This window comes from Cynocephalus volans, chromosome 6, assembly GCF_027409185.1.
Source record: "Cynocephalus volans isolate mCynVol1 chromosome 6, mCynVol1.pri, whole genome shotgun sequence".
Classification (NCBI taxonomy): Eukaryota; Metazoa; Chordata; class Mammalia; order Dermoptera; family Cynocephalidae; genus Cynocephalus; species Cynocephalus volans.
This window is the reverse complement of record NC_084465.1, coordinates 76181315-76325493: the sequence shown is the minus strand read 5'-3', so window position 1 is coordinate 76325493 and position 144179 is coordinate 76181315. Positions and strand designations below refer to the sequence as shown.

At 36.6% G+C, this 144179-nt stretch overlaps 2 protein-coding genes across 5 annotated transcripts; both read right to left on the bottom strand.

The window, feature by feature from the left end:
- Nucleotides 1–15289: 15289 nt before the first annotated feature.
- Nucleotides 15290–17565, bottom strand: ARL4A (ADP ribosylation factor like GTPase 4A). Of its 4 annotated transcripts, none has more exons than XM_063100782.1 (2): nt 17402–17565; nt 15290–16291 (listed from the first exon to the last, which is right to left on the bottom strand). In XM_063100782.1, the coding sequence occupies exon 2, from the start codon at nt 16202–16204 to the stop codon at nt 15602–15604; it is 603 nt and encodes a 200-aa protein (XP_062956852.1). In that variant the 5' UTR covers nt 16205–16291; nt 17402–17565; the 3' UTR covers nt 15290–15601. The 4 variants fall into 4 exon arrangements, with proteins under 4 accessions (XP_062956852.1, XP_062956849.1, XP_062956851.1 ...); XM_063100779.1 differs by having other exon boundaries at nt 15290–16288; XM_063100781.1 differs by lacking the exon at nt 17402–17565 and adding an exon at nt 16713–16802.
- Nucleotides 17566–52578: 35013 nt separating this feature from the next.
- Nucleotides 52579–126689, bottom strand: SCIN (scinderin). The gene is made up of 16 exons (XM_063099847.1): nt 126491–126689; nt 119516–119670; nt 115084–115245; nt 102776–102925; nt 81744–81836; nt 79219–79351; nt 78751–78839; nt 77737–77952; nt 74870–74991; nt 69286–69376; nt 64760–64930; nt 60463–60640; nt 60076–60197; nt 56185–56262; nt 53894–53954; nt 52579–52706 (listed from the first exon to the last, which is right to left on the bottom strand). Exons 1-16 carry the CDS (start codon nt 126687–126689, stop codon nt 52579–52581), a joined length of 2148 nt encoding a protein of 715 aa, XP_062955917.1.
- Between the last annotated feature and the right edge of the window lie 17490 nt (nt 126690–144179).

The following is a 144179-nucleotide window of genomic DNA, read 5'->3' as shown; positions in this document are numbered from 1 at the left end:
AGGACAGTTTCCAAAAACACTGGCTTATAATCTTCCAAGTTGACATGACCATAAACATCAAGAAAGAAAGAAGGAACTATTCCAAAACAGATGAGACAGTCAGATACCACACTGATCCTGGATTGTATTCCTGTATCATAAAAAACATTATTGAGACAACTGGTCAACCCTGGATGAAGTTTCTGGGTGAAAGGTACACAAACATTTTTGTAGTATTCTTGCAATTTTTTTCCAAGTTTAAAATTGTTCCAAAATTGAAAGTAAAAAAAAATTTGAAACTGTTAATGTTTGATGAATGAATATCCTAATAGAGAAGTTCACATAAGAAACAATTTGATACATTTCTATAACCAAGTTTAAACACTGAACACACAGTAAATGGTGACTCACCAAATGCCTCACCAGTAAATTACCAGTGTTGTTGTTATTAGTACTTAACATTCATGTAGCACCCACATTGTTGTACATAATGCAGCAAGAGTAATGGCTCCCTCAAGGAGCTACTCTTCTAAAAACCAAAAACTAGTACGTAAATAAGCACATGTCCAAATACAATGTTTATAAAGAGATAGAGAGACACAGGTCAAATCTCACAAAGACAAAAACTAGACTCAGACTATTCCTCTCCCTTTTATTTGAGGCACAAATGCAGGTGTTCACATATTACCAAATTACTGCTCTGTAGTTTGAAAGGAATGACAATGACAGCTTGTTTGTGGTCATGGCCAATTTAGTATTACACTACACCTGTGAAACCCTGGGCCATCAACATTTCAGTAAGGCTGTGTAATCAAAGTGGTGACGCTTATTACTTCAATGTATTGATGACTTCCAGGATGCAGCATAAGGCTTCTATCCACCTGACTTTCATTTACCACAGGGGGTCAGAGGAGTCCAATAAAGGTAGAACTTAAAGATACCTGTGGCTGGCCGCTGCTCTTCCCTTCAATCAGAGCTCCCTGAACATTTCTTTCTTCAGCCAAGAAGCAAAATTTTAGTGCTGCCTCTTGAAAAATCTTTTTAATCCCCCCATGTTTACGTATGCCAATATCTACCCTTCCCTCTTACAACACTGAGTTTTATTTTTTTTATTTTTCTTTTTTGGAGCAGCTGGCCGGTACAGGCATCCAAACACTTGACCTTGGTGTTGCAACATTGTGCTCTAACTAATCGGCCAGCCCCAACACTGAGTTTTAAATAAATGTTTGCCTATTTGTTTCTATCAATCATTATGTAGACCACAGACTGCTATATACAGAATTGGTACAGATATGAGGGGTCTTCAAAAAGTCCATGGAAAATATGTATTATGAAAAAACTACGCATGGATTTCAAAAATTTTCTGCACCAAAATATACTTCATACTAACTTGTTATAACATGTCTGAACAAGATCTAGTTTGAGGTAGTAAAAAGGATAAGACATCAGTTTGAAAAGAGCCCCTATCAGAACAACATGAATTCTACTAAAATGTAAGCAAAAACAAACATTAAATTTATGGTGAAGCTTGGGTGGAAGAATGGTTACGTCACTGATGCTATAGGAAAAGTTTATGGGGACAATGCCCGAAAGAAATCAGCAGTTTACAAATGCATAACTTGTTTTCGGAAGGGATGAGATGATGTTAAAGATAAAGCCCACAGCAGCAGACCACCTACATCAATTTGCGAGGAAAAAATTAATCTCGTTCACACCCTAATTGAGCAGGACTGATGATTAACTGCAGAAACAATAGCCAGCACCATAAACATCTCAACTGGCTCATCTTACCACAATTCTAAATGAAAAATTAAAGTTGAGCAAACTTTCTGCTCTATGGATGCCAAAACTGTTGTGCCCAGATCAGCTGCAGACAAGAGCAGAGATTTCAAAGGAAATTTTAAACAAATGAGATCAGGATTCTGAGGCATTTCTTTGAAGATCTGTGACAGGAGATGAAACATGGCTTACCAGTACAATCCTGAGGACGAACCACACTCTAAACAATGGCTACCAAGAGGTGAAATTGGTCCAGTCAAAGCAAAAGTGGACCAGTAAAGAGTAAAGGTCATGACAACAGTCCTTTGGTATGCTCAAGGCATTTTGGTTATTTTACTTTCTGGAGGGCCAGAGAATGATAATATCTGCTTATTAGGAGAGTGTTTTGAGAAAGTTAGCCAAAGCTTCAACAGAAAAACACCCAGGGAACCTTCACCAGAGAGGCCTCTTCACCATGACAATGTTCCTGTTCATTCTTCTCCTTACAGAAGGGTAATTTTGTGAAAGTTTTGACAAGAAATCATTAGGCATCCACTTTACTATCCTGATTTGGCTCCTTCTGACTTATTTTTGTTTCCTAATCTAAAAGAAATCTTTAAAGAGAACCCATTTTTCTTCAGTTAAAAATGTAAAAAAGACTATATTGGTATGGTTACATTCCCAGGACCCTCAGTTTACTAGGAATAGATTGATGGAACTTATGTTGAGAAATTAAATTTGCATTTTAATTTTTATCTTTTAATCCCATTTTTCCATGTACTCTTTGAAGTCCCCTCATATAAATAACATCATACTGGGAGAAAGCCATAACTTGTTTGAACATCTGAATAATCTCCGAAATTGATATTACTTGACAGAATGTCAGAGATTGCAAATATCTTCTATGCAAACCCCATTATATCTGGGGCACTTCAGACAAAATTTTACTGGCAAACTAATACTAGTAATAATACATTGAAAATTTACTAAGCGTGGGGCAAGATTCTAAGCTTTTAAGATGTATTGATTCTTGTAATCCTCATAAGAACCTTAAATGTGTATACTCTTGTTATCCCATTATATATTTGATAATAGAGTGGCACAGAGAGGTTAAGTAACCTATCCAAAGTAATACAGCTCATAAATGGCCAAACCAGCATTTTTACCCAGGCAGGCTGGTTCCAGAACCCAAGTTTTAATACTACCATACTTTTTCTCTCTTGAAAGCTCTTACAAGCCACCACCACCACTCTTTTCATTTAATTTTTCTATACTATCAGGTCTGAAGTTACAGCATTTTGAATCTATACAATTCAAAAATCACTCCAGGATACAAAAGGAATTTATTATTATTCAAAATATGTTAGCTAGGTTCAAACCATATCAAGAATTTAAAAATTTTAAATTTGAAATGGAATTGATAACCTGATAAGTGTAAATAACAGATATTGGGGTTTAGATTAATCAATAGAATATTAATAGCGATTGTATTGGAAAAAAGTTAAAGGCTCTGCTTCCCCATATTTTGAATCTATGTCTACGCTTATAGGGATGGATACACATATCCCAGTCTCTGGAGAAATAAGTGCTTGAAGTACTCAATGTTTCTAAAAAAATCCCAAAATGAGAATATTATAGCACCTAGGAAACAACAAAATAAAAATAGAATCTGTAGTCCAGAAAAAAATTTCTCTGATCCTTTTTAAAAAATGTATTGATTAAATAATAAGGAATTACAAAGCACTAAATCATACCTTTTAGCCTCTTTTTAAACTTTCTAATGTGTTTATAACATAAAATAAATTAAAATGTGTGTGTATAAATAGAAGATTCATATTCTAGAATATTATAAACAATGATAAAGACCAGTGTCAAACATCTCTGAAAAGGCAGATGAAAATAAAGTTGAAATGAATGTAGTAGCATATGGGCCAGCTGTACTTTATTTCATGTTCTTTTGTTTGGAAAGAAATCAGGTCTTTCTGAAATCTTAGCTCTATATTGAGCCATGCTGGGGCTTTTCTTGGCCAAAGCCTTCACTTTATATTATTATCTGTTAGCAACCACATCTGGAAAGACCGCTTTTAGTTTTTTAACCCAACATGGTAACTTAAAAAAAAATTTTTTTTCTTTATTTTTACAAACTCTTGTGTTGAGGGCTGACTCAATAGATTGCAGTGGGGGAGCTGCTTTGCTACGTTAGAAACCCTGACCCAGAAGCAGGTCATCTAGGAATAGTTTAGCACCAGGTTCCCCATGAATATACATTGTGTGATGGACAAGGGGGCAGCTTCCTTTCTGGCCCCACCTCATTTCCCAGGAGGAGGGGCTCTCCAAACTGGACCTGGTCTCATCATGCTGCAGGGTGTTCCACAGTGGCCCAGTGGCCAGCTGGTGGGGACAGTGGGGGGCCTGGTATCCAAGGCCAACTGAGATCACACAGCTTTGCCATATCATTCTGCCTATACAAGATTCTGACTTAGAGGTGTTCAGTCATAGTCCTACAGGTGGTAGCTTTGCCCCATTGGTTCCTCGGCCAAGCACATACACCAGATGTCTGAACCTGCAATTCCAATCGTACTGAGCAGGACTACCAACATGGTAACTACTTGTATTCCTTCATGCCTAAGAGTCCTATATGAAAGAATCAGAATATACAGGTGAAAAAAATGAATATACTATTTGGGCTAAATATCTCTATAGCCTTGCTTACCCATATTTAGGACTTTCAGTCATGTCATTTTAAAATCCTGAATCCTTAACTGAAAAAATATATATATTTTTACAAAGAAGGGTTTCCTCCTGTGTGGCCTCATTTTCAAGAAGGTTTTTGCCATTTTGACAGCCCCAGTCACTTGGTTCAAAAGCTTTTTCTTTAATCAAGTCCAGCTCAAACGACTTTGACATTAGTGAGCATGAAGAATGATAAAAGTTTTAACTTTGTATTATTACAGAAATTTTAACTAAGTATTGTCTGTAGCAGCAACAGAAATGCCGCTACACTTATAAAAATATAATCTGAATAGAATATATATCTGTAATATAAAATAATTGATCTATGTGCTGAAATTAAAGAGGCTAGGTTCAATATGTAGTCTGCCTAACTGTGTAACCTTGAGCAAGTTACTTAACCACTTTAAGCTAATTTGTTTTTCTATACAATGTGACTAATATCACTATTTAAAAGATTGGATAGCTATTTTTATGTCCAAATACAGACATAAAAGAAAACAGATCTCAGAAAAAAGAATCTAGCACTGATATGTTAGATGGCTTTCAAAGAACCAAGAATGTGAAATAAAAACAATAATCCAAGCTAGTGACCAGATAGAGTTTAGACCAGGATGATAACAGTGGAAATGTAGATGAAAGGAGACTAGAGACATTTTAAGGGAAGTGAAAACAAAACAAATAACTTATCTAAAATCATCTTAAAAGTGGAATCAGATTATGTCAGTCCTTTACTTAAAACTCTTTAATACCTTTCTACCGCTTTTAAAATAAAATTTATTTTTTATACTGTTTCAGACCAATCTTCCAGCTGAGAGAAACTGAAAAAACTAGACAATATTTGTTTTAAAATCTGTTTGAAGGCATGAGAGAACTACAAGGACAGTGAGGATTTGGGAAAAAGGTCAAAGAAAAAGAAAAAGGAAGCTCAGAGAGATAATCTAACCTAACTCTTGCTGCCAGGAGCAAAAGCAAATTCTCTCTGAAAAAGATGACATTCTATAGAGCCTCAAATCATCACTAAATTTTTTATTTACAAGGTTTGGCAGTCAATCAGATAAAAAGTGGAAACCAAAAGTGCAAAATTTGATTTAAAAACAGGAGACAAAAAGATCCACAGATATCTAGATGCTGATGTTATCTGACAGGTGATTCAAGATCAACAAATCCCTAACAAAAGAGTATAAAGAAAACTACTCTTAGACACATTGTCAAACTTCAAAAACTAAAAACAAAGAAAAAATCTTAAAAGCAACCAGAGAATGAAAGACATATTACCTTCATAAGAGCAAAAATTATAACAGCTGATCTCCAAGCAAAAACAATGGAAGCAAGACAACAGAATAATATGCTTTAAAGTGCTAAAAGAAAATGACTGCCAACCTACAATTCTATAGACAGTGAAAATATCATTTAAAAATAAAAGCAAAATGAATTTTTTCAGAAACCAAAAATGAAAGAACTTATCACCAGCAGACCTTACTAGAGAACATACTACAGTAAGTTCTTCAAGCAGAAGGAAAATGATCCCAGATTGCATTTCAAGAGATTCAAGAAAAAATAGAGTGCAGAAGGGATAAATATGCAAAAAGTAATAACAGTCATGTCTTGGGGGAATCTTAAATGTGTAGAACTAAAAATACAACAGCCCACATATCTCAAAGGGAGTAAATGAGTTAAAAAGTGTTTTATGTTTTTATATTATCCAAAAAAGTGGAATTGGTAAGTAAAAGTACTAATTAACATTAGTCAGTCAAAGATGTATGTTATAATATGGTAACAACAAAAAGAATAATAAAAGAATTTATAACCATAGAGGGGGAAAAGAATACAAACACTTTAAAGAAAGAAAACCCTTAAAAGAAACATAGAAATGGTCAAACAAATGGAAGAATGGGTAGATTAAAAGACAAATATCAGTAATTTACAATTAAAAATGTATGGACTAAATAAAAGCGAACCGATACTCATTAAAGGCACAACCATCAGACTGAATAAATGCCCTATTCTGATCTTTCTTTCAACTTCATATCCTGCCATTTTCTTCCTTGCTCACCAGTTCTGACCATACTAAGTCTATTTACTTCTCAATTCTGTTAAGTGATTTTTCATCTGAGAGCCTTTGCACAAAAAGTTCCCTCTGCCTGAAATGCTCTTCCTTCTACTCTTTCCATCGCTCTTTAGATAGATCAGAAAGATCTTCTCCAATCACTTCTTTGAAAGAAAGTTATCCCTATTGTTTTCTCATCCTCAGCCCTTTGTTTCCTTCTTGACACTTTTCACATTTTTAAAAATTTTGTTTACTAACTTTTAAGGTCTGACTACTCCACTAGAATTAAGCTTTATTCATTTGTTCGTTATGCACTTATGTGAGTGTTTAGTATGTGTTGTGCAGCTTTTTAAGAGCAAGGCATATGACAGTGGATAAATTCCCTGTCTTTGTGGAGCTTACTTTCCAGCACAGGAAAGAGACACAGTACCTGTCTGTTTTACTTCACTGCTGTACCCCAAACACCTGGCAGCATGCGGCAGTCATTCAAATACTTTAGTAAATGTTGATCTGTTTGTCAGAAACCATGCCAGATGACTTGCAACGCTTATTTTATAACATAGCCCCATAAGAGAGGTAGGACTGCCTTTATTTTATTTTATCAATATACACTGTGGTTGATTATTGTGGCCCATTACCGAAACCTCCCTCCCTCCTCACACTCCCTCATCCGTCCCAACAACCTCCTATCTGTTCACTTGCCATATCAACTTCAAGGAATTGTAAGTGTTGTGTCTTCTTCCCAACCCCTCCCCAGTTTATTTGTGTACTTATTTATTTATTTTTAGCTCCCACAAATAAGTGAGAACATGTGATATTTCTCTTTCTGTGCCTGACTTGTTTCACTTAATATAATTCTCTCTAGGTCCATCCATGTTGTTGCAAATGGTAGTATTTCATTCTTTTTTACTGCCATTTTAAGGTGAGAAGGCTGCTGCTAAGAGAAATTAAATAACCTGCATTCAGTCACATGGCTAATATATGTCAAGGCTAAGATACAAACTCTACCTATAAAATTTAAAACAAGCTCAGTTTCTAGCATGGGGAATTGTTGACAGATTGAGCAAGAATGACCATCTTTCTCTACAAACTAATAAGCTGAAAGTGTTTTACTTATTTATTTGATTAATCAAATGTGTCTGAGGTTTAATCCATGGGCTATAGGCCATTTGGCTCTGCTCATTTTCTTCAGGCGTTGCTACTGTCATAGGTCTTTGATTTTTCATTATCATACCTTCTAGTCCCAAAATAATTGATCACTGAAACCTGTGACACTCAAAGTTCCCAAGAGGTTTATAGAAAAACACTGTAGGCACTAGTTAGTATTTCATCTCTAAATCCCTAACGGGTCTCTATCACCTTCAGATGGGCAGGATTACTTGTAAATTTCTAAAACACCTTATACCTCTTAAGCATAAAGCATTCATAAAGTCGATAAAAGGAAAAGTGTCTACTCCACATTGCTTTTCCCCAGATTCCCTCAGATTTCCCCTAAGCCATTCTGATCTTAGACATCCCTGCATCAGACAATGTTCTCAGCTTGGTTATTATGATATAAATGTTTAACTGATGAAAAAAATTCCCCTACATAGAAGAAAAGGGATCTAAGAGAGTTAGGTAAAGTTTCACGAGACCAGTTCCATTTATGATCCCTTTATTCCTGCCACTAAAAGTATCATCCCTCTGGCATCCCCAGCCCACAATTTTTAAGTTCCAAAACAATGATTTCTAAATCTAGCTGATTTAGCATGTTAAAAATCCTAGGAAGATTTAGAATATGAATTACTGGCTCTATCCCCTAGAGATCTGATTAAAAATGTCTGAAGTAAAATTTAGGGATTTTAAAGCACTCCTTAAGCCATTCTGAAGTATAGCCATGTTTGGAAAAATGCTGTTCTAAGGAAACTCCATTTTGTCATTGACCGTTTCAGAGTATCTCCAGGTAGACGATAGATTAAGGGAAACAAGCACTTCTCATTTTAATACTTAAAAAATACTTTGGCCCACTGGATGCCCATGATTTCTAATCACATGCTGTTTAGTTATTTAGTTTCTGCATTAAAAAGTATCAACAACCAAAAAAAAAAAAAACTCCAATAAAACACAAAGGAATATTCATATTTTTGACATTACATACGGCTGCAATAGGAAGGTAAGAGCTTTTCCATCCAAGACAGTTCTATATCAGATGTCTTCCACATGAACTAATTGAAATTAAATTTTCACAAAAAAATTCTAAAACTGCCTGGTGTGGGTCTCAAACTGGAATGGGGGGAAAAAAAATTGCCTAGAAAAAAATTCTTCTTCGTTACAAAAAATATTCATATATCTCAGTTTATAAAAGAGAGGATCCTAAAGTATTTTGTGTCAAATTTTTTTATCCCAAATTGAATATTTTAAATATACCAGAAGTGTGTACATTAAATAAACAAGAGCCAACATTTCTATAAAGCAAATAAGATTTTGTCAAACAAATGTACTTAACCATGTACCAGCTAGTGGCATAGCTGCACATAAAAAGCAATTCCACGTGACCTTAAAATATAAAAATTTGACTGTATATTTCTGGCGAGATGCACCTGAAGGACAAAGGAAACTGTTCTTAAACCACTTTCAGTCATCATATTGTTGATAGCGATGTATTATTTTGAGACTCCAATGAGATTAGAATAGAATAAGGCAAAGGAACAACTGTGTTACCAATAACTAGGATTTTCGGCATAGGTCAAAGGAGATAATAAGTATTACCACTGAGTTAAATAAAAACCCTACCATTCTGAATTTAAAGCTTTAAATAGAAGTGTCAATATGAATTAATGATGTACCTAATTAAAAAAAAAAAAAAAGTCCTAGTTCCTTTCACTGAAAAGGCCTAGAAACAATAACAAATCCCAGTAGACTAAACTGTACAATAAATACCATTTCCCACTAAAAGGAATCTGGAATCCTAGAAAAATAGCAGGTCTTGGACAGGAAATGTACAGGATAAGACAGGAACTTTATGTACAACCAGAAAGCAAAGAAACTATCAAAGATTATTAGGGTAATCTTTTCCGTATGAAAAGGGCTCAGTTCTCTAAAGATGAGACAATTCAAGCAAAAATGGGATAATAAACTGCAAAGGACTGAAATATATCTAATATGTTTAAATGTTTATGTAAAGTTATAATGATACTCAAAAAAAACCTCATTGATCACCTTTGGAGGCTGAAGGAATCAACTCATTTTGAAAACTCGTAAATCAAGAGAAACAAGCATTTACTGTGCCTTTCCTTTAAGAACTGAAGCTCAGAATAACCAAATCACTGCTGAGAGGAAGTTTCTTATTATAGGAATAGTCAGTAAATAAAGACTGATAGAATATAAAACATCAATATTTTGCAACTCATTAATGTATCTAGCTGGACCTGTCCAAGCCAGTAGCCACAGACGCTAGTGTCTATTTAAATTTTGATTAATTAAAATTACACATTAGTCAATAGCTACAGGTGGCTAGTGGCTATCATATTTGACAATATAGATACAGAATATTTCCATCATCACAGAGAGTTCTATTAGATGTCATTGATTAAGACAGTGACCATTAATGACTGCTAAAATCACAAAAAGACATAACCAGACATAGTATCTACTGATGGAAGTATAAAACACCACCACCTCTGAAGGAGTCTTGGGGGAAAAAAAAGAAAATTACAGAAAAATCAAAGTACAAAGAAACATGTTAACACTATGGAGATGAAGTCAGCAAAGTCGAGTGTGAAAAATTATACAGGGGAAAAAATGCAATAAAGGAAAGAGAAGAAGAAAAAAGGACACATATGGAGACACATACCAACCAATCACAATGTACGGACTGTAATTGGTTGGACCCTGATTCCAAAACACTTTAAAAATTTAAAATAATCAAAGAAATCTAAACACTGAGTGTATATTTGATTATTCTGAAGAAGTACTGCTAATTTTTTTACATGTGATACTGAGATTGTCTTTAAAAAGAGTGCTTATCTTTTAAAGACACATACCAAAATATTTATAACTGTAATTTTCTAGGACTCACTTCAAAATAATGCAGGAGTGGGGGGAAAAGGAAAGTAGCAGGGAAGGAAGTGAATGGAAGTATAGATGAATTAGCAGCCCTGAGCTGATAATTACTGACACTAGATAATACTTTTGTGTTCATTATGCCATTCTGCTCTTGTATAGGGTTGAAATTTGTCATAATAAAAAGTTAAGATTTTATTTTTAATCAGAGCTCCATTGAAATGAATCAATGTCCACATCTCTTCAACCACCCATTTTAGAATGCTACACATCTTAAGATATTTAGCACAGCTCACAAGCAAAGCGCCCTTCTTTTGTATGTATAAAAACATAAGTATATGAGATATGACACTTAAGGTGATAGTGTCTCTGCTGGTATTGATTAAAGTTCATTCGACAAGGTTTTATTGGATGCCTATTATAAAGCAAACTTTGTGCTTCTGAGAAAGAACTTTTTAAAAAGGTCTGAATTTTATAGTATTGGAATTATCATCTTAATTTTTTAGCATCATAACTGACTGGATTTTCTGTTAACCCAGTGTTTAACTAGTGAATATCTGAATCACCTGAAGGTCTTGTGAGAACACAGATTGCTGGGCCAAACCTCAGAGTTTCATATTCCTTAGTCTGGAGTAGAGACTGGAATCCTGCATTTCTAGCAAGTTCCTGGGTAATGCTGATGCTTCTGGTCCAGGGAATACACTTTGAGAATCACTGTGTTAATCCATACCAGTTCCAGTAATTTAGAACAGCTAATAGAGTAAATATCTAATCTGCATTGGGATGGAGACAACACTCTGTTTTGGCACTACTTTAAGTTCTTCCTTATTAAAATGAGCCAGGGAAGAAAGGACTCAAGAAAGAAAGTAGGATTTATTGTGGCTAATAACCCAGGATTTTCTACTCAATCTGTTTATAACCCAATCTTACCCAATTTGGGTAATCTCAACTCCAGTGGAAGACAAGCAGAAGATATAAAAACAAGACCGAAAACTGAAGGTAAATGGAAAATAACACAGCACACATACCCACCCACAAACACCCACCATTATCAACCAGATGTGCCCATAAATATTGGTAAATTTCCATAGAAGGGTCAGCATACAGATTTCTACTTATTAGATAAAATTTGTGAATTACTGATGATAATCTTCATCTGTTTTGAAGAACAATATACAGTTCCAGATTTTTAATTTCTGCAGTGTGAGGTATTCTGCTTAATGTCTATACCAGAAATTAACCATGATTTTAAAATTTTGTTTCTTAAAGGGAAAGGTAAAATTATATTGTGCTGAAATAGATTGGTGATTTAGAAATATAAGAAAATGACCCAGATTTCAAGGAAATTCAGCATATTTAGACTTTCTTAAGTTCCACCAAGCTGCCATTTTGTGCCATGGTACATGAGGGCTCCAAAAAACAAATCAAGAGCTTTTTCTGTCATATTCCCCTTTCAAAATAAGTCTTTTCTTTAAATACACTTGTCAGAAAATATTCTGGCTATAAATATCCACTGAATGCTTACTATGTGTCAGGTACTCTGCTAAATATCATTGTTTCATTTAAAATTTTTAATCATTTAAACCCCAGTGGTAGGTATAATCCTCAGTTTATAAATAAACTAAGGCTGAGAATCATTAAACCGCCCAAGATAAAACTAGTATGTGGTGGATTCAGTATTCAAACCTAAATTTTCATGGCCATTATCAACTATACCACTATGGCGCTCAACACATTGATTCCTACTGGTTAACAATGATACCATTTAGTGAGTTTCTATCAAATGCTTGGCAATATGCAAAGTATGTAGTTTATACACATTATTTCATTCAATCCTCTCAAAATTCTATGTGACAGTCTTCATTTTACCATGAGGGCATTCATAACGTAAGAAGTTTCAAGGAACTTGCTAAAAGATCACATGTATAGTAGTAGGAATGCCAGTATTTGAATTCTGACTCCAAAACTCATTTTGTTCTTAGCCAGTACATTTAACAGCTTCCTAGACTAGTCTCCTGTATAGTTATTCCTATATTTTTAACTTGCATGCACAGAACAGGATACTCAGGTTTGCTAAGTTTAAACCTTAAAGGCAAAATTACAGCCTCAAATGATGGTATACCCAAGATTCCAAGTTGTATTTGCTGAATTTTGTTTTGTATCATCCAAAGTTTGAAGAAACATTTTTTGTATCTTTGCTATTATCACTGATAAAATCATTGTTTATATTACTAATCAAACTGTGGTATTAAATAGAACCTTGAAACATTCTACCAGAGATTAATTTCAAGGTCATCATGAATAATTAATGAAACACTCTTCCAATATTAAATGCCTTGTACAAACAAAAACAGTCTAAGTCTATGCCTTTCCCTCTGTTCATAAACCATCACTCATCTATACACTAGTAATTCTCTTTCTATATATATATATATATATATATATGTATGTATATTTATACTTTTTGGTGTCCAATAAAAATTTAGTTCATTTTTCAATGATTAATTCTTAAGTGAACCTATGCTGGCTACGGTATATAACTTATAATCCATTTCAGAACAACTCTGGACATTTAACATTTATTGTCTCTTTAAATATTGAAAGTTGTTGATTTTTTTTAATTTCATTGATAGTAATTTGAATTTAGAGATGCCCAGTTCTTGATTAACATTTTCCATTAAACTAAGTAACTTCAAATGTAAGAAAATATCTTAGAAATATACCTTGGAAGAGGTGAACCTTAGTAAAAAATTAGATATAAAAGCATTGTCCAAACTCCTCAGGATTTATTTTGAGATGCCTTATCAACCTATGGCATTAACAGCTAGAATAGGTGGTGGAATACTTTAAATTAGCAAACTGGAGAATCTTATTATGAGTTTTGTAGTTGCAAATGCCTTTTTTATAAATAAAAACTTATACCGTGTTCATGCCATTTTTTTTTGTTGTTGTTGTTCACTAAATATGAAAAACTTAGATAACATGGATTTGCCTATCAATTTCTTAGGCTACAAAATAAGGATCAACACAGTTAAACTCTCGAGAAATAGTTAAAACTGCCCTATTTTAGACAGCAAGCAGACAGAAAGTACAGGCAGACTGAAAATCTAAACTGATTCACAGATCCCCTCCCCCCCCCCCAGCAAGTTTTATTACCCCATCATGGATCTAGTGATGTTTGGAGCAGATAATATGATTTCACTATCAGTGAAGGGTTTAAAAAAAAAAAGGTCCTCCCAGAAAATAGCCTTGAGTGGCTCTTTCATACCTGAGCAGATCCAAACTACATATAGAACCAAATAGCCCAGTTGGTTAGTAGTTGTTACAAAGCTTCAGCAAAAATGGAAATACATTAAAACTCAAAGTCAAACAGTTCTCCTAGTGCCTCAAGTAGTTTATTGGTAGTTATTATCCACATTTCTATAAATATAAACATTCTAAGTACTATCACTAGTGCAGGTACATTTAACATGAAAGCTCCACAAGAAGCTACTTCATTTTGTGTGTAACAACAGTCAAGTTTCCAAAAGTTCAGTTGAGCCAGTTAAAAACAAAACAAAACAAAAAACACACAAAAAACAAAAACAAAAATGAACCCTGCTAGCAAAGTGCATTTCTTTTGGTGATTTTTCAGAACAAACAGCTGTTGGCTTTACACATAGAAAATACACTGATTTGCTATTATATGATCACTGGAATTAAGACTTCCTGTAGATAAGAATTAGACAAATGTCTTTCCTCCTTATAATTTAGAGGTTTTTTTCCTTTATTTCAATGTAAACAGCACTAGTGAATTATCATAAAACAGCTTTGCTACTTTCCCCTTCATTTTCTATAATTGTAATTTTTATCTGCAGTACTGTACCATCTCTTCCTTCCTATAATCAGGACTGGACAGCCCGTGTAACACTGTTTAGTTTGTAAACAAAAAATTAAAGCTCAGAATACATATAGGGTATCTTTTACATTTTCATTCCACAGCACATCAAATGTTTATAAAGCTATTGCTCCTCCCGAAACACTACAAAAATATACGAAAACCCACGTTTTCAGCCAGCAAATATTAATAGAACAAAATCTTATAAACTGAAATATTTTAGACTGTGTATTGTATTTTTTTGACTGAATTCATCACTTGCTTTCTTCATAAATCAATACATGTATCCAAGCATATGTGTTTAATCTACATGCCCATATTTACTATGTAAGATAATCAAGTAAATCATTTTAGGTTCAAGTGAAAGTGCTTCTGACAACAAACTATTTCTATGACAGCCCTAAGTCCCAAAAAAGCTGTTTTAATGACCTGTGTAGAAAGATGCATAGCTATTTCTAAAAAGTAAGACTACACACCAAAACATGCTTTGTCAGGAAAACTAATCCATGCACTTGAATAAATCCCAAATACCTTATTTTCATTAAAATTAGGCCAACTTAATATTAAACATTGACTAGAATTAAGATATTACATTAAATTATTTGATTCCAGAAAATGTCAAAAATCATTTGACCAAAACTTAAAAAAACAAACACTTCCTCCTTGTCCCTTACATCAGAAAAGGACTGTTTGGACCAATGTGATCAATATAACTGTATATATATTAATCTATCTTAACATTTCCATTCATTAGCATTTTATCTTAACATACAAAGCCTTGTATGCAATTTCCTTGCAAAAGCTTCCCCCCCACCCCCTGAAAGACATAAGCACAAAACACTAGGCAGACACTCTTCAAAGTTTTATTTCACTAACTGCAGGTCAAATTGCCACAAGTGTTTTCTGGTCAATTTACTATCCTTGCTTGGTTTCCAAAACAGTAGTACCAAAAGATTTGTGGGGTGGGGAGAAGAGACCACTTTAGAAGCATTGCATTTACTCATCTTCTACAAGGCAACAGAGTTGGGTATCTGATTATTCAACAAAACAAAGCTTTAATAGCATCCAGAAGGACAGAGAGGCAAACCAGGCTGCAGAAACTCTTCCGTTTGTCAAAATCAGACCAGTGAAACCCTACTCCACACAGATATAAAAGGTATCAATATTCATCTTTTCTTTTTCTGTTGCCGCAACATTTTTCTTCTTTTAATTATCATATCATGTAGTTTCTCAAGTCCTTCTTTTAGTCCATCTCCTATGATTGCACAGGAAGGCTGCAAATGCCACGGGGTTGATGAGCTCAGTTCACCCATTGCTAACAATTTCTCAATTTCTGAGAGAGACAATGAGTTCCTGAGGTCTTGTTTGTTAGCAACTATAAGTACAGGAACTCCTTGATTTTCTGATATCCTAGTTATTTTATGAAGTTCAGTTTTGGCTTCTTCCATCCTTTCGACATCCACAGAGTCCACAACAAACACAATGCCATCTGTGCATCTGGTATATGACTTCCACAGTGGCCTTAACTTCTCCTGACCACCTACATCCCAGAAGTGAAAAGTGACTGTTTTTGAATTTCCCAAGGTTACCTTAATTTTCTCAGTGTTAAATCCTTTGGTAGGTACGGTATTCACAAATTCATTGAACTGCAGCCTGTATAAGACAGTTGTCTTTCCAGCACAGTCCAAACCCAGAATAACAATGTGGAAGGACTGAAATGAAGGCAGGCTGGACAGGATAGAAGTCTGGTCTGATAGTCCATTCCCCATTTCCAGCTGCAAATAAGTGTCCCAAATTGAAATGCTTTCTTCTTAACTGCTTTAGAATTTCTCTTCCTAGGTGATTCTACAAGACTGCTGGGGAGGAAAATGAATAAGTTATTCCTGTGAAATAACACTAATAAACGGGTTTTCTCTATTTTTGCTAAAATAAGCAACACAAAGAACTTAATAAAACTTGCTTTAGTAAACAACCAGAGGAGATGTGAAACGTACGCAATCCAAGACAAACGATGGAATAGTTGGGATCGAAATTCTTTGATTCATTTAAATTGCGCTAACAGGTACTTTTCTCTACTGCTCTCGGTCCCCAAACCTCAAAGAGCTCATTCCGGAGACAACCCAGTCACCAGTATCCAGTCCAAGTCTCCTTAACCACAGAAGTGTTATTCGGGCAGAAAACTCAGATAATCCTATCTTGGAAACCCAATTCCACAGTCTTAACAGCATACCCAAGATCACTATTCCACTCCTCTCCCCCAAATAACAAAGCTCTCACCTCCCGCACTGGAGTCTGGGTCCAAATGAGAAAGCATCGCAGGCGATTCTAGGCAGGAGAAAGCACCTCACGTCCACTGAGCTCAGCTCTCCACGCAACTCTGGCAGTTGCCGCACTAAAAACCTTGGACTCAGACTCCAGCAACGCCCATTCCTCGCGGCCCACCCAGATCCCAACTCTCATTGGTCCCCCACGTCAGGGCAGCCACTCAACTCCCGCCCCCGCGCCCTAACTGGCGAGGCCAACTGCCGCTCCCAGCCGGGCCGAGCCCGGCTCTGTCTCGGTCCACCGGCACCACCTGTTGCCCTTAAGTTAGAAAACAAGGCGCTCTCGATGGGAGCGCAGCGGCCCCTGCAGGGGAGGCACGGCCTGGACCTGTCAGGTCGCCGCCAGGCCGCCGGCTCCGCCCGCCTGGGCGCACCTGCAGCGCGGCCGACCGACGCTACGCCGCGGTTCTCACATCCGGGGCCCGCAGTCACCACCGGCGCGTTAACCCTTTGTCCTCTAGCCTGAGGATGCCCGCTGTGGCCGCGCAGGTCCCTCAGGCGTAAGTGATCAGACCTGCAGCCCCACGGAGGCAGGCTCAGCCCCCGCAGCAGGATCCCTTCCCCTCGCCCCTCCGCACCCGGCCGGCTCTTCCCCCGGGGAAGGGTGTGGTCATCCCAGCCGCCCGCCCCGCTGCGGCTTACCTGACTAGCCGGCCTTTCCTCGTCCTGACTCAGCGTCTCTCTCAGCCGCTTGAGAGGCGTGCTGATCCCTGTCCGTGGGCACCAGCGAGCCCTGCCCGGTGGCAGGGGACGGGGCGCCGCTTGCAGGGGCGCCAGGCAGCCCCGACAGTGCTCCCCGGCAGCTCCCCGCGCCTGCTGCGGCCCCGCCCCTTTTGCGTGCGTCACCCGGGAGCCGGCCAGTGGGGGGCGCGCGGGAGCCGGGTCTCCTAGCAACGCCAAAACAAGGTCACGTTCGAAACCGCCCGGTGCTGGCTGCCCGCGAGGTCGGGTGGGGCTTCCGGACTCTGCCCGGGAGCCGTTGCTCTCCCGAGCCCTTCTGACCCCTCCAGCTAGCTTCGGGCAGGCCCCACCCGGCACCGCCCTTCCTCAGGACGCCCTTGGGGCGGTGGCCGCGTGATGCAGGGTCAGGGATTCCAGAGGACACCAGACGAGCGGGCCCCTTATGTAACGGGTGACGTGGAGGTACCTCAGTAGCCGCCTTGGGCGGCCTGGGCTGGCGGCACGCGTAATGCACCTTCATTTTGCAAAGCAAGTGAACGCTCGCTCTCCCACTTGATTCTAGCTACATCCCGTGAGGGGGCGACAGGTAGACATATCCCAGTTTTACAGATGAGGAAATAAACTCTGATAGATTAAATGGATGTTTCTAATGACCCCAGCAAAATAAGTGGTGATCCTGGGACTGATGATCTAAGTGTGCTAGTCATTAAACGCATAATGCTTTCCGGTGGATGATTCTGACTAAATGTAGTTCTTTGATCCATAAATTCTCAAACATAGGCAGAAGGCACAACAATTCTATGTGCTTTCGGATAAAATGATAAGCAAAACACACTGTCTCTGCTCTCGTGGAATATTGGAACGTCTAGGGGAGGAAAAGAAAGTAACCAAATTGTCACATGAATACATTTATTTTGATATGTGATCAGCAGTAATTTCAGGGTGCTTAATGACAAAATAGAAGAAGGGTAAAGACTTAAAGTTGAGGGAAAGCTTTAATGAAGCACCATTTTTTTTTTTGGTGGAGACTAAGATTGTAACTTAGAAGAATCTATATGGTGTACTTTTTAAAAAATGTAATTTTTAAAAAATATGGCTTGTAATTTTTCCAAGAAATTTCCTGATTTTTCTCAAGATCACTATTGCTAGTGATATTTACTGCCTTTATGACTAGCATAGGAATCAAGGATTCTATGGATTTTTTAAAATAGCTGACATGAAACCTGAGTATTAAACCGTTTCAAAACAGCAATACTGATTTTGGAAATAAGAGCTAGAAATCTCAAATGGCATATTCTATAAAGTTACTTATTATATCTAGTATAAGCTAAGGATTGCCTTATTATGATTGTGGTATCTCGTTAGCCATTTACAGTAATTAACATATAAGTGATAAAGTTCAATAACTAGTCTGTTTTTCTTGGAAATTTCATGGATTCTTTATTAAACGGGAATAACTTGTAAATCCTCGTTAAATGATGAATTTAGAGCAAGAAAATTTCATGACCTCCGTCTGTTTACAATGGTTTTGAAATTGAGTAGGTCCATCCAGTATTCCTGGCATAGGTGCATTTCTGCAGTCTTCCCTGGAGCAAAACAGATGAGATATGAAAACACTGAGAGCTTCCAGCCTTGCAGAATCACCCTCACTGAATTGCACTTAAATGTTATAACCTAGGCTTGGTTGGCAAACTACAGCCTGTGAGTCAAATTCAGGAGATAAGAATGGTTTTTACATGTTTGAAGAGCTGCAAGAGGAAAGATAAGAATGTGCAATAGAGATCATCTGTGCCCCATAGAGCTTAAAATATTTGCTCTCTGCCTTTTTAAAGAAAAATGTTTGGTGCTCCACTTCTATACACAATAGCAACCATATGAAAATAGCAACAAATGATTTCAAATATGATAAAATTTATGGAACACACTGTCCACTTTGTTGCACAATCTTCCTATAGAAGGCTGTTCAGATATTTTATTTATATGTTATGCCAGGAAAATGTTCCCTTTAGGCTGTAGCTCGTAACTGTGTGCTGTGGTGCCCTGGGGTTCCTCAAGGAATTCCTACAGGTTCTGTGGGATAGTTTAACTTTTTGAGGGAAACACAGTGACATCTGTTGGACTATGTTAACAACTACAACTATTAAGTTTGAATCTATCTACTTAATAAATGGACCTTTTGGGTATTTCTTTTGGCCTGAGGCACCATGAAAAAATTAGAGACACTAGGGGCTAATAATGAGAATCACCTGGTGGTACTCGTAAATCTATAGATTCCTGGTCCCCATTCCAGACCTCTCAGAATTATCAGGAGAGGGGCCGTGATCTACATTTTAAATGAGTAGTCCAGGTAATTAATGATCAGACATTTTGAGAAAATATTGATCTTAAGAAATTGGATAAGTTTTCTTTTTTAAATACCTGCAACTGAGTAATTTACCTTGTTCCCCTTTAATTAAATATCAGAATCCAGATAAAATCTGATCCCTGTAACATTCTTCCTCTCTTCTACAATCTGATTTTCTGTGATATATGTAAGTTAAGCGTTCACATACTGAAACTAATGTCTTTCCTGACCTTTGTCACTCCATATACACAGAGATAGGTCGATATAGTTATTCTTTTCTTAGGATTCCTCACTTCTTTTGTTTCAATGCATATTTATTGGAATTTCCCAAGTTCAAAGGTCTGGATAAATAGAAGGCATGGTCTCTGGTTGAAAGAACTAGTCCCACTAAGGTGATAGATACACACACACATGCAAGCACATAATTCCTGTAATAGTTAGTAGGGCTTCTGAATAGTAAAATATAACTTATTATTAAGCCCTATGCTTATACAAATTTTCTCTGACAGAGTCAGGGTAGCTTAACAGAGAAATGTCATTTTTAAGCTGGATATTCAGAGAACTCATCACTGGGCAAGAGGTGGGGGAACAGAATTGCAAGTAGGAGGAAGACTATGCAAGGAATGGAGGCACAGAGTTGCTAACTGTTCAAGTACATTCAAAAGGGGAGATTCTAAATTCCCATAGGAAGAAAGGATGTGCTAGAAAAAGGATATTTTCGTCCTTTAGCCCTTGTTTTTTAGTCCCTGTTTTGGTTGATTGTTATTCATTTCAATAGTCTCAATTAAAAATCTCAGAGCCATTTAAAAAATTCTCTTATGTCCTATTTATGATTAGCCACCAATCTCCCTTTGATCCATTTCTTTCTTTCCATTCCCATTTCCACTACTTACATCTGGTTCTCATGATTTCTTACCTAAGGTAGTTAATTCACCTCCTAATTGATTTTTAGCTAATAAGCAGTAGAGCAGGGATTTATCCCCTTTGTCTGCCTCCAGAGTCTGTTCTCATCCACTACACTCTAGGGAGTCTACATTTAGGTTAATTCACTTTGGTCCCCCACCGCATAAACCCAGGGTACAATTTTTGGCAAGATGTTAGAAAGAGGATGTTAGAAGGGAAGTACAACTCAAAATTCACTTAGATTGGGCCCTAGATAAGAATAATCAGGGTCTACAAGTCCAGACCCTCCTCATAAACGTCTTTTATGGGCAGATTCCAGGCCTGCCTCCACCCAGTTGCAAGTTACAGGACAGTTTGCCCCTTCCTCTGGGAAGGCCCAACTGCCAAGAGGCTAGTGGTGGAAGATGTCTTGCCACACCACACACAAGGCCTACTTTCTCCGTCCCTATTTCCTGGCCTTGAGCCAACTTCTTGCTGAAATGATAAACAAAACATCAAGTTTTGTCAGGGCCTCAATAGTGCTACATGTCACAACAGATGAGTCCTGATTCCAGTTTTAACTAACATTGTGTTATGTTTTATTTCAATAGTCCAGCTTTGTCCAGACTTTTTACATTTCTGTCTTTTACTATGGACATTTTTATCTTTCTTTCACAGGTTTTCATGTCCTCTTGTTAGAGTGTTTCAAGGTTCAGTTCTTAGGTCTTTATCTGTACTTCCTTTTTAGGTAATCTCCTCCAGTATCTATTCTCCCAAATTTGTTTCCAACCTGGACCTCTTTCCTGAACTCCGTGACTGAATGGCAGATAAGCATCTCAAACAGCTTCTCAGACTCCTCAGACTCAGTATTTCCTATCTCATTCATTGACAACCCCATTTACCTACTTGCTCAGAGCAATAACCTAGGAGTCATCCTCATATATCACAGGTAATCCACCAGCAAGTCCTGTTGATACATGTATCCAAAGCTGACCTCTTCTCACCACCCCCACTGCTGTCCTCTAGTTCATGCCCATCATGTCCCAGGTCCACTCATGTAGTCTCTGCTTCTGAGGGAAAGCTCTTCCCCCAGGCCTCAGGCCTTCCCTGAATGCCATATTTAAAGTATCTGCCTTACTCTGTCCTCTCCACCATCATTCTGCTTTTGTTTTTCTTCCTAGCACTTGTCATTACCTGACATGATATGCATTTGTTTATTGTGTGCCTTTACTAACTGCCCCCCTCTACATTCCCACAGTTAAGATCCAGGAAGCAAGGATAATGCCAATCTTGTGTGCTGCTCTATCCCCACTATCTACAGCAATGTTTGGAACACAGTAGGAGCTCAGTGAATTTATTGAATGAATGTTTAATATCCTAAGAATAACTGCAAAAACAAGAACCCCCAGGCCTCCACAAAAACAGGTGATAGTTTTAAAGGCACAATTCCATAAGGAAAAAAATACAAAATAAATGACATGTACCTATTTATCATTAAATAGTCAACATATGTTAAAAACAACTTTGAATGCACCAAACTAAGAATAAAATGCTTAGTTTCTCAATGTAAAATACCTGCATTAAGTTTAACTGTTATTTCACTATTCCTAAGTCAATCATCAGATACTTGCTACGTTTTTATAAGTAGTGGACCCTTTCAGGTGGTTTTCTTAACCCTGAGAGCAGGAGGCCCCAAAGGAGTGTACAGATCTTTACAACATTTGAGGTGGAAATTAATTATGGTTTTGAGAAAAATAATTTTCCTCTACCCTTGAGCTATCAATGTTTCAAAATATTTTAGCCCAAGTTTTAGCCACATTTTTCTGTTTTAAGCATCTCTGTTGTTTTGTTTTCACTGAATGTTTGTTTGTTTTATTACTGATGGTTATCCTGTGGGGGTGGGGGAATGATTATCAGAGTATATATGGTTAACACTTTCACACTGTTCCACTTGGATAAAAAGTGAAAACAATTATCTCCACAAGTCGGGAATGGGTGGAAACTTCCTTTTCAATTCCACAGATGTATCTCTTATACATTTATCTGTCTAGATAAAGCAAAATAACTATTAATGTCTAGAGTCCATATGTGCCTGATATAAAATATGCAACAATCACTCTTGAAATGATTGTTTACAGCAAACACTTATAACTGCAAGTGCTCCTCCTTTGTCAAACACAGAATAAAGGGATTAGATAATTCATCTCAAATTCTTTAATCTAAACCAAACATGTGTATAATTATACAGATGTTCTAACTAGTTAGGGAAGTTTAGTTTTTACTCAAAAGAGAATTTATATTATAGCAGTTGGGTATTTTAATTAAGACAAAGCAATATTTTGATATCTAATAATATAGTACGTACTAGAAATCTTGCCTCAAATACTCCCCTATTATTAAAAAATTTCTATAATAGATATCTGTAAATGAGCTCTATGAGTATATATGAGACAAACAAACAATAGCTTAGTTCTCTTGCAAGGAGCTACCTTCTAAGTAATTTTATTAGGACAATTTAGAAAGATATGGCCTAAGATCCCAGGGAAAATAATGAGAAGAGAAAGTTTTGTTATATTTCTCTTAAGCCCATTTTATTTATTAATTCACTTACTTGCTTTAAAACAAATTCCACAAACATTTTATAAAGTAGTAGGCTAGTACTGAAACAGACACATGGTAAACTACAACTTGATCTGTGCCCTAATGAATATATATGTGTGTGTGATTGTGTGTGCATGATGGCAGTAGAAGAGTTGACCAGGTAAAAGCAGGTGATAATGTGGAAGAAAGGATAAGTCCAGTAATTTCAACATGTTTTTTTGTTTTTTGTTTTTGGGTTTCGTTTTGTTTGGTTTGGTGTTTGTAAACTCTTTAATTTGCTAAAATCATTTTCTTAGTTTTTATTTTTTTTATTTTGGGGTGATTTTTATTTTATTTTTTAATTTATCAATATACAATGTAGTTGATTTTCATGCGCCTTTGCTAATCCTGAGGAAGAAATAATAATAAACTACTTTTTCATTTTCTTACATTTAAAATTTAAGGGCAGCTTGGACTCGGTTTATTATAAAATTATAGGTTGGGTAGAATCTTTGCTTCCATTCTGTGAGTCCTCAGATACTGAGGAAAAACAGCATGCTTTACCAGAAACTTTGCTCTTGATGGATGATAAGAAAAGCAAGGTCTATAGCAGGAAAGGGCCCCAAATGGGCACTTGTATAAGAGAAGAGAGTCTGGGCTTTTACCCTGGACTTAACACCAGGGTTTGGAGAGAGATGAGAGGAAGGCCTAGTTCTGGTACACTCTGTAGGTGAATCTAAAAGTCTGTCTGCTCTTTGTCCTTCTAGCATGGGGAACTTACTCTGAATGAGGCTCACTCTTCCTTTGTGTCAGGACTACTGCAGCCTCTGCAGAGATCTTTATAAATAGTGCATTACAATGGTAAGACCTGTTTGGAACAGCAATGCTGTGGCACAGGCCAAAACAATAGTGGCTGAAACACAGAGGCTGATGGAAGACTGGTTATATTAATATGTACTTTTAACATCACAAAGCATTTGGCTTTTTAAATTAACTTCCCATGGTTAAAGGATCATTCAGTGAAAGAGGAGAGTCCTCAAGAGAAAAATACTGGTCTTCCTGCTAACCTAATATTTGATCCTTAGGTGGTTTATTTTGAAAAATAAGAGTTGTGACCTTCCTTAACCCCAAGCTCATGAGGCAGATCATACCATAGAATGAATAGTCATCAAAGATTTTTTTCATTTCAAGTGCCATGCCCAGATCCATGTTTTAGGAAGATTATTTTAGCTCTGGCAAAAAATAGGTAAGAATAGTGGGAGGAGGACTTTAAACTTCTGGTTAGAGGTAATGGAAGCTCTAAATGATGGTAATCCAGAGGAAATGGATTGAAGGGAAAATAGAAGTTTAATAATTTGGAGAGAAGATTGACAGGTCCTAGAAATTTATTTGATATATGAAGCAAGGCAAGAGTCATAAGGTTCTTAGATGTTCAGTAAAAATGTTGAAACCATTAAAAAAATATGAATCACAAAAGGCAGAGTCAATGTGGCAGAGAAGATATAACTTTGGGCTAGTATATAGGTTTAAAGTGATAGTGATATAGGGTTCACATATAGACCAGTCTAACATAGTGGTTTTCATAACTGGCTTTTATTAGAATTATGTGATGAGGTCAGTTTTTCTTAATGCAGTCATTTCTGTTAGAGCAGGAATTTTTTAGATTACAAATTATATACCATGATTGATTAAGCAAGTAACACATTTTGATTTACTCACTCTATTAAACTGTTATTGATTATAATGTTATCCTGAGCAGAAGATAGCAGGAAAACAGTGATTGGAAGCTAGCAGCAGACATTAAAATACAAGCTGTTTTATTGGGCAGCACCGCTGTTTTGTGCCTCCTACGTCAATAATTTATAAAAGTGGTAAGTTGTATATAAGAAATGAGAGCTGGGTAGGAGGGGCCAATAATAGACAAAACTATATGAAATCAAAGCTGGATTGCACGATTCTCTATTTGATAGTCATATTTTTATTGTTATTTAAGAAAAACAAGTACAGAAACAATTGCTTTGCCATATGACTAAAACTTTATAGCTTCCTACTCTATTTTTTATCTAAATATTTGTTTTAATAGCACACTCCATGAAAATTCAAGGTTTCTCAAGACCTCCACTCTTATGAGATGGTCAAAAGACTTCCCAGTTTTCCCACCCAGACCTACTGAATCAGACTATCTAGCAATAAGGTCTTTTGAAACTATTGAAACAAGAAGTAGCTGGCAATCATTGACTGAAGTTGAGGACAGAAGTCGTTGCAGGATAAATTCCCAGAGTCACTGGCATAGATGGAGTGTAGGGGAAGAGGGGAGAAAGAAATTTGGAGAAAAGCTTGTATTTTCACGTTCAAAGAATTTTTAAAAGCTACATTGCTCTGTACGTTGTTTTAACTGTTAGGTGGGTTCGAAAATGATGGTGCCAGGAGCAGGTGTGTTTGCTCTGGCAGGGGAGATTGTTTCTCCACTATGTATGCAATCCAGGCTAGTATGTGTCAACATTGCGATCTTTGTCTATAGAACTGAAAGAGGGATTGGGCAGAAGCTGAGGAAAATGGAGTTGCCGTATTGATATCAGGACTGCTAAGTGGCTGGTATATGGATCTTACTTCACTTGTAATGAATATAGGTCATCCCTGGCACAGAGCTGTGTTGTGGCAATAAAACAAAGCTTTCAGGACAGATCTGCAGTAGGAGTGGTAAGCGCGCCCTCTTCAGGTTGTACAGGATCAAAGGAAGAATCAAACAGAACTTTAGTTCTCATAGGTTCTACTGCTGTTCCTAAACCTGGCAACTGATAGGCATTTAGAAAATATTTGTGGAATGAGTAAACAAGCAAATTATGTGTCCCTTGGAATCTTTGTGCCTATTTTCCTCACTGAGTTGTTTTGTGGGCACTGAATGAAGTTACACACAACACCAATACTTGGTAGATAAAATAGTATTTGATTGATATATGATTACGTTTATTTTTTTTTAGCTTCCCGAAGATCACAGAACTTAACTGAAGCATTTTAGGCATAAGCAATTAGGATTTAAACGTTACACTGAGCTACTGAATTTTTTTGGTGTGAAACAGATAAATTGAGCAAAGACGCAGCATAATTTCTGACTTTCTGGCTAAGAGAAAGGCAAAATTGCTGGCTATTTGCAAGTAATTTCATGAGCAAACTCAGACCTAAATTTCATATTTTATAAATCATTAGCATTTCTATAAAAATCAATCTATATTGAATAAATGAAGAGCAGTCAGTTTACAAAGTTGTTTTAAAAAGTAGTTTTCCACATTTATTAATTATCCTCAAAATTGCCCTCTATGGAACACAAGATCTTTGTGATTTATCCTTATTTTATGAATGAAGAAACTGAGGCTCAGTAAGGTTAAGTGATTTACTTGCTGAGGGCCACTAAGCTAGGAATTTTTGGAGCTGTAACTTGGCTGACTCCAGGTAAGAGCTCTGCCTATGACCATATGCTGACTCGCTTTAGGATGTGAAGTGCAGGGTAACACACTGTGAGCCAATCCAGGGAGGGAAGAAGGTTCTTTCAGAAAGTTTCAACTATAACAAATGAGGGCAGCAAAAAAAATATGGAAGATCAACATGTCCTTGTTCTGAATATACATTTCCTGGGTTTAGCACAATAATCCCTCAGTATGCTTCATTTATTATGAGGATATAATGTTTAAGAATTAATAGCTAACAGTCTGGAATCTATTGAGAATTGGCAGCAAATTTATGACATTTTCAATCCAAAAGGAGTTTATGGTCTTAAGGCATCCAGATGTAGTTTTAAAATCAGGGAATGAAATAAAGTCTAAACTTTAACACACAAGAGATACAACTGACATTGGGGACTGTCCTACTACCTTCTATTTAAAGATAACACTGCCTATTAATAGAAAATTGGGGATTATCTCAATGCCCCATGTGACCACCAAACATTAAACCTGTGGGTCTTTATATTTTCTTTAGAGTAGCAACTCTTTGTGAATACATTTAAAATACGATGAGTGGCTTATTAAACTCAGAGTTAAAATGGTTCTCTAGGAACTTAAAAAATAAATCATCCTGATAGACTGAGAAATCACTTCTGTTATAAATCACATCTAAAGACATTAGATAGAAATGTTGTACAAAGCCAGGTTCTCAAACATTTCAATAATTCTGCAATTAAAGTTTTCTCCAAGTTGTCCTAAATACTAAGTACAATAAGGGAACGGCATGTTTCAGGAAAAAATCTGAAAGATTAGAAAGTTATATATATAACTTGTGTGTTAAATAATCACAAAGATAAGCAGTACTTAATTTGAAATACTGTTATGCATAGGTTTGTTATTTAGACCACAAAATAGAATTCAATCCTACTGTTTTTGTCTCCATACTAGGAAAAATTTATTTCATTCTAAAATAGAGGTATAAAGTAAATAACCCACCAAATTATCTTGGGATGACTACAGATCTCAGTGTGTATGTATATTTATGTGTGTGTGTGTGTAATAAAATCTGAGCATGACAATAGTTGCTAAATTATTAGTATCACAAGATCAATTTCAAGTCTAATATTTTGTATATCTAAGAGAAATATTATAATTATTTCTGTTTTGTTTATTTACATATATGTGGTAAACATATCTGAAAAACATTAAGAATTTTGTATATTTTATAAAAATCAAAATTACAAATGATGGACATGGTTAATATTTTCTGCTTTCTGTTAGTAAATGGACTCTCCATTTATTTAATGGAATGTTAGAGGAGGGCATTGGATTAGCTCATAATCTGGTGATGAAAGATAGACTGCAATTGGATCTTTTGAAGTTCATATAATGCAACTTGTAAGCTTACAAAATATAATTATATGTAATAAAGCAAAAAATTTCCCTTACTTGAAGAAATAGATATTAAAATCAGGATCCTAAAAATCAATTATTAGGGCTGGCTGGTTAGCTCAGTTTGTTAGAGCATGGTGCTGATAATACCAAGGTTCCATCTGTGTACCACCCAACCACTAAAAAAAAAAAAAAAAATTAAGATTTTGGATTCTATGCTATAGTTTACAAACAATTAAAAATTCTATTTGTTTAGATATTACTCAAATATTAAGGAGTATTGTTATTAAATATAGAAATTCAAAGTCTTTATAAAAATTCTAAGAATATGAAATCATTTTGATATTAAAATATTATAAGCATCTCTTGATGGGAAATAAAATGGTGTAGCCACTTTGGAAAACTGGCAGTCACAAAAGGTCAGACATAGATTTACCATGTAAGCCAGCAATTCCACTCCTAGGTTATTTTAGTCCATTTTGTGTTGCTATAACAAAAATACCTGAGACTGGGTAATTTATAAGAAAAAGAGGTTTATTTGGCTTATGATTCTGGGACAGCTGCATCTGGCACGGGCCTCAGACTGCTTCTACTCATGGCAGAAAGTGGCAGGCAGCCGGTGGGTACAAGCAGATCACATGGCGAGAGGAAGCAAGAGAGAGAGAGAGAGAAGGTGCCAGGGTCTTTTTAAGCAACGAGCTGTCGTGGGAACTAACAGAGCAAGAACTCACTCATTAATCCCCCTCCCCCAGGGAGAGCATTAATCCATTCATGAAGGATCCGCCCCCAGGATTCAATCAGTTTCCAACATTGCCACATTGGATATCAAATTTCCAAATGAGTTTGGGAGGGGACAACACATCCAAACTCCATCATAGTTATATATCCAAGAGAAGTAAAAACACATGTCCACACGAAAACTTGCATATGAATGTTTGTAGCATCATTATTCATAATAGCCAAAAAGTAAAAACAACTCAAATGTCCATCAATTGATTAATGGATAAACAAAATGTGATGTATCCATACAAAAAAAATATTATTTGGCAATGAAAAAAACTGAAATACTGAGGCATGCTATAACATGGGTAAACCTTAAAAACATTTTGTTAAGTGAAAGAAGTCAGTCACAAAGGACCTAATATTGTATAATTTCATTTATATGAAATGTCCAGTATAGGCAAATTGACAGAGAGAGGAAATAAATTGGTGGTTGTCGAGGATTAGGAAGTGGAGAGGGCTGGGTAAAAATGGAAAGTAACTGCTGATGGGTAGAAGGTTGCTTTTCAGGTTGATACAAATGTTTTAAAATTGATTTTGATTATGGTTATACAATTCTGTGAATAAACCAAAAATCAACGAATTGGTGGGGAAAAAAAAAAGCAATAGCAATCTCTCAGAACTAACTGGTTTGTGCAAATAAACCATGTTTCTTTTAAAAAAGATTTGCACATTTACCCAAGTACAAGAATATTTAAATCTAGCACATTTATACACATAGAGGTAAAAAAAAAAAAAATATGTAATTTGCAACACTCTAACTCTTCAGGATAAATATGTATACTATTATTTTATTTATTTATTTATTTATTTTTCTCCTAAAAGATGACTGGTAAGGGGATCCTAACCCTTGACTTGGTGTTGTCAGCACCATGCTCTCCCAAGTGAGCTAACCGGCCATCCCTATACAGGGACCCAAACCAGTGGCCTTGGTGTCATCAGCACCACACTCTCCCAAGTGAACTATGGGCCAGCCCCATGAACACTATTATTTATCTTGTGTTTAGAAGAACTGAAGTTTTGCCTAAATTCGTTACGGCTTTTTACTTCAAAGGGAAAAAATCATCAGGCTTTAACAGATCTCATCGAGCTTTGGAATCAAAATATCTGGGCATCTGAAAAGTGATTTGCTGACAGGTAAATGACTAGCACGTACTAGCTGACTATCTCCAGTTACACATGCAAGACCTCACAAAATAATAGAATGCCTTTGAGGGGTTAGGTTTAGGACTATGCCCACTATCTGTTTTCATCTCACAGATAATTCATTCCAAATAGAGTATTAAAATTGCACTGCTACAACATCAAAGAAGGGGTCTAAACAAAGATTAAGCAAAGGTATTTGGCAATACATCGTGCCAGTGGATGGAGACACAAATCTCAGTTTTGGCAGCTGAGTTTGTATACATTATAATCCAGGCTCAACATTTGGACTCCTTACTAACAATACAGTGTGACTGGTGAAACTTCGACATAAACATAGAGCGTTATGTATATTTATTCCTTTTGCTGCTTGATATTTATGACTTGAAAATTAAAATTGCATTTATACAAAGTCTGAGTATATCAGTACATATATCCAATATTTAGAGACTGTCTTCTTGTTAGCACTGTACTGGACTCTCAGGAATTAGAAACACATGACAATACCTATTTACAAAAATCATGCAGAGAAACACAGTATGTTCCTTAACCATTGTTATAATGCATCTCACTACACATTATTTTTCTTCCTAATGTTAATCCTAAACACATTACAAATTAATCAAACACATAGAAACACTAAAATTAAATTTGCATTTCTCCCTTTGTGCCTCTTCTACGCATGTAACTCTAAGTGACTTAAAAGGGATCAAGACACCAGTCCTCTTTTTCCATTATGTGGAGTTCTGAGAACAAGTCATTTTACATACGGAGGGGAAAAATATTGGTTCTTTCTTAGATTTTCAGTATATCCAAAATTATCCATGAAAACAATTTTGGAGACTCTTCTGAGGTCGTTAAACTCTCTGCATTATCGTATCCCTCACTGAGGTCAGAATTTGAGGTGACTACAGGGGAACATCGTATTTCCTTTCAAGAAGTTCTCAAATCCAGCAACCCAAGTCTGTATCAGTCAAGGCTCCTAGCTGCCAACAGATGAAATCAATTCTAGTTAGTTAAGCGGAAAGGGAATTTACGAAGATGTTAGGGAGCTCTCTGAATCTGCAGGAGGGCCAGAGAGCCTGGTTAGAGGGTGCACAGCCAAGAACAATACCTCACTCACACCATAGATTAACCACTTTGCAGTGGTGCAAAGACACCACTGCAGCCATTTCTAAGTGATTACACCACAAAGGATACTGCTGGGACTTCTGAGGATGAGCCCTGGACAAGACTGCTAGAATTTCAGCCCCAGGCACCTCCGTAAACTGGGCACATTGACCACTGTTCTCATTAAACTGGATCCCACAGTGCTGGTGTCCCTAGCTCTCAGTTCAAGGCTGGTATGAATGCATCTGACAGACGGTGATTAGGTCCTATGCCTGCCCTCACTAACTGCAAGGGTGTATGGAAACACCAGCTTCCAGCTTCTTTGTAAGACATGGGCTCTCAAAAACTAGGGGAAATATTGGTCAAAAGTTCTGGATGGCCTAAACAGTATACAATATTCAACAAAATACAGAGGGGAGGGGAGGAACACTGCTTTTCAGATTACTTAGATGATTTGTGGACAGTGTCTTTCCATGTACTAAGAACATAACATCTAAGATATGTGGAGAGGATGGAAGAAGGGGGTTTGAATTAGTTATTTTTTTCCAACCTTGTTATTCCCTTACTCAAAATTCCATACACATGCTTACTTATGTATAATTTTCAGCATCATAAAATTTCAATTTCAATGTATGAAATTTTATAATAAATGTTGTGGTAGATAATTTTTAAAAGAGGGAAATAAGAGAAACTGAAAATATAGCCAAAGAATCAGTGACTCTGCCTTCCTCATAGGCCTGAAATACTGCTGGGAATTACTTCATTGTCCAGCCATAAAAATTGGCACTTTAATAAATTCACGGTTGTAAAACATAACTGGTCTCTCACCATCACCTGCCCCCCTCTCACCTTGGCCCTAATTTTTTCTTTCTCTTGAAACATTCCTCTCTCCATAGTAGTTATTTAAATCCTTTATTATTTGCCTCAAATGTTCAAATATAGCACGTCCTCCCTCACTCAGCAGGTAATCATACTTCCCCATACTTCGTGCCATTATTCTCCTTTCCTCTGGTAACGGTGGAGGTGGAGAGCCACTGCCTGAGGTTAATTGTGCTTCCTGTGCCTGGACCCCGTCTTCCCCTGCTTTCTCACGGGAACCCACTGTCATTTATTTCACTCTCTCCCATGTTCTCAAACTCTATAGCTATTGTGGTTATTTCCCCTCAGCATGTAATATTCTCAAGGCTCTTGAATTCTTTTAAAAAAATCTTTTTGCAACCACAGATCCCACTGTAGCTCCTGGGCTTTCTGTTGCCATTACTGCCAAACTTCTTTAAGTTTACTATGCTAGCTCTTTTCATTAATGCACTTTGCAGCCCCTCATCAGCCCCGAAGACCCCTCCGTACCTGCTTTCACAAAAGTGAGCAAAGACTTTTAAAGCTGAATCTAATGGATGTTTATTGGATTTATCTTCCTTGGTTATTCAGCAGCTTTGCCACTATTGTCATCTCTTTTCCCCAAATTTCTCTGATACCACAGTCTTTCCCTTCTCCCCACTCCTTCCTTGTCCTCTTCTCAGGTTCCTTTGCAGGTTTTATTTTTCCTACTGTTTATCTGTCTTAGTCTATTCAGGCTGCAATAACAGAATACTGTAAACTGGGTAGCTTATAAACAACAGAAATTTATTTCTCACAGTTCTGGAGACTGGGAAGTCCAAAGTCAAGGCACCAGCAGATTCAGTGTCTTGTGAGGTCCCGCTTCCTGGTTGAAAGACTGCTGCCTTCTCCCTATAACCTCCCATGGCAGAAGAGGCAAGAAGTCTCTTTCAGGTCTTTTCATAAGGGCACTAATCCCACTCATGAGTACCCTGCCCTCTTGATCTAATAAAGGCCCCACCTCCCAATACCACTACTTTGGGGGATAGGATTTCAACATATTAATTTTGGGGGGACACAAACTTTCAGATCATAGCACTATCTCTTAAATGTTATTTGCCACCCTTTGTCCTTGGCCTCATCTTTACTCTCTCTACACTCCTCCTTGGATTTCTACATTTCCTCTCATTATTGTAGATATCACCTAAGTGATGATGACTACCAAAACTTTCTCTATCTAGATACAGCTCTTATTCTCCAGACCTGTGTTTTCAATTCTTTTACTCATGTAGCCTCATGGACCTCCCATAGGCAACACAAACTCAGAATACTGAAAACTGAGCTTGTGATTCTTCCCTCAAAGCTTGTCTGTCTCTATGTCCTGTCTCTCTTTCTCACAGAATGACAACACTATCCTCCCTGTTGACTGAGTCAGAAAACTGCCTTTACCCTTCAATCATCAATTTCTCTCACTTTTATATCCAGCAGTTTTCAAATTTCTTCCTACTGATTTTATCACTTTATTATGTCTCTATTCACTTTTCTCCTTCTTTGAAGCTACTGCTCTAGTTTACACCATTGTCGTGTCTGTATCGTTGCTCAGCTTCACTGGTCTTCCCACCTCCATTCTTGACCCCTCCGGTACATTTCCTAAACTGCAGCTTAGGGAACTTTCTATTATGTGGTATCTGTCTGCAGATTAAGTAGTAGTATAATAGATCATTGATGGAGTTTAGGTGTGTTGTCCCCTCCAAAACTCACGTGGAATTTTGATCCCCAATGTGGCAGTGTTGGAAAGTGATTGAGTCATGGGGGTGGATCCCTCATGAATGGATTAATGCTCTCCCTGAGGGAGGAGGGGTAAATGAATGAGTTCCCACGAGAGCTTGTTGTTGTTTAAAAGACCCTGGCACCTCCTCTCTCTCTTGCTTGCTCTTGCCGTGTGATCTGCTTGTACTTGCTGGCTGCCTGCCACTTTTCCACCATGAGTAGAAACAACCTGAGGGCCGTGCCAGATGCAGCTGTCCCAGAATTGTAAGCCAAATAAACCTCTCTTCTTTATAAATCACCCAGTCTCAGGTATTTCTGTTACAGCAACACAAAATGGACTAAAACAATCATTTAAGACATTTTCTTCCCCTGGATGACCATCGACATACTTACTCTGGATTGTATCTCCTTCATTACTACAAAGCTATCATGGTGGCTTTCTATATTCATGCCCAAATGGCACACGATGTCTGGCATACCCCTTATCTTTACTGCAGGCATCACCAGTTAAGGGAATCTCTTGCTTCCACAGACAGGTCTAGCCTCCTGTCTTTTACTGGCTTTTGGTTTTTGAAGGTGATCTTCCAATACAGCCAACTCTGTATTTACCTACCCATTGTTTACCATCCATGTGGAAATGGATTCAATCCATAGAAAAATGGGTGACCAAATGTGTTCTCAAAAAGCACAATAGTGATGTCCCCACTGAATTATAAAATTATTTCTCCCCACTGAATTATAAAATGCAGTAATTCCACTCAGAACACTATGTATTCTATAGCAATTGCAATTTCTACTAACAATATTCCGTGAGTTCCCCAACTGTACTGATAACTCTGATGCTATCTGTATCAAAAAGAAATGGTAAGATAGATATAAATACCTCCAGGACTCTTTCCTACAAGCCAAGGATAGGGCACGGCACCAAACTATAGAGGGAAATCATATAAGTGAGGCTTGGAATCACATTTCATACAACCACTCTCCCCAAGATCCTGGCCCTTCAAACTAATGTAGACAATTAAATGTACTGCAGTTGCTTTCCTTTCTTGTTTCACCTTGTTCCCTAAACTCTGTTCACCATAAACTCCATTATGCATACTAGAACCCTAAAATGTGGAATGCGGTTGTTTCTCAGAAGGTGTTGTTTACTCGGTTTCCATACTCGGTTTCCATTTCCAGTTCCTTGGAAAGGTCAGGAAATTTTTCACCTACATAGCATCTTTGGCAAGTTAATGCTCCAATGCAACCTTGTCCAAATACATCTCTTCCTCTGACCAGCTAAGGAGATAAAGGCTATCCCCTATCCCTCTCACTACTACTTCAGCTAGGGCTCATCAGTTCTCTAAAGGGAGAGATCTGACAAAATATATTCCAGCTAATGATCACAAGCTAATGACAATGTCAGATAATTAGGACAACTAAAATTAGCTCATTCTTATTTACTGTTTACCTAAGAGTTAGCATTAGCCAGAAAGATTTGGATAACATGAACATTAGTCTTAATTCATGAATTGTTAAAACCTTAGAATGAGTCATAGTAAATTTGCAGGGATAACATTTTAATTCATTATTGTTTGCAATCAGTGCAGAAATAATGGGAAAACATTTTATGATCAAGCATTTTTAGTAAAGGTGTGATTTTTATTAGAATAACATAAATAATCTCTCTAAATAAGATGGACTTTATCATGTTAACTAAAGTAAAAGACCCATTTTTTCACAGCTAACAGAAAATATGACTACTGAATTCTTATTCCTGCTTTAGGAGAAAAATGTATTAGAAATCGTTCTGGAGAAATGGAGACCTGATGAAATACATGCAAGTATTATGTAGTCAATTATATACTGAAAATGGCATCTTAACAAGGGATGGGTGTTGTCAAATAATACTTGGCTGCTTTTCACATCAGTATGAAAAAGGACAACACAACACAAGTTGCAAAGCACAAGAGAAAATAATACCTCTGATTTTTCTTCCACTGATTGCATTTACAAGGAAGTTGATAATCAGTATCTTCATTTCTTTGCCAATGCAGACAAGAAAATTATCACTTAAAAATGTATGTTATATCCTTTGGTGCACAGATGTATACATTTCTGTTGGGTATATATATACCAGGAAGGAGGATTTCTGGGTCATAGGGTATGCATATGTCCATTTTAGTACAAAGTGACAAACAGTTTCAAAGCCATTGCATCAATTTACACTTTCACCAGCAAAGGATGACAGCTCCAGTTGCACTGCATCCTGCCCAGTATTTTCACTTGGTTCTGTACTATCAAGTAAAATCTTTTTTTTTTTTAGCCATTCCCTAATTAATATTAAAGCTGAGCCAGTTTTTACATGTTTAAGGGCTATTTTTATATCATTTTTTTTTGTGAAGTGCACTTATAAGCCTTTTTTTTTTTTTTCTTTTTGGTTGTCTGTCTTATCCAGGGACAAGAGCAAACTGGAATAAATGGTCATTCTACAAACGCCAGGAATAGGTAGGCTTTTAAGTTCAAAGCCAGCTCAAATGAATTAGATTTAAAATAAATATTCTTTTTTTTTTCCTTTTAATTCAAAGTAAGTCTCAACCTCATTTTTCAGCAGAAGAGCTTGTATCACTATACTCACTATACAACAACATATATTCACAGTGCATAGCTTTGGAGAATGACTGGTATGAGATCTGAGCCAGGCAGACAGATGCTTAATGTTGAAGTCTATAGTGGGTTCCTAAACATTACTGGAGGCCAAAACATTACTCAAAATACAAAATGGAAGCAATTATTTTTACCAGAACTGTTAGAAACAGGTGGTGGAAAACATTATTTGATAAGCTTCTGAGATAGGTTATGAGAATAGAAATCAGAGATGAAAAAAGCCATGAGCTAAACCACGGAAACAGTCATATACAATTTACATTGAACCACTAATCTTGCCCTTTGCTAATTTTGTGGAAAAGTGCTATTTATTAAATCATTTCCTTCTTATCAGACTTTAACAAGTTTAATATTAAGTTTGTCTCAAAGATACTTGTAAATATACTTTTAAAAAAATTTTTTTCACTCTATCACTATCCCTAGAAATAGTTATATACATTCATATTTCATTCTTGTTGAATGTAGGACAAGTGCTATATTTATTAGTGTACAGGTTAAGCTGCCGTAGTCAGAAAATTCCTTTTTAGGTATATGTCCTTCACAACTGAGTCATGTGGCCACAATTAGCTCATAGTAGGGTGAGAAATCTCATGTCTACATGGACAGCCACGTATTTGCTAAATTTCAGTGGATTCTATGATTAAAAGGAATTAAGAGATATCAAATCCTAAGGAACACCTAGCAGCTTCTACTGCAGCCCATTTGTGTGGTAATTTAGTTGCCTCTTTGTTTCTTTCATCCCACATTAAGTACATACTCATTTCTTTTCCAAGTGTGAACAATGTAGAGTCCAATCCAATAAATGCTTTCAGCTCAAAATCTAGAATCTCTATAGGAGGCAAAGTTCTTTTCATGATTCCCAGTGTGCTTCTTCTGATTCAGTGACTTATAAATTAGTAGATAACTGCTGCTCAGCATGTCAGTATATACTAATATACAATGGTGGAGTGGAATCAGGATAACTGCAATAAAAATTACTGCTTGGAAAAGGGAAGAATGGGAAACATACAGAGCCGCTTGCCTGTAGCAATACTGAAATATTGCTGGGCAGCAATTGCAGACTCCCTCTCCAGCAATGGAGTAAGTTACTTAATGAACTTGGCTGTTGTCCTCGGGAAACAACCCTGTTCATTGTCTTTTCGATCTCCTCACTTTGCCCTTTAGGAAATTCTTTCCTGTCCATTATCCCTTGGTGCATTTCTACAGTGCTTGTTGGAAGGCGTACTGTCTTTTCCACTTTAGATGTGATAATAAACAAGGAATTCTAGTTTATGGGTTCAATATAGCACAAGTATCTCAACTCTGCTGATTCAAGGTTAGGGTTTCAGGAGGTGCTTTACGTACGGTCAAGCAATCACAAACCTTTGTAAAGTTTGTAAACTAGGCTTGCAAGTTCTTTTTCAATATAGTATACTCAAAAACATAGCTGACTACTAGTGTATTTGGTTCCAGGCAGTTGTACAGAAAAGAAACCACAGCCAAACGCTTTATTTGGATATAACCCTGATAATGCTATCATCTTCTCCTTGAATTAACAGAAGCTACATTGGGTGGGACAATAACAGCACCCTTAATCTGATTTTGTGTCAACATTGGCTCACATTTTCAGTTGAAGACACTTAAAGGAAGGCTCTTGAGCAAGGATCTGAGTAACAACTTTACTATTATTTTGTTTACAGAAACAGTTTTCTGAGTTACTAATCTCTTGGTCAATTTAGTTTGCATACCACTTGCTGAGAGGAGAGCAGAGTTATATCCCCTTTCATCTCTGCATTCAACCGATTAATTCTTACCTAACTTTATCTCTCTCTTATAGTACATTGCTAAAAGCAGTAAAGAAGCCAATGCACATTAATATTCTGAATTTTTCTAACCCCTTTTCTAGTAGGTACAGGCTTGGTAGGCACATAATCTGCCTTCTTAGTTACCACTGGTAAAAGTTTTGCTTAATGTCTTAACATATAAAAGATTACTGGCCTCCCAGCCCTTAATATCTATTTACTCACTCTCATCAAGTCTACCGTTAAGGCAGGGCCAGAATGTTTTTACAGTAAAACCCCACTTCTGATACCAGTTTTTGTATTAATTAGGGTACAGCTTGAACTCTAAAAAGAGATTCTGAAATATAGTGACTCAAATAAGATAGAATGTTTTTCTTTTTACCTGTCAGTCTTAAAATGAGCAGATCCAGTCATAACAGGAAAGCTCTGCCATCTGCTACATGTGGCTTCCGTCTCTGGACTCTATTCAAGCTCTCATCATTTCCTAGCCATTTGGAAAGGGAATAGAAATGTAGAAGATGAAGAGCTTCCTTTTTAAGGAAGTGACAAGGAACCTGCCCTCACAACTCCAAGAACTTATGCTCACATGCCACTGACCAGAATTTAGTCAAATGACCACATCTTTGTGTAAAGACACAGAGAATGTGACCTGCTGAGATGTGCAGCAGAGTTTCCATTATTAAAAGGAGAAAAGGAAGAATGTATAATGGAGACAACTTAGCAGACATAAATATCACATTAATATATTTTGTTGTTCCCTTACTTTTTATTTTTTTCACATATTACTTTGGGGAAATAGCATGCATACTTAGAAACAATATTTTTAGCTCACAACTTACATAAAGAATTATGCTTCCAGGGCCAGCCCCGTGGCTCACTCGGGAGAGTGCGGTGCTGGTAGCGCCGAGGCCGCGGGTTCAGATCCACCGTGCTGAGGGTTGAGATCCCCTTACCATTCAAAAACAAACAAACAAAAAAAAAGAATTATGCTTTCAATCTAGATTTTATATTTTTTGAATATTTAGACTTTATTAGTACTAAGTCACCAATGAATAAAAAATGTTTTATTTGTAATACACTCTGCTTTTTAATTTTTCTTTGTCACTCAAGATAGACTCAGGTTTTTTCAGAGCTAGAGAGAATACCTGTAAAAACTTCTACCTTTTACTCTCTGAAATGTTGAATAAAATCTAAATTTTTTACTGATGTGTTTGACAATAGGAGACTATTTATGGTAAATGCAAAATGTGAAAATAGCAAATACATTAAATGGTTAAGAGGTGGGATTTTTTTTTTTAAGGAATTTTCTCTATCTTCTGCATACGTGTTTTTCATCTGATTTTTTGCTTGTTATATCTGCACATATAACAAACCTCATCGAACACAAAGTACTTCAAACTAGCAATAGTTTGTGGATTTAGTTTCCTTCACCATCACCTTCCCTCACCAACATTATTGTCTTATTTTATGTATTCTTCTGAATCACTAGACTTTTCCCAGTATCTCTTTTTTTTTTCCGGAAAGTTTCCATGAGTAGTTGAACATGCTTAGAACTCCCTTTGTCAGCAAATCCACTTTTTGTCATGTATTTTGGTGCAGTTCAGACAGTTTTTCTGTCCTCACCATATTCTGTATGTCCTGAGACTGTGCCATGCTCCTGTTGACTTCTTCCTTTTCTTCTCAATTGGCTTAACCTGAGGTAGTCACTCAACTACTTCCTCTTGACCTCTAGCAGCTGTGCTGGGTTTTTTCCCAGCATTCACACTCACCAGTGAAGGACTGTGGGGTAAATAGGCAGGTATAATGCATGCTTACACAGTAGAGATTTGAGGTTAAAAGGCAATTTAAGTAATTTACCTAGTATATCTGACCCAACTAATAATGGTGGGGCCAAGATTATTCCCAAGATTTTTTAACTAAAGGGAGGTCCTATCAAGACACCATGCAGTGTTCTTTAGTATTGCATTTCTATTGGAATCAACCACACTGCTTTCAGACAAAGCAAAGTCCAACAGGATCAGTAATATGTTTGTTGTATTTGGCGATTAGATGTAATCATGGGAATGCCCAGGAGGGGATCTGGTTCCGCCAACACTTACTGTCTTGGGGGAAAAAAGCCATGCTTGGATAACTGAATAAAGTTATATCCATTTCTTTTTGGTCTCAATAACCACCTTAAAAACCAAGTACAAAATACATTTTTAAAAAACCCATAAAGCTGGAAATTTGGGGAGCATAATATATTTTAACAAATGACAGAGAAGCTATAATCCTTATTAGAATTTTTATTAACTTTTTTTAGTGAAAAATTGGAGAATCATTATTGTGTGACCATTTTTGTGTATGCATTCTTCTGAGCTTGTGGCAGTTTGGGTGCTAAAACATGGAGTGATTTGCTCCTATCTCATTTATGAAATTTCTTAAGAAATATTTATAGTTGTGTTTGATGATGACCTCTTCTCTTTAGGAATATCATTGTAGAAATATAAAGAAGGAGGTTTTGTGCCAGTTAGGCATTATGTAAGTTTTCTGTTTTGAGTAACCAATGACCTTTTGGATCCTGAAACATTACAAAGGAAAAATAAAATACAGAGTCAAATAAGCAGTTTATTCAAGGATTGTAAAAAAAAAACATGTTATCTCTGGAGCCCTCAATAAAAATTCGTGTAAAATTATATCTGGCCTTATAAAACATGACCTTTTTTGAAGCACTTTTATATTCAGAAGTCAAAAATCTCAAAATAATCATTTTTCTTGTTCAAACCTCAGTAGAATATTATGTACCATTAGAAGCTGTTGGCTAACCTCACTGATGACCTGCTGAGAATATTGTCATTCTAGCAATGACTTTCTTGGATGGTCAAATACATGAAATGCACAGATACCCCATGACCAAGAATGGAAAAATACCACTCTCAAAAACATAATAAGCTCTAAGTTGTTTTATTGAACTAAATTGTTACTTGTTCAAAATATTTTGGTTTTGGTTAAATTCAATTGAAATATTCTACCCACTCCCCTGTCTCCAATGTTGTCTCACACATACTTTTATTTTATTTATTTTTTTTTTTTAAAGAAAGATAAAAACTTTTATGTTTCATGGATAGGCTTTAAATTATCCAGTACAAATTGGGCTTTTGTTTTGAATGGCACATTTTGTAAAAGGTAAGTATAGTAAAGGTGCTGGTGTCGTCAATTGGCTGGTTTGAGTGGTCTGGGGAGGTTGTTTGCTTGAGTTAACCTCCCTACAGGGTAAAATACTCAGCTTTTTAAGAGAGTGATTAGGTCCCCAATAACTGGTTCACTTTTTAAGTTCAAAAGATTGATCTTGTAAACCATTATGACAATTTATTTATTTGTACTATGTGGCATAGCTTATTACTGGGCAGAATATGAAACGGTATATAATAAAGCACACTGTCTAGAATACTGCATGAAATATTGTATATAAAGTTCTGCATATAACAGAGGAATGCTTGGTGTTTAAAATACATAAGAAATGTTAGCTGCATTTGAAGTAACAAGGTGCCTGGAGAAAAGACTTTAGTAACCAAAGGATGCATTTGAAGTGAGTAGCTATTTTGAGGAATCCAAGAAGGGACCTGCTCTATCGCAGGGCACAAGTCACCACAATATGAAGGGCAATTAAAAACCCGGTAGATATAGTGCTTTTAAGATTACAAAATATTTTCATGCATATTTACACTATTCTAGTGATAAGAATATTATGTAAATTAGCTACCTAATGTCTCTGTTTCGGACAGTGTTCTATAAATTTTAATAAAATTATTTCTCACAATTCTCAGCATTGCAACATATAAGAAAATATTTCCCCAATTTTCCCCTTTTTTATTTTTCTTATTTTCTTTGAAATCTTCAAGGCATTGGAAATTTTATTCTCATCAGGAAATTATTTCCAGTTTCAAATAATGTGTTACTTTTTGAAATGTTCCTATTGATAGCTGAGCATATCCATGGATCATGCATGGTTAGTGGCTTCGGTCGTACAGGAGAGCCACCGAATTTTAGATTTCAAGTAGTGTTACTGTAATTGAGCAGTGACAGCCTTATATGAGCCCAGTATGAGAAATTTCTTTTCTTTTTTCTTAAGTTTATAAAATTATCAGATTGAAGCAAGAACAGCAATTTCCAAGGATTAGGAAAGAGATAAAATGTTGCCTGTGTTTCCCCAAGCCACAATTTATTTTCTATTTTAGAGATGAAGGTCTAGAAAGAGATGGAGAAAATCTACAAGCTTTTCAGAATATCAGCTTTTATCCAATATGTCAAACTTTACTGTCCACCTTTCTACCAAGGCAGAATAACAGCCCTCCAAAGATGTTCATATACTGTGACAAAGATCTTGGGAACCTGTGAATGTTACCTTAGATGGCAAAAGAGACTTTGTAGATGTGATTAAATTAAGAATCTTGAGATGGGGAGATCAATCTGTATTAGCCCATAACCCAATAATCCATTGGACCCAATGTAACCAAAAAGGTCCTTGTAAGTGAAAAAGGGAGGCAGGAGAATCAGAGTCAGAGAAAGAGATGTGACCAATAGAAGCAGAAGCCAGATAGGGAGACAGATTTTTGAAGATGCTATTTTGCTAGCTTTGAAGTTGGAGAAAGTGGCCACAAGCCAAAGACTGCAAGCAGCCACCAGAAGCTGGAAAAGGGAAGGAAAAGGATACTTTTGTACAGCTTCCAGAAAAATGCAACCTTGCTCACTTATTTTAGAATTCTGAGCTTTAGGACTGTAAAACAATAAATTCGTGTTCTTTTAAGTCACTAAGTTTGAGGTAATTTTTCTAGTAGCAATAGAAAATTAATACACCCAAGATTCAACAACATTGATTTTAAGTACAGAATATAAAAATTGTAGTGCTTTAAAACATTTAAAAATATTACTATATATATTATATATATACCTTATCCATATATTTTATACCTGTTAGGTCTTAGGTACAGAGTCTCTATTTCATGACAATAGAATGTGGTAAATTTAGATAATTCAGAGTTCTTATTTGGTCCTTCATGTGAAACACCATGTGAAAAAAATGAAGGAGTACTATCTGTGGAGTATACTAACATTTATAAAGCAAATGTATTTCACAGGGCCTAGTTTCCAAAGCCCTGTAGTTTCAGGTTTAACCTAACTTTTTAAAATTACAGATAGAGGGCCGGCCCCGTGGCTCACTTGGGAGAGTGTGTTGCTGGCAGCTCCGAGGCCACGGGTTCGGATCCTATATAGGGATGGCTGGTGCACTCCCTGGCTGAGCATGGCACAGACCACACTGTGCCGAGGGTTGCGATCCCCTTACCAGTCAAAAAAAAAAAAAAAAATTACATATAGAAATGTTAAGCTTGCAAAAGACAGGAAAGTTTCCCCAGGCTAAATCCTCTGTTGTGGATAAAGAATTGTAACACAGCAAAGTTGCTGGCTCTCAAGAACAGATGCCCTTGGAGCAGGTTAACCTACTGATTGATATGTTAAGAAGGTTGCTTTATTTTTATATAAAAATACTGAGGAAACTGCTGTAGGAAAACACAGTATTTGCTAAGAACAAGCTTTTGTTGGTGAATCGACTTAAACCTTTTGTAAATTGCATTATGGAATGTCATTTTGTTATTTCACTGATGTTACCAGCTTCTATTATTAAACTATGCTTAGCCATAACTCCACCTATTTTCCTTTTCTGTAACTTTCTGGTTTGGAGAATAAATACTGAGACAGAATTCCAGTTCAGGGTTAATTTCCCAAAGGAGGAATGCCTCTCTCTTGAGGGTTCCAGGAAATTAACCCCTTCAGGGTGTCTCACTGCTCAGAGGAAATGGACTTTTAATAATACTTTTTGCATCTCTGTCACCCCATGTGAGGCAAAGCAACAACTATCATGTGGTTTTTAACTTATTTTGGTTTGTTTTCTTGAAATTCCATTGTAGTAACATACTGCTATATTTCTACTTTGAAATTTAGTTACTCTAGGTTAGGGTTGCTCAGCTTTAGAACTATTGACATTTTGGACTAGATAATTCTTTGTCATGTGTATGTGGGTGTTATACTGTGCTTTGTAAGAATTTTAGTAGCATTCCTAAGCTTTACACATTAGATGCCAGTAGCACTAGATGTCCCCCACTTGTGAAAACCAAAAATGTCACCAGACATTGCCAATAGTCCCCTGGGGGGCGAACTTGGTCCTGGTTGAAAACCACTACTTTAGGTATTGCACAATTTGGTAATAAGTATCCCCTAAGCATCCATTAGAACATTCACAGAATATTTGGTTATTTTAGTAGGAAATTATCAGAACAACATAAGTTGTTGTTTCCTTAAGTAAAGGAGGTTGACAACCTCAGGAAAGCATTCTCTCATTGACTCCCTTGGTTTTCTTCTTGCCTCACTGGGATCTTTTTCTAATCCTCTTTGCTGGCTCCTCTTCACTTCCCATGTCTCTTAAATGGTAGAACATCCCAGGACTCAGTCATCCTCTTAGATATCTTCTTTATCTAACCTCACGCCTAAGTAATCACATCTACTTCTGTGTCTTTAATTATAATGTGCCTATACACTGATGGATTCCAAATGTATGAGGTACTTGGTATGGGTTGAATGTTTGTTCCCTCCAAAGTGCATGCAGAAGATTGATCTCCAATGTAGCAGTGTTGACAGGTAGAGCCTTTAGGAGATGATTGGATAGCGGTGGCCCTGCCCTCATGAATGGATTAATCTATTAATAGGTTAGCGGACTCTGTAGAGTGTCCACACCAAGAAGGCAGCCCTCATCAGATGTGCCCCCTGGACCTTGTACTTCTCAGCCTCCAAAACTGTAAGAAATAAATTCTGTTTTTTAATAAATTACCCAGTTTGGGGTATTCTAAGTGACAGAAAACTAATACAGTACTTCAAAAAGTTTATGAAAAGATTTGTATTATCTTTTAATTCTATGTTTCCTTTTTTTATTTTATTTTATTTTTTTGGCAGATGTCCAGTTCAGGGATCCAACCCCCTTAATCTTGGTGTTATAACATATTTTTCCACATTTTGAGGTACCCCCTTAAGTGCCTGGACATGAATTCTCTATTGAACTTGCAAGTCTACTCAACAACTTCAACTGACCAACAGAATAAACATCTCAAACATTAACATGGACAACTGCTATTTTCCCACATCTTCTCCCCCTATACTACATATTACACTGCTCAGTAAATGGCAGCTCCTCTGATATTTGGTTTTTCTCCTTTTCTCACACTCATATCAAATCCATCTTCATCTTCATACTGACTTTATATTCAGAGCATATCCAGTCCCTCCTCGACTCTGCCACCATCAGCTCTGCCCTGGATCATAATCAAACTCCCCTATCCAGCCTCTCCTTCCAGGCTTGCCCTCCTGCAGTCTCTTCTCTAATTAGGAGCCAGAGTGAGCCCCTCTAAATGTGAGACGTGTCACTTCACCATAGCTCACTCAGAGGGAAAAAGAACATTTCATATGCTCTATGTGGCCTATGCGTCTACTACTTTTCTGATCTCATTCCCCACACTCCTCCTTCTCTCTCTCACACTGGCTTCCTTACAATTCTTTGAAAAAGCCAAGCAGCTTCCTTCCTCAGGTCCTTCCGCTTTTTCTCCCTCTACCTGAAAGGCTCTGCTTCTTCTCACCCAGACATATGTCCAGGGCTCATTCCCTCACTTCTTTTAGGTCTCTGTCCAAATGTCACCTTCTTGGAGAGTCCTTCCCTGTTCACTCAATCTAAAAACAATCCCTATCTCACAAACCCTATCCCACTCTCCTGTCTTATTTTTCTTCACAATACTTTTTGCTCTCTGGCCTAATATGTATTTGAGTTATTTGCTTATTCTCTATCTCTACCCACTAGGCTGCAGCTTCACTGAGGGCAGCGTATCCTTATCTATCTGCTCTCTGCTGTGTCCCCAGCACCCTGATGCTCAATATTCAATTGCATTCTATTGATCATCAATATCACAGAACAGGATAAACTTTTTCTTGACTAGTAACACAGGCACATTTACCTGCCCAGGAGCACTACTATTTTTCTATCTAAAATATAACTAAACAGGATTGTATTTTTCAGTGTTTTCAGATATTAGCAAAGTCTTTTTTTATTAACATGGACAAAGAGTGCCCTCTACTGTGCTGTTTAGATATACATGTCTCTGCAGGGTTTTTCTTTTTAATTTCTTAAATTTTGTTTTGTTTTAATCAGGCAGACCACTGTTTTAATGAACTTGAAGAGACTTACAAATAGATAACTTTCACCTTTAGTGCTTTAAAATCAAAATCTATGAGGGTACTTCAAAAAATTCATGGAAAACCAAAATTGAACGATAATACTAATCTTTCAACGAACCTTGTGAAGTACCCTTGTATTTCTAGAATAAACAGAGTAATCTTATGCTGTTGACTTTTGTAGATTTTTAACAGCATATTCACTGCCGCAAATTTGATTTGAGACAGGGTAGGACAAGAACAGAACTTTTAAGTGAAAAAGATGTTTTGCCAGTTATGGATAAATAGTTACCATTTTTGCTGTTCCTGAATATGAAAGTAATATAAGAAGGCCCCCTGGCTAGTGAAGCTGGGCCTGGAACTGAGAGTGCTGTATTTGATTTGCAAAAGACTCTGGTAGGTCTCAAACTGTAACCCAGAGACCAGGGTCTCCTAAACACCCAGACACCCACCTCTGCAAAAAGGACAAAACAGGAAGTGAACTGGTTGTAGCCCTTTGTTCTGAGTTTCTGTTGTTTCAAGAAGCAACAGGAAGTCATGAATCATGAAATACTAGACAGTCCTCAAAATATACCAGGTGAAACTGAAATATGGGCCCCAGAGATGAACTTTGGTGAACTTGCCTCATTTTAGTGCTAAAATCTCTGCTCAAGAAGGAGCCAGGACTTCCCCACCCACCTCTCCCTGCTTTATGTCATGGGCCAACCACGATGGGAAGTTTCAATTTGCCACTTATGGTATGCATGACAACTTTCTGAAGTCTTGCTGTTGCCCAAAGGCCACATTCCTTCCTGGGAACCAAATGCAAATTTGGCTTTGGAACTGACCAGTGAACTATGTTCCATAGTCAACCAATCTAAATTGAATAAGCTTATATCTTTCATTTAAGTGAGAGGACCTAAATGAGAACTTGGGTGAGAAATTAGGTGGAAACTTAGGTTATATAAGATGACCCCTTCACTTTGGGGAGACACTGCTTTGGGAGCAATCACCAGTGTGCAAGTATGCTGCAAGTATAAAGCCTTTTCCTCTTACCCTGGTCTTGGCAGTTTTGTGCTCTCTAAGAGATGGACCCTATAGTCGGGTAACAAAACCTTACTGTATAATCACCTGAGAGCTTTTAAAGACTACTAACACCTTACAGGGGACATGGGTTCAGCTTCCATTAGACTGAGAGTCAGGCCTTTAATCCACTCAGAGTCAAGGACTGCTGTATTAGGGGGTAGAAACACTGTCTGAAGCACCCTATGGGGATCTGTTCTGAACATTGAAAATGTACAGTCCCTGCCCTAGAGTGGTATTCACAAGATTTTTTTCTTGATGGGACTGTGTGGCTGTGGCCCAAATTAAATTTGATATAAGCCTCACTTTCATAGTCTTTGAGGAGAAATAAGACCAGAAGAATGTGAGGCAGAGTTGGACACTCATACGAGTATTTTTGTAAAACAGAGGAAGTCATGGAAGACTCAGGGTCTGGAGTATGAAGTATTTGTCTACCTAATTTTGAAAGGACAACTTTGTGTAATATAGCAAGGCCTTCTTGTTTAAGATAAATCTCAAATAAGCAAGAGGGCCTTGTGGGATTTTTCCATAAGTTTCAGTAGTTACCAGAGGTCAGAACTATTTCTTATCTGTAAGTAACAGGTCTTTAGATTATATACCTAATGAAGATATAACTTTAATGTTGTACAGTTAAACCAACTTCATGCTATTTACAGGACATATCATACAACATCAAAAACAAGAAATTAGAGTATGTGGAAACTATGCTACTAAAATTAAGCAACATAAGGAAAATTAATGTAAGCCTGCAAGTCACAGCCTGACTTCTGTTTCAGCAGCTGACCCAGGGGCAATGGAGTCAAAAACAATTTTAAGACCTGTTCTGCTCTGACTTGTAAAGATTATTTGATGTTGTTACCCCACCCCACCCACTTCCAAGTGAGTTCCAGGCATTAGGAAAAAGATTGTAATGTTGCCTGGTTCATTTCTGGTCCAACTTTGATTATGTCTTCAGCAAGGTGAAATGTCTACTTTTTGTTAAGTATTATTGGCAGTTGGCAGTACAAAGTAGTTTATGTGGCTGCTGGTAGTATTTGTGATACTCTGAGGATGGACACTAGAGAAATATGTGCTTGTTGGAAAGCATGCTAATCTCTAAGTTAAGACTTAATTTTGCTATTACCTGAATGTGAGTGCTATTGATATGGCATTAATGTTGATTTCATATTATTTATTCAAGAGATAGGAATTTCAAACATACAATTGTGCCATCAGTATATTGATCTTTCCTTGGAGATGAAAAACACATACTTAAGAACTGTAAAACGTTGCTCCAATTGTATCAGAAAACTTTATCTATGTTGAAAAAATAGGCAACTAAACACAGTTGACAACATAATCCAAAAGCATGAATTTGTGGAATTTAATGTATGAAGATGTGATGTGTTAGATGGTGGGGTGTATATATGTTATCAAGGTCCAGTATTGCAACCTAGCACTATCAGACATGTTAGTTCATGCAGTCAAAAATAGAAGATGTCATGGTTAGTGATGAAGGAGCAGGAGTGGTTCAGTGAAGTGTCGAGTCTGGTGACAAGGCAACGGGAAAATTTCTACAGCCTGGTGGACTGGGTAGATGGATGTAAGGCTGACAGCAGAGATACTTTCAGAATTAGGGAAAAAACCACAAAATACTAAAAAGATTAATAAAGAGAACTTCTAAGTAGCTGAATTGGGACCGTTGTTGACAGAACACCTGAATCTCATATATCAATGCTTCTCAGTACCTTTGGAGCAGGAGGATTTGATCTTTTCTTTTGGTTGTTTGTTTTGTTTTTTTCCTCCCATGAGGATGCTTTTATGAAGGAGACTGATAGGAAATTGGAATTATTTTAAAGAAATTTACTTTCACATTAATCTGATTGGACTTCATGTAGTCCATAGCATGTCTTTTCTTTTATCCCACTCGGTTACTTGAACCTTAAACTAGAAAGGGTATCCTCCTCTACAGTGGCTTCATGACAAATTCACAAATATGGCTTTGAAAATATTTTCAAAAAGACTTGAAGCCTCGGCTCTTGTTTTAGGGATCCACAGCCTCCTTTAGTAACATGCTCTCTGTTAAACTCTCAATGTAAGGTTACTTTCTCTTGTGCCTGTCCTAAGTCCCTTATGTTATCTTTTGAGCCATCTTCTTTCTTCTCTATCTTCAGAGAAGACGGAAAGCAGCTGGTTACTATTCTCTGCTTAAGAATCCTTATATACTTGAAACTTTAATTAAGTCACCCCCTTTGACTTTGGATTTTTACATGGAATCATTCCCATTACTTTAGTATTCCATATAAATCTTAATTTCCAAGTCTACTTGGCTTTGTGGCTCTCCTTTAAACCATCTGGATCCCAGAACTTGACATTATAGTCCATAGGGCCTGACCAATTCTTTAATAAAAAGAAGATGGTCTGTGATACCCAACTGCTCCTTCCTATGAATCTCATCGTCTTGCTTGAGTTTTTAACTTGTAATTTTTAATTGAGGTATAATTCACATATCATAAAATTTACCCATATTAAAGTGCATAATTCAGTGTTTTTTTAATATGTTCACTAGGTTGTACAACTATCACCATTATCTAATTCCAGAAAAATATTCATCACCCCAACAAAGAAATCCAATGTCCTTTTAGCAATATCTCCCCATTCTGTTTTCCTGCGGTTCCTGGCAACAACTAATCTATTTTTTTGTTGTTGTTTTGTTTTGTTTTATGGATTTGTAAATTCTGGACATTAGCTGTAAATGGAATCATGCACACTATGTCGCCTTTTATTTTTAGCTTCTGTCTTTTAGCGTGATGTTTTCAAGGTTCATCCTTGTTTTAACAAATTAGTACTTTATTCCCTTTTATGGCTGACTAATATTCCATTGTGTGGACATCCCACATTGTGTTTATTCTTGCTTAATTGTTAAACTCAGAGTTACATTAATGCCAAATAATCTACTCTATTTCCCCCCAGAGATACTCTGTCAAATTTGAGTTTTCAAATTTTATTTAGCTTTTCAATTCTTTATTCTTCGATTTTATGAGATCCCTTTGAGTCTCTAATTCCACTGCCCAACATGATATTATTTACAAACGAAAGAAGACCCAAGACCAACCTGCAAACTTGTTCCATTTTTAAAAGATATATTCATTGTGTTATGAATATAACAACCTTTTTTCATTCATCAGACTTTCATTCCTCAAAAGTTTGGACACTCACTAAATAGTCTTAGAGTACTTCTCAAACAATGACAACTAGCTTCCTAAGGTGGCCCTAGGAGTAGGTGAATGGAGGTATTCAATGGCAGATGCCCAGTTATTATGAAACCCCCTTGCTGTCACTGAAGGTGATCATATGTTACCCCTTTATGAGGAATGGGCATATAGAGATAGACTAAGGAAATTTTCAGGAGCATGGATTTACTCCTATGAATATGAGACAGATTTGCATTTATTTCTTGGCTATGCTACTTGCCACTTGTTGCACCTGTGAGATGGAGTACTAATACCAATCTTGTAGGGTTGTTGTGATGTTTCTGTGAAACACTTTCTGTAAAGCACATAAAAGAACATAGAGAAGGTGAGAATTCCTCAGATTGCTTCCCCCTTCGTTTCTCGCTTCCATGGAAGTGTAGCTTCCCCTCCTCAACCAGCCACCCCCATACCCCACTACCAAAGTTGGTTTCTACTTTACTAGATTCTGTCCCAACTCCTGTTTTCTGGAGGCATGTGTTTCATACACTGTGTATTTTAAGTCTTTCATAATTATCTACCCATGTGTAACAGCCTGGACAGAAGTGACTCCATTTTGTTAAGATTTTGAATTTGAAAACTTGTTCTCTCCTATAACCCAAACCACATAGCCTGCAGCTTATTGCCAGAACACAATGACTCTCGTTCTCACATTGTACACAAATAATTAGAGAGAAAATTATGAACCCAGATGGCCATTCTTTACTAGCTTACTAACCTGATCTTATTTGAGAATAACAGGAACTGAACCCATGGAGAATGAAGTATTACGCTGGTCAGCTCCCACCTGGGAAGTTCCTTGACAATCACCTGAAACACTCAAGCATGTCTGCACATCTCTGCACAGTCACCATGAGTCAACTTTCCACCACAGACCCCTATAAAACCCTTTGGCAAACCGGGGAGAGGGAGGCACAGATGGTATTTGAGACACGAGTCCACCGTTTTCCTAGGCTGCCAGCGTCCTGATTAAAGGCTACCTTTCCTCATACCAACACTTGTCTTTCAATTGTTGGCTATTGAGAGGTGAGCAAAAGGACCTTTGGGGTCTCAGTAACACATGGAAAACCTGTTTAATTTTAACTTAATGAGGATGAAGTAAGAAGTATTCAACTCATATCTATTTATGCATAAAAGTATTAACCTTAAAATTAATAGTGTAAAATTAACTCATATCAAATTTGAATAAAATGTCACAACACAAAACCTTTTCAAAAAGATGTATTTTAATGGTGAAAGACTGCATTAGTGAAGTTTTTCTGTACATATCTTTTGTAACATTAAACATGTACTGTCAAATACATATATCGAAGTAGATAAGAAAAAAGAACTGTGTTTTCAATGGCTTCTAAAGGGGCAAAAAAGATAAAGTTCCTCTTAGAAATGATACTTAGGAGTTAATGGCATTGAAGTCATATTGACAAAAGAAGGAAAATAATGACAAATTGTTAAAGCCATCTAGACATAAACCTTACTGCAAATATACAATTTTTTTTAACACAATACATGGAAAAGAGAATAACCTCCAAGGCATTACAGCTTTCTACTCTGGCATATTAAAAAACAAGTTTGGCTAATGGCTGCTGAATTATAAAATTTCCTACTTGACAAATTCCCCTAGATTGTGCACAGCTTTTTACTTTCAAAAGATCATATAAAAAGATATAAATCAGTTTCCAGAAGAGCTATATTGTCCATAACAAAATCTCACTTTAGGTTATTTTAATATATTAACATAAAAAAATTCCAGTTTCAAAGAATTTCAAACCAATATCAGATATTAAATATAGCCATTTGGCTGATGTTAATTTTCTAAAGCCAAACAAACAAAAAGACTCCCTGCCCCCCAAACAATAATGGGACAGCTCAGACATCTGCCCTATAATGTTTGTTTTTCACAAAAACCCATTTACCACTTGCTGGAATCCCAGCCCAAGAACCAGCCTGTGAATGTGGGCGGCTCATGGCCCTGTTTTATAACGACAATTGGAGTCCTCTTATCTCTTCCAGAAGGGTCTGTCTCAAGGTACATTTTGGCTAAAAAAGAGTTGAAAAGACATATAAATTCACTTCATTTTGGTTAAACTAAAATAACTATAGAATGAAAATTCTTTCAATAAAAGTAATAAATTTTCATTGCCCCCAAGTAGCCAGGTATGGACAATTTTTTATCAGTTTGTTTTATCTGCCATGGAAAGCACCATGAGAGTATCATTGGTGCCTGAAAGAACTCCAAGTTTTATGGAATTATCCTTATGGCACAATTGTTCAATAAAAATAAAATTGTGCCAGAAAAAAACCCAGCATTACTCAAAAGTAAGTTAAAAAAAAGTCTAGGTATCAGAGTTATGGACGTTTTACTATTCTCATAATAGAATAAGGGTTTAAGTGAATTTAAACTTTTCAGAATAAATTGATATAATTATATTCTAAACTAAGTAATAAGGAAAAACAAAATATTTTAGACCAAAATATACTTTGACATACTTCAAGATGGCTATTCAGAGGGGCTGGAAACACAAGAATAGATAAAGAGCTGTCTATTGTGAGGGAGATTTGCATCTGTGGAGAAAATCTGCATTGGTGAAATAAACAATAAGCTTCCTCTGAGGTCCCTTACACTGGATCTAGGAAAGTTTAACACACAGGAGAGAAAGACTAGAGTCTGACGCCTTTGAACATCTGTTAGAAAAACTGTTGCTATCTATTCTTTCTGAGAGCTGCTACCAGTGAGGTTTCACCCGCATAACAAGACCCCTTTGCTAACCGGGGCTTTCCTCCCTTCCTTCCCATAACCTGTCTTGCTTTGCTCCAAGCCCTTATTCTTTCTGTAACTTCAGGATGATATAAAAACTTCAGCCATCTGGCCCTTTAAATTTTTTTTAGTTTGTATGATTCTCTTGCACAGGTGTGCACATAATAAAATTTGTTATGCTTTTTCTCCTGTTAATTTGTCTTTTTATTAGTTTTCTTTTACAGACTCAAATTATAAAAACTTCAGGGGAAAATGTTGAACTTACTTACAGTAACAAAACATATTTGTCATGTGCTCATTTTGCAATTCTTTAGTTTTAAAAAATTCCATGAGTCTTTAGTGCTGAGGATGAAAGCTAAGCTTTCGATTTTGATATGTATTTTTGGAAGATGTGGTAGAAAAGGAGTAGTCAGGTAATAACCATGCCTGGTTACTGCCATAATTGTCCATGGGATAATATAAAGCTTACCAGATTTCAGAGATTCTGATTTTTCAACTTCATTGGCATCTTTGCCAATCCAAATAAATATCTGAAAAATAAAACAATATGTACCATTTCAAAGTGTTGACTCAGTGCTAGGCCCTGTGCAAAGTGCTTCACACACACACTGCTCACTTAATCTTCATAACAACCTCACAAGTTGGGGAGTGGAGATGGGGGCCCAGAGAAGTTTGATTACCTTCGTTCACACTCATCAAGAGACACCTAAATTTATATCCAGCCAGCTCAACCCCAGATTTCACACTCTGATGGTATATAAGGCAGTCATTATCCCCATTTTAGAGATGTGGATTTATGCTGGGGGGGGGGGCCACACCTAGACACAAAGTTTGTTGGTGGGTGACCCCAGACTCTCCCTAGGAATTTCTGATTTAAGCCTGGTGTTTTTCTCCTACAGTATCGTACCCTCCTTATAACACTTTGATAAAAGTGCTATTGTAGCAGGCAGAACAGAAGTGACTCCATTTTGTTAAATTTCTAAATTAAAAAGTTTTTTTTTTCTTATACTTGTAACCCAAACCACATAGCTTGCAGCTGAACATTAGGATACAATGATTCTTGTTCACATGATAGCTAAAACATAATGACTTTTGCTCACACTGTACACAGAATAATTATAGAAGAAATTATTGACCCAGGTGGCCATTCTTTATTAGCATACTAACTAGATTTTTCTGAGGTTAACAGGAACTGAATCCATGCCTTGACTTCATGGAGGATGGTCACTGTGAATCAGCCTCGCACCCAAGAAGTTCTTTGATGCTTATCTGCAATTTTATGATTATGCCCACACGTTCCCTGCTTAGATCAGCATGGGTCATCCCCCTACCACCTGTCCCTATAAAACCCTTTGGCAAGTCTGGGAAAAGTGGAGATGGTCTTTGAGACATGAACCTGCCATTTCACCAGGCTGCTGGCGTCCTGATTAAAGGCTACCTTTCCTTAAACCAACACTTGTTTCTCAATTATTGGCTATTGAGTGGTGAGCAAACAGACCTTTGGGGTTTTGGTAACACTATAATGTTTAATATTTAAATGTCAAGTTTTTTTTTTTTAATTGATATGTAATCTGTATGTATCCTTCTTCTTGTCAAATGTGTGGATTGGGTACTTTAATGCTAAACAACTCTCCTAAGTTACTTTATATTGAAATCACTCTAAAATAATTTGTGGGAAGAACAATTTTTTTCAAATTAAGTTTTGGTTGTATTCTAATTCTTACTGAAAGTGCTGGAATATTTGCTTGCAGGGCACAGAACAAACTATGACAGCATGGTAATGTAAATGAAAAATATGATTTTAAAAAATGAAATGTAGTACAGGAAATATTCTAAAGTATCCATGACTACAGAAACAATACAGTTGACTCTAAACAAGAATAATTCAATACTTATGAATAAGAAAAAAGTAATTCTTATTTTATAATTCTTAAATATGCAAAGGTGTTTTATTGACATGAGGTTTCAAATCTCACATCTAGAAGTGAGTGATCTATTCTCTTCAGGAAAATATGTGACTCGATCCTCAATTCAAATATGGTCATTATAGAACACAAGCAATGATGTAACATAACTGAATGGCTTATCAATTAGAAAAAGAACTAAAAGTAACAATCTCTGCAGTTGACTCTAAGACTAGGCCTAATTCAGATAAGCATTTCACAGTTGTTCTAAACAGTTTAGTTCCTAACACATTTATTTTTCCCTTTCACTATTGTTAAATTACATGGAGGTTTAAAAAAAGATCATATGTGGCATGTCAAATCACAATTAATTTCCTCTAAAATTAAGATATATATAATAGTAACAAATTTTACTGTGTAGATTCAAAACTATTCTGTCTGTTTCTTCCCCAGGGGAAGGGTACCCTATGACTTCTTGTCAAATTCGAGAGAAATTCTGAATATTTCGGTCTTCCCAATGGCATTGTACCCTTATGACATCGCACACATGAATGCACTTATTAGTTAAATAAATAAATGAATAAATTAGGAGTGACTTTTACCAAAAAAATGAAAAATAAAAGTTTTTTTACCTACAACTGTAATGCCAAAAAAGATAGCTGTAGAATTATTTATGCACTAAGAAATCAACTTGCCGTATGTATCAGGTTTTTTTTGCCAAACTGTGTTGTTTCTTTTAAATACAGCCTAAATCTCTATGCCCATTTATTATTAGACTTGCCATTTCTCAGAGCAGATTCTATTCAGTTCCCAAGCATAAGTGCTCTCTCTTTTGATGAACAAAGTATAGTTTTACCTGTTCCCAAGCATCCAGTAACATGACATCATCTTCTGCTAAATCGTCCTGGGTGAACTCTCCTGGAACCTCTTCAATCTGAAATGTTGGAAAGCTTTATGACCAAACAGTAAAGCAGTAATTTTTCTAATATTTCTGAGCAATGTGAAAATAAAATTTGGTAGTCATTGTTTTTCTTCTTTTTAGGTAATAAAGATTTAAATAATTGTTCATCTGTTTAATTTGGCATTACAACTAATGATATCTTATTTGGCCAGCGCAATGCTTAATATAAAATTTTGTTTGAATACCTAGATTGGATATATGTAGTCAATTTGACATGATTCTCTCTACTTCCAGTTCCTTATGCAAGTTGTTTCACAGATTTATGTAGCCTGCCTAGTCCCTAAAGACACTTGAGTTTATGGTCAGGGTATTAAATTGTCTTTCATTTTGTAGGTCAAGATTATTTTTAAAAAGTCAATAGGTCTGGTCATTTAATTTAAATTTTAATTAAAATGACATTTAAACATAATATTACATATGCAAAATTTTATTATTTTTATTTTTAATGGGTTAAATTGTACTCTCTATAGTTAACATGAAAGGGTAGTGGAGAGGGTTAGTTTAATCCACCCAATCCCAATGGGAATGTATTAATCTAAAATTCAATGCTTTTAGAGAATTCTGAATGAACCCCACCACCATCCTTAGGAAAGTGTGACAGGTTGGATTATAGTTCCCAATTCTTTACTCCCTCCGCCTGCCATCTGACTTTGTCATGCAGTCAAGGAAGTGGAGTTGACTGTGGCCTGGTCCATGTCATACTAGCCAATGTGACTCAGCAGGGGCCTTTTTGTGCTCCTGAGCACTGTCATGGAAAAACAGGAATAAACCCAACCTGCAGCCTGAGCTCAGTCTGGATAAACCTATTCCCAGGCTGCTTGCAGACCTCTGAACTATACAATTCATGTTTGTCATAACCTGATGAGATTTTGAAATTGTTAAACAAAACAAACAAACCAAAAATCTTGACCATTCACAGAAGGCAATGAACTTGTTCATATGATCTTTTTACAGAATATTTACCAATCACATAATGATTTAAAAAGAAAAAGCCTTAAGTATCACTAACTTGGTGCTAGGCACTGTTCTAATCTATTGTATGCAATAACTAATTTAATATTCATAATCACCCTATGAAGTAGTTGCTATGATTATCTCCATTCTACAGATGAGAAAATTACTGCACAGACAGGATACATAACCAGCCTAAAGACACAAAGCTAGTAAGTAATATCACTTGGTAAATGATATTACACAGGCAGATTGGATCTAAAAGCTATGCTTTTTTTTTTTTTTTTTTTAAATTTTTGAAAGGATTTTATTAAACTCTTCCAGTTTCTCTTTCAAAAATGTCTGTTCTCTCCCCTTCTTTTTGTTACTTTTGGCTTCCAATTTCTTTTTTTATTTATTTTTTTTATTTATTTTTTATTTTTATTTATTTATTTTTTTTAATTTTTATTTTGTCGATATACATTGTGGCTGATTATTGCTCCCCGTCACCAAAACCTCCCTCCCTTCTCCCTCCCCCCCTCCGCCCCAACAATGTCCTTTCTGTTTGCTTGTCGTATTAACTTCAAATAATTGTGGTTGTTATATCTTCTTCCCCCCCCCCCGGTTTTGTGTGTGTGTGTGTGTGTGTGTGTGTGTGTGTGTGTGTGTGTGTGTGTGAATTTATATATTAATTTTTAGCTCCCACCAATAAGTGAGAACATGTGGTATTTCTCTTTCTGTGCCTGACTTGTTTCACTTAATATAATTCTCTCAAGGTCCATCCATGTTGTTGCAAATGGCAGTATTTCATTCGTTTTTATAGCTGAGTAGTATTCCATTGTGTAGATGTACCACATTTTCCGTATCCACTCATCTGATGATGGGCATTTGGGCTGGTTCCAACTCTTGGCTATTGTAAAGAGTGCTGCGATAAACATTGGGGAACAGGTATACCTTCGACTTGATGATTTCCATTCCTCTGGGTATATTCCCAACAGTGGGATAGCTGGGTCGTATGGTAGATCTATCTGCAATTGTTTAAGGAACCTCCATACCATTTTCCATAGAGGCTGCACCATTTTGCAGTCCCACCAACAATGTATGAGAGTTCCTTTTTCTTTTTCTATAGGCTCTGCTGCCTTGTAGGAATTTATATGTCTAAAGCCTACTTGTTAATAGTGATTATAAGATCCAACACTTGTTAGTAACAATCCTTTTCCTTAAACTGTGAAGAAGCAGAGGGGTTCCAAATACCAAACAAGAAAATGAGTAGGTGCAGAAAAATGTATATTTCTCCTAAAGGCTAATATATGTGCATAACAAAAAGCCAGACAAGGACTAACAGATTTCTTCTAAACCTGACTGAGAACAAAGTTCTAGGAACTTATTTTTGTAAAACATATCTTCCTTGGAGAAAAATCTAATTTATACTAATATATGCAAATAATTATAAAAAGAAATTATAGGAGCATATGCTAAAAAGTTGTTTGGATGCAATATCAAATAAACACTCAAAACAATAAAATAACAGATTTTTCTGATGACAAATTTATAAAATACAGCAAGCACAGGGGTCTCCCGTAAAGTAAGTGAGCAAACTGTGGTGCCTGACAACCAAATATTTATCTCAATGCACTATTTAAGTCTGGAGTTTTCAAGTCAAATCACTTGTAAGCCTCAAATGTGGTTTGTGCATGAATGGTTTCTTCTTCAAAGCATTTTAGTTCTAGTAATCAAAGTGCCTGAGAAAGTACTTAGGAAATTTTCTTGTGTGTATGCTGAAAAATAAAGCTTGCATTCACCAGGATGTGTTGACCAAATCTGCAGATCAAATTCTACATAGAAGAGAAATTTGTTCTTTAAATGAAAAATTTACACAAAAGCTTAGTATGTAAATTGAGGCAAAGAGCTGTGGCCTTTTGGATAATATTTCAGAGCCCGGTATAAAATCCCTCTTGTATTGTCATGAACTGCATATTTGTTTCCCCCCAAATTCATATGTTGAAGCCCTAACCCCCTAATGGTGTGGTAGTAGGTGGTGATTAGGTTTAGATGAGCTCATGAGGGTGGAGCCCCCATGAAGGGATTAGTGTCCTTAAGAAGAGAAAGAGAATAGAGCTTGCTCTCTTTGCCATATGAGGACACAAGGAAGTGTGCCCTCAACAGACAAGGCATCTGCTGATGCCTTGATCTTGAACTTCCCAGATTCCAGAACTGGGAGAAATAAATGTTTGTTGTTTAAACCATCTTATCTGTGGTATTTTTTTATAGCCGCCTGAACTAAGACACAGATACTTCTGATTTTACTTCTGATTGCCTGAAAGTCAAAGCCTATAAATGACTATAAAATAAAACATTACCGTTGATTTCATTTAATTTGCAGGCGCATATATAACTTTCTGTGATTTTGCCCAATGATCATACTATTTCCATAGTATTTTTTATTCAGTCAACATAGTGAAATTTATACCCCTGGGAAAGTGATGTGTAAAACTTATGTAGTTTGATCAGAAACAACTATTGCTGCCCACACAAAGTATCGAATTATTAAATTAGCAAACCCAAGCACATACATATTCATAGAGCAACTACTTCTTGCTGACACAGGTGTAAAGCAGCTGATATTTTTAAGGCAGCTTAATTTATATAGCACATCACAGTTAATGCTTTCATATCTATTACATCATTGACCCTTAAAACTACCCTGTATAGAGCAAAGATTTTCATCTATGATTTTCAGGTAAGCTGAAACTTCTGAGACTCTGAGAGGTAACATGGCTGGAAAGATTCAGAGCCTACATGGAAACACCCCTCCCAGTGTTGTTAGGTTCTATCTCATTGTCTTAAGATACTTACAATGAACCTTCCAGTTTTGTTAGAGCAGCCATAAAGCCGAGGCAGATGGTCTTCAGCCTGGGTTTCTAGCAGTGGTGAGGTCTGGTAGTCTTTTTTCCCTCCAAGGACATTCCAAAACTCCTCTGTGGAAAACACACTGAGTTATCCAATGCATTTTCCAGAGGATATGGTTTGTATTGCTTTACATTAACAAATAATATTATCTTACCTTGACTTTAATGTTAGAAATTTCTTAAATATACCAGGTACCATCACCCACTTTTCTAAATATTGGAGGGATCCTTAACCCCCAATAGCCATTAAAAAGTGACTATTTATGAAAAAAGTCGATTAGCAAACATACCAAATGTAAATTCTGGTTAGTGTCCTTGGCCCCACAGCACACACCTGGTTCCTCGCCTTCCTGAATCCTTACAGTTTTGCACTTGAGGACACTTGCCACGTACTCTGCTCCTTTCCCCTCATCCTGGCTAGCACCTTTTCCTATCCACATGAAGCCATCGTTTTTTGGCAGTTTCAGGATAAAAACGTCATTGGAATTCAGTGAATTTGCATCAACATCAACCTAGAGTATGACGAAAAATAACACAATGATTCAAATTCATTGCTGCTCCTTCAATAAATACGTTTCAGAGTTTCAGAGCTGTGACTGTGACAAACCAACCACAGCTTTCCACCCGATCCCAGGAAATTAATTCAAAGGAGCACAAGACACCACTATGGTGTTTGAAATGTCTGTGTCATTCAGACAGTAGCACAAGCATTTAAGAATACAGTTAATCAAACTTAAGTGATAAGAATTAAGGGTTTGGAAAAGTAGCAAAGGTTTGGAAAAGCAAACAAAGATAACATAAGAACAAGGAGGGGCTATAATTGACAATTGGAAAAAGGGCATAGTATTCACAAATGACACGCATGAAGCAAAGGTATTCAGTGTTTCTCTCCCCCACTAAAGAGAAGGTTTATCGAATAATTGAAAGGAAACTTAAAAATCATAAAATAGGGACTGGAGTGCAATGTAGGGAAAGAGATAATACTATAGATTCACTAAAAGGTGCTTCAGGCTCAGATAAATCATGTCTCAAATTATAAAAGACTATTTATAAGGACTTAAAAACACAGCACTGATATACTCCTTCCTTCCGACTTACAATCTGTGGACACTGCCTGGCATCCGCCAGGGAACACAGATCTGGTCCATGTGGCCACAGGGGAGTGAGAGGTTTGACTCCGGCCTGAGGGTGAGGCTGAAGGTGGGACCTCTGGGCAGGGACACTGCATGTGCAGAACCTCAGGCTCAGTGGTGAGTGTGAGGGCCCTAGGATGGGCTTGTGTCTACGACTGTGTCCGTGACCTTGTGATTTTGTGACTCTGTGTCCATCTCTGTGATTACCTGTCTGACCATATGATTGTAAAACTACGTCACTGTCTGACTTTCTGCATAACTGTGGAACTGAGTGAGGTCTGACTTCAGCGAGCTGAACCAGTAGCATGACAGAGACGGAGCAGCTGAGAGGGAGAAGGAAACAAGAGCAGGAGGTGTTTCTGAGGCAAGTGAAGAAAGTGTCTCAAGAAGGCAGGGTAACCTGCTGTGCCCAACAATGCCGCCTGGCCAGCCTCACTGAGCTGCCAGGATCAGGGCATCAACCATGTGCAGAGTTGGATTCACTGGGTCTGTCAGGACCGTGTCCTCACAGAGAACGCTAGATTTAGAGAAGTGTCCCAGGGATAGGTAACATTCAGGGAAGTGGGTATAGTCCTCTCCCAGGAGGAATGAGGCTTCATGGACCAAGATCAAAGTAATCTATCAGATGCGATGATGGAGAATTATAAGAACCAGGTCTGGCTTTCAGCACTTCCTGTTTCTAATCCACATGTCTCCTTATTGATAAAGAGGAAAAAGCTAGAACCATGGAGAAAAGGTGACAAGAGGCCTATGTCCGGATTGGTGTGAGATCAGGGGGGGTATATCTAAAACAGAACGTTTATAGAGCTTTAGCCTGCCAGGAACTGAAGACAGAAAGCGTTACAAAACAATCTGGACAGTGCATTTCAGAGAAGCTGGTTTTAGAGGCTGGAAAAAAAAAAAAAAAAAAAAAAGGAGATGTTGTAAGCAACAGGTGATGTCTCATAAAGAAATGCCCACTGGCGAAGAGATCAGGAATGTAACAATGCTGCATTCCGGTTGACTCTTCCATCTGAAATCAACTGAGAGTGCCTGCAGATGAGACCTGAACTGTCAGTTTGATAGACTAAAAAACAATTAGTCATAATTGAACACATGAGAATCCATGCACAGAATGTTCTAGATGAGATCAATACCCATGCTGGTATTTAAACTATATGACTGAATGAGATCACTGTGAAAAGTTCAAGACTGAGCCTTGGAGCACTCAAATGCTTAGAGGTCAAGCAGAGAAGTAAAACCCAGCAAAACTGCCCCAGAAGAGTGGCCAGTAGGTTTGAAAGAAATCATGGTAAGTGTGGTATTACAGACACCTCGTGGAAAAAAGTATTCAATAAAATAGGAAATGTTAAGTGTGGCAAATGCTTGTGGAAGGTTTAGAAAAATGAGATCCGAGAAGTGACTTTTGATTGTGGCAAGAAGCAGGTCACTGACTAACTAGATAGAAAGCATTTCAGTGGAGTGAGGGGAATGAGTACCTGATTGGAGTGGCTTGAGAGAGAATAGGCTTAAACAAGTAGAGACAGTGAGCAAGTGAAAACAACTCTTTCAAGGACTTGTGCTCTTAAGGACAGAGAAATGATGCGGTAGCTGGAGACGGTCAAGATCAGGGTCTAGAGAAGTTTTTAAAAAAATGGGAGTTTTTTTAAAAACACATCTTTGTATTTCAAAGTAAATGATGTAGGATAGAAGAATAAAAGGATGATCCAGAAGAGAAGAGAAAGGAGATTATTGCCTGAAATCATGATGAACTGCAAGTGGAATAAATGCACGGGAAAAAGAGATATCTAAGAAAGCCCACAAGGAAGCAAGAGAAGAGATCCTGGACACAAGTGGGGGCAGGAGAAATATGGTCTTAGATAGAAGTCATATTTTTTTATTCTATGTGATAAATATGCATTAAATTATTTATTGATGTACCTCTTTATGCAAATATATTATTTACTACTAATTTATGGATAATAATAGATTGATGTTAATTTATAAAACACTTCATCATATGTAAATTACTAATATAAAATATTTATTGATTTTTAAACATAAATAAATTAAGATTTTAGATTTCTTTCATAAAACAGGAAGGAAAGAGAATATAGACGTACCCATGCAGACAAGTTGGTGAAATTGCAGGGGAGCAGATAAGGTGATTCGTGTGTGATTATACTTATGCTCTCTGTGAACACTGAATCAAAGTAATCAGTAGAGAGAAGGGGGTGCTGGAGATTTGAGGAGAGAGCAGGACAGGAAGGGTGTGAAGGATGAAGAGGACTCATGCATTCAGCTATGAGACTGGAAAATTGCTGACACGTGCATCCTGGAGGAGTCAAAGGACGGGAGCTGGTTGTCAGAGGTTTATGATTGAAGCAGACTTCTGAGGAACTCTAGTTGTCGCCTATGGCAAGATTTAGTATACGATGATGTGAGTGGGAGATGAAATGTGGACAAGGAAAAGATGGTTGTAAAAGAGAAGCCAGAGTGACAAAGACAGTGAGACAATGGCTGAAGCCATCAAAGAGGAAGGGAAGGACCGGCAGCTCAGTAGGTGACAGCACAAGAAGACAGGGGAGGGAGAGTCTGATACAAAGGAGAGAAATCAAAGCAGCAAGGTAAGCAAGGAGGGTAGCCTGTCCAGCTCCATCCTTGAGTCCTGTGGGCACTGGAGGACAACACAACTTCCACTTGGGAGGGCTGTATAGGAATCGGTACCTTCAGAGGTACCGATCAATCAAGAAGGTGAAGGGGAGGGAGGCTCAGAGAAGAGGTTGCAGGTGGAGGGAGGTGATAACCAACCAGTTTTAAGGGCTCAGCTGAATGGCTTGTGTGGAGGGGTAGGGTTGGGAGATGGCTCCAGCTTTGGGAATATGCAGAGAGTACACAGCAGTTTCGGAGTGATCTGGGAGACCTGGATTTCAACGGGGACTGAGGTGATTGGGATATGAGGCATAACGGGATTGTCCTACAGGTCAAAGCACACAGCCATTTGAAAACCTGGGCAGGCTGGTCTCGCCCGCACCTGAAGATCTTCTAATTGTATGGCACCTTGATAGGGGGTTTAGTTTCTTTCCCAGCTGCTGTCAGAGACAGCTTAACTGGCAGTACAGTTATGGTTCCGGTCCAGTGTGGCAGGGCTTGCTTCTCACATTTGTTACACTGTGCAAACACTCAAACTTCCCTCTGAAATTTCCCTAGTGTCACCTGACCCATCACCCGTGATCCATCTACTCCATGCCTTTGATAGCTTGGTTTATTACAGTATTCTCAAAATTCATTTGTTTGGGTTGAATGCAGTTAAAAAATGTGAGAGGCCTGGTACTTGGAGTTTAATATTTTATTCAGCTCTCCTGCTTTTAGTGTTTTTTTTTTTTATTGTGAACTGGATTAATTATAGAAATGAAAGGAATTTACTTGCTAATTTTTAAAAGACTAATATTTGTTGATGGCTCAGGTCCATTGGGAAATCCATAGCCAGGGCATGTTTTATTGAATGCATGACATTACCTCCACAATTCTGGTGATAGATGCCAGGTTTCTCCGGACTTGAAAGAGGCGTATAGGGGAAGCAGGTGCCTGACCTCCTTTCTTTGATGTTCCATTCTTGTAAATAATGAGTGGTTTGTCTTTGAACAAACTCAGCAGATGAGCAGGCTCTTTGCCTTGGGAGACTCGGATCTGGAGGTGGGGGGATAAAAGAAATATAATAAAGAGTGCATTGAAAGAAGGTTGATTTTCTAAATGTGTGCTTATTTTTCTTTTTGAAAACCAAACAAAAAATAAACAGAAAGTCAAGAGCAGGAGGGATGATGATTAACAGAACAAATAGGGTGGTGATAACCAAGTACAGTTTCCTCCTTGACTTAAGAATCTTCTGTTCATTGATACATTAACTACCCTAACCCAGTTATTATGAAATATATGTATGTATTGAAACATCAGATTACACCCTACAAGTATGTATAACTACAATTACAATTTAAAAAATAGTAAAGAAAAAAAGAGAATCTTTCATTGTCCTAGAACCAGTGTCACAGTGTCCCTGAGTAGTTTCTTGTCTGGGGAAACATCCTCACACTGCAACACTTCCTGCTTTTGGAAAGTGTGAAGATGTAAGCTTGTTCATCTACATCTCCCAAAGAGAAAAGATTACAGCAACGAAGTGCTGGTGTCTGCAACCTTATATGAAAATTACTCTTCTTCAAATGCATCAACATTTTACAGATGTTTACACGTGTGCTAGATTCTTTTGTGTTTTGGATCTGGTTCAGAAGGTTAACACATGTGCTTCAAAAAATAAAAGGACACAAAATCATACTCATTATTTTTATAACCAGATATTTGTGAGATGAAAAAAAAATTACACACACAAGCAAAAGATTTCTATCCAAACATTAAAAACTGGCAAAAATAAACTGATCTTATATTTTCTACTTTTTAACTTACCTATAGAAATGGTAATAGAAGATATGCTCAGTATAAGCAACTTATTTTTTATGCAATAAAATAAGTTTTCAGGATGAGGAAACTGAATAAAATAAGTGATAAATTATTAGCTTGACTTAATCTCCCATTTCTTGCATGAACTATTGATGATTTTCTTACATAAAGAGTTCAAATTTTTTGTCAGTCCCCTATTTTTTCATTTGTTCTGCCTTATGCTAAAATTGAGTTTTCACATCTACCCTCATACATCTTTTTCTAGAAGCTAGGTGACTGGGAATGCTTATGCACGTACCATAACAGGAGCCATAGAGCACTGAAAATAATTGACCTCACAAGTATGTTTCAATTAGTAGGCATTCAAATAAGTGAGCAGCACATTATGAAAATGTTCCCTCAGTCATACTCCCAGAGCTTTGGATGGGAGTAGGAGGGAGTAACAAAAACTGTCAGCTTAGCATTCCACATAATATTGAGAAAACTTCAATTGCCAACGTTCGAGAAAGGAGGCCACTGATTAAGGCCCATCACCTACTGTAAAAGAACAAGTGAGAAAAAAGGTAGATTAAAAAAAATTAACAGTGTAATATACTCTGTAAAGGAGTGTTTAAAACAGCATTACAGGACTTTAGCTTTTTTTTTTTTTTGCATTATTGCAAACTACTGCCATCTAGTGATTAAACTAAAAGTTACCATTTCGTTAATTTAGGATTCAACTAACAATTAATGGAAATTCATTGATAGGGTATATCAAATATTCTACTGTGAAAAATGGAATATATAAGACACATGCATATCTTCAAAGTTTTTGAATAATTTCTTAAGGAATATAAGGAATACTTTATTTTTTTATTATTTTTTAATTAATATATATATATATTTTTACATTCTATGAAGTTGCTGCAGAGCATTGGGAGGGAGAGGGAAAAGGGGAAGGAAATGGGATGGAAGAAGGAGGAAGGAAGAGGGATGGGGTTGAGGTCTGGGGAACCCCCGTCATTACCACAGGGGAGACAGGGGGCTTCCAGTGGTGGCCTGGTTTTTGCCGGGCTGGGTGCGGATGTCAGGGGGGTGTGGCTGAAGCCCTCAGGAATACTTTAAAGATCAACTAAACGGTATAGATGACGTCAGTTCTTAGCTAGAAATATTTCATTCAAGAAATGAATATAATACTTCATGGGGAAATTGAACTGATTGCATTTAAAGAATTCAATCATCTTATTACCTGTAAATGAACAATTAACAAATTAATGTGTACAAAAAAAAGGTAATATGCAACTTTAACTTTAGCCTAACTTGCTTTATACATGTGTATCTATTGACAAGTACCAAGATAGAAAGGAATCCAGCTGGAAGACCAAACTCAGCCCCCATGTTTTGGATTTTATGTCCTAAACAATTCGACTTACCTCTCTATTTAACTATTACATTTGAAGAAGCAAATACACATTTATAAAGATTTGAAAACAAAGCAAAGCAAAGAACTTATACACCACATAGAATTTTAGCTCCTTTGACATCAAGCATGAAGAAGATAAACAAGACACAACTCTGCAAAGGGAATGCCCAATGCTGCTGTGTCCAAAATGTCACCACGCTGGCCAAATGATCACCTGCTCTTAGTGTGAACCCTAATCTGGAAGAGACTCTTCCCAGCAGATGGGAGCAGATGCCTTCCCCAAAACTGGCCAGAGAAAACACATAGGCCGGCAGGAAAAAACCCAGGCAGCAGTGTGATCAGCTCCAGCTATAAAGAGAGGGAGGGGATGTGGGGGAAGAGAGAGAGACAGAGACCTCAGGCTAGTTGTAGGAACAAGGAACAAGCAAGTGCCCTCTGCTGGGGTTAATAGGAGAGCAGATAGACACACTGAAGCACACTAGAAGGAAACAGTCTTCCTGGAGTCTGTGTTGCAGTCACACAGTAAGGAACTAAACAAGCAAAGACCAAGAAGTTCCCATGGTTACAAATAAGGGTCCTGAAACAAGCAGCAGGTACTCTGTGGTAGAGTAAGAAGAGGAGCAGTTGAGCTTGAAAAAAGAGGAAGGAAGGTTGAACCAGGCTGCAAACAGTCCTCAGACACAGTGAAGAGAGCTGGAACTAGACATTGATATTGTTTGACACTGCATGACATTCAAACTTCTAAAATGAGTAAGTCAACACATTATCTCTTCCAGCAAGCTTCTCTCTCCACACACACACACCCCACATATACACAGACTGAAAAGTTGATTCATTTACATTTATATGAAATTGTCATTTTGAATTTGGGTACAGTCATTCTCAACAAGCTTTTTTTTTTTTTTTTTTTTTTTTTTTCAGAATTACCCTAATAAAAAATTTCTCTTTCCTTTCACTCCACGCTCTCCCTTCCTCCTCTCTCCTCCTCTCTTCCCCTCTCATTTCTCCCTCAAGGATTTCCCTCTCTCTGTTCCCTCCCTTTCCCTCTTCTCTATCCCTTTCCCTCCCCTCCCCTCCCCTCCCATTTCTGTCTTCCTCTCCCCTCTCCTCCACTCCTGTCCCCCCCACTTTTGGGTGTTGGACTTTGTTTATGTCAAGACTCTGGTACCTAAAGGGAAAAATAAGGATCCATGCTTTCTTATTGAGGTTTATTTCAGTTTGCCTGTGCAGAACATAACTTAGGCACATTTATGACTTGAGAATGTGTAAAATATTGTTCTACTTTTTTACCTATTAATTAGAATCATTATCTGTGCTTGTTTTACACTGTTGTATTTATTTCTTATTACTGCTATAATAAATTACCATAATTGGCTCTAGTGGCTTACGACAGCACAATTTTATTATCTTACAGATCTGGAGGTCAAAAGTACAGAATGAATTACTGTGCTCCCTTGGTTCCTAGGCTAAAATCAAGCTATTGCAGGACTATAGTCCCCTCTAGAGGCTCTAAGGGTGAGTCCATTTCCTCATCTTTCCCAACTTGTAGAGTTTGCCCATATTCCTTTGCTGGGGCCACTTCTGTCTTCAAAGCCAGCAATTGCTGGTTGAGTCTTTCTCATGCTGCATCCCTCTAACTCTGCCTGCCTCCCTCTTTTTACTTATAAGGACCCTTGTGATTACACTGGGTCTACCCAGTAATCCCAGATAATCTCCCTATACTGAGGTCCGCTGAGGAGCAACCTTAATTCCATCTCCAAGCTTAACTCTTTCTTTGCCTTGAAACATAACACATTCATAGGTTCTGAGGACTAGGACGTGAACATCTTGGGGGCATTATTTTGCCCACGACATCTGTCTAACAATAGCTGGAAGTGATGACACAGATAGGACAGTTTAATATCAGGAGGCTATCATTGACATATGGTGTGATTCTAATGGGAAGATTCTTTTGGCTCTTAAATCTGTTATTGTTTTTTTTGTTTTTATTTTGCTTTGGTTTGCTCCCTCTTTCCAGAACCTGAGTGAACCTCTATGGCATGAGAGTAGGAATACTGAAATTCCAAAATAAAAAAGAGTCAGTATCAAGAAAATGTCAAATTCTCATCCCAACTTGGAAGAGGAGTTTAGCTAGAAATCGAGCTAGCAAAAGTTTAACTTGTGTGAGTCTTGGGGTTTAAAATATCCCAACCTGCACAGCCTGTCCTCCAAGGGATCGATCCAACTGAACGGTCAGGAAAGCAGATGTCGTCAGCTCATCTCTTGTGGCATTTGCTCCTTGCCTAGAGGAATCAAAGTAAAACAAATTACCTGTATTTAAGTTTTAAGACCTTCCCATGTAGGCATTTCAAGCAAAGACAAGTTATTATGAAACATCAAGAAGAAACCAACTGTTTTAACTTGACATGAACCCTCAAAATTATTGAGTTGTTTTTTAAAGTTCTAACATTGAGCCATGAGTTATCATGTATCTTGTCTAGAAGGATATAAGGCAGGCATTTTTATCTCTATTTTAAAGAAATTGAGCTTTAGCTCCTTACATAATTTAGCTAAGTAATCAGGTCTGTTTGATTCCAAGTTGAAGCTGCCTATTTTGGGGAAACCACGTTTATTGTGAAAATAATCCATCTGAGTACAAGAATATGAGCCAGACACATTAGGCTGGTTATTAGAGGCATTTTATCTTTCTATGAATATTTGGTGAAAACCAAATACATGGAACCCAGAAAAGTCAAGAAAATAATCATTAGAAGTTGGCAACAGAGAGGCCCCATTTCACCATTCTAGAAATTCTATAAGGAATTATTAATGAAGCTGTACAAGATACTAAACTTCTGGGACCCAGATAAGGGTCAATAAATCAATCTGTACAGTTCATCTGCAACTTCTCTTCCTAGGTTAGCTGTAACTCTGTATCACTTTAATTTATAAAGTAATCTTTGAGAGATCTGCCTGTTTGATGAATTTGTGTTGTAAAAAAATAAGCAAAACAAGACCAAAAAAAAAAAAAAAAATCCAAAACATCCTAAGCAATCATTGAACATCATTTTTAGCCAACATCTCTATCTGACTAGGGTTAGCAGCAGGAATGCAAAACTTGGAATTGGATTTTGAAAGGTAACCATATCTCTTCTTCCGAAACCTTGACAGTAAGCTATTCCATACTCAGAACAGATTAAAAGTAACCCACCACCCTGGGCAACCCACACAAACACACCAACACACTGGGAGCAGGGTGCGTGTCTTATTTAATCTTAGAATTTTTTACTGGGCTGGGCATAGGCGAATGTTTAAAGCAAAAATGTTTTATAGAGGGGTGCCAAAAAGGTCATGCACATGTTTACAAGAAAATAAAAAAATGCTTTCCTTAATAAAGACACCCATAAAAAAAATAGTCTTTTAATTTTGGTAGCCTAAATTTTCCATTAGCCCTTAAAACTAACACCTCCTTGAGCGACCAGACAACGAGGTGGGGAGTGACGCAGAGTCGCGTGGTGATGGTCTACAGCAGGGTTTGCTATCACGTCCTTTTCCTTGATCACTTCTGTGGTTTCCTCAGTTCTCATTTCCAGCTGTGGTTAAAAATAGCTGCTTTCCATTTTGCTTTTATTCCGGAGAGAAAAAAAATTAACCCACTAACAGACAATATCACCCAACTTTTGTGTTCATTTTTTGTTTTTCTTGGAGTATTTCAACCGAGACTCTCGAAAACCACCACCAAACTTTTGCCTTCTGATACTCTTAATAAACACTTCACTACTGATCTCAAGCTCCTCTTCCTGTTCATGTCAAAGTACCGTGCTCCGCTTCTTCAAACTCATCTGCTTTATGGATTTATGATCCAGAGGGTCAAGTATTCCACTACTATCAAGACATAATACAGCCGCTCTTTGCTTCTAATTTTGAAATCCTATGCTTAGGGGAGGAAAGAAAAAGAATGTATTTTGACATCATGTCTTCTTTATAAACCTGTGGTGCTTGTTGCTCATTAAAAATAAATGCTGCCTACAAATAAAATGTTCTACTGCAAGAGATTCATTATCGTCATTTGTTCAATTTCAATTAGCTGACACTTCAGAGAAAAGATCACTGCAGCAATTAGTTTTCTCCTATCATTTCAGAATATAAGCGGTTTAAGAACCAAAAAAGACAAATTTGTGTATTCAGAACTTGATTTAATTGTAGTCTTTCACCTTTAACTCTGCCTCTTTGACTTAAAAAAAAAAAAACACATCCCTGTATTGAAATTATCACATAAACTGGAAAGTTGTTTAACTTGGAAGCTGGTCTTCAAGAGAACTGCTTATTTTCCAAACACCACTTCACTACTTTTATAAAAGCTTTCAAAGTTCCACAAAGGATACAACATTAACAGACTTACATTACTTAACATTTGTGATTTTAAATAGCAAAGGCTCACTGAAGGACTCACAAGTATCTAACTGCATTCTTGATAAGCCATCATAGAAACATTAAGCACCTCAAATTGGAAAGAAGAAAACTAATGACCTCTCCCTCCAGTCCCATACCCTAAAGATAGTAACTATCAACAACGTGGTGCATTCTCAGTGTCTTCTTTTTCCCTTCGAATTTTTTACAGTGTGTGCCAAACCTGTCCTCCTCCATCTCAGTAAATGAAACACCACCCACGTATGCTCAGACCAGAAACCGGGGGGGTGGGCATCCTTGACTTTGTCATCTCCCACATATTCCCCATAACCAGTCATTCGATGCCAACTCCTTCTCACCTTGAAAATTTGTCCCATTCTTCCCATCCCTGTTGTCATTGTACTGAGTTCAGGCCACTTTATCATTCAGCTGGATTACTGCAACAAATTCCCAACTGTCTCCCTTCCTCTAGTCTTCCTCCACCAATCCATTCTTTAGATCTCAAGCAGAATAATTTCTTTAAAATGAAAACCAATCATGTCACTCCCCCGTGCAAACTCTGTGAGTGGCTCCCAATGCCCTGAAAATAAAGTTCATCCTCCTCAGCATGTTTACAAGGCCATTCACAATTTGGCTCCTTCTAATTTCTGTGGTTTTATCTTTTGTTCCCCAAATTTGCTCCAGTCCTACTGCATATTACAGTACACTAGAGCACTCTTTTTCCTGCAGTTCTTGGAACAATTTCCCTCCTTGCTTGCCTGTCTGGCATCCTCTTAGATGTCACCATTTCTAGGAGCCATTCACCAATAGTCTGGAAGTGGACTGAGGTGTCCATCTATAATTCTCCAAAGGTCAATCATTTTGTCTTATCTTAAAATCCTTTATATTGCACTAAAAATGCTTGCTAATCCTCTGTTTCTCTTTAAGTACAAGCTCTTGAGGGCACAGTTCAAATTTTTAGTTCCACCACTGTATCTCCAGCAAATAGCACAATGCTTGGCACATTAAGTGCTCTATAAACACTTTCAAATTTAAGGAATAGCTACAGCATTTAAAATTTGTAACCTGGTTTAGTCTGTTTTAGTTATAAACACGTAGCTATTTATGTGGATTGCAAATTGTTAATTCATTAAAACATTCTCTTGAATTGCTTTAGTCCTTTTTTGTCTGTTTAACTGCCACAATCAATTATATTTTTTACACTCAAAAGAGAATTAAGAGGATGACCATGAAACAAAATGGAAAAGAAAAGTTGACTAGGAACAATTTATTACCGTAAATGTCGTGCTTTGCTGCTGAGGTTTGAATGTCCCCCGAAGCCCATGTTCGAACATAACCCCCAATATGGTGGTAGAAGGTGGGCCCTTTAAGAGGTGACTGGATTTCCAGAACTGAGCCCTCTTGAATGGATTGATCCATTTATGGAGTAATGGGTTGGTGATTTAATGGGTTGTCATGGCCACAGTTCTGATGGGTTTATACCCTGCATTGCCATGGGACCCAGTAGAGAGTTCCCACCCAGAAGAAGGCCCTCACCAGATGCCCTCACCCTTGTACCATGGGCTTCCCAGACTCTGAAACTGTAAGAAATAAATTTTGTTTCTTTATAAATTACTTAGTTTCAGGTATTCTGTTATAATCAACAGAAAATGGACTAATACATTTGCACACCTTTACAAATTAAAATTCTAGAAAAGGAAAATGCAAAATAAGGACATACCTACATGGTATAACTAAACTCAGAGCTAAAGAGAGTCAGAGAGACCTACCAATCAAGGTTTGATATGTTGTTTCACCAGTTACAACAGTTGTGACTTTGGATTAAGTTACTTAGGATGTCTTATCCGCTTCCTGTTCTTTTTTTTTTTTTTTTCTAAGAGAGAGAGATAACATATGGAAACATCTAGCACTTCGCTGGTACAAAGATGCTGCTCCAAAAATGATTACCATTATGATGGCATCTTAACCTCAGAGTTAAATAGCTAAATACATTCATCTTCGAAGGATACAGACTAAGTGTGGGTTCAGAAATGTCCTTGGGTGCAGTGGTTCTTATGAATGTAGTGGCGTACATTAGAATCTCAGGAGTCCCACCACCTGAGATTCTGATTTATTTAGTGCAGAGTGAGGGTATTTGGATTTGTGAAAAAGTGTCCAGGTTATTCCAATGTGCAGTTAGTGTTTAGAACCATTGCCTAAGGCAGTGCCTGTCAATCATTAAAGTACATATGAATCACCTGAGGGTTCTTAAAATGCAGATCTGCCTTAGTGGGTCAAAGTTCTGCTTTAGTGGGGCCTGAGAGTCTATGTTTCTAACAAGCTCCCAGGTGACACTGCTGCTTCTTGGTCCTAGACCACCCTTTGGCTTCCATGCCATCTCCTGATCTTGGTTGGGCTCAAGGCACTGGGCAGCAAAGGTGGTCAGACTGTGGAGATGGATGTCACCCTGTTTTCTAGCATGATGCTCACCCCCAAAAAAGTCACCATATCGGCAGAGATTTGAATATGTGTACATTCAATATGCCTATTAAAAAGTGCCATCACCTTGTAAACAAAGGTAGGATCTTGTCCCACCTTGTAACTTCCACCCCACTTCTCAGTTTTAAGAACCTTTTGGAGAATTATTTTCTTTTTTCCAGTCTCCTCAGCAATATTTTATTTTACCTGATTCTACTCAATGAAAAGTTAGAGAATTTCATGTTTTGTCATTTGTTGCATTATCTCTGTTCCTTGAAATAACCCAGCACGGTGTATGCACTTAAATTATTTGGTTGGAAATTTGGTCCTTCCTCCTAGAGCAGAGCCTTGGTATTGACTCTGAGTAAACCTAACCTTCAATTAATTCAAGTCATTATGCAAAACAGTGTAAGATGTGGATACACTGGAATGTTTTCTCCATTATTTTTGTGAATGTCATGAAGGCCAAAGAGTAAGAATGCATCAATTTGAGGTCTCTGGAGCATGCAATGGGATCATATATTACATCCCCTATGGGATTTGCCTCACTGCAACTTTGCAGTTCCCATCAGGATAAGCCTCTGTAAACTTGAACAATAAGAAAACATGGTGCCTGACATTGGCCTCTAGAGTGTTAGCTTGCAATCGAGATATTCAACTGTATATCCACTAAGAGAACACTCCTGTTTAGGATATCGAAACCATTTTCCTAGACTAGAGAGGATGATTTTCATCTACCCTCTCCTGCTTGTGGATGGCAGCTACAAAACATAATCAAAATCATATTGAAAGAAAATGCTATATGCATGCTACACAAATCTCATGGGAGTAACTATAGGATTATTCTACCCCACACTGCGTTGAATTTAATACTTTGGCACAAAGTCTGGCCTTCATGGAACTGAGATCTTTTTGAGAGGTAAACTTACCATGTGTAGATAATCTGCCCTCTGGAGTAAGTGTAGAGGATAATGTAGCAATCACCACCATAGAATTCACCATATGAGTTATTGTCAATTGGGATCCTACCAGTGTTTTCTACACGCCAAATCTGAAAGGAATGGAATATACATACCAAATTGAAATTTGCTTTATCTAATAATATTTATTATGGCTTTAGACAATTTTTGGTTTAGATCTATCATTAAACAACTTTTAAATTATTTTTCTCACAAGTTTACAAACTAAGCAAATGGTAGAAATTTTGATCAATTTGGCAATTTGTTTGTTGACTTTTTAAGTACTTATATTTCTTTTGCTTTCTCCACAGTATTTAGCTCAGTTCTGAACCTGATGATTAATAAATACCTATTGTTTGATCAATTAGTGAAAATAACATAACACTCTAGTGGAACAGCAAACTGCAATATTCAGCTCAGAAACATATCTCTTAAATTTTACCGTAAATTTTTTTCATCACTTGTGAACTAATTTTTTTTTTCTTTTCGCCTGTGCTTTAAGGCATGAGACTATTATATCCCAGGCAAGAATTGGTAGACTGTGACCAAATACTATAGATTGCAATGGACTGAATGTCTGTGTCCTCCCAAGATTCATATTGAAATCCTAACCCTCAATGTGATAGTACAGGAGGTGGGACTTTCGAGAGTAATTAGGTCATGAAGATGGAGCACTAATGAATGAAATTAGTGCTCATATAAAAGGAACTCCAGAGAGCTTTCTAGCTCCTTTTTTTTAAAACCTAGAACCAAGAAGTGAACCCCCACCAGACAATGAATCCATTGAAACCTTGATCTTGGACTTCCCAGCCTCCAGAACTGTAAGAAATACATGTTTGTTGCATAAGCCCCCAGCCTATGGTATTTTTGTTGTAGCAACCCAAACAAAGATAAGTGCCAATAGTATGACATGTATTTTTAAAAGGCACCATCCAGGCATAAACCGAAATAACAGGGAATAAAAACAGACAGCACCACTTTTTTTCTACCTCCTCATTTTTATCACAGATTAAAAAACATTCCAAGCTGGAGAGATGAGAGACATAGATGAAATAGGAGAGTAACAATGGGTAAGAAGTTTCCAGGCACTGTGTGTGCAGACACATGCACACATACACACACACAACCTTCTGCCTCGGTCCTGGGCAGGTGCAGAGCAGAACTAATGTTTTTTTTTTTTTTTTTTTTTTTTTGTCGTTTTTTCGTGACCGGCACTCAGCCAGTGAGTGCACTGGTCAGTCCTATATAGGATCCGAACCCGCGGCGGGAGCGTCGCGCTCCCAGCGCAGCACTCTACCAAGTGCGCCACGGGCTCGGCCCCAGACCTAATGTTTTTAAATATGGAGATGAGCTGGTGGAGAGGAGCAGTTTAGCTCTTTTAGAGAGAAGCCTTCCCACGCCATCTAGTGAGCAGAGACGAAACGGCAGCATGGCTTTTCTAAACCCAAGAGCCTAGAGAGAGCACCCAGATTTCAACAGCCCTAGGGTGGCACAGGAGGACATCTCAGAGATGCTGTGGCCTGAGACAGAAACTGCAGCAAGGACATAGCTGGGGCTGGGGAGCCAAGAATGCCATGCGAACCCTCTGGCTGTGTTGCCTGTCCTGAGCTCCAGAAAGAACGTCTGACTGGGAGACAGACCCAGACTTCCAATAGTGCCCATGAGGGACATTTGTGACTTTCTGTCTTGGCATTCCCCACTCCCCAACCCTGTGCAGCTTAGATGAACACTTCATTTCATTGAAGAGAGAAAAAATTATTTCTCAAGTTTCTTGACCGTAAATTTTGGCCCTAACCCTAACCCTAACCCTAACCCTAGAAATATAGAGATAAAATATTTAATTACTGTCCCCAAGGAAGTGATGAAAGGTCTAAGAGAAACTTGGAAGTAAATGAACAATTCCGTGGCACTTATAAGATAAATTTTGTGACATCACTTATGGGTCAAGCACAGAGAAAGGCCATTTCAGCACTGAGGGAAGGCTTCTCGGAAGACATGTGCCTTGTGATTTAACAGAATTGCCAAGGAGGAGTGGGGACGTTAGCCAGATGGCAAGGGGAAGATTCAGCCCTCAAGGCGGTGCAGAAAGCTTCGCAGGCCCAGTTGCAGATGCAGGTTTTCAGGAAGACTGTGGGGACCCATTACGATATTTTAGAACAGGAAGTGACTTCATTCAGTTCTCACTAAGTTAGATTCAAGAGTGAATTGAATGTGAAGGGATCTGAGTTAGGAAGAATGATTAGGGAATTTTTAGCAATTTTTGTCTAAAGTGAAATAATCAACAGACTCAATATGAATGGTCTAAAAATACCTGTGTTATTAGTACACGGCCTATTTGCTTTCATGAACGCCTCTGACGTGCGGGAGAAGGAAAGACTGACCGTGGCTGGTACATTTGGAGCAGCACAGCCTCACTGCACAGTCGTAGACATGGGCTTTCTGGGAGAAACAACTACCTGGACCAAGAAACGAGACTGCTGTGGTCCCCGCCAGGTCACTAAGATGATAGTTAGGTGATCTTGCACAAATCATCTACCTTCTCAGGATCTCAACATACATATTTGTAAAACGGGGAGCAAAGGTCAGCCAACATCTTCTCTAGCTTTGACTTCCATGATTTAGTAGATAGTACTAGAACATCTCCATTATTAAGTAAAATTCACATTTTAAAATGTTTGTAGTTTTCTGAAGTTGCAAGGGGTCTTCAAAAAGTTTGTATAAAGATAGTATTATCTTTTAATTCTGCTTTTCTATGAACTTTTTGAACTAGTGTCATATATTTCTACACATACTGACATAAATGGGCTTGATAAAAACAAATGAAATCAGGTAAATACCTCCACTTTGCCAGAGCCGTCGTCCACCATATTGTGCTGGGCTGCCATCTGCGGAGAGTTGTGTAATTTTGAAGCATCAAATGGAATTTGTTTTATTCGAGCCACTTTCTCTGTGACATATACTTTCCCAAAGCCATGACTCTGATCTTTATCTCTCCAGTCCTTAAAGAACTGTTTGAAGATTGGTGTTTCACCTCCTTCTGGAAGAACCTGAATCTGAAATTTAAAATAGTAATAAGAAAAAAAAAAAAAGAGAGAGAGAGAGATAGAGGAAAAATATGAACCTGGCAGTGTAGAAAGAACTAAGGAAATGAAAAGATTGTCCTGGTTTCTGCGATTACAGATGTAAACTTAGAAACTAAGTAGTTAAAATAATCCAACCCTGCTTTTTCTTACAACTAAAGTAATTCCCATTCATTTTAAACATTTGAAATAAGAATAAAGTTCTTTCATATACTACTACTGCAGTCAAATAAATCTGATTGTCTTGTCTTTTTACATTAGGTTCACAAGAGATCTGTGACCTGGAAGAAATTATTTCATTGTGTTACTTGTGCCAGACATAAATATGAAGAGAGTGGATGAGGCTGAGAGTTTCAGATAAGGAAAGAGTAATTAATTAGTGGTTAAGTTGATCTTGATGAAGACAAACATTATCTGGGTATTAGCCTGTCTGCATTCCATCCTCTAACAAGTGACTCTTAGGTAAGTCCTCTTAAGTAATTCAACTGTGTCTGATTATCTTGAATTAAAGGCTGTGAAGGAAGTGGATGGGCTCTTTTTCTCATCATGCAGTCCCATGGAAGGTCTGAATATCCATCTCGATATCCAGTTTCCACAAAATTCTATCCCCTACAGAGATAAAATACTAGGAACAAGATTCAACACACTTAAATGAAGAGTGATTTAACATGTATACATTACTTTGAACCAAATTCTTTCATGAGTTTTGTGGAAATGCCATAACTCTCATGCTTTAAATTGTTTTTCTTGCCAGTTCATTCTCACACATACTTGGGTATTGGTGGAATAATTCATTCTCTCTAGGAATTCTTCAGCTGTCTTCATAGCAGCCTTCCTTTCCTGGGGATTAGCATCTTTACCTAAAATACAAGGTAAATTAAACAGAGACAGAATTTCAGAGAGGGAAAACATATAATTAAAAATTACTTGTGTACAAAAATTAAACACAATAATTAACTATAGCAATGAGAAATGGCAAAGATTTCCTAGCACATTAAATATATTTAGCAATATAGTAATGAATGTTATTTATAAAAAGATTCTTTCTGTATTCCCCAAATGCTTTCTTTAACACCATAATCCCTGGTAAATGATGACAGTAGGAAAATGGCTGGGTTTTACATAAGATATTTACAGATCAAATCTCAAAATGTAGGCTTTTAGTCAGTTTTCTTCACCCTTCTGAAGAAATACCCATAAATCTGAAATGCAGCAACAATGTCAGTAGTTTTTTTTTACCTTTCCATACAAAAATTTGTTTTGCAGCACCATGGTCCAAAATAAAGCATTCTTCAGAAAGGAGCATTGCCATGGAGAAGGGGTTTTCCTCAGCCACCACAGTCACCGTCATGGATCCACTTGCATCTGAAACCTAATATAAAAATCCATGAGCTCCATGGTTTCGTTTTGGGATGATAAAGATGTTTTAAAATTAGATTATGGTAATAGTTGCACAACTATGTAAATGTGATAAAAGCCATTGAATTGCACATTTTAAACACATGGACTTTGTAAATTATATCTCTATAAAGCTGTTGCAAAAGAAAAAAAAAAATCCACGAGCTCAATTATACTTCAAAAGGTTTTTGTTTGTTTGTTTTTTAAAGCCCTTTTGGAATAAAAGAATTATTTAAAAAGTGCTAAGTTCTGACACTGTGCCTAAAACATTGGAAAATAATAGTGATAATAATAATAGCAAGGTATATTGATACACTCATTCATACTAAGTTCCATGTGATGAACTTTACGTGATTATTTCTTCGAAATTTTAGAGCAATCTTTTTAAGTATGTAATAATCTTACACTCATTGTATACACAGAAAAAGCTGAAGTTTAAACATTCATTCAGTCAACATCTACTGGTGCCTACTATATGACAGGCACTGTGGTAAGGAAGGCATTGATACATTATCGTTTATGCTTACAGATTTTTTCAATATAGGACCTGCAATTTAAGCACACTTTGTAAAAACTATAAAAGTGAATTTCTTTTGTTGTGTTTGGAAATGACTGCAGAACTTTATTTAAATTTGTAGGTGGTCTTACAAAATTGAAAGTGATATTAATGTGCAGGTTAGAATTCACTGGTTTTCAGAAACCGGACTGTAGGCTGTAACATAATTACTTGAGCCCTTGTTAAATATGCTGCACTCAGGACCCTCTCTAGATCAGTGGTGGAGTTTTGCAGAACCAGGGTGGAGTCTGAATTCTGTATTTTTATTTATTGTTATTATTATTATTTTTGTGGTTGGCCAGGACGGGGACCCAAACCTGTGACATTGGGGTTATAAGGCTGTGCTCTAACCAACTGAGCTAACTTGACAGCCCTGAATTCTATAATTTTAGGAAGTGCCCCAAGTAATCCTGCTTCCTAGCCTTGTTTGGTAAGGCCAAATTATTTTCAAATAGACTTTATACTTGAGATATATGCAAAACATTATTGTTCCACTAGAGGGAGCCATGATACAGGATTAACATTTTCCCATTAAAAAATATTTCTTTAGTCCATAATGCTGTCCAAGAACAGCTTTGATTAATGATGTGAAATAATGTGTAAGGCTGAATATACTAATTATCCTGATTTGAGCATCATATATTGCACACAAGTATTGATATTCAACCCGTACCCCAGAGATATGTACAATTATGTTTCAATACAAAAAAATGTTTTTAAAAATGATATGAAATAAAACGTATTTGTTAAGCAGTTAAAAATGGGTTTTAGAAAAATGATGGGGAAAAAAAGGAAGTCACAAAGTATTTAGATAACAATTTCTATGTGGCTCAATTAAAATTATCAGTATTTAGTAGAAATGGTAACCATATTTTCCTACCACCTAGGAAGAATTCACTTTCTCATTATAAAAAGGAAGTTATGCTACCCAAGTTAGTAACTTGATCTTCATTTAAAATCAAAGAGTTTCTGAGCTAGACTGTCCCTTAAAGATCAGCAAATATAAGTCCTTCCTGTTACAGATGAGAAAATGACTGAATTCTGCAGGGAGATTACGATTTCCAAGTTACATTCTTAGAAAGCCACAAGTGGATGGAAGACTTAAAGAATCCCATTTTAGCAGTTTCTTTAACTGGCATATCCAGAGCTTTTGTCACCCTCACCACAATAAAACCATTAAAGTATAGAGTTGGAAGGAACCTGAGTAATCATCTAGTATAATCTCTTTCTCTCTCTCTCTCTCTCTTTTATTCCAGATAAGAAAACTAAGACCCGGAATGGTTGTCTTGCCTGAGTCATTCACCACATACCTGACATGGAACTAGGTCCCCAATGCCTGGGACAGGGCTATTTTTACCCTGTTCCCTTCCAGGTGTTTGATTTGATAGCTTTGCCCTCCAGTAACAAAGAAGGCCTTCATTATGGCTAAAGAGAATGTTTTCAATAAGACAAAGATTTTATAATCTTACGAAGAATTTATAAGAAAAAGCTCACAAAACATTTTTAGTGGATAAAGGAACCATTTTATGCAGCGCAATGTATCAAATGTACTGTTGCAAACTAGTACAGCAATGATACATAACTTTATTTGCTTTAGCAATACATTTTTATATGTTTTTTTTTAATTTTTAAAAGTAATAAAAAGAATAATTTTAATAAATATACAAAAGCAAAGAACTGGTTCTACTTAAACTTTTCTCTTTGAGGGCGATGAGGAGAGTTATCAACTGTAGCAATAGAAGTTCCTCCTGACACAGCCAACCACATCCAGTCCAGTAGAAACAATAGAACTTGGTAACGGTGAACTCACCATGTAGAGTTTAGCCATTTTCCTGTTACTTATGTCAGCTATGGTGTCGTCATCATCTTCTCCGTCCGGAAGATCAGGCGTTTTCCCTAAAACCTGGATAAAGTGAACAATGAATGAGAGTTTAAGACATTTTTATCTTGCAAAGTTAAAAAAAAAAAAAACATTAAGCCATCTTACATTTATAAAGACACCGATTATAAAATATTTGTAATTAAAGTTAGCAGGCTCAAACATTTCTCATCAATTCATACAACATGGGCTTTTTCTCACGGGCAATGGCATTTAGTTAACAAACACCGAGTTTGCTAGTGATGTGAATTTCCAAGAAAGCAAAATCCCAAAACTGCAAGTCTGGGTGCCCATATTATTGAAAACTAGCAGAAATTAATTAAAATGAGTTCTAAGTTCAGTTCTGCAACAGAATTTCTTCCGTGGCCTCTACTTCTAGAAATGATCTATATGAAGACTTGGATCAAAATTATTATTTGAGGGTAAAATACTATTATCATTATTGACATATTATAAGATAGATAACGTGAAAGCTCTTGCTAACCATAATCATGATTTGTTTTCTGCTATATCCTTGGCACTTAGAACAGTGCTGGGGACATAGTAGATGCTCAATAAATATTTGTCAAATGAATGAATAAATGTATTTAGCTATCCTTTGCGTATGTCACACAATCCAAAAGTTCAGATGAAGTGTTTGGTAGAAAATACATTTGAATCTGCTTTGAATTTCTTTATATTAAAATCACAAAAAAATATATATACCTATAAGCATTTAAATTAATTCATTAAATTAATTGACACAAATACCATAGAATGTTAAGGACAGTAATACAATATAAACATTCTAAATAATGTGATTTTTATAATAATATGGATACAATGAATTCCTTGAATAATAGGTTTTATATTCAGTATTCCTTACAAGATATTGTCTGAAAAATATATTGCCTAATATCAGACAACAGAAAAAATGTACATAAATCTAATCCTTGTATGAATATGGGTACAGTCTTGAATCTAGGAAAGCATCAGAGAACTTATCTCGTTTGGGAACACGCCCATCTTTTTGTTTACACAGTGACCAATAAAACCTTTTAAATGCTGCACGTGTTAAATGATTATAATATAGTTTTTCTTTTTAGTTAAAAGTAGGATCAAACCAAAAACTAAAATACTTGCCCCCAAAGGTTTTTTTTTTTTTTCTTTAACATTTTTACTTTGGTAGAAGTACATAAGGCTTATAAGAGCTATCAGAGGTCTTCTCATACACCTTTTGTAATTGCTCCAACCAAGAGAATAGTTTGGAACAAACAGTTTGGGTTAAGGGATTAGCTAACACTGGGAAGTCTCCCAGAGGAATGAGTCTGGGATTTGGGGTGCACTTGAACTTTGAATTTTCAGGCAACAATCCCCATATTAGCCAGGTACCTTAATTAGCCTCTCAAAGGACTGTAGCATATTGGGAATTGAACACAAGCGACATACCAAAAATAGGCCTAACTCCAGGGGTAAGGAGATGTCATATATTGTCGGGATCATTTTAAAAGTCAGTTTGACAACTAAGCATTCATCAAATACCACACTGAGGTATATAAAATGTTTTCAACCACCTTGCCCAACCCTTAAAGACTTTACATCCCGCCCAGAAAAAGCAAAATAATTAAATATGTTCACTTTACTAAGTATGCCATACATTTTGACCTTTGAAATAAACTGTAATTACAGTTTTTCTTTTTTTAAAGGTAGAATTATGCCTAAATTTAAAACATTTTTATTTTAGTTTGCCAAGTGAATTAGTATTTAGCTCATGCAATACTTTGCATGTGAAATAACATGTATTTTAGCAGCTAAATGGGTAAGAAAACCAAGAAGACTTATATGAGGGTGTTCCATAAAAATTTCATCTATTGTTCTAGCTGAGACCTGTCACTCAAGCTTGGAGCTCCCCTTTCTTTCAATTATTTCCTGTAAGATTCCATTTAAAAGTATCATCATTATCTAACATTCTCCAAACTGAACTTATCTTCTACAAAACTGGTCATTCTCAATTCTCCAGTTGTGTCCGTGTATCTCTATTCTCCTCTTCACCTGGACTTAACCCATGTGGGCAGTTTTGAACGCTTCCTCTCTTCCACTTTGAATTTCCTGCCCACTTAGCCATTAAATTATACTGTTTTATGGAAATGTATACCATCCCTGATTCCTGTCTATTCCTTGATTCAGATCCTAGTGGAGGCGCTCATCACCCTTGCCATGGGTTATAGCTACTTCTGTCAGTTCCCTGCCTCCTTCAGTCTCGCCTCATCTTTTCATCCAAAAAGTTATCCAGTATACTGGCAGCAAGGCCCTTTATTTCACTTTATTCCTATGTTTTAAGAATATGGGTCTAGATAAAGGAAATCCTGCCATTTGCAACAAAATGGATGCTGTGGGTTAAATGTGTCCCCCAAAGGTTCACGTATTGGAAACAATTTCCACCTTAACAGTGTTAAGAGGGTGGGAAATCCAATTATGCTCTTTGAAGGGTCAGGCCTTTGAAAGGTAATTGGATTGTGAGGACTGTGCCTTCCTCCATGAATGGAGTAATGCGTTATCCTGGGTGTGGTTCTGATGGCTTTATAAGGACAAAGAGTGAGAAGGTTAACTCTCTTGCTCTGGCCATCCTCACCGTGTTACACTGTGATTGCCATGGAACTCTATAGAGGGTTCCCACCCAGAAAAAGGCCCTAACCAGATACACCCCCTAGACTGTGGACTTCCCAGTCTCCAAGACTGTAAGAAGTAAATTTATTTTCTTTATAAATTACCCAGATTCAGGTATCCTGTTATAAGCAACAGAAATGGACTAATACAATGAATGAACCTAGAAGACATTATGCTAAGTGAAATAAGCCAGACCTAGAAAGAAAAATATTGCATGATTTCACTAATACGTGGAATCTAAAATAGTTGAACTCATAAAAACCGAGAGTAGAATGGAGCGTACATGGCGGGTGGTGGGAATGGGGACATGTTAAACAAAGGGTACAGACTTTCTGTTACAAGACGAATAAGTTCTGGAGACCTAATGTGAAGCAGTTATTAACAATAATGTATTTATACTTGAAATTTGCTGAGAGTAGATCTTAAACGTTCTCACTAGACACACAAATGGTAACTATGTGAGGTGATGAATATGTTAACTAGCTTGACTGTGGTAATCACTTCACAATATGTATGTATATCAAAACATCACATTGTACATCTTAAATATGTACAATTTTTATTTGCCAATCATACCTCAATAAAACTGAAAAAAATTTAAACGAAACTATTTTAAAATTAAAAATAAAAAAGATTTATGTCATATCTGTGGCAGTGGTTCTTAAACTTCAGTGTGCTCAAGCTACATCTGGATAAGCTGCTAAAATACAGATTCCCAACTGTTGGCTATTAAGTCAGTTGGTCTAGAGTAAGGCCCAGGAATCTACATTCCAGATGATTCTGAATTGGGTGCTTATTTTACACAACCAAAATTCCTCCGCCTGGATCCCAAGGCCCCTCCAGAGGCTAGATACTATCTACTCTGTGTTATTTCTCAGCATTCTCTCTCTTCTCTAGACAGGTTGACGTCCTCGATGTCCCCTGGGGAGTCATGCCCATTCCTTCCCCTGGGCTTTACCTGATGCTGGATGTAACTTCCACCTCGGTTGACTCGCTATGGTAAGCACAACTGAGCGATTATTCTTTGGTTGGTTCAGATAATCATAATTAGTACAGTAATAATTACTGCTCATTGACTGTCTACCATGAGTCACACACTGTATCAGGAGCTTCGGACACTATAATTTCATCCTCACAAGAGCTCTCCTGCACTGGATACTGTTATCCTCATTTTACAGAAAAGATCACTGATGCTCAAAGAGGTTAAGTGATGATTGCACAGAGCCGATGAGTGTTGAGGATGAGATTCCCTATAACGGCATAAAGAGTTCTTTAATGCCATTTCAGTAACTTTCAGAATAATTGGTTACATACTTCCATAAATCAAAGAAAATTGGGCAAGTCCTTGAAATGCGCAAAAAGATTCTTTCTGTGGATGGTGTCTAGGGCACCCTTCTGGTGATCTGATGCTATAGGATTCTGCACCTTTCTTTGCTTTGTACTATTTTCTAATTCAGTAGAAGACTGATAGCAAATGATTTTTGCCCAAACAGGTGCACAGAAGTTTTGTCTGGTGGAGATAAAATTAATTTCTGCCCCGTGGAAGAGGCCAGCTTTGCATCTATTAGCAAATTCATTTCAACACTGATTGCACACACATTCTTCTGTTCTTTGGATTCTTCTTTGAACTAGTTATAATATCACATTGGATTCCTTACTAATGAATGAGTCAAATGAAATCTTTGACACACATCACTTTATAGTGGAATCAGATTCATAATTTCACTTCTTTGAAAACTACCCTCTAACATACCCTCTTGCCTAAAGCACATGTATTGGAACTTGTTTATATATTTGTTGCCTTTTAATACGTATTACATGTATCCAGCTAACACTTTCAAGTGCCATTACATGTCATGCCAGGCACTTTTAAAGTTTCATTTAACAGATGCTTACCCATCACTATGTACCTGACACCATTCTAAGCACTTTACACTTATTAGGTCATTTCACTTGCATAACAACCCTATGAGTTGGCACTGTTATTATCCCATTCTGATGAGACAGGATAAGCTCACGAGCTTAGTGTGGCCCAAGGTCACACAGCTAATAAGTGACAAAGTCAGGATTTGAACTCTGGCTCCAGAGTATGTGTTCTTTAATATGCTGTGCTTCCTCTGGCAGGTACTTTAGAATGTCTTAACCTAAATAGTTAGTCCTTGGCTTTGGAGAGAAAGTAAAAGAAGTTTCATAGCAGAGATGATATAGTCCTCCCATTCTGATTAGACCAGTACTAGCAATTATGCTGTGCAGCATACGTTCTACTCATAATGATTGCAGTGTTCTGCCTTCTTCTCCACATAGCTGTTTTCATCTTTCTCCAAAATCCTATCTCTTTCTTCTCCCCTTTCTTCTTGGTTCTGCCTATGCTGTGGCCATTAAAGCCTGAGAGAGAGAAGCTCTTTCATCATTCCAGAACATTGTGGAGGCAAACAGCTCTTAAAGGAAGAAATTGCAATGGTTAACAAACAGGAAAGAGTTACCAAAGAATGTAAAAGAAAACAATTATACTTCTTTACCTATAAAGATTAAGAGAAAACTGATTACATCCAGTGTTGTCAGAGATTTAGTATTCTACCAGGCACTCCCTGGTGGGAAGGAAAATTCTCAAAAGTGATTTAGTGATTTTTAGAAACCTTAAAAGCATACCAGTTACCTAACCCAATAATTCTATTCTATCAGTTTATTGTAAGAAAATAATTAAAATATATGCAAAGAATAAACTTGATGAATGTTCATCACAACATTTTATAATATTAAAAAATGCAAAGCATCTAAAGGCCCAACATGCAAGACACTGCTTAAATAAGCTATGTTATATCTGTCTAATGGAAAACTATATAGACATTAAAATATTACAAAAATTATTTGATGGTAAGGAAAATGGTAATAATATTTCAAGTAAAAATTTAGATTGCAAACCATGAGAGATACATCTATGGAAACATTAAGGATTAGAAAAAATTGAGGTTTTTGCTCTAAGGGTAAGACTTGGGGTAATATTTTTCCCCCTATCATGACCATCTTTTTAAAAATTTCAACAATAAACAAATTATTTTTTAATTTAATAAATAAAACTGCAAAAATTTGCGTCAAACAAAAAATACTTCCTTCAGGTTTCTTTCCTCCCAGTGGAATAAACATAGTGGACATTTCATTACTTCAAATAAAGTAATTATCACTTCATTTTAAATTACAGTCTACCTTAGGATTGCCTGGTCATTCAATTCTTCAAGGGATAGTAACTATTCTTAATGCATTCCTAATTGTTCTAGGTATTTAGATCAAAGAAGCATTTGTCAATTGAAAAGTGGCCACCAGTGGCCCAGGGGCCCTAAGTCTTCAGGTGGAAATTAAGTGGTTCCTAAGATAGATCATAGATGCTATTTTGTTACAGGTGTAATATGAATAGAAAAATGGGAATGTCTGTACTGTTTCCTTGCTGTTCTGTCAGTAACATAGTAGAGATGTTTAGCAATGTAAAAAACTATTCTAAGTACGTCAAAGAAGTTGGAAATTTGTGGAAATGCAGTTTGGTTCTTGCCTAAAAAGACCTTTTCTGCTGCTCACCTTTACCTTCAACAGCAGCTCAGTTCAAAATGTGCCAGAAGAGATTTGTATAAAATAATTAGAGCAATTAAATAATTCTAGATTCAGATTCATAATCCCCTAGCTTCAGAATTTCTAGATTATTATGACCAGTGTCAAGATCACCTTTGGTGTTTGTTTTTTTTTTTTTCTCCTCCTGCATGACACAGGGTGACTTGTCAAGATCCCCTTTGGTGGGCTTTTTCCCCCCATTCATGACCTAGGGTGACTTTTTCTTTTAAAAGTTAAGCAGGTCTATGTGGAATTTTTTATTATTATTATTATTTAAGAAATAAAAACCAGGCAGTTAAGAAATGACTTGCTGTATCCTTTTAACCCTTGGTTTTCACAGCATGTGCTTCTATTTTTATTTGTTTATTTATTTTTTACATCTTAGCCAAATCCACATAGTTTGGATATGAAATTCCAACATTTACACTCTTGCTCATGCTCAAGATATGCTTTCTCTCCTTTAACTTTATATAGAAAAGTCAAGATGTTCAGCGACTTTAGGGTAAGTATTTGAAATTCATCACTGGACAAAAAAGACATAATATGTGACCTAGAGGAAAGAAAATACTGTTGGGAAAATATACAAAAAATGGTCAGGGTCCCTCAGATGTTCAGAATTTTGCTGAGCATCTGATGTAAATATGCACGTGTGCACAGGTGTTCCTGGTTATTGTCTAATGTGATTGTGCACGTGCACCCAGGTGTTTTGAGTTATGGACTTGAGTATAAAGGACTAATGGCTCTGATAGACAAAGCTTCTAGAGACACTCCTGGAAGCCACTAGGGTGGCTGTTCCTAGCTCTGAATAAAACCTATTATTTCTTCATCCACAGCTCCCAGGACCTTTTCCTATTACCTAGCTCATACACCTGCGTGTGGAAGGTTTGTGACCCAGTCTGGACAATGGGCTCAAGGGCTCTGTGAGACCTAGCCCGAGCTCTACAATTGGCATAGTCTGCAGCAGGATTCTGAGCAGGTATAGGAGCCAAAAGCCCATTGGCAGGAGGAAAAAATGTGGCTACTCTTCAATATGTTGTGCCCTATGGCCACTTTCCTGTTGTCTGGGATCTGGTTGCTGCTCACTGTACTGCAAATCAGCATAGACCAGGCACTACAATGGAGAGCCCATTGGGAGGGGGAGGAAGTGTGGCTGCCCTTGAGCATGTGGTGCCCAGTGGCCACTTTTCTGCTGACCAGAGCCTGGCTACTGCTCACTGTACTGCAAGCTGATTGAGATCTGAAGCAGAAAGCAGGGTTGTTGGAAGAGTGGATGAATGTCTTGGAGGATGACATGCAGCGACTGGCCACCCCTGCCTCTCACACCAGGGAGGACGACAAACCCAGTGGTGAGTTCAGGGAGACCGTGCGTCTCCAAGCACGACCTATTGTGCATCAGAAAGTGAAACACGAGCAGCCTATGGGACTGGGTGGAAAACCAGCGGGCAATCCACAGGTGACCCAATTCACTACCTATGTCCTGTATACTCAGGTTGAATTGGTTGATTTGGGGACACAGTACTGGCAGAAACAGGGGGAGCCCCTGGCTGCTTAGCTGCTGCAGTTATGGGACCTAGGGGTGGGTAGTGTGATATGCTCTAGTGAGGAGATGGAAAAATTGGCCTCCATTATAATGCACCAGTCCCTGAGGCAGCGGCTACAGAATAGCTGCAGATATGCACAAGAGCCAGGTAATCACTTCTTAATGGAATGGGTGAATGCAGCTGTCTGAACTGCATGGGCAAATACTGGGGAACTGCCCAAGATTGTGAGTAAATGGCAAAAGTATGCTGAATTGGTTCAGATAATTCGGGAGCTGGGGATAAGGCAGTCAGTGTTTAATGTGAACACCCGTGGCCTGGACGATGAAAGTTTTACAGGCAACATGAGAGACATAGTGCTGCAAAATGCCCTGTCAACGTCCTTTGAGTCACTGATGGCCATACTAGCCCCATACGTTGTTCATCCTATACTTGAAATAACGACCATGATAGCCAGCCTGGGTCAAGTAGAGGATAGGAGAAAAGCAAAAGGGGTCCAGAAAGTGGCTAAGACCAAACCCCCAAGAAATGCTCAGAATTTTATCCCGAAGGGACCAAGCAAGAGCAGCCATAAGCAGATGTGTCTTGACTTGCTTGCAGCAAGGGTTGAGAGCAAGAAAAATAACCAGCAGCCAACTGTGTTCCTGTTTGCCTTGTGGCAGCAATTGCGCCCTGAACAGCAATTCACTAAACGTCCGGAAACAGGTAGCCAGTTACGCTCAGTGGATTTAAAGGATTTTTTGGTTGCTCCTGAGGAGGCAGATGAACTGTTCCATTTTGATTAGGGAGCAGGCCAAGGTACTCATTGTTTGGGGGCACGAGAGGACCAGAGGCCTCAAGTTGAATTGGCATTACATTGGTCAAGGACAAATGTACCGCATGTTTTGGCATTGGTGGATATAGGCACAGAATGTAGCCTGATATATGGCAATCCAGATAAGTTTCCAGGGGCCACAGTTTGTATAGATGGCTAGGGAAGATATACTGTTGAAGTCAAAGTTGTGTTATTGCCATTGGGTATAGGATGATTACCTCCTTGTGTGTATACTGTATATATATCCCCCAGTAGCTGAATACGTCTTGGGTATGGATGTACTTTATGGTTTGTACCTACAAACAACAGTTGGAGAGTTTCGGCTGCAAATATGGACAGTAAAGCCTGTGTTATGGGGATATGCTAAACATGACCCACAGGTGTTACTCAAGCCGAGATGTGTAGTTAATGTAAAGCAGTATCACAGGAGGACATGCAGAAATAGGTGCCACTATATTGGAGTTAGAGAAAGTTGGCACTATTCGTCCAGCTCAGAGCCCATTTAATGCTCCGGTATGGCCAGTAAAAACACCTGATTGTACCTGGAGAATGACTGTAGACTATCAAGAACTAAACAAAGTAGTGTTTCCTTTGCATGCAGCTGTGCCTTCAGTTCATGACTTGATGGATCAGTTGACAACTCAGCTAGGAACTTATCATTATGTATTAGATATTGCAAATGCTTTTTTCTCTACTACAGTCTCAGCTGATAGCTAAGATCAGTTTGCCTTAACCTGGGAAGGGAGGAAGTGGACCTTTCAAGTATTGCCCCAAAGTTATCTGCATAGCACAACCATCTGTCATGGTTTAGTGGCTGGGAACCTAGCCAAGTGGACTAGGCCCAGCATGGTTACAATGTTTCACTACATTGGTGACGTGTTACTAACCTCTGATTCTCCTGCAGATATAACCCAGGCAGCTCCAATGCTGCTAAGTCATTTGGAACAATGTGGGTGGGCCATGAAAACAGCCAAAGTGTAAGGACCTGAGCTGTTAGTCAAATTCTTAGGAGTGGTCTGTTTGGGTAAGAGGAGAGTCATCCCAGAAGCTATTATAGACAAGATACAGGCATACCCTCGACCTACAACTGTAGCTCAGCTACAGACATATTTGGGACTTCTGGGGTATTGGAGAGCTTTTGTACCCCATATGGCCCAAATGGCACATCCACTGTATGCATTAACAAAGAAAGGAGCCCCCTGGGATTGGACTGAGGAAGTAGAACAGGCTTATTGGGCTACAGAAAGGGCAATACAGCAAGTGCAGGCTTTACAAGTGGCTGATCCCACTAAGCCTTTTGAATTAGATGTACATATAACCCAAGAAGGGTTAGGATGGGGTTTGTGGCAGAGAAAAGACCAATTCTGAACACCTGTAGGATTCTGGTTTCAGCTCTGGAAGGGCGCTGAAGTGCATTATTCTCTAATAGAAAAATAGTTAGCAGCTGTGTATTCTGCCTTGATGGCCACTGAAGCTATCATAGGAACTGCCAAAGTCCTAGTAAGGACGACATACCCCATAACAGGTTGGCTGCGCACGTAGGCAACCAACCCTGTAACGGGCATTGCTCAGACTCCCACTCTGTCTAAATGGAGAGCATATATAGAGCAAAGAAGCACTGTGTCAATGAGTCCTCTGTCCAAAGAGTTGCAAGCTGTGCTAGGCCCAGTAGAGGTTGTGGAGAAAACTTTGACACAACCGTTACCCATGAAGGTGGAGGCTACACCTTTCCATGAGGGACAGGGACCTATCACAGAGCAAGCTTGGTATACAGATGGCTCTAGCATGGGACCCGCAGCATCGTGGACACCTGTTGCTGTCCAGACCTTAACAGATACCACGTGATATGAAAATGGTACAGGGTGAAGCAGTCAATAGGCTGAACTGAGAGCTGTATGGATGGTGATAAAAAATGAGCCTGGGCCATTAACCATCTGTACTGAAAGCTGGGCTGTGTACAAAGGTTTAACTCTTTGGATCTCTACTTGGAAATATCAGTGGTGGATGGTAGGCCACTGACCCCTGTGGGGACAAGCAAGAGTTATGGGAGTTGGGACATGAGAAAGAAGTAACTCTTTTCCATGTCATAGGACATTTTCCCTTAGCCAGTCCAGGAAATGATGAAGCCAATGCCTTGGCTAAGAAAAGATGGCTGGAGAGAGCCCCAGCTGCTGATGTAGCCCAGTGGTTACATCAACAAATGCAGCATGCTGGCAGCAAAACCATGTGGATGGCAGCTAAAAGATGAGCCTTGCCTATAAAATGGGAAGATGTAGTGAATGCCTGTCATGCTTGTGGTACATACTCAAGAGAGTACACACCACCGGCAGGTGCTGGGCAAATAACTCGAGGAAGGGTGCCCCTGACTCCATGGCAAGTGGACTTTGTTGGACCACTGCCAAGTTCAGAGAATTTCAGATACATCTTCACAGCTGTTGATATAGCTACTGGTCTTCTGTTTGTGTGGCCTTGTAAGGCCTCAGACCAGGTAAACACTCTGAAGTCATTGAATAGCCTTATGGCCACATACGGCCAGCCTGTAGTCATAGAGAGTGATAACGGGACCCACTTTACTGGACATGAGGTTCAGAAGTGGGCTCCCAGTTGTCTACTCAGTGGATGTTACATATGCCATATCATCCCCAGGCAGCAGAAATGATTGAATGGAACAATGTTCTTTTAAAAAAGGGACTAAGGCTATCTGTCCAACCCCCATCCCTGAAGGGGTGGCCATAGCAGTTATGACCGACAGTCAGGATTCTAAATGAGAGACCCTGCAAGGGCGGACCCTCTCCAGTGGAAGCTCTGTTGCATAGGGCTGCAGCACCTATACAACTGCAAGTCACTACTAAAGATAAGCTTTTGAAGCCAGGATATGGCAAGAATGGAAATATTCTCTTACCAGCCCCAACCTGTTTGCAACAGGAACAGACTGTACAATGGGAATGGCCTTGGAGAATAGAAGCCCCTCATATACATTGGGTAGGTCTAACAGGGCCTTGGGGGAAACGATTAGAAGAAAATTTGCAAGTTTCATCTTGCGTGACAAGTACCTGGCCTCCTTGAGTAAAGGTAACATGGCCTGGAACAAATAATTGCCCTCTATTCCAAAGGGCACATTTGTATTATCATTATGTCCAATTATGAGTTTCCCTATAGTTACATGTAGAACCTATAGATCCAACAGTGTTAGCAGATAAAGTATGGTATCATAAACCAGGTAAGATACCTATTCCTGCAACCATCCTTTCTCAGGATGGCAAACTGTCATGTATCTTACCAGAGGGGCAAGAACTCCCCCTGTTGGTACCAATAATCCTTCTGTCTTTTCACCCGTAGTGTTCTGGCTGCAGACACCAGAACGACTGGGTACATGCATATGTTCCTGTGATCAATGTGTCGGCCTACTGAATATGCAATGAACTTCCCATCAGTATGACTACAGGATTATTCCCATGGAAAATCACACCAATGATGACTACTAATCGGACATGTGGGGCTAAAGGACAGAACTACAGGACAAGCCTTAAGGACAAGCCTTAAGATATATTGAACAGGCAATAGGTTATATGAATGTAAGGGTCATTTATCCTCACTAAGGGAACATGGCAGAAGATTCTGGATGTGTAGATTGTATGGCGAGTGACCCTGAAGGGGTGGATTGTTGGGAAAATATAGAAAAAATGGTCAGGGCCCCTCAGATGTTCAGAATCTTGCTGAGCATCTGATGTAAATATGCACGTGTGCACAGGTGTTCCTGGTTATTGTCTAATGTGATTGTGCATGTGCACCCAGGTGTTTTGAGTTATGGACTTGAGTATAAATGACTAATGGCTCTGATAGACAAAGCTTCTAGAGACATTCCTGGAAGCCACTAGGGTGGCTGCTCCTAGCTCTGAATAAAACCTATTATTTCTTCATCCACAGCTCCCAGGACCTTTTCCTATTACCTAGCTCGTAGACCTGTGTGTGGAGGGTTTGTGACCCAGTCTGGACAACGGGCTCAAGGGCTCTGTGAGACCTAGACCTAGCTCTACAAATAACTAACTCAAAACTCCAGATCACTCTGGATAAAAATGTTCTAGGTTGGTGCCAAATCCTAAAGGCCTCTCACATAGAGGGTCTTATATGCTTCCCACGACAACTCTGTGAGATAGGAAGGACCAGTATCATGATTACGTCAGCTCGATAGATTAGGAAAATGAGGCCAAGAGAAGTTAGTTTTGCCTTGGATCCATGTCTCATATATATTAAAGCAGAGATGTAAAACCCAAGCCTTCTACCTCCTACTTCCGCGTTCCTTACATACAAATGAAGCACCCATTCTTCGTACCTGACCTTAATCATTTTAGTGCAGATGGTTCTGTTTCTATTTTCACCATAAACACAGTGAGCTCTCAGGTTCCAAGAATGAACGAATTAGTAATTCTTGTATATTCTTTCCTTTCCCTAACTGAAAAACCATTAGGAGATGGCAAGCATATAAAGCATAGAAATAAATTGTAAAGTGCAGTAAATCCTTGTTACGGTAGATCTATTTGCTGCAAGACATTGTATGCCTTAGGTAAGATAAATATCCCATAGTAGGGAGTACTCACAGAGATACAAAGAGAGAAGAGAGGGTAACTCTGAGGATAGCCGCGGGCACGTGTGGCCAGCCACACCTCACTGGGACATGAGATTCCAGCATTTACTCTGCTGTTCCTCTGTCATGTGCTTCCTTGCCTCTAAAATACCTTTGTTCCTTTTTGAAATACCAAATAAGGGGTAATTTGGTATATTAAATAGAGGGTAAATGTATTTTACGCAGGGAAAGCATGTGGTACACACCTTTAGTAAAAGGACAAGTGAGTTGGGGGACTGCAAGATAGAGGTAGCTACTTAATTATATAGTAGTGCAGTGCTGTCCATTAGAATTTTCTGCAATGATGAAGTCTGTATCTGTGCTATTCAACACAGTTATCAATAGCCACCTGTAGCTATTGAGTACCTGAGATATGGCTAGTGACAATGAGTAACTCAATTTTAAATTTTATTTAATTTTAATTAATTTAAATGTAAATGTAAATAGCCATATGTCTTGAGGATGCCATAAGGACGGTGCACCTCTGGAAGACTCAGGAATGCTGTGGCCTTGGGGAACTTATCATGATGCAAGTCTGACCTTCAGAATTACCTGCCCCCAAGTTCTTGTCTCAGTCAGGTTTTGGAGTAGCTTATGGCAGGGAATAATAAATGTGTTTGCTCCATAGAACTGCTGTAAGAATTAAATTAGTTCATCCTGTATAGCCCATAGAAGAGTGCTGATTGTATGGTAAGCATTGAATATTTGTCGTGGTGGTGGTGGTGGTCGTGGTGACCTCCTTTGCAGCAAATGAAATTTATTTGTTAGATTATGTTATTCATGTGTTAATGATAAGAAGCACTTGTATGAAATCAAGAAAAATGCAATGAGAAGGACTAAGGAGGGAATAGAAAGCTCAGCCTACCAGTGCGTCATCTGCCTGTATCCTCGCACATCACAAAGTGAGAGGAAGCACATTGCCCAGCACCACAGTGCAGTCATACTGCGTTTGCCGCTTGCTTCAAAGCAGTTTATAATCAGCATATTTGTCTTGTTTGCAATGCACTCTATCAGATTTAATTACAATTTCTTTTCGACAGTGGCTTGCTTTTGAGTTTATCCATTGCTATAAAGCCTTAATAATTAAGTTCTCAGTTATTCATGGTATAGGACTTCATTTACCAATATATTTGTATGGATTTTGTTTGTATACAGATAATGATTCATTTTCTTTTTAGCAGTATGTTAACACCCTTTTCATGATTAGTAGAATACTATGGGATATCCAAAGCTGAGAATTTTCTAAATTTTCTACTGGTTTCCACCGACTAGTATAGTGTATTTATATGAAGACTGCTTTCCCTACAAAGTCACTTTAAAATCCTTTTTATAAATATGTATATATATTTCAAAACAGTATAAATGTAAAATTGTGATGCACTAGATACTCTTGCAAACATAATAGCAATTCTAATAGCAGTAACAGGGGTACCCACAACATAACCCAATTCCAACATTGTGATCCTTGGCTCTAGAAAAATAGTACTTAAAGGCACAGTCTAGATAGCCTCATTATAAACAGTTCTTTCCAATACATGAGTATATTTCCTCATGATATTGAATAACTACTAACTATAAAATAAATACCAAGGGATTATGAATTGCTGGTTCTTGAAGATTCAAGCTTTTAATATCTGGGCTTGGCTCATTCTCAGCACAAGATGCAAGAGGAAACTGATATCACATTAATATTGTTTATTATTATATACCTAAAAACAATTTAATTTACTAAATGAATACAAAGAATTGTGAATCACTGAATCAAAGATCTGGCCCTTTGATATTTGAGTTTGGCTAATTCTTAATACAAGGGATAAGAAGAAATCGACCAAAAGTTACTGAAAAAAATAGTCTTGCTGTTAGTTTTATTATATACTATCACTGTTATTATAACAAAAGGAGCGCTTAACAAAAGAGAGAACAGAAACCTGCCATTATAGTTTAATATTTCTATTAGATTATCAATTTGGATATACACTTTGTGGGGCAAACATCCATCCCTCTGCTGGGTACTACTCATTTAGTCCGTCTGTCTTGGAATTGCTTGATCCTATTTACAGGTTCTATCTCTATCGCTTCACTTCAGCTGCAAACTAAAGGGAAAAATGCTTCATTCAAAAACGATTGCCAAGTGGTATTAATTTGAAATGATTATGTAAAAGTCACAACTTATCAGTGATGTGGCAAATCTTCATGTTGAACTTTGGTGTGACAAAGAGGAAGATTATTTGAAATATTATCACTTTATCACAACATTTGGTCAACTGTGCTGTTACCACAGTACATGCATTTCTTATCTTTGTTCAGAATATTTCAACTTCCTCCACTGGATGAACTGCTGATGAACAAAGTGGGTATGTGAATTAAATAAAAGAAATTGAAATAACAGATTCATGAGATTAAATGGCAACAAATGAATGGTGCCTTGAACAGTGCTTGGCAAACAGTAAACCATCAATAAATAACAGATATAAATAGCTACAGCAACTATGGTGTTCTAGAAAGCGCCATAATGTTGTGGCATAAACTACTTCTCACTACAGTTCTTTACATTTGGGATGTGTACTAAATATGATTGCTGTAAAGCAAGATGGAGGAACTGATTTAATTACAATTCAATGGAGAGAAGGGAAGATTCCTGTTTGTGGGTATTTCTGATACTTTGTCTCATCTCCACATGCAATGTAGCCTCAGGACTAATCTAGAGAGAGTAACAAATATTTTGGACCCCTTTAACTTAAAAATATTGCTGGTAAAACTGTAAATGGGCACCCTCTTTCCATATGGCTCTCATAATAATGTTATTTCAATCAGATGACGAATGCTAATGTGCATCTCCTACGTGCCAGGCACCTCGATACATAAATGGGGAATTCCAAAGTATTTAAGACATTGTTCAATTTCCCAGGAACTTAAAAAAAGGCCCAGGAAGGTAGAGGAGAGATAAATAAGGAAGCCAAAGCTACTTGGAAAACATACAAAGAGAAGTATACTGCTCTGACAAAACTTTTGTTGTCTCAGTGTTAAAGTGCTTACAGTGTCTATTGGTCAGGCCCCTCAAATTTCCATCCTTATAAAGTACAGAGTTTTGACTAACAATGAAATGACAGGGCAACAAAAAATAGTCTAATGAGTGATTTTTTTGTGTGTGGGTCTTACAAACCCACAAAGCAACCATAGATATTACATTTAAGGAGCTTAAAACACCCATGTTCGCTCCCCTGATGCTAAGAAGGAATGTGATTTTTATTCTTGATATTTTTTTTCCTATAAAGCTTTAGGCACTTATAAAAATACTATATACATTGTTCCAAAATGTTTGTGAGGGGGATTTTCACAACAGCTCCCCATCTCTATTATTGATACTTTAGTTCATGTGATCCTATTCTACACAGGTAAATGAAGAATGATTGATTAATCAAAGATCATGCCCCAGAAAATAAAATTCCTCCCACTCTCTGTAGCATCATTTTCAAAACAATCATACTTGATTTAAATGTACAACTGTATTTTAGCTAAAAGATCAAAATCCATGTAAATTCAGTAAACTCAGGACTGTGCTGTGAAACAAACATTTCCACAGAGAAACTTTAAGGAATGTGGACAAAATTCTAAATTTCAAAATTCCAATTCGACATATTTCTTAATCTTTTACTTTACATGCTGAAATGTATAAATGTTCCAATGCTTACATTATTCAAATTCAAATTCACTCCTATTGCTGTAAATTTAAATTGTATAAGAACTTCAGGAGCATTAGAAATGTGTACAGCCTTTTGATGTTAGGTTTGGGGAGAAAATAAAACACATATATTGGGCAGTTTCAAAAATAAAGCTCTACATCTGTGTAGTTCTTTGGAGTTCATGGAGCACGATCACTTTTAATCAGAGCACTGAGTGGAGGGCGTCACCGCCGTTCCTAAAGAGGCAGCACTGGGACTGGTGGAAGCCAGTGGACACCAGTATTGTTCACTACCTTGAGAGAAGGTTTGGATTTTTGTGGTTACTGGACCCTAACTGGGGAGATGACCTGACCTGAGAAGGAGGTCAGGTAACGTGCATTTTTATTCACAGAATGAAGAGTTTTACACACCAGCTACATACTTCTTACTGTGCTAAGTGCTTTTGCCTGGACTATATGCTCTCTGCCTAACATGTGGGAAGATATTATAGTAAATATAAATACACTCAAAACTTGGTTACTGCTTTCCAGAGGTTAGTTGTAACTATCACCTAAAGAAAAGGAAGACTAGTAGAATATATGAATTATCCTTTCCAAATACCAGCTGCTTCTATATGAATGTAGTTGGTCTTAAAACTTATTTCAACTAATAGTATGACTGTTCATATCTTCACCAACACGATTAAAGGAAACCAAAAATATTTCACCCCAAAATATACTTTTTTAGCATAGTTCCACATGGCTATTCACAGAGACATAAACACAGAAACGGTTGAAAAGCTACCTTTTTATTTAGTGAAATACTTTGGGGAAACATGACTAAAATTTTACTCTTGTCTAAATGGATCTTGGATGGTACATCCCTAGAGGATAATTTTTAAAGAACTATCTCCACTATTCAACTCTAGTTTTTACTTACAAGACGGCCAGGTCATCACATCATAAATATTCAATCAACAAGAATGACTGAAAACATTCTTTTGTTTTCAAGTTGTCAAGTATGTCTTATAAAAACAAGAGCAACACAACTCCTATATTGGGAGATCCTTCGAAGGTTAATCTAGCCTATATGGTAACATCATACAGTTAAAATATGAATTTTATCAGAAGTTTTCCAAGTGGTGGTGGAATCTCTCAGACCATGCTCTCCAGAGGTTGAGGACCCTCACGATCTGTGCCCACTCTTTCTGATTCTGTCTTCTAGTGCATGCTTATCTCCTCAACCAGACAACAAAATAAGCAGAGATTTTAAACTTTATTGGGAACTAAGCCAGTGCTCAATAAATACTTAGTAACTGAGACATACTATGATATTCTAATTTTCTCTCCAATTTTCTTTTTTCTTTTTTTCTGTCCACAATTTGAAACAACAATTGCACATATGACTTTCTAGGGAGCCTTAAGTTCTTTTTATAAAAGTAAGAAGCTTCATGGCTCAGCAACATAGCATCTGCTTACAATTTTCCTGTAGTATTTTTCCTGCCAGCATCCCATCACTAGCATTTACAATGATTATAGACTTAACAAATTCATTAAATTATATAAAAAAGTCTTTCCAGATTAAAAAAATTCTTTGTTTTTTATTGTTGTTTCAAACAACTTGCCCTTCTTCATTCTCTTTTATTTATAACAGATGCTGTCCTCTTAAAAATGACAGTCTATAAAATAGAGAAATTACTGGGTTTTTTTTGCTCAGAGGATTTTTTTATCATCCCTCCTAATGTTTAGAGAATGAATAAGAGTCAAAGAATAAAGTTTGAGACCTTAGGGCTAGTGAGACATTTAACTTTCCTTCACATTCATTGATTATTTTAAATAGGTAAAGGAAAAAAGACCATGAAAAAAGTTTACATAGTTTATGTGCAGCCTTTCATGATAAATATATTTACAGTGAAAACAAACATAGAGTAAAATGTGACTTTAGTTATAGGCTTCATTTACCTCCACATACAGGATTATTTTCATATTTAGGTATATGGACTTTCAAAAGTGCTAAAGATACAGATAAGTAGGTGACCACACATCCTGTTTCTCAGACAGTCTTGTTAATATCTGTTGTCTCCTTGTCCTGTCTCATTAGCATCTATAAACTGTTTTGGTTTGGAGGATACATTTATTATGGTCACCCTAGAGATAAGACATATCAAAATTGTGTGAAAATAGTGTGACCAATAGCTAGCTAAAGTACTTTGAAATGATAAACAATTTTTCAAAATACTGTCAGAGAAATAATTTTTCAGTATATTTTTATATATTTTTTAATAGTATTTTCATTGTTGAGCATTTAAATATGTTAAAGAGACATGTTCCAAAAATTCAGTATCAAATGCAGAGTAATGATAATAGGGTCATTTCATTGATTAAAAAGTCTTTCAGGGCTGACCCCTTGGCTCACTCGGGAGAGTGCGGCGCTGGGAGCGCCGAGTGCGCGGGTTCGGATCCTATATAGGGATGGCCGGTGCGCTCACTGGCTGAGCGCGGTCACAAAAAAAGAAAGATACTTTGAAATACTTTCAATTTTTAGACCCCTTCCCTAGCAATGCTATTCTAAATGTTAAAAATACAAAAAAACTATCCCTAATTTTATTTTTAAATAAACATTTTTCTGACTATAAAAGAAATAATACATATCCACTATAATAAATTTTGAAAACACAAAGACAAATGAAGAAAAAAATAACAAACCCGCACATCCCAAGAGTCAGAGATAACAATGGTAATCTTGGTAATATGTTAGCATATTTCTTTCCAGATATATATGGATGTATGAGTATATAGCTTTATACACATACACTTACATATTAAGATAATATTATACATAAAATTTTATACCCTGCCTTTTTTCTTAGCATCATTTACAAAACATAATTCATGTGAAAGTCTTTGTTTGGAGTTTAAGATTATTAAAGTAATAAAATTAAAAGACAATGAAATTATCTCATTATATAATTTTTATCTCGATTTTTAGGTTATCACTGGAACATGTAACTAATGCATTAAATTGCTCTTAATCAGTTGTATTAGAAATATATTTACAAGATAGTCTTTAGAAATTAAAATGCAAATGACTAAAATCACTTGAGGAAAATGCAGAATACCCCAGAAAATTAGCAAAATGAAAATTCAAAGAGACAATATCTGCCACTATTAAATTAAGAAGATTCAAAAGGGCATTAGAAAAGCAAATGCTTACAGGGCTCTGTAAAGTCACATTGGAACACAGAACTTATGCAAGGAAATAGCAATTGGTGCAAACATTTAGTGCTTGGCATACCACAGGAGCTCAATAAATGTTTGTTGAGTGAATAAATGGGAATCAATTTGTCAACATGTATCAAGACACCTGAATATGATTATACCCTTTGACTGATAATCTTAGTTAAAGGAATATTTACAATATATACGCTAAGGTAGTCACTGCAGTTTTCTTAAAAGGGAAAGAAATATTGGTCATAACTAAATGTCCAAGTTAGTATAATGGTAAAGAAAATGATATAGGTCTATAGAGTCATGGAGAATTAGTTTTTACATTAATTTAACAACTATATTAAAATCATAAGAGTCCTGCCTGTAATTCTTAGCTTAAAATGACCAAAATATTTAAAATATTGGTGTATATAATCTCTTGGTATAATATTTTATTTCATTCTTTTAATAAAATAATCATTAATGTTAACATTGAAGAAAACAGCTACATTTTAAAAAATGTTAAGCCCAGATGAATAAACTATTATTTCCTTCCAAAATATATTTTTATAGTCCATCTCAAAAGTGTTACTCATCTGTTTGTCTACAGAAGATAGGGTCAGGGCATCCTTTGATAGTCACACCAATGGCAAGAGAAACATTCACGACTTCTTATTTTCCTAGTGCCTTGATTTAAATAACCCCTGATGTCTCCTCTTACCTAATCTTAGCCGAGCCCAGTATAGAAAATTTGTTGAATCTCCTCTCTCTCTCCCTTTCTCTCTCTTTGAAATGCACACTCTTGTGTGCCCACACACATAGGCACACAATTTGGAGGGGTAACTCTTTAAAAAATAAGAAAAGCCACCATACCTCAATAAGCTCTGATGGTTCACTACCTTCCTCCACCACAATTAGTTTAGATCTTCCTTTCCTTTCATTGTCCCGAATGCCAATGGCCACCTGGCTTGCCTTCAGGCGTTCATATTTGTTGCATGAGGAACCACACCACTGGTAAATTTCCTAAAAGAGAGAAGACAGATCTTTTGACCCCAAGAATATGTGGAGGACATTCAGCCTGGTGTAATACTCATTGTGACTAATTAGGAAGAAACAAAATGGTATGAGAAAGAAATTTAAATGATCTATTGTTGAGGTATATATAATTGTGTATATATTTAAATTATTCATTATCCTATATCCTGTTGCTTTCAGTTGGTGTTATAAAGTAAGCATTTCTTAAACATGAAAAATATAAATACATGTTTTACCATTTGTTGTGTATATAATCTACTAGTTACATTTTATAAAAGTAAATATATGGATTATTTAAATTTAAAATAATAAATCTACCATATTTCAGAAAGATAGTGAAGAATCTGTTATAATAATACATTCTTAATGATCATAAAGTTAATACGACACTTTTTGAAGTAATTTATTTACTTATTTATTCAAATTGACAAATACAAATTGTAGATATTTACATGTACAACATGATGTTTTGAAATATGTATGCAATGTGGAATGGCTAAATTGAGATAATTAACATATGTAAAGCAATTTAACACTTCTTATCAAGGGTCATAAAAAGAGTTAAAACCTTTGACCCAGTAATATCAATATTGGGGACTTATTTTAATACATTATTTATAAAGAGAAGAAAAAAACTACACGGACGAGGGTTTTTATGGCTATGTGATTATATTAGTGAGGCACTGGAAAGACATTAAATGTTCATTAACAGGATAATAGTAATATAAATTATGATACATAGAAAAAATTGGATACTTAACTATTAAAATTATACTTTAACAGAGAAATATAGAAAAATAGAAATAGAACAACAGTTTGATATATTGTAAAGTACATTAGCTGCCATTTAGATTAAAATACTATTTTAGATTTGAGTAGTATTAATAAACAACGTTCAGAAGGTATACAGATACAAATGTAAAATAATAAAAAATATCATTTTCTCCATTAAGTGTGATTTAACAAAAGAAAGAGAAATTTAATGGTACGCAGGCCTGGAGGTGGTGTGGGAATAGGCATTATCACACATTATTTGGATGTTATAAACTGACACAGGCTTTGTTTGAGGGCAGTTTGGCATCATATCAAAAATTAAATATGCTTTTAATATCAGGAAATTTAACTTCTAGGAATCTATCTTTCAGAAATATTCAAACATGAGATACAAAAACAAACAGAACAAAACAAATGCCTATCAATAAGGGGATGGCTACGTAAATGTCATTACAAGGATACTGCATAGACTCCTCTCCAGTGGTTAAAAATTGAGGAAAATGTTTAAATACTGATGTAGAAAATTACTGAAGGTATATCATCAAGAATTCAATAAAGACACTGAAAAATATAGTTACATCTAAGTAGAAACAAAAATATAAGCTCTCTCTTTGTGTTTGCAGAAAAAAGCATTTAAAGATACATAGTTTTAACAGATTGAAGGGCGCATATATATGCAGAAAGAAAGCCTTCAACTTTTACTGTACCTAAGTTAGTGTCTTTTTCCTTTTTTTTAATGTCACATATATTTATCAGGTGCCTATTATGCGGTGTATTCTGAAGATACAAAGACTAATAAGAGAAAATTAGCAAGGAGAGATTGACATGTAGACCACTTTGCTGATAATATATTTGTACCATGCTAAGCTTTCAAAACATGTTTCCACACATCTCTAGTCACCTGTGGACAGGTGGTTAGCAAAGTGGTTAAGTGTGAAGCAGATGGACCCACTTTCTGGGTATATGATAGCGTGTTTGCAATTTTTAAAAAGAGCGAATAAATTAGTAGCATTAATAATTTTAGGAATTCAAATCTTTATAAGAAATAAAATAAAAAGGACTATACCTTGCAATCCCTTTCACTCCAGAATGTGCTTTACTTATTCAATATGGCCAAGGGGTGTTTCTTTCCTGTTTCTAAGAGAATAGAGCACTTCTATTGTTTCCTCTCTACCCTCTTTTCTACATACATCTGGACATTGGAATATGAGACTCATATGTGGAGCCCATTTGAATACCATGCCAAGTTTACAAAGAGTGAAAACAAATGGTTCCCAACGATCAGTCAACTCTTAGCCACTGAGCATTAAAATCACTGGAGTAGGAACGTGATTTTTAAAAATACAGAGCAGTGAGCCCTACCTACAGGGACTCAGGTGTGTTCTGGGCAGCTGTGTTTATTGAAAGCTTCCCAGGAGAGTCTTGCATTCAGCTAGGGTTAGAACCACTGTTGGTTGCCCCGAGCACGTCCCACCTGGCATGCACAGCAGGGAACATGTAACATCTCATTATCCCCTGCAGCCCAGCAGGCTATTCAAATGATTCTTTTCTCAGCAAATCTAAGGAAGCAAACTTCTAATAATTATATTTTATATTACAGTGAAAGCTTTTAAGCTTTCTCAGGCTTAGCAACTTTCACAACTGACTTGCTCTGTATTTATATAATCATCTAGCTGATATTTATGTTCTTGTTACCTTAGTTGTATAAATGACCTCTCATCTACTTCAAAGAGATTATATAAAATACTAAATTTTATTAGCATCTGTAAACATTATGGAAGCTCAAGAAAATGTGTTTTCAAGTGAATTGAAGATAACAATTTCACAAACATAATTATTACTTGACATAGAATTTTATAATATTCTATGGATCCCAGAATATATTCTATGGTATTACCTTGGGTTGGGAGTTTTTATGTGAGTATCGATTCATAGGTAAATTTAGTTGCAGAAAATACTCCTTACCATTACTTAGAGACTACAGCTTCTATCTTTAAAATAGCAAATACATACATAGGAAAGACTCATAAAAACAGTAAACCTTTTAAAAGTGAAGTTATCCTTTTAACTCAAACATGACTAAATCATTAAAGAAAGTGTTACAGAAAATTTCTTACTCAGCATGAAAATGAATGATTTGTGTTAGGCTTTCTCTCAGTTTCACGTTATTTTGTGTTACCATTGATATACAAATGACATTTTCTTATTTACTCAGTTTTCAATGGTTAATTCAGATAAGAAATGTAATAAAATAATGTCTTCGATTGTAAATTGCTAGAAGTTAGAATTGTTTAAAGAGTCATTATTAATTAAAGCACCATTTTCATTCAATCTCATTAATTTTCTATGCAAATAGAATTCATTCAATGGTGGCAGCAGCATATTAAAACTTGCTTTAAAAGTTTAAGCAGAATTTTATAAATTCATTAAATATGAACAGTTTATATTCCACCATGCGTGGATGATGTGTTTAAGACATCTCACTTTAACAGAGCTCTACTGTGCTGAAATAAGTGTGTGTATAGCTATTAATAAGCTGTACTGCCCAACACTTAACTCTATTCAGAGGTAGTTGGTGAAGTCTACCTCACTACTCTGTGCACAGGGAAGCTTTGTATTCAGTTGGCACCATGCTTGAAAAAACTCTCTCAGGATGCCTTGTTTCTAGAGGGAGTAGACTAAAAAAAAAAGAAAAAAAAAATCCTGTATAGAGCTAAAATCAATATGAATTGATGTGATATTTTAATACGCATTATTATAACAAAAAGTTTTCTCTACAATTTAAATTATTGTATTTATAACACTTCACTGAGATTTAGCTTAAAAAGCTTTCATCTATCTGACTTAAGTGTGCTAGACACTGAAAACTGTAAAGCAAACATGGTTTCAGAGGCAACCATTTTACCCTCTAAGATCCTAAGGTATTTATTTAACAACTCAGCACTAGATGCCATATTTCTTTGGAGAAAGGAAACAAAAACTACCTGTAATTATGGAAGTATACATTCAATTTGGAGTGAAGTCCACTTAAATTTTGGCAGAATGTTCTTGATGTATACATTGCCAATGAACTCCCTCTAGTAATAGTTTGTGGAACTGTAACTAACTCTTAATATACAGACTATTAAAGGAAAACAAAATTACTCTGCAAGGGAGAAATAAGGAAATAAAGACAATCTGTTTCTGGCATTAGTCTGGTCCACCAGTAACAAGAAACAAAAGCAGGTGAGTCATATTTATAGAAACAGCAACATTCGGGGAGGGGAGACCACTACTGCTCTCAAAAACCAGAGGCTTCTAAAATTTCCTTTAAACAATGTGGTCAGAATTAATAAGCAAAACATCAGAGCACAGCCAAACATGATTTGGGGACAGGAAATAAGAGCAAAAATAAAACAGTGCTCAATGATGCCCTCGAAGGGAAGCAGAATTTCAGAAGCTGAGTAAAGGTGCACCCAAAACAGCCTGTGTGACACTGACTCACAACACGCGCAAAGAATTCAGCAGGGACTTGCTACTGTTTTGCCCTTTTCTGAGCTGTTTACTCTAAAAACACCTAAAATTTTATAAAAGGAGAATGGGAGCCCAGATCTCTTCCTCTTCTCTGCTTCTATTGTCTTCGTTTTTACTGTGTTTAGTTTTCCCTTGGATCTAGTTAACCAAATACTGAAATTCGTTGATATTTCTTTAGCCTAAAGGTTATCTAAGCATAGCTTTAAGATAATGATCTGTGAGATACCTCCAGCAATCTAACATTTTTATTTTAAAAGTTTAAAACATGATTTCTTTGGTTTTTGAATAAACATTTATTTATAACCTATTTAGTTGTTTCCTCAAAGCCAAGCCAACTCAATATCCTTCAATGACATATATATATATATATATATATATATATATATATATATATATATATATATATAGTTTAAAATAACCCTGAATGAAGGATGGAAGGCTTAATGACCAGGGAGGAAGCAAGTGCAATTGAACTAGAGCAGAGCAGTGGAGATAAAGAGGTGAAGTATCAAGGGATATTTAGAAGGTTAAAGTCTACTGAATTGGTCAATAATGCCATATGGCTGTGCACTGAAGGGTCAGGGAAAGAGGAAAGGACTCGGACAATTCCAGCTAGGCTGCTGATAGTGATGCCACTCACTGGCACCAGGTGATCAGCAGTGGGAAGGTTCTTTCCATAGCACCAGTGAGAGTAAGTGAAATTACGTTCTCTGTACTAGTTAAAGTAGCAAACCGGAGAACGTTTACAGTCATACTTTATCAAAAACCATTTCTGCCAGCCACGTAAGTTGGCAACTCAACTACTCAACTGACTTGGTTCTTCATGCATGTGACCTTGAGTTATCCAGCACCTTTAGATATTTCCTATACTGAACTGGTTCTTAACATTCACGTACATTATAATAACCTGGGAGGTGAGGCTTAAAAAGTACCTACATCAAAGTCCCATCCCAAAACTTTAAATCAGAAACTTTAGGCACCACATCACAGGCACCAGCATTTTTAAAACCTCTTCCAATTAATTCTAATATGAAACCATAACTGAGAATTAAAGTATAAATTCTGACACCCTGACAGCTGTTCTTCCCAGTGCCCTTGTCCGTTCTCTAGTTACAACTCACAGCACCTCTGCCCGACACTCCTCCCATCAGCCTTGTCATGCTCTCACTTGTGTACGTGTCTGTGCCTCCCACCACCTGACAGCACCTAGAGGTCAAAGGCTCCCTGCCATTCACCCTTATACTCCATTCACCCAGCAAACACTAAACACACAATAATTGCCATTCATACCTACTTTTATTGCAGGATACATTTTAGAGATTGAAGATTACATTTATCTTTCCCATTTTCTTGTTTTCTAAAGGCCCTTCTGTTATAAATCTAATAGTAAGCATTACCTTGGGGTAAGGACACATTTGCTTACTATATAGTAATAGTTACTTACTTACTTGCTTACTGTTTAGTCTTTAGTTTTAAAATATGCATTTTAAATTAGAGCAGAGAAAAAAGTCTGAAAGCCAACACACTTTTAATTTAAAAGGATCTTGATTTTGCTAGAGTAAAGGTTTTTGGGGGAATGACTGAGGATGCTGTCTAGAAAGATGGTTTTGCACATCAGGAAGCAGGGGCTTGGCCTTAGGGGCTAGAGTGTACTGTAGGAACCAGAGTAGGAAAGAAAGTATAAGAATAATGTTTATTTTTATTTTTATATTTTTCCAGTCAGAAAAAAAGAGAAAGATTAAGTAGGGAACCTGACCAGTAGCAATGAATCTTTGAGAAGGGTTCAGTACACTTCCCGTTCAATTGATCTGTCCTATATTCATCCATGAGCCTGAGCATTAGAGCTGAAATGACTGTGGGCAGTGTCCAGGCAGTTAAACCAGTGGGCACTGGTACAATGTGGATACAGGGTCCCACATCTCCAGTGAACTGAGACAAACAAAGCAGGGCACCTGAGAAGACTGCAGTAGTGGCTGACAGAACCAGGAAGAGTCATGCAGTTGATATCAAAAGACCAAAATGAGGCCATGGATATTCCTCTAACAAATGTTTTGGGGACAGAGGTTGAAGCCCAAAGCTCAAAAATGAATGGAACGCCCATGTGTCAATGAAGGTCAGAGGTGAGCTACGACTGGAGACTGCAAACTAGACTCACACTTCCAGCCTCACTCCCATCCCCACCCCCAGGACATCATATTACATATGCAGTCTCTGTACCCAAGGGATGGAAAAGGGGATGGGTGGAATCAGTGTAAACCGCTAACGGTTAATAAAAGCCTTAACTTGTTCATGGTTAACAAATTCACCTTAAGGCAAAATTACTTTTATTTTTAACCTTCCTGTGGAAATAGGAGCATGAAACTAGAGTCAGGTTCCGTTATAGATGAAAAAAGAAAATGACATCTCTAGACACATGACTGCACGAGACTGTGTGCCTTATTCTGGATAGATACACATTTGTTGAAACATTTGTTGAATGACTGTAAGTTCTGGGCTATTCTTTTGGAACAAAGGGAGTGGGTGAGGCTAATAGGTAAACGGGAAAGCCATGTGAGAAGTTCTGAGAAGCAAGTCTCTGTGTGGTGCCAGGAAAGTTAAGATAGGGTGGACCTAACTCTACCGGGGTGGGATGTGGGAAAGGGGAAGTAGAAGACATCAGGGAATGAATTATAAAGAAGGTGATGTCTGAATTGCATATTTTAAGGATGAGATGATAGCAGGTGCTTACTGGAGAAAGGTACCACAGAAAAGGAGCGTATTCTAGGCAGAGGAAACCATCTGCAAAAGTAAAAGCATGGCAACTTGAGGGAACGTGTCACACGTGTGGTACTGAGGCAATCTCAACAGTGATGGAGAGCACAGGAAGGATTCAAGAGACGCTTTGGAGGTGGAATAGACTGGGGTAGAGATGAACTGAATGCAGAGCACGTGGGAGAAGTCGTCAGCCTGACTCCTGGATTTGGGATTTGAGGGCCTGAGTGAGTGGTGGTTCCATGAACTAGAAAAGAACAATACGAGGGAAAACTGTTTTGAAACAAGAGGGGAAAATTGATGAGCTCTGTTTTTCAGACTTGAGTTTGAGGTTCTCTTGACACATATAAGCTGAAATATCTGGGAGGCCATCTGAAATACTGACATAGAACTTAGGCGAGAGGTCTGAGCTAGAGGATTGAGATTTACCAGCAGGTGGTAGTTGAAGCTTTGGGTGAGGATGAGTTTGCTCAGAAAGAATGTATAAAGAAGAGAGAATGATTAAAAGTGGGATCCTTAAAAAAAATATCTGAGGGGATGGGCAGACCATACAAAGAAGAATGAGGATGGGTGCCCCGAAAAGGAAGAAGATAAGGGAGCCAGGGGAGGAGTGAGGGTGAAGGAGACAGGAATAATCAACAGCATCCAACTGGAAAATGACCAAGGTGTCCACTGGATTTAGCAGACGTCACTGATGACGGCAGCAAGCATGGTTTCTAAGGAATGGTGAGAGTGAAAGCCAGACAGCGGAGGTTACAGACTGACTGCTAAATGAGGAAGTGGAGACTGCTTTTTCAAAGCAGCACGACTGAACGACTGAACGGTGGGAGAGCGGGTGACAGACTATAAATAGCCAGTAGAGCAGGACAAAGCTGCCTAACTCACTAAACGGGTTAACACGGAAACTGAGCACACGGAACATCACAGTTAGAAACTCACCACAGGAATTCCTACTCCTGCGCAAACTAATTCCCCACTAGTGGCTGGCTGACTCTGACATATATTTCTAAGCATTAACCCCAGATCCCAAACCTTGAGAATATGGGCTTTTTTCACTGTCATTCACATTGTACAGTCACTGGTGCTTTGTTGCAATATTTTTAGATGTGATTTTATTTGTTAATTTATTAGTTGGTTTCTACAAATACCTCATATCTTTAAAAATAATGGTAAGGGGGGGGGAAGAAGATATAACAACCACAATTATTTGAAGTTGATACAACAAACAAACAGAAAGGACATTGTTGGGGGGGAGGGGGGGAGGGAGAAGGGAGGGAGGTTTTGGTGATGGGGAGCATTAATCAGCTACAATGTATATCGACAAAATAAAATTTAAAAAAAAAATAAATAAAAAAAAAAATAAATAAAAATAAAAATAATGGTAAAATAATGGCTGATAAATTCACCACATTAAAATAGATAGTTCAAAAACATTTTTCCAAAAACTCAGTAAGTTGCTAAGATCTAACCATGTTTCATATTATTTTCTGAAAATACACTAAATATAAGATGATGTCTCTAAATCATTCTTTAACTTTCAAACTGATTAAAGTGATAATTTTACTATCCGATGCCTCATACTGAGGAGGTTACACTGTCAATCTAGGGAATATTGATTGTAATCTAAAACTCTATAAAAGAGCAAACATTTCTAAAGCATATAGAACATTACATTCATCATAATGACTATTTATCAGAAAAGCTGACTTCCTTCACACATGATCAAGATATAGGATTTAGGTTACATCTGTAACCTTAGTTTTGGCCAGCTGGCTTTAGCTGGGTGATAGCTTTAGATGTTTAACCTACATTTTTCATAACTGTGTAATAATTCAAACTTGAGGAAACTGAACTGGTTTCCTCTTGTGCCCTCTAATTCAGAAGGTAGTCTTTAAAAAATTAGCTCAATGATTGCTATTAAAATATTATGGTATAGAAAATGTTGGTTCCATGTCCTTCTTTGTTTACTGTGACACACCCCAAAAATAAAGTTGCCAAGGTAATTACAAGATCTTGTTACCATTTAGAAACTTTTGGCAATGTACCAACTGGTTAAAGGTTAGTAACACAAACAGATCTTGTGGGTATTTGTTCCAGCGTATGTAGGAATCCAGGGCTTTATTCCTACCAGAGTATCCCTTTAGAATGTAGGAAACTTCCTAATGTAACAAATAACCGAACACAAGTACCTCTGCAACAAAATCATTCCAAAAATCTCTTTACAAGGCATGCAGGCAGGAAAGAACTTGAGAGTTATTAAAGGTAATTAACTAGAGAATCTCAAATGCACTCATCACAAAGAAATCATAAATTTTTGTCATGATGAATATGCTAATTACCCTAATTTGATCATCACACATTGTATACATGTATTGAAATATAACTCTGTATCCCATAAATATGTACAAGCAATATGTGTCCAAAAATATAAATTTTAAAAAATAAAATAAAGATAATTTACTATTAAGTAGATGAAATGTCTTCATCATAGAGATTCTGTCTCTATTATCTGAGCCTGGATTTGTGGGTCATACTTTCCCCTAGTGACATTACCTATGGAAGCATGTATCGCTAGATCTACAACCTGTCTACCCTGACATCCACTATGTAGCCCATTGTGGAAACTCAACTAATATTTGTTCCACAAAATGGCAAATGATTTAATGAATACTACTACTTTCTGTAGAATCTCAGACAAATTAGGCATGATCAACTCTGAATCCAGCAGATTGTGAAAACTGTTGCAAGACATTCTATTATAGGGCCGCACTACCTTATATACCACCAAGTTACCTTAGTGCATGAAAAGGATGTGATAGAAAAACCTTGGTCCCATCCTGGGTCACCTCCCAACTGGTACAAATGTGAGTGACTTGTGCCTACCTTCTAAGGCTTTTTGTTCCCCCTTATGAAACTGGAATGATAACTGCCACCTCCCAGATGTGGCTGTGTGTCAGAGGAGACTGAATCATAGTCAGCTAAGGACAGAAGTGGAATCAGAAATCAGAGCCAAGACGTATAAAGTAAAGGAGGAAGTTAAAATTCAGGTTAATGATTTGCCCAAGATCTAAGAGCAAATAGTTGGAAAGCTGAATTGGAGCTCTTCATAATAATTAAATAAATTATTGCATTTGTATAACAATTACATCGTACATAAAAAGATTTTTAGGAAAGAAATGCTTTCAAGTAATGGCAGTGGTGAATTACATTACCATTGGGAAGTGTCCTTCTTGTTTAGGGCCCTGGAGATCATCTAACCAAATATCTACCTTATAGATAAGAAACTGAAATTACAGTAACTTGAGTGAGAACTCAGGTTTCCTTTTTCTATGAAAAAAATGTCATTTTATATGTAAAAATGCCTCATAAATTATAAAACGCCTTAAAGTATAAGTGGTGGAAATGGAAGTTGAGAAAGACAATGAACGTGCGTAGGCTTTGAGATGCCTTATGCTGTAACTGGTTTGGGGACTATGTGGCTGGATGACACCTGTGGGCATCTGTTTGCCTAAGTTATTTATTTATTTCTTTTCGGTGTATGAGAATGAAAAAATGGAATAGTATCTGTTTTCTGCCTACATCTGAGGGTCAGGACATAAGCCTGCTTAGGAAAATAGATGAATTTTTGAAGTCGAAAAGAATTTTCCTATGAAGTTTATTGTGAGATTCAGGGCAAAAATACCGCCATTTTGGATTATAGATGTCTAAGTGTGATATTGACAATTGTACTTTGGGCATTAATATTATTGTGATCTCAACTGTACACACAAACTGATGTGATCCAAGACGGTAGGATGATACATTAGCAGTAATAAAACTATAGATGCACCCTAATTTAGAGAAACTGATGAAGTTTATACCTTGGGGTCATTTTCCATACCGTTTATGACCTTAGTACATGTAATCTCTATACTGTTGCCAAATTAATATTGCTGACGCAGAACTTTAACTTTAACTGTGTAACTATGCTTTTTAGAATCCTTAGTGCCCCTCTCCCCTCCGCATATGGAATAAACTCTTCTGGCTTCTGTCTGCTGCTTTATCCCAAAATATTGTCCAAGGAGATGCAGTAAAACAAAATGCTTAGGTGAGAATCAGTTATACTGAGAGTCTAATCCTGGCTTCACCGTTTACTGTCTATGCAACCTTGAACAAGTTCCAAGCCTCATGCTAACTGAAGCAGTCCACAGGTCAGGTCAGGTATCAGCATTACACAGTCTCCATGTAATGCTTGGCCCAGAAATGTTAGGAATAACAATTAGAATGATGATGTATGTGGTGTGATGTGAGTGATGATCTTGAGGAGAAGGAGAAGTTTACAGGTTCTGTGCTTTCCTGCCTTCTTTGCTTTTGCACATAGTTTTTCAGTGGCAGGAAATGCCCTTTATTTCTACTATGAAAATCTTACAAAGTTTTAAAAACACAACTTAAATCCTACCTACTAGGGTCTAGCACAGGTCCTTGTCATAATAATAATGATTAGTAAGTGTACCTGATATTAGAAGGGTCTAGTTTCCTGGAAAAAAAAACATAGGTCAGATGTAATACACTATGGCTTTAAGACAATACTTGATACTTGTACTTGTGCCTTTTCTTCTAATAACCCAAAGATACTTGAGAAGTGTGAAATAGTATGGTATAGATATGTGGGTGTGTGAATGTTAAAATTCTCCCCCACCCCAAATTCTTCAGCAGGCTGTTTAGACTCATCCTGTGTCCATTTTAAATTCTAGAACCTTTGACTGATGGGGGAATCAATTTCCCCTTCAGGTTATATTTTCCCACACACAGTTAAGGACAAAAATAATTAGAGGAAGCTCTGTTCAGAGAGAAGGGAAATATATTTAAAATTATTTAATTTCTGTTCTGTAGTAGGAAAAACTAAATCACTACCCTATTCTACACCTAACAAAGAAAATAAAAACTTTGAAGTCCCACTTTATGTGTCATTTCATTATTTGCCAATTGGTCATATGATATGATTCCGTCTCACATAACCTCTCTCCATTGTGTCAAAAAGGTGATTATCTTCAATATCAAGTACATCTGATTTGATCTAAAAACGATCTGCTTTCCTGTAGACATCCATGTGTGTATATGAAACTTACAGTGCCAAGGTCAATGATGAAGCAGTCACCCTTGTTGAAACTGTCCCAGCTGAGGGGAACTTCCGTGGCCCTGACCACTCTCCGACCCTTCACATGTAGGAGCCTCCTGGCCGTCAGGTCGTTGGTGAGAACATGATTTAGTCCAGATGCCACACCTCCAGCCTGATCAGTGGGAGGAAGACACAACACAAAACAAAGAAAACTGATGATGCCTCGATGCAGACACAGCAAAGCATAATACTGCAGGTGTTTGCCAAAATTGTGTCCGTCAGGACCAGCTAAAGTGCCCACCCAAGTGCATGTGGGAAGTTGAATATGGAGAAAAAATTCCTTGGTCAATCAACAGGTCTGTTTGCTTGTTTGGTCTCTGCTTATTTGGTCTTTTTGTTCTTTCTGTTTTAACAATTCAATTTAAAATTGCAACTATTTACTGAGAACCTCCAATGTATAAAACCGTGCTGCATAAACAAAAAGAAAAAGCCATGGTTCTTGCCCTTTGGGAACTAATGATTCCCAAATCACTGATGAGCAACATGGCAAAGAAAGATTTCTGGGAAGATGGTGATAAGAGAGTCAGAAGTAACAAGTGTAGATGACAGCAGCCTGAGAACAGGCACCCAAAAGCACCCTCTGTCATGGGTGAGGACAGAGAAGGGCAGTCAAGTGCTGGCCACGGATTGGCTGTTCTTATGTACAGTCTTTGTCTTGACATTAAAATAGTGAAGTGTCTTCTTTGTTTCCTGGTAAACAGAGTTTAGAAAATATGTGAGGGCTGAGTTATTTATACCTTAAGTTAGAAAAGATACAGTATCGTGACTGCACATCCCCAACCAAAACAAAACAAAACAGAATAAAATAAAATACAGCCACACTGAATTAAAGAAAGGATGAAGAAAAAGTATTAACTGTATCGACTCCATCTTCTTGCATTATTTGCAATCATCTTTTATCTTTTCAATTTTTTCTAATTAAAAGTTAGAAAACATATCTTTATTTCCACAATTAATTATGAGGTAATGTGCATAATTAAGATGCAGTAAAAACAAAACTCTGTCATTGGCAGATCAAAAGCCTCTATGACAATGGTAAGAAAAACTAGCTATATAAATAATAATATAACATATATAACTTAATATAACTTCTCTACCAGTAAATAAAATAATCCAACTTTCAAATTTGTAGTATCAATATATACAGTAAATCTAAAATAAGAGGTTAGGCAGCTTATGGAATCATTAGTACATTCTTTAAATTTCCACCATTCCCCAGGAAAAGACCCTCATGAGTAAAATATTTTGTTAGGATAAGTTAAAGTTGATTTTTGGACAATTATAACTTCAAAGAAATATATAATAATTTTCCCATCCATGATAAGATAAAGATTGCAACATTTCACCTATACACTACTATATTTGACAATTAATTTTTTAAAAAAGATAAACAGAAGTACACTGCAATCTGATTTTAAAATAGTATAATAACACTGTGATGCGAAAGAAAAAGTTATAAAACATAGAGTAGACTTAGATGAAGATACATATGTAACATTCAGGCTAATATCATAGGATGAACCATCAGAGCAATAATATATAGTCTGTGAACATTTAACACTATTTTTAAAAATAATTTTGCCTCTAATATTTGATGCCACAAATGCACAAAAGAAAAACTATATATCGCATATATGTATGTATCAGTCAGTAGTTATTCTATGAATATTGTTTACATTAACCCTAGAAACTTCCAGTCTCTTTCTACTTTCAAAAGGCAGAATAAAAACAAAGTGCACAATCCCCTAGACCAGTAGTACCATTAATGCAGATGTTCCCACTGACAGATGTGTGATGGTTGCCATCTACCATTGTGGTTGAGGACAGGGTCTTGTTGAATTTAGGAAGAGTATGTTTGCCAGAAATTTAATGTAAAGTAGTAGTGGGAAGTCATAGTCCTCTATAACTCCTTCCTGGGCCCCTAAAAGACCTGCATGAAATAACTCAAATCAACCAAATGAGACAGGAAAATAGTCTTAATGTTTTCTAGCTGAATCTTTATATATAGCAACTAAATATGATTTTTGCTGACTTGGTAATGGTAGGCTTTGTCAAGTTTTGCCCATCCCAAATAGACACAATACCCTGTTTCATAGAGTAATTTTAAATAAAAAATTTGCCCCCAAATTTAAACTATCTATGTTGAGATCACCACAGAATAATGATTACCAGCTTAGACACTGGAGTCAGATGGTCACCCAGACACATACCAGCTATAAGACATTGGCAAGTCACACGGCCTCTCTAAGCTTTGCTTTACTTATCTTAATGGATGATATAAACTGCATACACTGTTGTTTGTGTTAAACAAGGAAATATACGCAAGGTGATTAGCACATTCCTGTGAGCTTGAAACTAATATTGGGGTGAAATCGAGTATAACATATCACATTTGCTATTCTGGGTGGTAAGTTATCCCTGCTTCCACACTTCCTATCAAGTATTGCTGCAACTACATACATTGTCATCTGCTCAGTGTTACTGATGATAAGATGAATTGATTTTCTTTCTGATAAACTTGACCTCCATTTGTAAATATCCTTTTCCTTAAAAATGCTGATTTGTGGTGGTTTTAATGTTATAATCAGAAAATAAATACCCAATCACTGTGAAATCACTTTTATCATGTCCACTTTTCAATATGTATTGAGAAGGTTGATTTCAAAAGTCCTGCTAACAGCCAGCAGGGTTAGTTATAATATTCATATTACTAAGTCCCTAATGATTGGGTACATACTGTGTAGATATTTTATTTAATTTAATCCTTATCCCTTACATCTGTATGAGGAAGCTGTTATAATACCCATCGTAAATTTGAAGAAACTGACCACAGAAAGCTTAAGTTCTTGCCCTAAGGCAAACAAGTCAAATGTGGCAGAAACGGATTCCTAACCAGGATGATGTCACAGCACCCACTTTTAGTAAATACAAGACCCAGCTTATTTAAAATATTCATTGACCTAAAGGAAGTTTCCAGATCATTGGACATAAACTGGTGTTTCACAGTGGTGTGTTGGACTTGCAGAGGGAGAAAGCATGTGTAGGGTTGTGGGGAGTGGGGAGGAAGGTTGGGGATTCATTGGCGGGGACATGGAGAATAATCACAATTTGTGGTAATGGACATCATGATACTGTTAATCTGACCATTACATACTGGGCACAGGTGGTGAAGGTCAGCTTTGTGCCCCATGAATATGCATAGTCAATAAAATAAAATGATATAAAAAGTAAAATTAAACCAAGTGGCTCATAGCCTAGAGTGAAATAATGATTTCCAGAGAGATAACTTATAAGTGTTCTTTCCTGATTACAATGGCATGACAAAATTTTCAACCAATGTTCTGATCAAGTAGAGGTAGAAATAAACCCTGGCATCTTAATAGTAGAATTTAGTATATAGTCAGATTTCTAGTTTAGTTATGAGGTTTCAGGTCCTCACTATGGTGATATGCCTGAGGAGTGGGGCAGTGGGGTGTGCAGAACACCTGCTGGAGCATGTTTGATTTTGAGCAGGCTTGTTTCTGGAGTGTCTGTCTGGGGAGGGTATTCCTCACACTTTAACTGAACACGCATGGGTGGGGCAGGGGTAGGAGTAACGAAGGATGGCTGGTCTACAAAAGTCACTTGGAGAATTCCAAAAAACACGCTATCCTTTACTAAAGGTAGAAAAAAACTATCCTTTACTAAAGGTTACCTAAAAGGGATAGAACTTTTTAACCATTAGTCTTTGCTTGTGATTTTCAGAAGTAAAGCCAATTGATAGGTGTTTCAGGCCAATACACATAAATTGTGTGTGTTCATGTGTGTGTTTGTGTTTGTGTAGCTAAATCACACATATTTTCAGCTTAATTCTTTCATTGGTATCATTTTTAAGACCAAGACACAATATTTGCAAAATGCATGTATAGGTCTTTGTATTAATTGAAAATATAATTGTTATAAATACTGCATTAAGATAGTACAGAACAATTGAGATTCTTAAGTCTTGGGTTACTTGCAACAAACTCGGAGATTGTCTAAAACAGCAGATATGAAAATTGTTAAAACTCAAGTCACCAATATTTAATTACTGAAATAAATTTACAAAATATTAAAGGGCTTTCTTCAGACATAACTGAAAGCTCTTCACTTTCTTAAATATTATCCTATTAAAATAATCGTCAGAATATTTTGCATATTGCACCGTATATTCCACAATTATTGAGCACCTACTATGTGTCTAGCAGGTGCTGCGGATATATCAGTGAACAAAACAGATTAAAACAAAAGCAAAACAGAAAAAGAAGCCTGGCCCTTAATGAATCTTTATTCCATGAAGACATGAAGTATGTATGGGCAGGAGGAGAAAGGGGGTCATAATGGCAACTGAGAAAGCTGCTTACCTTGTATTTCAGACCTCCTTTGAAATAGCCCACAAAATCGGTAGATTCATAGCCTTGAAGTTCTCTGTTCTGCACTGGCTTACCACCCAAGTAGTCATCCATCTGAACAGTGAAGATGGCAGCGGCCGTGCTTTCATCCTGGGAACACTCCTTTCCTGCAACAGCCAGTGACAGCATCTCAGTTATCACACAGGAAAAAGGTGTAAGGCAGAATTTTCGATATAAAAACAATCAGAAATTTTCTTTCAAATGATATAATCAATACAACACATAGTCTTCTACAGAAAGACCTTTTAGCAAAAACAGTGTGGTGTAAGATTATTGTGCTAAAAACTACACAAAAATATTTTTGTTCCTGCTTTTTCCAATTTCCTTACAAAAATTGAAAAGAAACACTGCTGTCTGACTATGCTTAGAAATATATAACAATATATTCCAGTGAGATTCAGGTAGGCATTCATTTGGTATGGTCAATGAGGGTACGTTACGAAAACACTTTTCAATTGGCTTAGCCTTTATTAGCATCAATCTTTAGGTTTTAATATGCCAACATGTTGTATTTGTGAGGAATATGAACATCATAGTCCATAATTAAATAACTTCAGGAAAACAAGTGGTTTTTAGAATAGGAAAATACATACAACCTGGCTTTACTCCTATTTTTGAGTCTGTTTCCTACTTTACTCTCCTATTGGTTTTGTTTTTAGGTTGAATGAAATAATATTCTCTGAAGAGAGAGAGTAAAGGAACTAGCATGGTAACATTTATTAAATGTTAATGTATTTAATATTGTCCCAGGAACTTGAACACACAGCATATATTTAATTTTCACGATTTTAATACAGATCACAGGTTGAAACAATTCCCAAGAACCAGCATCTGTATGTACATGAAAGTCAGGGCCTAAGAGGGTCTTAAATTTTATAAAAAACATTGCAAAATCCTCACTACATCTGAGTTACATAAAAATCATAAATGGTCTACAAATAATATTAGCTAACATTTTTACATTACACATAACAGCCATACACTTGTGCTAGTGTTTCACATGGATGATCTCATTTAATCTGCAAGCAACCTCATGAAGCAGAAATTATTTTCTACCATGTTACAACAGAGGAAATGGAAGCTTTGAGAGGCTGAATAACTTTCCTGAGGTCATAAGTTGACCTTTAGCAAAAAAGAACCCAGACACAGGTTTGTGTGACTCTAAAGCACAAGCCTTAGAAACTACAATACACTAGTAGATATTTTTTTATGCTCAGTTTCTCATTAGAAGTAAAATTTTGTGGTGATCAAGGTATGTTCATTTGCCCATGGTTAACTGATACATAAAAGCTTAGAAGGTGTAACAATATAATAGTTCACCTGAACATCCCCAATTGAGAGTTTTCACCAAAGGTGAAGAAAAAAAATCAATAAGCTATATTATAGAAAGAATCAGATTTCTCTCCAAGGAGACCAGAGTAGCAATATCTCCTGAGGAAAAGAAATCAGTTGCTAGACAAATACCTGACATGACAATTTTGTGAACTTCCTGTAGTCAAAGGTCAGTATTTACCACAAATTGCACAAAGATGCAATTCTGCAGTCTGAAAGGACGCTGGTGTCATTCTTCTGCCCATTTTCCCAACCCTAACTGAGAATATCAATAGAGACATAGATGCAGATTTTTGTACAGAGACGTTTTAACCTTAAGTCGAAGTTACAAAGGTATTAAGGATGATGTATTTGACATAAACATTCTTACTTGACTACAAGTTGAAACCTGAATGGTTTTAGGTATATGTTAAATAGACAGGCATGAAAGTTAATGAATGAACTGGAAGTAATAAAATTATGCTGTCACTTGTTGATTCTTATGTAACACTTTGGCCTGGGAATATCAGGATGACTAAAACAGAGTCCTTGCCTGAAAGAGGTTGAAAGCTTGTGATGAAGCCAATATCAGCCTTTGAATGTGGATATTAGAATTAAGTTCAGTTGTATCGTGATGGAATTTTAGCAAGTGTTAAGATACTTATGAACTTTGTGTATGAATTCTGCTTAGGATTTCATCTGTTGTTTCCCTACACTGTTTTTATTGATGTCTTTTACGTTATGTTATTTTATATTACGTTACACTTGCATATATGCTGTAAACTTCCTAAAATAGTTTTGGGAATGTGACGATTTTATATATAAAACATAAATAAAAAGAAAGATTTAAAAACTAGGTTAATCCAATACCCATTTGTGATTAAAAAAACACTTGCCAAATTAGGAATAGAGGGACACATCCTCAACTTGATAAATAGCATCTACGAAACACACAGAGGTAACATAGTACTTAATGGTGAAAGACTGCTTTCCCTCTAAGACCAAGAGCAAGGCCAGGATGTCCACTCTCACCACACTTATTAAACATAGTACAGGAAGTTCTAACAAATGCAATAAGGTAAGAAAAAATAAATAAAAAGCATACAAAAATGAAAAAATAAAAATGTCTCTATTTAGAGATGACAGGATTGTTTACATAATAAATCCTAAGGAATCTTCAAAAAAATAATCCTCATAAGACTAATATAAGTGCGTTCAGCAAGATAGCAGCATACAAGATTAATCAATAATAAAAATGTCTCATTTCTATATAGAAACAATGAACATGCAGAAACCAAAATTAAAAGCACAGTACCATTTACAATCACTCCAAAAAAACTGAAATACTCATGCACATATTTAACAAAATATGTACAGGCTCTGTGTGCTGAAAATTACAAAATGGTGATGCAAAAAATAAAAACCAAAAACCTAAACAAATATAAGACTTAGTGTTCATAGATTCTAAGACAGAACATAATAAAGATGTCAAATCTTCATACATTGATCTATTAGCCTAATGCTATTCTTATCAAAATCACAGGAAGGCTTATTAAAGACATATATAAGCCTATTATAAAATTTATATGAAGAGGCCCTAGAATAGCTAAAATCACCTTGACAAGGAAGAATAAAGTGGGAGGAATCACTCTACCCAATATTAAGGTTTACTCTACAGCCACAGTTATTAAAACTGCATGGTGTTGGTGAAGGATAGACACATAGATCAATAGACCAAGTTGTCCCAATGGCAACATTTAATAAAATTGTACAGTATAACAATATGGTTTAGTATAGTGTATTACACAGAAATATAGTATAAACACAGCACACTATAACCAGGATGTTGACATTGATACAGTCCACCTATCTTATTTATATTTCTCCTGTTTTACTTGTACTCACTTGTGTGTGTGTGTGCATTTAGTTCTATCTAATTTTATTACATGTGTAAAGTTTATATATCCACCAGCACAATCAGATACTGTACAGCTCCACCAAAAAGATCTCTCAAGTTGCACTTTTATAACTACACTCACCTCGTGCCTGCATCACACCCTCTACATCCCATCCCTAACTTCTGGCAACAACAAATCTAAAATTCTGTCATTTAGAAAATGTTATATAAATGGAATAATACAGTATGGAACATTTTGGCATTGGCTTCTTTCTACTCAGCATAATTCCCTAGAGATTCATCCAAGTTGTTGCATGTATCAATACTTTAGTTTGTTCCTTTTCATTGTTGAATAGAATTCCTTGGTAAAGATGTATCACAACTTGCTTAACCAGTCACCTATTTAAGGGTGTCTGGGCTAATTTCAGTTTTTGGCTATTCAAATAAAGCTGCTATGGACATTTGTGTATAGGTTTTCGTGTGAACAAAAATTTTCATTTTTCTGGAATAAATGCACATGAATGCAATTGCTGGGTCATATAGTAGTTGCATTTTCAGTTTTATAAGAAATGGCCAAACCCTTTTCTAAATAGCTGTACCATTTTACAACCTTCCTCCCACCAACCCAACAACATAAGTGATCTAGTTTCTCAGCATCCTAGCCAGCACTTTCTATATTGTAAATTCCTTGTATTGTATACTGTATATTCTAATATAGTCTTCTGGATTCCCAACACCTTGTGCAAGGCCTAGCACAGACTAGTTATACTATAAACATACTTGTATGTTGCTTTAAAATACCGTATACGTATGTAAAGTCAAACTGGCAAGGAAAAAGAGTGAGGGCATCTACAGCACAGGTTGGGGATGTGACAGAGAGCAGCTTTACCACCTAGTCCTGCTCATAGACTTTGTGCTAGAAGGAACTAGAAGCAGAAGGCGGATGCACTTAAACTGCTAGGTACAAAGCTGAAATGTTTTTTAAGGACTAATGCAAAAAATAAGTTATATGCAACAAATTCTTACCTTATTTATGCATGTAATTAATAATATAAAGTGGTACATAAAATAATCTGAGCTATGCCAGGGTGTTATGCAAACACTGAAGGAGACCTGGAAAGATAACTCTCCATCTGTTCTCTCTTGTTTTAGTCCTGCTTCTTGCTGGTTCCCCTTTCTTCCTCCTGTTTGTCCTGTTTCTTCATTTTTATGCTATGAGCCTTTTTCATCCCAGTGTGACCTTAACTTCACTTCTCTTCCTTCTGATTTCATGATTTCCTTTAATGAAATGTTCTTTTCTCCTGAACTTTCAGCTCTCCCTCCTAAAACTTTCTCTAAAACTCTCTTTCGGATTAATCTTCATAAATGTATCCTATTTAGGTCTTAAAGTAGACTACCTTGGATGAAATTCAGTCTGCTTGGGGAAGCGAAGTAGAAAGAGCTGCTGGACAATTTCGACCGAAAGTCCTGTTGACTATTTTACTCTAAGCTTTTCCATCTCCCCTTGATTTTCTCTTGGCACAGAACTCTCCCAATTATGCTCATTTTTCTTTTTTCTGTCAAGGCTTCTCTGTTTTCCCATAACCACAGACACTTTGTGTCTCACTGTTATCACATTCTACCGGTGTTGTATCACTTTTTGTCTTATTGCACCCTTGAAAAGATGAACTTTCAGGGAAGGTCCATAAATTATTCATATCCAAAAGTGCCTTACACAGTGCCGGGCACGCTGAATGATTACCAAATGAATTAGCATGTTATTAGCATGCTACTGACTTCAGTTGTAGCAGATTTGTTTCGGCCCAAATAATTTTCTATTATATTTTTGAAATTGGTGACCACTAAATGAATTATTAAAAGTTAAAGTAAATCTGTGAACCCTATAAAGTATAGTAACCTACTAGGATAAGAAAGGACTTACAGGATTAAACAATTGTGTTCAAAGCCTGCTTGCAGTACCAGCCCCGTGGCTCACTCGGGAGAGTGCGGCGCTGGTCGCACCAATGCCGCGGGTTCGGATCCTATATAGGGATGGCCGGTGCGCTCAGTGGCTGAGCGTGGTGTGGACGACACCAAGCCGAGGGTTGTGGTCCCCTTCCCGGTCAAAAAAAAAAAAAAAAAAAAAAGCCTGCTTAACTGCTGTCTACGATGAAATACAGAATTCTTTTGCATTTTAATTCACCCAAATTGGCCAATGTGGAATTTCAGTCACTTTTATTGGCATTCCAGATCCAAGTTATGGATGAAAAGACTTTGGTGAGGACTATTGTATCTGGCATCATTCATTCATGAACGTAGGCTATATATTAAGGTTTCAGTGTTTTCTGATGCGAAATATAGAGAGATCACTGTTTATTTTAACATTATAACAGGAATAGTGATATTTCAGTGGGAAACCAAAACGTGTTTGGAACTCAGCCTCAGTCTTCTTAGCCTCCTCAAGCTAACGCAAGTTGATACCAAATGCTGTAACTGAAAGTCCTATCTTCATCTACATATTTTTCATTCCTCAAACGCCTGTTCCAGGTATTTGCTAATGTTCAGAAAGTCACTTCTCAATGTTTTCTATTTTATATTTTTTAAATCCTCAAACGTTAGAAATAAAAATGTTGGTGTGCAGAGATTTAAAAATGTGTATGTGTGTGGTTTTGTGTGTCTTCCTCCCAAGTTCAGAAATAAAACTAAAGAAACACTGCGGGGTGGGGGGAGTTTTTAAAAGAAGGCAGAAAGACCCAGATAATCAGCATGTTATTAGACAGGGTGTGCCCACAGCCACAAGACCTCATAGGGAGAGGCTGGACATTCAGGATGTTTACAAGTAAAAGTAGAAGGTGGAAAAAGTAGAATACACAAGGCCCAGTGTCCTGAGATCCTGGCATTGAATGAAGCCCAAAATAATTACTACCTCTAAAGGAGGGGCTCTGTTCCACACCGTGTCCTTGTTAAAATAGATAAATAATAAATTAATACATAACTAAGCAGCCCATCTAAATAAATAAATTAGTCGTATAGAGCTATTTATTTATATAGATAATACTTGTATTTTTTCTTCTTCCATCCTAGGTCACCAGCTCCCTAATAATCAAGAGATTTTAATCGCCAAACCTGCAAGCCGTGTGGTGAAGGCAGAATCCTGATTTAAAGCTGTCCATAACACTAATCCCCGCAATTAATAGAGAAATAGAAGCTGGTGCCCAAAGGCAACATAAAATATATATATATATTCTTTTTTTTTTAAGGACTTCTCGCCAGCTGCAGCAGGGGACGCCCACAAATTTGTCTGGCTTCTTCTGCACCTTGACAGGGAAACCAAGACTGAACTTGTCGGAAGCTGAGCGGGACTTGGCCAGCGCCAGGTGCTTGGAGACAGCGCCCCTGAGTAAGAGTGGGGACTGGAGACTAAAAGGTGAAAGAAAGGGTGAGAAGCCAGAGGAAACAGCTCCAAAGCCCGGGAACGAGATTTGACGAGTCAAAGCCAAGGGGAAAGTTTGCTCCGGACTTCGCCTGCGCCGTGCGTTTGCAGTCATTGAGGAACTGACTTCGGCAGGGAGAAGGTGGTCAGCCTAAATGGGGCAGTCCCGCGGGGACGAGACTGGCTCGACGGTCTCCAGTCTTGCAGGGTTTGCTGGCTCCTTTCCCCCAATTGTGCAAATCTCAGATCCCCAAGGCCGCCCCTCCCCGACCCGGGCCCGTCCGGCCCGGCTGCCTGCCGCCCTTACCGAGCCAGAAGTGCAGGCGGTAGGTGAAGCCTCGGCTGGCCTTGGCGGTGTGCAGCACCAGGTAGGCATCCCCGACGTAGAAGTCGCCGTACGCGCTCTCGGGCACCGGCACCAGCTCCAGCTTCTCGATCCTCCAGACCTGCAGCCCCGCCTGCTTGCCCGCCCGGGCGAACTCCTCGTGGTACAGTTCCTGGGCCATGGCTCCAGTATGCGATGCTGCTGGGGGCGCGGGACCTGGCTGACCTTGGAGTCGGACTAAACCGAGACCGGCGGGAGGGACCCTGTTCGCCGCGATTTTATAAGGTTCGTCCTCCGGGGAGGCGGCGCCCAGAAACGGGTGGGGCTAAGTTGCTCCAGAGGATGCGATCGCTTCCCAAAGGGGGCGCAGCGCCCGCTTGCACGCTCCCGCCACCTTCCCCAGGCCAGGGGGGATCGGCCTCCCAGGAATCTTGAGATTTGGAGGAAATTTATAGAAACTCTTGGAAATGCCTCCTCCAAGGAAAGGCATTTTTCCTGGTAACGGAGATTAATGATTAAAACTTCCCGACCCGCCCCCCCCCCATGCACACTCATCCCCACCATTCTGCAGTTATTTCTCCTCTCCTAATCCTGTTATTTCTGCCTCTCAGTTGTGCCTGGCAGGAGAGGTGAGGTGAGCGCACCAACTTTAGAACATCTCTCCAGGAGGGGCAGGCAATACCTGTTCTTTCTGACCGTCTAGAATAATTCTTTCTTAGAACAAGGCCTCCTCTGCTGACAGCAGCACCTGCCTTTAGGGGTGTAGTGTCATTGTGCCACATTGCATGTCAGAGAAATTTTAATATGTCTTTTTTTTTTTTTAAATGGCTTTCCAGGTAACTGTCATTCTAATCATCAACTCCATCCTTTCATTGGCCAGTCTCTCCATTCCTGATGGCCGAAGTTTCTTTCTGCCTTAATCTTCCTATCATAAAAATACCGTGAAAAACAACATGCCAGGTTTCTTGGAAAGGCTGACAACCTGGAAGACTGGCTGCCCCACCCCAGGGACTGAGCTCTGTATTTCCCCAGGAGTTCAGGAGCTCTAGTTAAGCTCTCCTGCCACCTGCCTCCTTTGGTCAAGAAAGGTACTGAAAAAAACAGCAGCCTCCCTGCATGGGTGTTCTCAGGAAGAGCAGTCTGTGGCTATAATTTTATGCTTGGCCTGCCTTTTGAGATGCCTATTACCTGGTTTCAGGGTACTAATTTTCTCATGTTTTGCCTATATTTTTTGCTTTTGCAGTATGGGCAAATCACTGTAGAATACAGGTGGAAAATTGCTCTTTGCATTCATTTGATAGAAGCTGGTATAGCGAAGGATTCTACTTTTATTAAAAAAGCAAATCACTCAGGATGTGAAGAGTAAGAAAGCTGATTTCATGCATGTAAATCTCCTTTCATTTTGTTTCCCAAATTACAAGAGTCCCTGGAAAGTCACTAATAGTGTACAGTTAGATGTTTTCTTAATTAATTTGTGTTTTAAAATAGATATTATGTTACCATGGTGAAAAATTCAAAAGTACAAAAGGTGTGCAATAAGAATTTGTCTTCATTTTTCCACCATGCCACCCAGTTCTTTCATAAAAGGCAACCAAGTTACCCATTCCTTATACATTTTTCCAGAGATGTTCATTTATCTACAAGAATATAGGTACTATAGTTGTTTATATTTCTTAACAGAAATAGTAACATGCACACTGTTCTGAATCTATCTATTTATGTTTGTGTATGTGTATATTTGTCTTGATATCAGGAGGGACTTGGAAAACCTACTCCAAGGAAGGACATTTCCTTTTGGCAACAGATGAGGAAATAAATGTGTTTTACACAGTATTCACAGAGGTATCTCTTTTTACTGACCCTATAGGCATTTCAATTTTGTCTATATTTTGCTAATACAACGTTGTAAACATTTTTGAACATGTTTTATTATGCCCATGCATTATTGTAACTGTGAGATAAATTCCTAGAAATATAATGGCTAGAGTGGTTGGAACTAAATAGTTTTGATGATGGTGATGATAGTTATGAAACCAGTTCACTACCATTTAGTGCTCTTTCATAGGGCTATGGTACACAGTGCCTTGACTCAATTCCTGCCTCCGTTCTTAGTTTTGAGGCCTTCCACAAGTCATTTACCTATGGCAAGCCTCAGGTTCCTCATCTGTAAAATGGTAAAATACTAGTATTCACCTTATAAGATTGTTATTCAGATTAAAAGAGTTGACACAAATAAAGCATTTGGGTCTGTTATACAGAAAATGGTCATTAATTACTTGTAGAAGCTGTGATTATGTCACGGTGAGCCTATTTTTGCTTGTCTAGATCTCTTCTCCATCCTTCTGCAACCTGCTTGTTTTCCCTTGAGGCTGACCTACATGGGCTAAAGCAACTGGACTCTGATGCCCTCCAGCTTGGGGTTTGGTTGGAGACCAGAGGGAGAGAGAAGAGTCAGGTCAGAGTATTTGTTTCCTTGGCTCCTTCCACCAAAGTCACTGTACCTTTTAAAGGCAAATAACTCTATGTGACTTTCTCTCTCCCTTTGGGTTACAGAAACCATTTTCTCACATGTATTAACCCTTTTTGTTTCTCTGTCCCGCTACTTCTATATACTATAGCATCTTTTTAAAAAATTTCCTGAAATTTTTCTATTCTGTATGTGTTCTCTGTTGTAGGTTGAGATCCTAATTGATAAATTTTATTAGCTGCGTTCTCTCTTTTTTTTCTCCTAACCAAAACAATGAAAGGTAGGTATGATAAGCCTCATTTACAGATGAGGAAACAGGCTTTGGGACTTGCCACATGTCACCCAGCTGGTGAATAGCCAAAGGGGAATTCAAACCCACTTCCTTCAATTCAAAGGCACTTGTTCTTTTCAAAAACTTATTCTCTCAATCCAAATTATTTGGCCAGGCTTTTTTCATATACCTATGCTTTATATTCTTCCACCTCATACACAGAGAAGCTTTTGATCTAGTGTTCCCATGCAGCACTAGGAAATTTAGTTTTAACTTTGTCACTGAGCCATTATATGCCTTGGTTTATCTATAGAGTGAAATCATTTGTTCTCTTCCTCCCTCTAGGGAAAAAAATTATGAGAACTGGTGCTCTGGACTTAAGATAATTTAAAAATCAGAGCTATCCCTTACATTCAGTTTCAATTTTGATAAAAATTCCTTTCCTGAAGAAATAGAAAGGAACTTTGGTATACATGAAAGTAAAATTCCTTCTAGCATAGACCAGGACTAGGATGAGGCAAGTGAGATACATGCCTGGGATCCAAAATTTAAGAAGGCAACAAAGAAAGCTCAGCAATAAAGACAAATACTGTGTTAAGGCAGTAGTTTTAAAAATCAAAATTAATGCAAAAAATCATTATGAAAAACAACATTTCAAATAAAGGCAAAATTGTTAATAGTGTTGTACAGGGCCATACTGGAAGCTGAGGCAAAGGAAAAATACTGATCTTGCTGTTACTAAAAATTTGTATAGGTGGTTCATTATTTTTGGCATTAATGTTTGTATTTTTAAAAGTGTTGCATTAAAATACTATTTATCTTGATTACTCTGTGTGTGTGTGTGTGTTGCCATCCCCTTATATTTTCTGCCTGAGACAAGTGCCTTACTCTACTGACCTCAGTCCTGTTCTGGCTTAGTGACCTCCAGAGTCAGACTTCCACCTTCTTGCTAGACCTAGCTGCCTAATTGATCCTGCCAAGGTCAAGTATAGCATATTTATAAGAATCTCATCATTTCCTCTAAACATGCCTCTTGTATTTTTTTCTGATTTCATTAATAGCATCATTTAATTTTGACCCAGCACTCTCACTTCATCTCCACCTTCAATCAACAAGACTGTTCAAAATGTTTCTCAAATGATTTGAGGCTGTAAGCATGGAAGCTGGAGTCAGAATACTTGAGTGTTTCAAGGATTAAAAGAGATTATGAAAATCAAAGCCCTGAGAGCACAATAAGTAGACACAGTGAATAATCAGCAAGGACCTTTAGCCCCCATCCCTATCAAAGTCATGTGATTGCTAAAACGTGAACATACACTCTGAAAGTGTATTTTCATTCTTCCTGACCAAGCTAGACAAACTAGAACTTTGTTTGCTTGTTTTAATTCACCTATTTTTTTAAAAAGCTTCAATCAGGATCTTGTTTTTTTTCCCCTTTCATGAATGAGTACTAAGGTGAAGGTTTTATTGGTGCTGAATGTCTGCTGTGATAAATAATTTGTAAACCTTTATATCACAGCAGGTTATAATTGGTTGATTTGATACTTTCTTCTCAATACCATCACGTACTATTGTAACTTTATTATTATTAAACAGGCGATTGCTAACCCCTGTGAGATTGAGAAGTTTACAAACTAGAGAATGTTTATGACCAAAAGAAAGGTTGAAGATCAAGGTCTCATAGAGATTTAGGTTTTAAAATGGTAATTTTTCCTTTAAGACTATGTTTTTGTAAATGAAGATCAGATGGCCTAAAATTCTGGTAAAACTGAGGCTAAAGCTTCTTGATATCAGCTTTTCTTCTTTTCACCTGATTTTTCTAAATGTATTATTTACTAATAATCAATCAACATTTTATTCAGTTTTGTTTGTTTGTAGCCTTGGCTTTACCAGCATGTGAGAAATAACTTCCTATTTTCAGAAAATATGTCAACAATATTTGAATATCAGAACTGTGCGAAGGTAGAAACCGATGGAAGTCAGACATGATCAGATTATCATTTTGTTGTGAAGATACTTAAAAAAATAATGTTAATTAATTTACCTAAACCAAATGGACGTTTGTTTCAAAAAGTTAAGGCTTGAAGATTTGCTTCTGCTGAGAAACCACTTCCTTCAGCCAATTCTCTTCTTGACTCAATATCACTTTGTATGAGTTTAAATTAAGCAATCTGACTGGTATTTCTTTCACTCTTAGCTTCCCCTTATCTCAGTATTTTGAGGCTTCCTTGAAATCACAGCCTTCGTATGGACTGTTAAAATTGACTGGATTTTTGAAGATAATTTATTTTACATATTTCAGAGAACGTTGTATTTTGAGGCTTGACCAAGGGAGCCTCATTATTTCCATGTCTACCCAGTCCCTCTCCTGAAATGACAGGGATTAAAAACAAGCCATTTAACAGCTATTCTCTGGGCACCTGCACACATGCTTCTCACCGACAACCACTGATGAGCGTGGAAGGCAATTTTCATCACTGGAAAAGTCTTGGGGTGCTGGGATTTCTGGGACAGTTTTTTAAAATGACTAACCACTATTTTTATTTTAATATTTATTGTGCTTCTTTTTTTTTTCCTGATGACAAGAGTTACACATGTTTACTGAAGACAATTTTGAAAATACCACCTATGAATAAGATGAAAATTACCTCTAATCACACAACCTCGGTATACACTCTAATAACATTTTAAATGAAATTAAGATCACGATATGATACTGTACACTTTCATTTGTTATTTGTTTTATCACTTATATAGATTGTTTCATTGGGTGGGTGAGACTGAAAATAATGTAGAATTTCGAAAAGTCCCTTTCTTCCCTTTGAGAAACTCTGGTTGTTGGGTATGAGCAAATTCCATTTACTTTATAGTCATTGTTTTTATATTTTATGTACTTATTTTTATATTTATATTTGTATATTTTATTGCCACAGAGTATAATTTTAACGTTTATTTCTATTTGAAAATTATGAAGGAATTACATGCATCCATAATCACATCTTTCTTGCTCTCTCTCTATTTTGACAAACATATTAAGAAATTGAATTCCACCTCTTAGAGGTTATAACATTTTAACAATTTGATGCATACCCTTATCAAGTTTTTGAGTTGAGACAGACATAGCCATGCATTATGTTCCTGTCTATCTCTGTTCATCCATCCATCCATTTTTCCCTGTGTTAGTGGTCAAGAGCACAGACTCTGGGACCAGCTGTTCCAGGTTCAATTCCCTGCTCTGCCAATTCTAGCTGTGTGACCTGTGGCAGTTACTCTGTACTTCAGTGTTCTCATCTCTGAGACGGGACAGGATTCTTGCCACCTAGTAGAACTCTCAATAAATGTATATTATTACTGTTCACACATAAACATTTATACACATGTACCCACACACATTTCAACCAAAATGCAGTACAATATTGGCATGTAGCTTGCTTGTTTTTGAAAAAATATTTTTAATAGCTTATAAACATCTTTTCAGGTAAGTATGTATGTTTTTACTTCATAAAAAATAAAGGTTTTGTATTCCATGGTATTAATATGCCATTTCCTTATTTATGTACTTTTAGTTGTTTCCAAATGCATTAATTCAAATTTATGACAATAAACAATCTTGCATGCATATTGTTCATTGTGTATACATGCTACTACTATATCTGTAGAATAGATTTCTATAGTGGAATTGGTGGGCCGAATGACTTCTACATTTTTTAAAGTTTTAAGATATTATCAAATTATATTCTCCAAAGTAGTGTGTAAGAATGACCATTTTCCCATACCTTAGCACTAAATTCTAACAATCTTTCATTCAAAAAAATGTATTTCCAGTCTGATGCATGAAAATTGTACCTCATTTTTTAAATGTGTTATTTCCGTGATTATTAGTGAAGTTGAGCATCTTTCTATGAATTTATTACCTATTTTAATTTCCTAGGAGAATTTCATATTGTATTATTTGCACAAAAACTGCATATTTCTATTAGTTGTCTTTGAGGAATATTAATTTTTCCCCTCAGATGGGCTGCAAATATATCGTTTATTTTCCTCCTTTGTTTTCTCCTTATTGCAAAGCCTTCTCAACCTGCTATTAAGTAACATTCTCATATGTTCTATTGTAATAATTTTTCAGCTTTGCATTTTTTCTGTGGATCTTTACTTCATCTGAAATATATATTTGTATTATCTTATAACGTAGAGATACAATTTGTTGCCCAAATTGACAGCCATATTTCTTAGTATGATTTGTTCAATAATCCATGTATATGTATTGAGCTGAAATATCACATTTATTATACATAAAAATATTATTTCTTAACTTTCTATTTAATCTACTGATTTACCTACTCATTTATCTGTAGCATGCCTCTTTTATCATAATTACTTTTTCTGTTTAACCTCTGCTATAGCAGATCCTCATTAACAATTTTTTTTCCAAAACTTTCTTATTAATACTTACATTTTTCTCCACATAAAATAAGAATCAATTGAATGTTAAATTTTAACATTAATTTAATCTACTTTTCTAGGAACATGGTATAATCTTAGCATTTGTCACATCTTGGTTTATAGCATTTAATAGTGTTTCAGAATTTTTTTAAAGTTCTTATTTCTAGACTTTTTATATTTGAGTATAATACATTTTCATCATAATATTCTAAACAAATAAATGGTAATAACTTTGAAATTCAAGATAGAATGGATAAAGTTCTAAAAAATGTAAACTGTAAAAATTAACATAATAAATAGAAAATTTTAATTGAGCAATACATGTTAAATAAACAACATTGTTTTAGAAGCAAAACCTTTCTCCTATGAAGTTACAGTCCCAAGAAGTTTTACATGTGAGTCTCACCATATATATTCCCCCTATTGTACACTAGTTGATCTAGATAACAGAAAAAAGGAAAAGCTAGTAAAATCATTGCTATGAGACTAATACAGCTATAAACTCCAATAAAGACAGTTCAGGAAAATATAATTATGGTTCAGTTTCAGTCATGAATATCAACACCAACAGTGTAAACTTCATAAAAACTAAAGTAAATAAAGTAAAATAAGTAAAAATAAAGTAAAACTTGTTTTGTTTATAGAAAAAAATTATAACATTATCCTAATAGGATAAAAAAGAATAAAAGCCCCTCTTGTTCAACATTCTTTAAAAACTTTTACATAGAAGGGGATTTTTAAAATCTAAGAACATAATAAATTTTAGCAATAACATATTAAATAGAAAAACTATAGAAGAATTTTATTTAGTAAGAAAAAAACAGCAACTGGAAACCCACAATCTCACTATTGTCCAACAGGGTACAAAAGCCTTGAACAATGCAAAGGCCGGAAAAAGGAATAAAAGATATTAGAAATTGCTCAGAAGAATCAAATTTTATTATTTGTAAATGATAATCACATAAATAAAAAGTTTAAGAGAATCTACTATCGAATATATAAAACTAATAAGGAAGTTCAATAAAATTATCAAATGATTAGAATAATGTAATATAAAATGAAACACAAATTCAAAAGGATCAAAATTTATAAATTGAATGTCTCTACAAGCTCAGAGTAGAAAGATTTAAAAAATTTTTTTTTATTGTTTTAAGGCAAGTCAAGTAAATCAGTGGGAGTGGAGAAGAAACAGAGAAATTTGTAACTGTTTGTGATCAATTAGTTGTAAACACCACTGCACTTGGACTGACCAAGTTCTTACACACACTAAAAAAAAGCATAAAATACAAAGGAAAAAACTGATAGCATGACTACATCAAACTAAAGATGTAACTTCAAAATAGGACATCAAAGACAAAGTTAAATGATGGCTGATGGACGGTGTAAAAAGATAAAAATCTTTTTGATTCTTATAAATAATTAAGTGCCTCAAGAATACTCATATATACAAACCAAAAGGACTCAGAAAGAAGAAAGTCAAGAAACATGAAAAAATAAATTACAGATATGGAGTAAGCTGAATGTCCACTAAGTGTATGAAGAGCATTCAGTGACTTAGACCTCACCATTAATTGGAAGAATTATGTAGCCAATATTTTAGTGCTTACTATGGTCAGGCATTATTCTAAGTTCTTTAAAAATATAACTGATTGATTTTTATAGCAATTCTATGACCTATGTATCATTATCTCATTTCACAGATTAGGAAACAAGAGCAGGAAGCTACACAGGTATTAAGTAGTACACCTAGAATTTGAATGTAGGTGGGGTTGCTTTAAGTCCATGCACCTAACCATACAACCACTACAACTCTACTGCTTCTGTTGCATTATTTTATAGCTATCAAGTTGTTAAAAATTAGAAGGTTATATAACATGAAAGGCTGGTGAGGATGTGGGAAAATGAGAAACCTCATATAATATTGAGAGGGGCTAACAAAATTTAGCCATTTAGAGAGCAATCTGGCACATACTTTGTGCCCCCAAATTCCAATCTTGTATGAGAGTACTCCAGAGATGCTCTTCACAGGTGCACAGACATGTACAGGATGCCCATGAGGGCATATGTGATAGAAAGAAGCTGAAGGCAACTTAAGAGATTGAAAATCGGTAAATGTCGGCTGGCTGGCTCAGTTGGCAGAGTGTGTTTGGATCCCTCTACTGGCCAGCCACCAAAAAAAAAAAAAAAAAAAAAAGGTAAATGTACAAGTGCAATGTGGATATGAGTGTGAGGAATAATATACAGTGTCAGGTGCAATGAACTGTAGGCAGATTTCAAAACTATAAAGTTGAGTAAAATAGTAAGAAACAGGACGCAATACCATTTATGCCATGAAAAGCATGCTTATTAACAAAAACAAATTTCATGGATGTTCGTGTTTGCAAATGATCATAAACCATGTGGGCTTGGACTGCATGCAAGTGGGCACCTGGTAAGGATGAAAAGGGAATTGGTGATGAAGGAATGCATAGGAACAATCATGAAATAAAACAAAAGACGGAAGATGTGCTGATTGATAATAAGAGTCAGTCATAAACCAAGGAGTACCACGAATTCAATTCTGTGCACCTAAGACTCAAAATCCCAAAGCAAAACAAAATGAAAATAGCAACAAACATTTAAAAATCTACCCATCTATATTTAAGTGATAGATTTCTTAAAATGATGGCATATCAATTTATAAAATTTAGACTTGTTATAATAAAAAATTACTTAGGGATTTAAAGAAAGCTTGGGGGCTTGAAGAATTATCGGAGATGATCATAATAGTTCTAATTCCAATTTATCCTGTGTACACTTTTAGCTTCTGTGACAAAAAGAAAGATCTGTCTTTCAGGAAGTGTTTCATGTTAACTGTGAAAACTGGGTTACTAATTTACTACTTTATTACCATCTGGTTTAAGAATGTGTAGGAACATACTTATTCCTCTGACCTGAAATCTTGCAGCTTTATAAACTATCATTACGAAAAAATTCAAATGATTGCTAATAATATGCTTTATATGGCATTTTGGCCTTTCATTTTATCTAATTGCAAAGTTTATAAAGACCCACTAAGCATATTTACATATGAACTCAAGGAAATGACAAGAGGAAAACAGCTTGGTGAGTACATAAAGTTAGAGGAGACAGAAAAATGGAGGAAAATGTTTCCTCCATTTCAACTATCTTCTTTCAAGTGTTCTTAATTACTATTCTCGTGCATTTATGGCCTTTATTATGTGTTTGTGATATTTAATTATTTAAGCAATGACAATAAAAAATGTTAATGTGTATACTCCTTAAGAATAAAAGGTAACAAGGATAAAAGCATTTGTTTTCATTTAGAGATACAGTAAAATACTTATGAGTAAAATGACACAATATCTGGATTTGCTTTGAAATACTCCAGGAAGTTGGGAGGGATAGGTGAAATAGAATTGGCAAAGTGATAATAAATGTTGATGTCAAGTGATGGGCATATAGGGGTTCACTATCCTCTCAGTTCAACTTTTGTATACATTTAAAATTCTTCACTATAAGAAGTTTTCCTTAAAAAAAAGAATAAACTTGGGCTTTGTGTGGTTTTAAAAATTGTTTAGGTATGATTGCCTTCTGAAATATTCATGAAAGGAGTAAAGCTGTCAGAGCTGTATGGCTGGATACATTTGTAAGAGTTTATGATGTCAGTTCACGAGGCCAGCATTGTTCAGGACTGACATTTGTATACCTTTCTCCAAACAACTAGCAGGTGTGGGCTGCTTTTCCATGTGTGGTAATCATTGATAACTTTCCTTTCTCTCTGAGTTTGTGCAGAGCAGCTCTTGTCTACAGACATTGCTTTCCCTCTTATCAAGCAATTTCAAAATTAAATTGTAAAGTAATGAGTATTTATTATAATCAAATAACTTTGTGAAGTAAGGGAAAGATTTTTTTTTTTTTTTTTTTGCAATTTATACAAGACAGCACAATTGCCTCAAAGGAGATTAGTGAATAAAATTGGCTATTCTTACTGACAAGTTTAAACTGAGTAAATAATTTGCGGGAGAATTTTTTATATGAAAACAGTAACTGAAAATTATTAACATTTATTTTCACATTTATTGTGAAAGCTCGTGATAATTTAAACGTTTTAAAATTATGAATAGTAAAATCTGAAGGAGAATGATATAGACTGATGAGACTATCTCTGGAGACTTCTGCTGTGCAGGCTTTCTAAGATGACAATATAACTCTGGCTTCTTTCCTCTGTCTTATTGAGTTAAATAAACTCATATTTTAGAGAAGGGTGACATCTTTCAAAAGTTCTTCAGGAGGTTAATTTTCTTTTGTGTCATTTGGATGACCCAAGCAGATTTTTAATTTAGCATTCAACTTTCTCTTTCGGGATTATGAGATTAAAAGTGAATCTTTTCTACAGAAATCTCTCTGCCCATCTGTTAAAAGCAGTTTGAAAGCTTCATAAATGAGGATGAAATAGGAAAACAAAGTTTAAAGTTAGATCTCAATAAAAGGAAAACAGTTTGAAATTTGAATATTTTAATTTTGTTTCAGCCAGTGAAAAAACAATCGAATGTTTCTCTACAGTCAATAAAATATAAGACAGCTATCTTTGCTTTAATTCAAAGAGAAGATAATGAAACATTTTTCTTTGTGCATCAAATTTTGTAGGCAAATAAGTATGTCAAATACTTAGTAATTTAGGAGACACGATTTAGCAGAGTTAGTTTTTCACCAATGCAACTGGAGATGAAAAGACACTTGAAATCTGTTTCCTGCCTTTTGCATGCTTAAACTCTATAGGCACTGTGGTGGTTAGAAATCTGTACTTTGCAATTAAAAATAAAACTACCTGGGTTTGATTTCTAGATGCTCCATTTATAAATTGTGTGGTCTTTGACAAGTTAGTAACCTCCTCAACCTCCCCATCCTCCCCATCTGTAAAGTGGTAATGATAAATCTATATTGAATACATATATATGAAAGCACACATACACTGTTGTAAAGGGTAAGTTGGATTGTGCACAAAGTGTATGTAACAGATAAGTAGAACATTTATAGAATGTGCTCAATAAGAATTAGTTATTATTTGTTCTGGGATAGCATTCACATTTAATTTAAAATATACAGCAATAAATATGTATGTTTGGCACAATACTTGTTTTGAAAAGGTGTTTTAGGAACAAATTTGTTTCTAGAAACAGGCAAAAAGTGAAGCATATAGCCAAACAGTTGAAGGATTCTGAAAGTTGTCCTGAAATCCACTAAAAAAAATCCATTTTCTCACTGGAAAACTATTTCCTTCGAGTTTTAACCTACATATGGTTTGGATTAGCCTTGGAAATCACTGCTCTTTTTTCAAAAATAAGTGCTTGACGATCTCCACATAACCCTGACAATGACATCATTTAATAATTTTTAGATAGTCACTTTCACAAAACTTGCTCGAAACTTGCACTTGCTCAAAACTTTCACAAAGAGAAACACCAGCATCAGGTTATACCTCGACCTTTACCAATCAGCAATTGCTTTGTTTTAGCGTAAGAATATGAACACTCCATCCATAGCTTATCATTGTTGTACAACTTTATGCACTTGTAGATCATTTTTCCTCAATGCTTTAAATTCTTAATTATTAATATTCTCAGCAAGCCCAGAATTCAATCAATATTATTGTGGCTCTGTTAAATATCTTCTCCTGTCATTCAAATGTCAGTATTTTCTCCAATAGCTGCATTTCTTATCTAACAGGCTCTTAATATTTTAAATTCACTGATCTTCCATTTGACTCCACAGAGGTATTATTAGTTTAGACATCAAAGTTAAAATTCAGCTACCTGCTGTTGGAAAAGAAGCCCAAGCCTTAAAAAAGATGACAAGAACCCTCAAAATGCTCATAAATGACTCAGAAGATAGAGTCTAAAAATCCTTGGACTCTTAAGAGCTTGATACTAATCTGGCCACATGGTCTACTGTCCTGATTTCAGGCTGATCCTATTCAGAGAACTTTCAATGGACGGTTTAAGAGGTACAGGTTCTGGAGACCAAATGTGTAAAATCTATTCCATGTCTATTACCTACTGGATGACTTGAAAACATTGTTTCTAAAAAGGGAGAATACTAATCTTTAGCTCATAGGGAAGTTCTGAGGATTAATTGAGTTAATTCATGTAAAGTGTTGAGGATAGTGTCTAGCCCAAGGTAAGGGCCCAGAATATTAGCTATTACTGTTACTATAAACACATACACAGACTAAACCATGTATATACATATATATGTGTACATACATTTAAATTTATCTCATTAAAAAATTACTGTCTTTTAGCACATTGTATAGATGAACCATTCTTACACTGGTGTACTTTTAGTTTTTCTTTCCAAGTTTTTGCTATACAATAATGCTTAGGTATAGGTTTCTAGATATAACTTTGCATATGAGTAGCACATTTTCTGAAGAATAGCTTCCTGGAATAGTAACTAATGGGTCAATTTATATTTATGTTTGGAAATGCTAATAGATACTCCCAAAGTATTCTTCAAATACATCATACTATTTTATACTCCTAAAAATGGCATATAAGAGGGTCTATTCCCTCAAACCTTAGCCAGCACTTAATTCTATTAATTTAATTATTGCAAATGCAATGGGTACAAATTGTATTGCATTTGTTTTAACTTGCATTTCTTTGCTAATCATGAAGTTGAGCATATTTCTTGATATTTTTTTGGTTATTTACAGGTACTTTGTGACTTTCATGTTCATAGTATTTATATGTTTATCTATTGTGTGGTTTCTTTTATTTTTTTAATCATTGTGTATATTAGAAATATTAACTCCTTGTCTCATATGTGTTAAAAATATTTTCTCTTAGTGTTTTGGTTGTATCTGAACTTTTTCATTTTTAAGGTGGCCTTTCCACGCTGAGCTTAACATATTCTCCCACATTTCCTTCTAATAATTTTATAGCTAAATTTTTTCACTTTAGCTATTTAACCTACATATAAATACTTCTGCATGTTGTTGGTTTAAATTTGTAGCTTTATTTCCATCCATGTGGATGGCCAATTTTTTAATGGTTAAATTAAAAAAAATACAAAATCAGAGATAGAAATTGAGATGGGGGCCTTAAAAGTTATTCAGTCCATGGCCCATCTTGCTATTTAGATGACCAAGACCCACCAAAAGAAAACCTTAGAGTTTAGGGTAATTTGATTTGAATGTTAAGACTTGGTGGCTGGTCTGAAATTTCTTCATTTGGCCAGATCACCTCTCGCCATGACATTTCCTACCACATGGATCTGTATTAAGCAATTTGGCTGCTACTATTTTCAGGTTTAGCTTCCCCTTCTAGATATTTTTGGCTTTCCCTGAAATCATAGGGCTTTACATACAGCATTATTTCAAATAGATAGTAACGATTACTGAACCCTTTTTCTTTTAAGATAATTTTTTTTTCAAACACCTTCTGCAACTTCTGGTTTGGCTCAGCCCTCTTCTGAAAATAATATAGCTAGTTTAATATTTTATTAGTAAATGTCCACTGGACATGAAGGTAGTCATTTTTGTAGACCAGGCTCAGGTAGGAAAATATATACAATTTTATTCCTAAAATATGCATATACTGGCACATTTGGAGAAAAATTTTAAAGGGATAATCTGCAGTATAATTTTTAAATTGTTTTTGAGAGGGGTAGTTTTAACTCAGTTTTAATTTTTATTAGCATTATTTATTAGCATTTATCATTTTTTACTTGCTAAGGTAACCAAATAAATTGAAGAAAATTTATAAAATATGTAAAACTATAAAGAAAAATTTTATTCTGACATAATCACTTTAAATATTTTCATATATATCTTTTTAATCTTTATATATGCATGTGTCATTTTTTGGACAAAATTAATATTATATTAAACATAATTTTTCTTATTGAAATTTACTTTTATTACTTGAAAGAATAATTGAAAATTATGAGACATTTAAACCTGGGAAGACTGGTGGCAGTTCAACTTATAGTCTGTTCTTGCACATAGAAAGAATGAATCTGTTTCACATAATTTTAATTTTTAAAACTTTTCTCAATTCTTAACCTTTATATTTTCTTCCTCACTCTTTGAGAAAGCTAAGTATAATAATCAAATTGCCAAAGAAAGTCACCACTTGAAAGAAAGAATACTATTTTGCCTCAACAGGAGTACTGGGTGAAATGAATAAACTATATATAATTCAAGTTATCGAGCAATTTTTCCCTGTGAGGGGACAAGTTTTTGAAAGAAATAAAGAATTATTACCAATGCAGCAACCGGACCTACAAAAGCACGATGTACTATCATAGAAGGTATATTTCTTATTCTAGTATTCAATTCAAAGCTAATACAGCAGTGAATAGAGATAAATGTATGATTTTTAAAACAATATTTGGAAAGTAAAAAATAATATTGATTATCTAAACCTTCAAATAAAGCAGATAGAAAAAGAGCAACAGAGTAAACAAAGAACAAAAACGACAAAACATGAAACAAGGGAATCATAAAGAAATTGCCATTAAAATGAAATGGAAGACAGAGATATGATTTACATAACTGAAAACTGCTTTTTAAAAAGACTTTTAAGCCACACATGCATTTGGAAAGTAAAAGAGTGTATACAAACAGAACAGAGAATAAAGTAGGTAAATTAACTAAAGATATGAAAGACATATCAAAACTGATTAAATTATAAGTAATAATTTGACAATATATTAGAAAACTAAATTAAATGGGCAAATGACCTAAAAATGTAAAGTGACAAAATTGGTAAAAGATGAAAAAAACAACTTGAATATACTAATAGCTTCTAAATATATTGAATTAGTAACTGAAAGTTTTCTCTTAGAAAGTATCAGACAAGGAAAATTTTATAGGCAGTTCCTACCACATTAATTCTTTATACAAGTTGGACCAAAAACAGGAAAAAAGGAAAAATGCCAACCTATTGTTATGAGGTCATGTTTTATTCCCCTTGGCTACATTTCCTCAAGAAGACTTTTGCCTTTCAAAATCATTAAGCAAGATTTTCCTAGTCCCATTTCCATTTCAGTTTTCTATCTCCTTTTCAATTTAAAAAGGCTTCAAAATTATGGGTTTTTTATCATGAGAATCAGAATCCTTTCTACTTTCCATCTAGCAAATAAGAGTAGTTTACAAACCAAATCTCAAGTAGTACTGAGATTGAAGGAAAAGTGCTGAATTTATTCCACTACAAAAAAATTTTTATTAGAACTTCTGTCATTTATTAATGTTTTAATTTAAGATGAAGTAGTATGTTATTATAGTTATTCATACATTTTTTTTTTTTTTTGGTATTGGTTCTTTCCACTCCTTCTGGAAAACAGAAAAATCATTCATCCAATGTAAAGAACAAATGCAAAAACATTTGTTCATATGGTGAATCCTTATTTTTAATTTGCACAGCAAATACTTAGTTATTTAATGGACATGGATTGGAATCTCATTTTGAAGTCATCTCTGCATATAGCATAATGGTTAATAGCTCAGGCTTTGCAGTTAAGAAGCCTGGATTTTATTTCCAGGTCCTCTTATAATCTGTGTGGTCTTTGGTAGGTTACATAAATTCTCTTAGCCTTCTTATCTCTAAAATGGTAATATTATCTTAGAGAGTTTCTGCGAGAATTAAATTAGATGATAAATATAAAGAGGTTTAGAGTAGTTGGCTCATAATAATTCTCAATACATGTTAGTTATTATCTATGCTATGATGGATATTGTTAGAATTCTTCAATTATACTTTAAAGAATCTTTTTATATTATTATTATTATTATTATTATTATTATTATTATTATTATTATTATTATTATTATTGACTACTGGCTGGTAGAGGATGCAAGCTCTTGACCTTGGTGTTATAACACCATGCGCTAACCAACTGAGCTAACCGGCCAGCCCAAGAATCTTCCATTAAAAGTTTAAGCAACATAAGACATATGATTGACAAAAATATCTTTAAAATAACTCTTTAAAGTACACATTTATTTTACTAAATAAGGTCAAGTTGTAGATAGATTCTATGTGCTAGCATATAAATGTCCTGGGATCCGATGAAAAAAAATTAAAATTCCTGACTAGAAAAGTTAAAAAAAAAAACCCCACAAAACTTGGAAGTAAGGCTAAAGAAGTACTGTATGACTTTTCAACATTATTTTGGGGCATTGGTTAACAAGCCCATTCAATGAGTATTTAATTATCTAAAGCTACAATATCTAATATAGTGGACACTCGCAGTAGCACTTGAAATGTGGCTGGTCAGAATTGAGATGTGCTATAAGTGTAAAGCGAAGAGCAGATTTTGGAGACTTAGTACAAAACAAGAATGTAAAATATCTCATAATTTGTTATATTACATGTTAAAATGATAATATTGTTGATATATTGGGTTATATAAAGCTTACTGTTAAAATTATTTTTAATTTTAATTTTTTAATGTTTCTACTGAAAAATTTTAAATTGCATATG

What these genes read in the sequence shown, in the direction of transcription:
- ARL4A (XM_063100782.1), bottom strand. Translation starts at nt 16,204, where the DNA reads ATGGGGAATGGACTATCAGACCAGACTTCTATCCTGTCCAGCCTGCCT.
- SCIN (XM_063099847.1), bottom strand. Translation starts at nt 126,689, where the DNA reads ATGGCCCAGGAACTGTACCACGAGGAGTTCGCCCGGGCGGGCAAGCAG. An exon ending in TCATCATTGACCTTGGCACT is followed by an intron (nt 102,926 to 115,083) that starts GTAAGTTTCATA and finishes TCTCTCTTTTAG; the next exon opens with GAAATTTACCAGTGGTGTGG. An exon ending in TCAGGAAGGCGAGGAACCAG is followed by an intron (nt 60,198 to 60,462) that starts GTGTGTGCTGTG and finishes TGTTTTCCACAG; the next exon opens with AGGAGTTTTGGAATGTCCTT.